Source organism: Emys orbicularis, chromosome 1 (genome assembly GCF_028017835.1).
Source record: "Emys orbicularis isolate rEmyOrb1 chromosome 1, rEmyOrb1.hap1, whole genome shotgun sequence".
Lineage (NCBI taxonomy): Eukaryota > Metazoa > Chordata > Testudines > Emydidae > Emys > Emys orbicularis.
Window position 1 is genome coordinate 324,448,888 of NC_088683.1, and position 144,179 is coordinate 324,593,066.

Sequence of the window (144,179 nt, forward strand, 5' to 3'; positions counted from 1 at the left end):
TGCATGCAGTACTCAAGATGTGGGCATACCATAGATTTATACAGAAGCAATATGATATTTTCTGTCTTATTATCTATTCCTTTTTAATGATTCCCAACATTCTGTTAGCTTTTTTGACTACCGCTGCACATTGAGTGGATGTATTCAGAGAACTATCCACAATGACTCCAAGATCGCTTTCTTGAGTGGTAACAGCTAATTTAGACCCCATCATTGTATATGTATAGTTGGGATTATGTTTTCCAATGTGCATTACTTTGCATTTATCAACATTGAATTTCATCTGCCATTTTGTAGCCCAGTCACCCAGTTTGTGAGATCCCTTTGTAGCGCTTCGCAGTCTGCTTTGGGCTTAACTATCTTGAGTAGTTTTGTATCATCTGCAAATTTTGCCACCTCACTGTTTACCCCTTTTTCCAGATCATTTATGAATATGTTGAATAGGACTGGTCCCAGAACAGACCCCCTGGGGGACACCACTATTTACCTCTCTCCATTCTGTAAACTGACCATTTATTCCTACGATAGGCGCCGACTCAGTGGGTGTTCCGGGGCTGGAGCACCCACGGGAAAAAATTAGTGGGTGCTCTGCACCCACCGGCAGCCAAGCTCCCCGCCCTGCCCCCCCGCCTTGCCTCCTCCCAGCTGCGTCTCTGCTCCTCCCTCCCTGTCCTTCCCAGTGCTTGCTGCCGCCAAACAGCTGTAGCAAGCGCTGGAAGGGAGCGGGGAGGAGCGGGAACATGGCATGTTCAGGGGAGGAGATGGGGCCGGGGCAGGGATTTGGGGAAGGAGTCCAATAGGGGCAGGGAGGGGGCGGAGTTGGGGCAGGGACTTTGGGGACAGGGTTGGAATGGGGGTGAGGGGGGTGGAGTTGGGGCAGGGCCAGGGGCAGAGGGGGGTTGAGCACCCACCAGTACCAGAAGAAGTTGGCGCCTATGATTCCTACCCTTTATTTCCAATCTTTTAACCAGTTACCAGTCCATGAGAGGATCTTCCCTCTTATCCTATGACAGCTTATTTTGCTTACTTTGCAATCACAGAATCAAGATTGCTTGGGGAGTAAGATAGATCCAAACGTCCAAGGGGACTCTTTGTGACTCCATGGTAAGATTGTTCTAGAGCTTTAGCAGTTCACACTTGTTACTGGTTTGGTAAAATCTAATTATAGGTCATACAACCAGTTGAGGGTTTCTCCCTTGCTTGTGGACAGTCTGCCCTGAGATTGGCACTCTTGTTTGTGAACCACTCAAAACAGTGTGACACCCACTTTCAGGCTTCTAGCTCCCTAGCAGTTTATTGGGTGGAGACCCATGTGTCTCTTCCTCCTGGCCAGGGTATCTCTAGGCTAAACAGTTCCCTGCCTTCACTGTGTTATTCCCAGCAAAAGACAAGCTACCTAGGCAAGCTTCTCTTGCCTTCTCTTCAGATACTAACAACAGAGTGATTGCCAACAGTTGTAAATTACCACACAGCACTTCCTATACAATCCTATTTTAGTCTGAAGGAAAAAGCACTACAGAGAAAACATTTAAAAAAACAAAAGAATCTACACACATGCTAATAAGCATACCAGAGATCACCCAGCCCTAACATGGGCTCTGGTAGGAGCAGTCCTTCATAACCCTACCCAGTAGGTCTGCTTGTGGTTTCAAGATCATTACAGCTTCATCTCAGAACAAGCACACACATGGCATGTTTAGTCCACCCTTTATGTAGTTCAGGGGCCTTTGAGCTGGAATTTCCAGGAGCAGGTAATTAGGAGACAATGGGTCTCTCCCCAGGGTATAACTTCAAAAGGCCTCCCAAGTACATCCTAGGTCAGGGGATCTCAGACTGGGGGTCAGGACCCCTCAGGGGGTCACGAAGTTATTACCTGGGGGGGGTCGGGAGCTGTCAGCATCCACCCCAAACTCCGCTTTGCCTCCAGCATTTATAATGGTGTTAAATATATAAAAAAGTGTTTTTAATTTATAAGGGGGGTCGCACTCAGAGGCTTGTTACATGAAAGGGGTCACCAGTACAAAAGTTTAAGAATCACTGTCCTAGGTGCTCTTGCTGAAGTTGAATGTCTTGCTCACCTTGCACCAGAGGTTAATCAGAATTTTGTTGTGTTCCTCTGGCCAGCTAGGCGCACACTTGATGCAGGACTTCTTCTTAGTGCTGGTCATATTAATACACATGAGGGTTAACTGTGATTCCAGTTGAGCAGTCTCCATGGTCATTAAGGGGTAAATGCTGAGCAGCTGCATTTGAACCAGGAAATTGCTTCAGGTTCCTGGGAAGTGAGTGGGAAGTTTTGGGATGGAAGGACTGGGAAACAAAGCCCCGGGAATTGTGAGATAATGTTGCTGGACTTGCCAGTCCTGAGTCTGGTGACCCAAACTTGAGATGCATCCATGTTGCAAAATGCCTGGGCTTTCACCTGCATCATATAAGAACATAAACATAAGAATGACTATACTGGGTCAGACCAATGGTCCATCTAGCCCAATATCCTGTCTTCTGACAGTGGCTAATGTCAGGTGCTTCAGAGGGAATGAACAGAACAGGCAGTCATTGAGTGATCCATCCCCTATTATCCACTCCCAGCTTCTTGGCAGTCAGAGGCTAGGGACACCCAGAGCATGGGTTGCATCCTTGACCATCTTGGCTAACAACCGTTTATGGACCTATCCTCCATGAATTTATTTAGATCTTTTTTGAACCCAGTTATACTTTTGGCCTTCACAACATCCCCTGGCAATGAGTTCCACAGATTGATTGTGCATTGTGTGAAAAAGTACTTCCTTTTGTTTGTTTTAAACCTGCTGCCTATTAATTTCATTGGGTAACCCCTGGTTCTTGTGTTATGTGAAGGGGTAAATAACACTCCCTTATTCACTTTCTCCACACCGTTCACGATTTTATATACCTCTATCATATCTCCTTTTAGTCGTCTCTTTTCCAAGCTGAAAAGTCCCAGTTTTTTTAAACTCTGCTCATATGGACACTGTTCTATACCCTTAATTATTTGTGTTGCCTTTCTCTGTACCTTTTCCAATTCTAATGTATCTTTTTTGAGATGGGATGACCTGAACTGTACACAGTATTCAAGATGTGGGTGTACCATGGATTTATATAGCGGCATTATGATATTTTCTGTTTTATCTATCCCTTTCCTAATAGTTCCTAACATTGTTAGTTTTTTTGACTGCCACTGCACATTGAGCAGATGTTTTCAGAGAACTACCCACATTATCTCTTTCTTGAGTGGTAACAGCTAATTAGCCCCCATTATTTTGTATGTATAGTTGGGATTATGTTTTCCAGTGTGCATTACTCTGCAGTCACAGCGGGATTCCAGCTCTGACCCACACCCCTACCAGGGTTTGCAGACCTGAGTCCTTAGGGATTCCTAATTCAAATCAAATTTACTTGTGTGTGGACAAATGGGAGGGCTTGGACTTAAACCTGAGTAAGAGCCTGGGCTTAATGTGCTATGCTGACATACCTTTATGCAGACATAGTCCAGAGTCCCACCTTCCAAAACGAAGGGTGACTTTTGGTCTCTGAAGCTATACTCAGTATTGACAACTTGAATTATTAAAAGATCATAAACCAGATTTCAAAATATCATAAGATTGGCTTTACAATACTTATATCTTAAAATACATTGAGTTCTTTTTATTTGTCTTCTAGTTTTTTGAAACCTTAGGGTGTGGTCAGACTACATTTTTAAGCTTTGGACTGCAACAATGTGATCTAGAAACTTATTTTAAAAAATGAATGAAAGATGAAATTCTCAAATAATAATCATTTGTATCTAGTAACTGGGGCCTTAAGTAAAACATCAGTTATCAGAAGACTTGCAATAAAACAGTGAGAATTGGCCGCACTCTGACATGCCATTTCTTTTCGCTACGACAATTGCTCTACACAAAGATGTAGGGTTGAGAGAGAGAGAGAAAGTAATAATGGTGGATTAAAAAGAATTAAAAGTGAAAATCAATAAAGGACAGTGATCTGTCCCTTGAGCCCTCTGTGCCTCAGTTTTTCTATCTGTGAAACGGGGACGATAATGCTCGCTTACCTCACTGGCAGTTGTAATTCATTAATTCTTCAGTGCTTACAAAGTGCTGTGAAATCCTTTAATGGAAGGCATTCTAATGTAAATGTTAATACTATGAAATTTCTGTCCCAAATCCCGAGGTCCTCACACCACATTCTCATTAACAGTATTGCTAATCCCAAGTCTTTAAAAATCAAGAGTCCGGTCACTAGAAACCATGAGACTGGCTTAAAAATCATGTTTGTTTGTTTGTTTTAAATAATGTGTGGGTTCTTTGTTTGTTTGTTTTGTTTTCTAGTGTCATTGCCTTCAGGGTTCACATTTTCAAGCTTTTCTCAGCAACCAGGAGGGCTAGAAGAATATTTGTGTTTTTTTTAAATTAAAGTGGAGATTCTCAAATAATTCTAAGAATTAAACTGGAGGCGTTAAGAAAAGCAACAAATATTGAGACTGGCAAGAAAATCGTGAGAGCTGGCATCATGACTTTGGTCTAAATAAGGACTCAATAAAACCTAAGCAAGAATTTCAAGATTTGCCCCTTCTCTCACACATGAGCCCTGGGTCTCAGCAACACTGTTCTCAGTGAATTCACTCCTTAGTGGTGAGTTCATAGTTATTATCAGACATGTATGTGGCTTTTTAAAAAAAACAAAATTATAAGTATAACCAGATGGGGCTATTAAACCAGCTGTCCATCTGCAAGTACAGCAGGGAAGCTACTAATTTTCCAGGGTAGAAATCTTCCAAGAGAGTGAATCAAAATGATTGTACTTTTTTGTTGACAACAAAGACAGCAGTGTTTAAGAACTGATTGCCACCCGCACATGAACAATAGCTTTACAATCAGCCAAAGAACAAAATATTGCTAACAGTGACATATGTTTCAATCACAGCAAAAATAATAAACATTAGCACCGTGTGAGACATATCAGAATCAATGGTAAGCATTCTTTAATTACATTACTTGCAAAGTTCTTTCCATTATTTTCTAGGCTCCCATTGATCAATTTACCAATATATAAATGCTTACTATTTTGCACGGCACTTTGCTAATTTCTATTCTGCTTCCTTTAGACCTAACTGTTGTAGGGAACTGGTTGCCCCAAGGGACTGGAATAGTGTAAAAAACATTTTACATGTAGGTTGCCAGTTCAAATGTAATGACTGGAAGTTATTACATGATAGGTGTTTGGTAGCCTATTTGAAATGAGTTGTTACTCTAGTTCTTACAGAGCAGAACCTACACCACAAAAACCATTACAATTGACACCTTTGTTTGCTGTTCTGGAAGGAAGCAAAAGGAACAAATAGTCCTGGGCTTCATCATCCCTTCCCCCCCACTCCTCCCCAGCAGCAGTTCTTCTAAATTCATTGGAAGGATTTGAGTGGAAAAGATGTTCCTGAAGTTCATTGGAAGGATTTGAGTGGAAAAGATGTCCTGTCACTGGCTTCTGCTATGCTTGTTCTGAGGATAAACAGAGGATGTTGGTCTCCAGAGCTGTTAAACTGACACCCTTAATAAAGACCAAATTCCCTTCTTAAAACACAAGAGGGTATTGTAACTGAAACTGGTGCTTTTAATACTTTAAGTAGACAACATTATTTACTATGTACCTAGGGTCCTCTTCTTCCAATGAGCTCTGCACAAGCCCCTGCACCTGTGCAGACCAGAACCCTGTTAAAGAAAACTGGGCTCCACAGGGAGGCAAGGTCCATTCATGCAGAGATCATTGCAAGATCAGGGCCTGGGTTTTTATATTGTTCTTATCACTGTAGTATATGAGCACCTCTTTTCATAATGATATCCATTCTTATGTGCATACACTGACTCCCTCAAGAAATATGATCTCCTTCGTAGCCAGCTCTCCATCTTCTTTTAGCTGTCTAAAGACAAAAAGCAGTAATGATTTAAAAATCTATTGTTCTGTTATTCTCAACTCCAAGTTCCTATTTTCATTTTTTATTGGACACATTTTCTCTTTAGCCTTTTGTCTACTGCTGATATATTTGGCAAAAAATTGTTAGCTGAAATACTCTTTGCAGTTCAATATTCAGTAACCTTTTTCTCTCGGGACCCATATGTAAATCCGCAGTAGAGATCATTCTCAAATCGAGGGATCGCCAATCAATCACATGAGGACAGAACAAAAGGGAAGTTCCTTATTAACTGTTTACCGTTTGAGAATTACCTTAAATAAATGCTTCAGGTAGTATAAGAGAGTCTGTAAAAATCCATTAACTGATATAATTTATTTCAATCATCAAATAACCTAACTATGTATACCCTGGTTCACAATGGGATAAGATAAAGTAGTGCAATTACAGGATTCAGAGAGGGTTATTGAAGATAGTGAGATGACATTTCTTAAATGCCAACTGAGAACTCTTAAACAAGAGAAGGAGTAACAAGTTTTTAACAATGGGACTCATAGATTCCATAGTATATGAAAGAAGAAAGGCTCTTATCCTCTAAACACAGAGACTACACTAAAAACATCTTTGCTAAAATCTCATCTAGTTTTTCTTTATTTGGCAAAGGATCTGGTTATTTCCCCCCGCTCCTATAACTACTGTAAATATTTATAAACTATTTTAATTTTCTTCTCCTTCAGGTGTTAAGATTATGAAGATAAAACTGACTTAGAATTGTACTTCAATGACTCCTGATGAATTACGACCTAGGTACAAAGTTGATGCCTTTAGACTAATCCCAATGTACTATATATAAAATGATAACACAAAAATACTGTGCTTGGTGTCAGTTAAAGTAGATTTACCAATAATATACTTAACACAGAACCTAAAAAGCAAAGAAATTAAAATTTAAGGAAACCCACAGTATATATACCTCTACCCCGATATAACACTGTCTTTGGGAGCCAAAAAAAATCTTACCGCGTTATATCGGGGTAGAGGTGTACCCTCTGTTCCTCCACCCAAGGACACACACCTGACCAATAGCGCAATGAGCATACAACACAAATGCACCCCCACCTGTGCCTATGTCTTCACTGCCAAAAGAGGTGTGTTTTTTACAGTGAGATAGCTAATGCATGTTAGTTATCTTGCTGTAAAATCCTAGTGGAGATAAGGCTCTATATATTTTACTGCAATGTGGGTAGACGAGGTCAACCACAGTTGGAAGGTATAGTGTTGACCTTGCCTAGCGGTCAAAACTTGTCTTCAGTGGGCAGGGCATGTTGTTAGAATGATGAAAGACAGACGAGCTAAGTGTCTTTTGGATAGACATCCTTATGATGCTTGACCTTGTGGTTGACCACGCAGAAGATGGAGGGATAATACTGAGCACAGCCGAAGAGGTCTTAATGTGAATTACTATCAGTGGGAAAAATATGCTCTTGACAGAAAGAGGTGGGGGCAAATTGTGAGAATAGGCAAGGATCTCTATGATCTATAGAGCCAGTGAAGAGTACATAAGAACAGCCATACTGGGTCAGACCAGAGGTCCATCTAACCCAGTATCCTGTCTTTCGACAGTGGTTAATGCCAGGTGCTTCAGAGGTAATGAACAGAACAGGTAATCATCAAATGATCCATCAAGTAGTTAATATTATGGAGTGCTCACAACTCCAAAATTAAGGTTGCAACAAATTGTGCTATTATAATGCTCATTTTGAACATACACCTCTGTCCCCCAATTTTTAGTTGAAAGAGCTATTGAGCTGCATTTTTCTGGGTCTAATGTTAGTGTTTAGTAGGATTTCTCTAATGACCTTCAGAAGTGAAGAATCACAATTGTTTATATAGTAAAGACTCAAAAATCTATGGTTTTCACAGTGGAAAAAAAAAACTCTTATGAGTTTTGGCCACCTGTTTCTAAACACTGTTTATTTATGTATTTATTATTATTTATTAAAATGTGCTCAGCACTTTCCATATGTATAGGAAGAGACAGTCACTGCCTCAAAGACATTGTAATCTAAACGGACAAAGGATGGAGGAAGGGGAGTCTCATATAAAGTGATTAAGATGAATGGACACAGGTCTTGTTAGTTCTAATTCTAGATTCATTGTTCGAAAAATACAGTAACTCCTCGCTTAATGTTGTAGTTATGTTCCTGAAAAATGTGACTTTAAGCGAAACGATGTTAAGCAAATCCAATTTCCCCATAAGAATTAATGTAAATAGGGGGGGTTAGGTTCCAGGGAAATTTTTTTCACCAGACAAAAAACTATATTTTATATATATATATACACACACAGTATAAGTTTTAAACAATGTAATACTGTACACAGCAATGATGATTGTGAAGCTTCGTTGAGGTGGTGAAGTTAGAGGGTGGAAGAGGATGGGATACTTCCCAGGGAATGCCTTACTGCTAAATGATGAACTAGCACTCGGCTGAGCCCTCAAGGGTCAACAGATTATTGTTAATGTAGCCTCACTCTACAAGGCAGCACGAATGGAGGGAGGGGAGACAGCATGGCAGACAGAGACACACACCCTGTGTGTGTGGGAGAGAGAGAGAGATGCGCATTGCCCCTTTAAGTATGCTGACACCACTCTAAGTACATTGCCTTTAAAAAGATCAGGAAGTTGAGATGGCAGCTGTGGCCAGCAAGCTCTCTCCATCCTGAGCCCTGTCCTGTCCCCACCCTGCTCTATATGGAGAAGGGGTAAGCGGGGGGGCAGGAGCAGGAGGGAGGGGGACACCCTTACATTATCCCTCCTCCCCTGCACAGCAAGCAGGAGGCTCCCAGGAGCAGCTCCAAGGCAGAGGGCAGGAGCCGCACATGGCAGTGGGGGGAGGGACAGCTGAACTGCCGGCAATTGATAGCCTGCTGGGCGGCTGCTGCACAGGGAACTTAGGGGAGCGGGGAGCTGATAAGGGAGCAGATGGGGGGCTGCCGGTCCACCCTGGTTCCAAGCCCCCACCAGCTAGCTGCAACGGGCTGCTCTTCCTGCAAGCAGTGGACAAAGCAGGAGGCTGCCAAACGACGTTATAAGGGAGCATTGGGCAACTTTAAACGAGCATATTCCCTAATTGATCAGCAACGTAACAACGAAACAACGTTAACCAGGACGACTTTAAGTGAGGAGTCTGCCTGCCCACTTAAAAAAATACAATAAAAACATCTCATTAAAAATCCCTTCTCCCCTTGTCTTTTCATCATCCCAACAATCAATCAATTTCCTCAGCATGAATGGCAAATTCAAAACTGATCAAAGGAAATACAATTAGCCTGTGGAACTCCTGTGTCCCAATAAATGACTCTTTTAATGCTGAAATCAGTGTCAGGATCGGGCCCTGAAGCTTGTTGCAGCATCATCTGCCTCAGGCTTTTTGCCCTGCAGAGATGCAGACTCCACCTCCAAGTAGGGATGCCAACCCTCCAGGATTGGCCTGGAGTCTCCAGGAATTAAAGATTATGTCATGTGATGAAATCTTCAGGAATACATCCAACCAAAATTGGCAACCCTACCTCCAGGAGAGGTGGTGGTGGTGGTTTGAAAATTCGTACAGATACATGTCTGTGAATGAACACAAGGGGGGCTGATCTACCCTGTGTTACTCCAGCGTAGTGGTTTTCAACCAGTGGTCCAGGGACCCCAGGGGGCCTGCAGACTATGTCTGAGATTTCCAAAAGGGTCTGCACCTCCATTTGAAATTTTTTAGGGGTCTGCAAATGAAAAAAGGTTGAAAACTAGTGCTATTGTAACGCTGACAGACCCCGGTCATCGGTGGGTGGGATGAAACCAGGGACCTCTGGAGCTTAGTGCATAAACCTCTACTGCAGGGGTGGCCAACCTGAGCCTGAGAAGGAGCCAGAATTTACCAATGTACATTGCCAAAGAGCCACAGTAATATGTCAGCAGCCCCCCCATTGTAGAATCATAGAATATCAGGGTTGGAAGAGACCTCAGGAGGTCATCTAGTTCAACCCCCCTACCCTAGTCCCACCCACCAGCAGCGCCACCGATCAGCGCCTCCCTGCACCTCCCAATCAGCTTTTTCATGGTGTGCAGGAAGCTCGGGGGGGGGGACGGGACAGGAGTGAGGGCACTTCAGGCTCAAGGGAGGGGGCAGGAAGGGGTGGACTGGGGGTAGGGCCTGTGGCAGAGCCAGGGGTTGAGCAGTGAGCACCCCCTGGCACATTAGAAAGTTGGTGCCTGTAGCTCCAGCCCTGGAGTCTGTGCTTATACAAGGAGCTCATATTAACTTCTGAAGAGCCATAGATTGGCCCCCCCTGCTCTACTGCATGAGCTAAAAACCAACTGGCTGTTAGCTAAGACTGTAGAGCAGACTCATTTAACTCTCTCTAAGTGGTCTCGGTGCCATTAGATGGGACAGAACACCACACCCAGGAGGTGTGCGGATTACATATTTCCCCTAGCTGAGGAAGTGTGTTCAGAGCTTCAGAGTCTTCCCAGTGGAAATCCCAGACAAGCCCCCACTTGTAACACCAACAGACCCCGGTCGTTGACGGGCAGGATCGAACCAGGGTCCTTTGGAGCTTAGTGGATGAGCCTCTACTCATGAGCTAAAAGCCAAGTGTCTGTTAGCTAAGGCTGTAGAGCAGACTCATTTTATCTCTCTCTCTCTAAGTGGTCTCAGGGTATGTCTATACTGCCCATCGGATCGGCGGGCAGCAATCAATTCACGGGGGTCTATTTATCACGTCTAGTCTAGATGGGATAAATTGACCCGACTGCTCTCCCGTCGACTCCTGTACTCCACCGGCACCAGAGGCGCAGGCGGAGTCGATGGGGGAGTGGCAGCCGTCGACTCACCGCAGTGAAGACTCTGTGGTGAGTAGATCTAAGTACATTGACTTCAACTACGTTATTCACGTAGCTGAAGTTGCGTAACTTAGATCGATTCCCCCCCCCAGTGTAGACTAAGCCTTAGTGCCACGAGATGGGACAGAACACTACACCCAGGAGGTGTGTGGATTACACTATGCAGGTGTAACCCCATCCAGGTCAATGGCGGGCATTACAGCTGTTTAAATCTGAAGTAACAGTGGCAAATCAGGCTCCTGTTTGTGAATGGTACCACAATGTCTTACCAGTTCTGGAGCTTTGCGACTGTTTAATAGTGGCAGGGCAGGGCCATGGCACTGACTTCCCAGCTCGCCTGACTGTATGCGCTTTGGGGTGTTGTTCTCAACAGTGGGGCTCCTGGGCTCCAGGGTTTGCCTATGACTCTCCCCTGTGAGGAGAATTAAGTTTCTGCCCCCCTCAAGCAACGAAGAGGCGGCAAACAGCAAGAGCCCGCCACTGGTCAGGCTCCACGGGCCCCTGCTTTGTAAGCCAGGCATATGGTGCCTGACTTCGGCCAGGTGCGGCAGGCCACTGCTGCCATATGCTGCGCTGCCACCCTGCGCGTGGGCCCGTCCCCTCCAGGCGCGGGTGGTGGAGGGCCCCACATGCCGGCAGTGCTCCGGGCGGCGGGGGTAGCCGGGCTGGTGGGGAGGGGGCTGGATAGCACACTGGAGCTAGGGCCCGGAGAGAGCCGACGTGGCGCCGCTACGGCCCGGGAGAGCCAATGTGGGGCGGTGCTACAGCCCGGTGCTGGGAGCCGCTTAGAGTGGGCGGCGCAAAGGCCCGAGAGGAAGCAGAGGGCAGGCATTGGGCGGCGCTAAGGCCGAGAGTGGCGCTAGGGCCCAGAGGGAGCCGGCGTAAGGCGGGTGTGGGCTCGCGATCTGTGCCCGCGCGCGCGGGGGGGTGAGGGTCTCGCGCTCTAGACTCTGCCTCTCTTAGAGCCGCGCGCCCGGCGGTTGGGGCGGCGGGTCTGGCGCGCGGGGTACGTGTCCCGCTGCAGCGGCTGGTGGGGGCGGCGGGGGCTGCCCCCTCCCCGGCTCGGCGCTGTGAGTGGGCGGAAGATGGCGCTGGGCGGATGGAAATCCTAATGACGGTCTCCAAAATCGCCTCTATCTGTACCATGGTGAGTGAGGGGGCCGGCCGGGCACCCGCGGGGCCTGTGGGGGAGGGAGGTGATATAAGGGGGCCGGGCGCCGGGTGTGAGGGGGAGCCTCCTGGCGAGGCGGGCTCGAGGGGGCGGGTTCTGGGGCGCCTGTGCATGCTTCGCGGAGGGGGGAGAGCCAGGCACTGAATCGGGGGGTGGGTTTGGAATTGGGACGGAGGTAGCGCGTGCGCTGCGGGGGCCCTGCAGCATCGCGCGTGGGTGGGTGTGTTGGGAAAGGGCGTGAGGGGGGCGCTTCCTTCCCTTGCAAACAGGTGACACGGGTTATGTTGGGTTCGAAAACCAAGCTCCTCGGAGCGGTGCTTCCTCTCTGCCTGGGTTTTGTGTGTTCATGTAGAAGAGTGTGCCACTCGCCGTGGGAGGGAGCGAGGGTGGGAATCAAAAACTGGGTGTAGTTAATCGGCTTTAGAGAATGCAGCATTGAGGCAAGCATTAATGGCAATGGGGGTGGGGAAGCGTAATATGGACATATGCTGAAACTTGATTTAAATAACCACACAGGAAACTAGGAATCATTAGTTAACCAGTAGAGAGAAGTCTTTTTCAAAATTGTACTGGAAATCTTGCAGATGCTTTAAAATATTTGCTCAAGCTGGTTTTTATTGAGTATAGGCTTTCTAGAGATCTTGATTTCCCCCCTCCCCCAACTCCGCATCATATTTTTTTGTCATCGGTAGTTAGTACATAATGCCTTACTAATGTTGTGTGGGCTTGGTTGTCATGTCACAGTGGCAGTCTGGTGCACCCTTGGGCTACATCTACACTATAGGGGGGGGTCGATTTAAGATACGCAAATTCAGCTACGCGAATAGCGTAGCTGAATTCGACGTATCGCAGCCGACTTACCCCGCTGTGAGGACGGCGGCAAAATCGACCTCCGCGGCTTCCCGTCGACGGCTCTTACTCCCACCTTCGCTGGTGGAGTAAGAGCGTCGATTCGGGGATCGATTGTCGCGTCCTGACGGGACGCGATAAATCGATCCCCGAGAGGTCGATTTCTACCCGCCGATTCAGGCGGGTAGTGTAGACCAGGCCTTGGTTACCCTTAAAAGCTGCATTAGCATCCAGTGTAGTTAGTCTTGTGCAATATGGCACACACTGGTATGTAGTCTGAACTGTTTGCATCGGTCCAAGTCCTGATGGGAACACATCTTTCAGTGTTTATTTTTAATTGGACTTCATCCTTAATTATTTGTGAAGAAAGAGTTATGAGCACACTAATTGGTGTAATAGAACTTTGCTATCTCTAACTAAAAAAAATTATGAATTTAGTGCTTTTTGAGAGTGCTGAACTTTGAGACCAAGCTATCCTCTAACCTGTAGAAATAATCTCTCCTCAGAAATGAGGCACGTTGGCAGACCATTGTAGGAAATCTTGCATTCCACTCTTCTGTAAAACTGTACTATGAATGAAGGAGCTATGTACACATCTCCTTTTGAGAGCACAAAAATGTGAATTTAGAAGTTAGAGACTGCAGAAGTCGGGAGAGACCTATTGGATCATTCCCTACAGTACTTTCTCTAGGCTTTTTTCTCTGTCTAGTTATAAACTTCTCAAGCAGTGGGGCTTCCTCCACTTCCCATGGGAGACTGTTCTGCAGTTTTTATGAATTTCTGTATTATTGTCTTAATATATCAAGCAAAAGTTTCAAAGGAGGCCCAAACTATTCTAAATGAATTACTTTCTATAGCTATGTCAGCTAAAATTGCCAGTAACGATTGCTAGTCTACTGTAGTGACAGATGTTTGTGGTATGAGAGAGCACACAAAGTACTTTCAGGTAAGCTACTGAACAGTCATCAGATATGGGTTGGATCTGAACAAGTGATGTAGGAGATGACTCTACATTCTGTGTTGTCACCTAAGCCATTTTGTTTCGGTTAAATCTCGCGATGAACTAAAATATATGTCTATACATAACTAAGACATTTTTACATCGGGTACATATGTTCAGTCGTATGGTTTATTAACTCATGATGTGCTTTGGGATAAAGCCGTTATAAAATTTAAAAGGAATTTCGAAATGTCTGTGCTTTATTAGGATCTTGGGATAGGACCGCTAGATGAAGATACCCGTTTTAAAGCTGCTGTGTTTAAATTTACTAGGTAATCTAGGATCTTATTTACAATCATAGTGTAAATTAATGCACACATTATGCTGAAGCTGGTCCCAACAGTATAGTTATAATGCTGAGATAAAAGTTTTTAGTTTAAGGGGTGTTTTAAATCTTTATTTTGTAAAAAAAAAAAAAAATTAAAAGTATTCAAAATTTACATTTACAATTTGACTCTTTCATGGTGGCTTGATGAAAATTGGGTTGATACAGAAAGAATAAGGGATAAAGGAGTTAAGGAGAGCTGGCTGTTTCTCAATGGGACAGTAGTGAAGGCATAATTGCAAACTCTTCTGATGCGGAGGTAAAATAGGAAGAATAGGAAAAACAACTAGGAGTCCTTGTGGCACCTTAGAGACTAACAAATTTATTTGGGCATAGGCTTTCGTGGGCTAAACCCCACTTCATCAGATACATGGAGTGGAACATACAGTAGGAAGGTGTAAATACGCAGCATATGAAAAGATGGGAGTTGCCTTACCAAGTGGGGGATCAGTGCTAACGAGCCAATTCAATTAAGTTGGAAGTGGGCTATTCTCAACAGTTGACAAGAAGGAATGGAAATCACTTTTTTAGTGCTAATGAGGCCAATGTAAACAAGATGGCCCGTTTCAAACAGTTGACAAGAAGGTGTGAGTATTTAGCAAGGGGAAATAAGTTTTTGTAAAAAAAATGAGGAGTACTTGTGGCACTTAGAGATTAACAAATTTATTTAGTTTTTTGTAGTGACCCATCCACTCCCAGTCTTTATTCAGGCCTAATTTGATGGTGTCCAGTTTGCAAATTAATTCCAGTTCTGCAGTTTCTTGTTGGAATCTGTTTTTGAAGTTTTTTTGTTGAAGAATTGCCACATGTAAGTCTGTTTATTGAGTGACCAGGGAGATTGAAGTGTTCTCCTACTGGTTTTTGAATGTTATAATTCCTGATGTCAGATTTGTGTCCATTTATTCTTTTGCGTAGAGACTGTTCGGTTTGGCCAATGTATGTGGCAGAGGTGCATTGCTGGCACATTATGGCATATATCACATTAGTAGATGTGCAGGTGAATGAGGCCCTGATGGTGTGGCTGATGTGGTTAGGTTCTATGATGGTGTCCCTTGAATAGATATACGGACAGAGTTGGCACTGGGGTTTGTTGCAGGGTTTGGTTCCTGGGTTAGTGTTTTTGTTGTGTGGTGTGTAGGTCCTGGTCTATATTTGCTTCAGGTTGGGGTACTGTCTGTAAGCGAGGACTGGCCTGTCTCCCAAGATCTGTGAGAGTGAGGGATCGTCCTTCAGGATAGGTTATAGATCCTTGACGATGCGCTGGAGAGGTTTTAGTTGGGGGCTGTAGGTGACGGCTAGTGGCATTCTGTTACTTTCTTTGTTGGGCCTGTCTTGTAGTAGGTGACTTCTGGGTACCCTTCTGGCTCTGTCAGTCTGATTCTTCACTTCACCAGGTGGGTATTGCAGTTTTAAGAACGATTGAGAGAGATCCTGTAGGTGTTTGTCTCTGTCTGAGGGATTGGAGCAAATGCGGTTGTATCTTAGAGCTTGGCTGTAGACAATGGATTGTGTGATGTAATCTGGATGAAAGCTGGAGGCATGTAGGTAAGTATAGCAGTCAGTAGGTTTTCGGTATAGGGTGGTGTTTATGTGACCATCACTTATTAGCACTGTAGTGTCTAGGAAGTGGATCTCTTGTGTGGACTGGTCCAGGTGAGGTTGATGGTGAGGTGGAAATTGTTGCAATCCTGGTGGAATTCAGGATTAAGGGCACAAAATGAATTACACCTAGCAAAGGACATAAAAAGCAATAAGAAGAGGTTCCTTAAATACATTAGGATTGAAAGAAAGACAAAGGAAAGTGTAGGTACTCTACTTTCTGGGGACGGCACGCTAATAACTATGACAGCAAGAAGGCTGAGGTGTTTACTGAGTTTAGCAAAATAAGCATTAATCTTCACTAGAAAATTAAGGGTGACTGGATACTTAGCACAATATTAACAAGGGGAAAGGAACACATTCCAAAATAGGGAAAAACTAGGTTAAAGAATGTTTAGATAAGTTAGGTATATTCAAGTCAGCAGGGCCTAATGAAATTCACTCTACAGCAGTGGTTCTCAATCTAGGGCCGCCGCTTGTTCAGGGAAAGCCCCTGGCGGGCCGGGCCGGTTTGTTTACCTTCCGCATCCGCAGGTTCGGCCCATCGTGGCTCTCACTGGCCGCAATTCGCTGTTCCAGGCCAATGGGGGCTGCAGGAAGGGCGGCTAGCAAGTCCCTCGGCCCACGCCGCTTCCCTGCTCTAGAGTACTTAAGGAGCTAGCCAAAGCAATCATGGAACTGTTAGTGATTATCTTTGAGAACTCAGAGGACAGGTGAGATCCCAGAGGACTGGAAAAGGGCAAACCTACTACCTATCTTTAAAAAGGGGGACAAAGAGGATCTGGGGAATCATAAATCAGTCAACTTAACTTCAGTACATGGAAAGATAGCGGAATAAATATTAATCAGTTTGTAAGCACCTAGAGGATAATAGGATTATAAGGAATAGTCAATATGGATTTGTCAAGAACAGAGTCACAAACCTAGTGGATAGGGGGAAAGCAATAGACATGATATATCTTGATTTTAATAAGGCTTTTGACACAGTTCCACATGTCATTCTCATAAGATGACTAGGGAAATCTGGTCTAGATAAAATTACTAGAAGGTGGGTGCACAACTGGTTGAAAAATTGTACTCAGAGTAGTTATCAATGGTTCGTTGTCTAATTGGGAGGGCTTATCTAATGGGGTCCAACAGGGGTCAGCCCTGAGTGTGGTACTGTGATGCTTCCCAAGAGCATCCAGAATTATGAGGCACCTTGCTTCCACCTGCCCTTAGCAAGAGGAAGTCTTGTCTGTGCCTGCTGTGGATCATCTCCCTGACTCCAACATCCTCTAGCAACATGAGCACTAACTTCCATGCCTCAGCAGGCCTGTCTCTCTGTCTGTGAAGGTTAACGATAGGCACACCAAGCATCCCTTTTGAGTACCCAGGCCCTGGTCCACTGAACGCTCTCAGAAGTCTCAGATTTGCTACTCTCAAAGGAATAGTAACACAAGTTTATTAGTTTTAATTCAGGATTGACACTTTTCTTAACAAACACTTAAACTTATTCTTGTTTTCACTATAAATATATCTATTACCAAAGAACAGAGATTTAGATGATAGAAAGTAAGAATATTGGAAACAAATGGTTACATATAAAACAAAATCATAACTCTCTTTCTAGAGTTGAAATTTAACTCACAAGACATTCCTGTCTCCAACAAGATAGCTTACCTTATGTCCTTTCCTCAGCATTTTCAACCAGGATGGCTGAGAACCCCCTTTGATAAGATCAAGCCTGCTGGCACTTGTCTTGGTAGATTGAAGGATGCCTGGGCATCTCTCTGCACCCCAGATAGACCAGACCAGATCTTTTATCTTCACATGAAAGCAGGGTCTTCTCTCCCCCCTAACCCTAAACCCCCCTCCCTCCCGCTGTTTACTTCTTCCTGTTAGTTTCCTTTTGAAGTCTCCCCAAGCTCTTCATTAGCATTTGACTCAGTATGCTAATAGATTTCTATAACAAGAAACACAATACACAATGGTCCACCAGGGAGATAAATGTCTTCCACCTCCTGTCTGGACAAGTTTGTCTCAAGTCACCCAAAAGTAGCATGCCCTGTCTTTACAAGGCCTACAGAATATAATTTTCAGCATATATACCTCTTGCACATTTTCCATATCTACATATCTTAAGAGACCTTACATGACCCCTTTTGGTGAATCCAAGGAATTCCAGTTCCCCTATGTATCTCTGTGCCCTCTGCCAGTTGGCAGCAAGAAGTTCATAGGTACTGTTCAGTAGTTTCATTAATTACTTGAATAATGGAGTGGAGAGTATGATTATAAAATTTGTGGATGATACCAAGCTGGGTGGGGTCGCATGGATTTTAGAAGAAAGGATTAGAATTCAGAATGACATTGGCGAATTGGTCTGAAATCAACAAGATGAAATTTAGTAAGGACAAGTACAGCACTTAGCTGTGCATTTGACTTTTCCTTCCTAACAAAATGGGGAAAGCTGGCTACGTGGTAGTACTGCTGAGAAGGATGTGGGAGTTATAGTGGAACACAAATTGATTGAGAGCCAACAGCATGATGCAGCTGTGAAAAAGGCTAATATTCTGGGGTGTATCTACATGAATGTTGTGTGTAAGACACGGGAGGTAATTGTCCTGCTCTGCTCGCCAATGGTGAGGCCTCAGCTGGAGTACTGTGTCCAGCTCTGGGCTCCATGCTTTAGGAAAGATGTGGATACATTTGAGAGAATTGAGAGGAAAGCAACAAAAATGATATTAGGTTTAGAAAACCTAATCTATGAGGAAAGGTTAAAAAAACCTAAACATGTTGATTCTTGAGAAAAGAAGACCGAGAGGGGGACCTGACATGTCTTCAAATATGTTAACAGCTGTTTGAAAGAGGACAGTGATTAGTTGTTCTCCATGTCCGTTAGATATTAGGAAAAACTTCGTAATTTTAAAGTTAGTTAACCACTGGTATAGGCTTCCAAGGGAGGTGTTGGAATCCCTATGACTGGAGGTTTTTAAGTACAGGTTAGATAAACACCAGTCATGGATAGTCTAGGTTTACGTGTCCTGCTTCAGTGCAAGGGACTGGATTTGATGACATATGAGAACATAAGAGCGGCCATACTGGGTCAGACAAAAGGTCCATCTAGCCCGGTATCCTGTCTTCCGACAGTGGCCAATGCCAGGTGTCCCAGAGGGAATGAACAGAACAGGTAATCATCAAGTGATCCATCCCCTGTCGCTCATTCCCAGCTTCTGGCAAACAGAGGATAGGGACACCATCCCTACCCATCCTGGCTAATAGCCATTGATGGACCTATCTTCCATTAATTTTTCTAGTTTTTTTTTTTTTTTTTTTTTGAACTCTGTTATAGCCTTGGCCTCTTGAGGTCCCTTCCAGCCATACTTTTTTTATGATTCTATAATAAGACTTCTAAAATCTCCTCTTTTTGAAACCCCCCCCCACCACAAGATTCTCCCCTTTTTTCAGACCCCTGTAGCGAGCATTCTGGATATGTGCTTTGCTTCTTGTGTGCTGATTACCACAAGCTTAGTTATTTATAACTGATCTTGTATTTATAGGTAGTGTTTGTCTGTGTCATGATTTGTGACTCTTTCCCCATAATGGAAAATAAATGTGCCAAGATGAACATGCTGTATTTAATAGTGATGATATAAGAGAGCTGTTTGGGGAAGGTGTGTGTGTGTCTCTCTCACTAACTCTTCACTCCCCCAAAAGATCCTGTAGCCTAGGTGGAAGTTGGGAAAGAGCTGGGGGAGAAGAGACCATACATTCAAATCTGACCTCTATTAACTGTCTTATATTTCCATGCACTTTGTTATCCTTCTTATTGACGAAGTCTATGAATCCTAGAAAGCAGTCATCCTGTGTGAACTGCCATCCCGTTTTACAGGTACATTAAAAGAGGTTTCATAAGGTCTCTACAAGCACTGTCAGATATAAAACCCAACCACACTGCCTTTCCAATTGAATGTGCTTTGGTCATCCTATGTCTAAGGGTATGTATTCACTTCAGAGTTACCCAGGTTATTGGCACCTATGTTAGCCTAGCCCAGGTGTCAGTGGCCACACTGTAAAGCTCTGCCCTAATTACTGTGTCCTCACTGGTGCTGCACTCTTCTGTGTGTGTTGTTTGGACTTCTGGGGGTCATATTCTGTGGTTCGTTTGTGTTGTAGAAAGCTGAGCTGCTCTGTGAGTCTTTCCCAGTGAATTGTGGGAGAACTTGTCAGTCCTTTTGGGTGTATGTGAGTAGTTGTGAGAAGGCATTTAAGGACTATATGCACTTAAGTGATTTAACTGGCATCCTCGCTGCCAAGTGGGCAGATTACTAGTCCAAGTGAATGCGTAACCAGGCCTGTAACCCACACCCCCAAGCAGTGCCAGCTAACTTGAACTGAATGCATTACTTAACTCATGTGAGAGGTTTGTGTGTGCATGGAAGGGGGCTTCAGGCAACACCTGAGTAAGAATAACATAGGCTAATTCTGCAATGAAGCTACATTATCAGAGCTAGTGATAGAATTGAGGAGTTCTGATCTCCAGCATATTTCTGCTCTTTAGCAAACAGTTTTGTAAGCAACTGGGAAACTGTGTGAAATTCTGTGTGTATTCTGGGATTATTTTCCTTGCTGCACATTGTGGGAAATCTACTGAAAGCATCTGGAATTATGGGTGAAATTAGTATATTCCCATGATTCCTCTTCTGGCATCCCATGATACATCTGTATTTTATGAGCCAGCACCATTTTCAAAATGCTGTTAGGCAGCATGCAGGGAATGCTGCTGAATGCCATGATCCTGACAGTCAGTAGTAGTTGTAGTAGTAGTAGTATAATCACAGTTCAGGGTAACGGTACCTGTATTCCCCTCTGCAGTCTAGCAAGGGCTCTGGTAGGTGATTAGTTTTTCAAACCCAAAACAGGGTTTTTGCCTGTGGTTACTAGTTCATCACAGCTTCAGCTCAGAACAAGCACATTCATGACTTTGAGAGTCATTCATTTATACAATTTGGGCCTTTGAAGAGATGGTGAATAGGTAATCAGCCAGACAATGATTTTTCTGCTCAAGGTGAAGCTTCAGAAGGGGGATGGGTCATTTTCATTCCCCTCACCCCAAGTATTTCCTAGGAAATCCATTTCATGTGTATTTTCCCAAAAAGTCCTTTCCTAATGCTGCCCAGAGATTGCATTAGTCACATCTCCTAGAGAAATTACATACAGTTCCACAATAGCACATAAACAATGGCATTTGTAATTCAATTGACTCCTGAAATCCTTAGTTCAATAAGGTTTAACTTAATTCCATAAGGTTTGTGTAGGATATTGCAGGATATTGTTATATCTGTTACAGTAATTAATGCTGTATTTGTAGTCATGCAGTCAGATGGCTTTGGGAGTCAGCTACTGCGCTGCAGAGCCAATTTGGGTAGAGGAGGATGAAACTGAGCAACTACCAGTGGATGAACTTTTCCTGGGGCAGCTTCACTTGGAGGAGCACCATGTCTGGGCTTGAGAAACGAATTGAGTGGTGTGAAAAAATAGTGCTGGAGACCTGGGATGACCAATAGTTGTGATAGAATTTCAGGATATAGGCCACTTTCCCAGAGATCTGTATGGAACTCACTCACCCCTGAGCTGCTGCAGTAGTGTATGAACATGAGAGTTCCTCTTACCATGGAGAAGTTTGTGACCATGGCCATCTGGAAGCTAACTATCCCCAGTTGGTCAGTAGCTAATCAGTTTGGTACTGTTGCGGCTGTTGTCATGGAGATGTGCAGTGCATTAAAGTGCTGATCCCTCAGGTGATAACACTTAGTAGTGCACAGGAGGTTATTGATGGGTTTGCATGGTTGGGGTTCCTGAATTATATTGGGGCCATTAATGAGACCCTTGTGCATATTCTTTTGCCTCCCACACCAGAGTTCATAAACAGAAATGGGTATATCTGAATGGTGCTTCAGATATGGTTGATCACCATGGAAGGTTTGCCAATATTGATGTAAGGTGGTCTGGAAAGATCCATGTTGCTAGGATCTTTAGAAACTCAGACCTGTTTTCTTTAATCAAAACATGTGTCCTCCCAGGACCACTCTGGATGTTAATGGTGGTATGATTCCCATGGTCCTTCTAGGAGACTTAGATTACCCTTGGCTTCCTTGGTGTATGAAGCCTTTAACTGGACATCTGGATAGAGAAAGGGGCTGTTCAGCTATACCCTGAGTTGCTGGAGAAGAACAGTGGAATGTGTATTCAGAATGCTGAAAGGGATATGCTGGTGTCTGATGACTAGGCTGGAGTCTGCTGAGCAGACTGCCTAATGGGATAACTGCTTCAATGGGAGTGAGCCTCACTGATGGGCAGAGGTGCAGAGACTTTCAGAACATTGTGAACAGCCAGAGAGGCTGCCTCTGAACACTACAGCAAATGGTTAAGGCCAGAGGTGAAAGTAAGCTGGTACGGGCTGGTAAGAAAAGGTGCAGCAGTGTACCAGCGAGAAAATAGAGCATTCTCTCCCTCTGACTCCTCCTCCTGGCTCCAGCAATATTGAGGGTCCGGGGGCCCGGCTCCACGAATGTTCGGGGCCGGGTCTCCCCCCTGGCCCCACCTGCTGCCCCCCCGCGCCTCCCCTGAGTGTGGGCTGGCCCCCCTTTGCTGCCCCCGTGCACCTCCCTGGGTCCCCTCCTGTGTCTCTCCCCTGAAGCTCCATGCTGCCTGCCTGCATTAACTGCCGCCGCAGGGTCCTAGTGCCCCCCCCCCTCAGGCTGCGCTTCCCCCTCAGACCCTTTCATTTTCTGGTGGGACCCTCCACCAGTACAGCCGCCCCCCCTGCCCGCAGTCACCGCTCTTGCCCCACGTTGGGCAAGGGGCAGCCCCATCCCCCACCCCCAGTGAGGCTACAGTGAGGGACAGCAGCAGGGGAGGAGGCGCCCATGTGATGGCAGCCCCCCCCGGCATGGCACCCACCACAGGGGAGGCGAGGGGGATTCCTGGACCTGAGAGGGGCCCTAGGAGCATGTGCAGTGACAGTGGGGGGGTGAGTGTGCTGCCGGGGGGGAGAAGGGGGTCCCTACCCCAGAGCTCGCTGCTGCCGGTAGGGAGAGGGCTGGGGGGAGTCCTCCTCTCTGGCTCCAGTCCCAGGGCAGCCTGCCTGCACCCCAAACTCATCCCCAGCCCTGCCCCACCCCAGAGCCCACATCCCCAGCCAGAGCCCTCGTCCCCATGCACCCTAACCCTCTGTCCTAGCCCTGAGTCCCCAGCCACACCCTAAATCCACCCCCAGCCTCACCCCACCCCTCCCTCCGCACCCTCTTATCCCTAAACTCCCTCCCAGAGCCTGCACCCTGCACCCCTCCTGCACCCCAGTCCCCTGCCCCAGCCCAGGGCCTGTACCCCAGACCTCCTCCCCCACCCAAACTCCCTTCCAGAGCCTTGGGCAGGTGGGGGGTGGAGTTTGGGGGGGGCAGAGTTTGGGCAGGGGCAGGTTCTGGGCCCACCACCAAAATTTCTACAAACCTGCCAGCAAGAGCTGGTGCACCATACCCGGTGGACCGGCTTCCTGAGGCAGCAATTTAAAGGGCTGGAGCCCAGGGCCCTTTAAATTGCTGCCAGAGCCCTGGGGTAGCGGCGGCAGGGCTCGGGTGGCGATTTAAAGGGCCCAGGGCTCCTGCCACCGCTGCCGCCCCGGGCCCTTTAAATCGCCGCTGGAGACCTGCCGCCGCTACCCCAGGGCTCCAGCAGCAGGGCTCCGGAGACGATTTAAAGGGCCCTGGAGGGTAGCGGCAGCCGGAGCCCCGGGCCCTGCTGCTGGAGCCCCGGGGCTCTGTCGGCAATTTAAAGGGCCCGGGGCTCCGCTGCGGTAGCAGCAGCTAGAGCCTCCGGGCCCTTTAAATCACCCCCGAACCCCAGGGCTGCCAGACACCTCTGCAGCTGGGAGCTCAGGGGGTGATTTAAAGGGCTTGGGGCTCCCAGCTGCTGCTACCACAGCCCTAGCCCCGGGCCCTTTAAATCCTGATTTAAAGGGCCTGGGGATTTAAAGGCCACGCCTCTTCCGGTGGAGGCCACGCCCCTCTTCAGGACTCCGGAGTACCGGCAAGTCCTTTAAGTTACTTTCACCCCTGGTTAAGGCTGGATGGTCAGGAATGCCTTGTGCTTTTACTTTGAGGCTAGGAGCTGAAGTTGTTAATGCTTTTTTTTGTTTTAACTAAAAAGGTTGTGTGTGACCAGATACTTAACACATATAATATTAGCAACAAGGGGGAAGGAATATAGGCTAGACTAGGGAAAGAACAGGTTAAAGAATAGTTTGCAGCGTAGACAGACCCTAACAGCTATGTAAGCCAAGGGTCTTTTGGATTTGAGTCCGGAGACTTGGTGTTTATAAGTCTGCACTTGAGTATCCACACTGATTTGTGACCCTGGGTTTACAATTTCTGGACCTGGGTCTCGGACCTGGGTCTCACACCTGCTCTCATGCATCCGCACTGCACTATGCAGACCTGAGTCAAACCAGCATGTCCCAGGCTTCCTAGCTCCCTCCTTAGCTGTAGCTGCTCTAGTCGTTGGTTCCTGGTGCATTGTGGGAAAACTTGACTATCCATCCTTCAGAACCATATTGGAAGTTGTTTCAGCCCACCAACACATCCAGCCAAGACATCTTTTGGGTCTGCACGCTCTCAGCAACTGGAGCCAACAACATGGATGAGGCACCATTTGAAGAACTTGTTCTGCTTGTTCTTTCACTCCCATTTCAGGAAACAGGCAGAGCATCCACCAGATGCTGGTGGACGTTTTGATGGCATTTTCTGACCTACTGAATGCACCTCTCAGCAGAGGAGGAGATGGCAGATGCCAGCTGGCTAATGCTGTTCACAACTCTCAATATAGCTGCTGATGTCCTTTATGTAGACCAATGATTCCTGAGCAGGATCACAGGCACAGACTGATGGGATCGTATTGTCAGGTGGACCTGGGATGATCAGCAGTGGCTCCAGAAGTTTTGCATGAAGAAAGTGACGTTTCTGGAGCTTTGTGAGCAGCTTCCCACGAACCTCCAATGTGAGAGAGGGTGGCCATGCTGGTCCAGAAACAGGTTGTATAACTATCGGGAAGCTGGCTACTTCTGACTTCTACAAGTCCATTGCTAATCAGTTCAGTGTTGGCAATTCGAGTGAAACCTCCACCACCACAGTCAGGCATGTGATTTGCTCAAACGTGGTGAACATAAAAAATGTCCTTGCCATAATTGCTGGGTTTGAGAGAATAGGGTTTCCCAACTGCACTGGGGCCATGATGGTACTCGTGCCCAAAGCTTGTCCTCCTTCAAGGAGCACAAGAGTACATAAACCACAAAGTCTACTACTCCGTCGTTGTCAACCACAGAGGCCGATTCATGGATGCCAACATGGACTACTAGAAAAGTGCATGATGACAGAGTTTTCCACTAATTGGGTGTTTTCCTTCGTGAACAGACTGGGACGCTATTCTCATCAAAGGACATTGTCATAAATGGAGTAACTGTCTCCACTTTTATTCTAAGAGACCCCACCCTTGTGTTATGAAATTGTACCCTGATTTCAGAGGCCCTGGCAAAGGAAGGTTTAATTACACTCTCAATAGGTACAGAATGGTGGCTGAATGTGCATTTGGCCAATTAAAATCTTGCTGGTGCTATTTACAGAACCATTTGGATTCAAGTGTTTATCAATGCTGTCTGCATTACTGTGGCTTGCTGTGCTCTTCACAATGTTTTACTGCATCATGACAGCGTGATTCCTCCCCGCCAGGCCCCTGCTTGATTGTGGTTGGACTGCAGAGGTAGAAGGGCCTGAAAATGGAAATGAAACAGTACACTGTCTCAGTATTTCAGAAAAGTTTTATTATATCATCAGCAGAAATTTCTTTAGAATCTCCAAAACATGATATTTTGAATAATTGTGCTTCAGTATATCTGAGACCAACAGTTTTTTAGTTCCCAAATGCTGCTTGGACACCACTTAGAGTTAAGTAGAGTGTAAAGTCTTGACACATAATGGTAAAGTGAAATTTACAAAATTTATTTAGTGATATATTGTTAAAAATTGCAGTCTGCTTTAGCTTTGGGGGGTGAGTGCCACTTTCCAAAGTTTACTACCAATGGTTTTATTATCCTTTTAGGCGTTTGGGAGGACATAACAATTCTGGAGATTCCCGAATGGCAAAGGGATATTCTGTTCCAAGCTACTGGCTGCAAGCTGTAGGAAAGGAAAAATTTGCAGCTATCCTCACCTGGGGAAATCAACAGGATGCAGCGCTAGCTTCGACAGGGATTATTGTCTCCCTCTAAGCTCCTGAAAGCTCTCTGCATTCATGTGTTACTTTTGTGCAGCTATGGTTTACAACATAAACTGCATGGACTACATCTGTTTATGGATGACGTGCAAATAGCCCCTGACAATATGGACTCCTAATCTAGCAATACATGGACTATATACGCAACACAGGGACTGCTAGGACTCATAATACGGCATGTATCACCTAAATCCCCCCCTTCCTCCCTGCCCCCTTCTAAGGCACATTTCTGTAACAAAGAACTGAAAAGCACTTCCTCATCCCCACCACATTTCTGGACTTCATACAACCCCCTGGTGTATTTGAACAGTTAGTTCATCACCCATGGATTATTCCCTCCTATCTTCTCTCCCCCCCCCCCCCCCCATCCATTCACTGGCAATTTGGTACCCTCTGGCGTTGCTGATTTTGTATAGTGCGGCGTGTTGTCAGGGAAGGCAATGTAAAGTCTTTCTTTTAGCACAACAACACATCTTTGTAACAGTGTGAGAGTTTGTTCATTTAACTGTTGTTAGCACTTCCCGGTATCCATTTTGAATTCCATGTGGTGGGGATGGGAGATGCTGAGGTGCTGGCATGCATTCTGCCATGAGTGGATAAACACTGCTGCCTATGGCTTGTAATAATAATTGCATTGGATCATCAGCTGGAAATCCCTCTTTTTCCTATATCAATAACAGACATGAAAGTGGAAACTTGTCAGGCTCCAGTGCTACTTCTCTCTTCTTAAAGACTAACAGATTTATTTAGGCATAAGCTTTATTTATTTGGGTCAAAGTCCTCTTAAAAGAGACAGGATGATGAGGAGTTCCCAGAGGTGTGGTTCTCATCTCTGGCTTTCTGATACTCCATCTTGAGCTACTTGATCCACTCTCTGCATTGGTCTGTAGTCTGTTGAATCCCCAACACTGACAGCTTCTCGGATTATTTCTTGGTGCACACTGTCATTTCTGGCACTCTTACTGAAGTCAAACATCTTGCTCATCTCTCACTAGAGATTTACCAGTATCTGACTGTCTTGTGACCAGGTAGCAGCGCTCTGCTGGTCACAGGGGGGGAGGGATAGCTCAGTGGTTTGAGCATTGGCCTGCTAAACCCAGGGTTGTGAGTTCAATCCTTGAGGGGGCCACTTGGGGATCTGGGGCAAAATCAGTACTTGGTCCTGCTAGTGAAGGCAGGGGGCTGGACTCGATGACCTTTCAAGGTCCCTTCCAGTTCTAGGAGATGGGATATCTCCATTAATTATTATTATTATTATTATCTTGGCAAAGGACGACTACTCACTGTCCATAACTAATGCAGGAGACGGTTCACTCTGTTTCCAGTTTTCCATTTTATTCTGACTGCTGAGGTTAAGTACTAAATAGCTGTACTTGAACCAGGGGGATTGCTTCCATTACCTGGGAGTTGATTGGCTACTCTTGGGATAGAAAGGCTGAGAAACACGGGCCCATAGCTGTTTTTCTCCGACAGTATGAAATGGTTGTTAAATTTACTGGGGGAGTACTCTGTCTGGGAAGTATGCTAAGTGTTTGAGTATAGGGCAGGTGTAGGTAGCATCTGTCCTTTACTTATCTCTGCATTAATAAAGTTTAATTTCCTATTTTTTTTAAACAGGAAGATAAATGTTGATAGGAGTTATTGGCCATTTAGGTAGTTGTAGTTCTCATCTAGATTTGTAGTTGATATGTTACTGTGGCTAGTTTTCAGAATGGAGAGAGGTAAATAGTGGTGTCCCCCAGGGGTCTGAATTCAACATATTCATAAATGATATGGAGAAAGGGATAAACAGTGAGGCGGCAAAATTTGCAGATGATACAAAACTACTCAAATAGTTAAGTCCCAGGCAGACTGTGAAGAGCTACAAAAGTATCTCTCAAAACTAGGTAATGGGGCAACAAAATGGTAGATGAAATTCAGTGTTGATAAATGCAAAGTAATGCACATTGGAAAACACAATTCCAACTATACATATAAAGTGATGGGGTCTAAATTAGCTGTTACCACACAAGAAAAAGATCTTGGAGTCATTGTGGATAGTTCCCTAAATAAAATCCACTCAATGTGCAGCAGCAGTCAAAAAAGCGAACCGAATGTTGGGCATCATTAAGAAAGGGATAGATAGTAAGACATAAAATATCATATTGCCTCTATATTAATCAATGGTACACCCACATCTTGAATACTGTGTGCGCCCCATCTCAAAAAAGATATATTGGAATTGGAAAAAGTTCAGAAAAAGGCAACAAAAATGATTAGGGGAATGGAAGGCCTTCCATTTGAGGAGAGAATAATAAGACTGGGACTTTTCAGCTTGGAAAAGAGATGACTAAGGGGGGATATGATAGAGGTCTATAAAATCATGACTGGTGTGGAGAAAGTAAATAAGGAAGTGTTATTTACTCCTTCTCATAATACAAGAACTAGGGGTCACCAAATGAAGTTAATAATCAGCAAGTTTAAAACAAATAAAAGGAAGTATTTCTTCACACAATGCACAGTCAGTCTGTGGAAGTCTTTGTCAGAGGATGTTGTGAAGGCCAAGACTATAACAGGGTTCAAAAAAGAACTAGATAAGTTCATGGAGTATGGGTCCATCAATGGCTATTAGCAATGATGGGCAGGGATGGTGTCCCTATCCTCTGTTTGCCAGAAGCTGGGAATGAGCGACAGGGAATGGATCACTTGATAATTCCCTGTTCTGTTCATTCCCTCTGGGGCACCTGGCATTGGCCATTGTCAGAAGACAGGATATTGGGCTAGATGGACTTTTGGTCTGACCCAGTATGGCTGTTCTTATGTTCTTATTATCTCCATTTTACACATGGGAAACTGAGGCACAGAGAAGTGATGTGGCTTGCCCAAGATCATCCAGGCCAGTCTAGTGGTATTTCCACTAAGCTACACAGTTACTATGTGATATCTAAGTGCTTCTCCTGTACATTTTGTTATAGTGGAGCGGTGATAATGGTCATACTTTGAAATGTTTGCAATGTGTAGTTCCTAACAAGGCTGGTGAGAGAGGCTCAGAGGGGTGAGAACATCTCAATATGATGAGTGTAATCTGTAATAATAGCTCTAAACATATGAACTACTTCAGTAATGATCTGAAGGATGGCGTGGACTGCACACTCAGCAAGTTTGCAGATGACACTAAACTGGGAGGAGTGGTAGATATGCTGGAGGGTAGGGATAGGATACAGAGGGACCTAGACAAATTAGAGGATTGGGCCAAAAGAAACCTGATGAGGTTCAACAAGGACAAGTGCAGAGTCCTGCACTTAGGACGGAAGAATCCCATGCACTGCTACAGACTAGGGACTGAATGGCTAGGCAGCAGTTCTGCAGAAAAGGACCTAAGGGTTACAGTTGGCGAGAAGCTGGCTATGAGTCGACAGTGTGCCCTTGTTGCCAAGAAGGCTAACGGCAGGGCCGGCTCTGACTTTTTTGTCGCCCCAAGCGCAAAAAACAAAACAAAAAAAAACCAGGGCGCAGGGTGGCCGGACCCAGAGGCAAAGGAAAAAAAAAAAAACCCCAAACCCCCTGGGCGCAGGGCAGCTGGACACGGAGGCAAAGCAAAAAAAACCCCCAAAACCCTGGGCGCAGGGCGGCCGGACCCGGAGGCAAAGCGCCAAAAAAAAATAGGGCAGCCATGCTGCCCTAAGATAGGATGGAATGCCGCCCCTTAGAATCTGCCATCCCAAGCACGAGCTTGCTTGGCTGGTGCCTGGAGCCGGCCCTGGCTAACGGCATTTTGGGCTGTATAAATAGGGGCTTTGCCAGCAGACCAAGGGATGCGATCATTCCCCTCTATTCGACGTTGATGAGGCCTCATCTGGAGTATTGTGTCCAGTTTTGGGCCCCACACTACAAGAAGGATGTGGAAAAAGTGGAAAGAATCCAGCGGAAGGCAACAAAAATGATTAGGGGTCTGGAGCACATGACTTATGAGGAGAGGCTGAGGGAACTAGGATTGTTTAGTCTGCAGAAGAGAAGAATGAGGGGGGATTTGATAGCTGCTTTCAACTACCTGAAAGGGAGTTCCAAAGAGGATGGATTTAGACTGTTCTCAGTGGTGGCAGATGACGGAACAAGGAGTAATGATCTCAAGTTGCAGTGCGGGAAGTCTAGGTTGGATATTAGGAAAAACTTTTTCACTAGGAGGGTGGTGAAGCACTGGAATGGGTTACCTAGGGAGGTGGTGGAATCTCCTTCCTTAGAGGTTTTTAAGGTCAGGCTTGACAAAGCCCTGGCTGGGATAATTTAGTTGGGTATTGGTCCTGCTTTGAGCAGGGGGTTGGACTAGATGACCTCCTGAGGTCCCTTCCAACCCTGATATTCTATAATTTACTCCATTTATATCCGTGAGTGTTTCCATCCGCTCTACGCAATGCTGGAGAGGCTGTGATATGCGTCAAGCATGTCTGTTCTCAGCCCCTCACCTCAGCATCAGCAATGTGTTCTTGGTGCATGCTCCAAGCATGCCTATTCGAAGCTCCCCACATAGAGGGGCAGGGCTTTCCCAGATCCTGACTTATATGTGAGGGGGTAGTGAGATGGGCCCTGAAGCCCTTAGAGGGACAAGACATCCCGTATTCCAGCTTACATGAATGGTGTCAGGAAGCAGGGGGGAGAGAATCAAACCCCTGAGTTTCTGGCCCTCACCCAGCAGGTCAGGGAGTGAGGCTCAGATACTTTTGGGGGGCAGGGACCCCCAAATCCCAGCTCACATGAAGGGGTGGGGAGAGGGGTCAGACCCTCCCCAGAAAGGCAAGCCTTTCCAGATCACTTGGGGAAGGGGGGGATTATATCCCTGTAGATGGGCTGGGGGCTTCCATATTGTAGCACACTCAGGAGGGGAATGTAGAGCTGACAGGCACTCCTATCCCTATTCTTCCCCAGTCCCCACGTCACTTGCCCCCCTCCTCCAGGTCCACTCCCCTTATTCCCACCTACTTTCACCCCAGTCATCCTGCCCTCCTAGCGAGCATTTGCTTGTGTAGTTTTTCTTTTCAAAAAGTAGTTTCAGTGCCTTCTGAAATTTTTGTTGTACTCTGATTACATTTCCCCAGAATGAAAAAAACCCTTTTACAGAGCCACATTACCCCTTCTTTCAATTTCAGATTTCTGCTCTACTTTGGATTCATACTCTCAGTGCCTGTGTTCAGATTTGATGACTGTAACACCATCAGAGCCACACAGGTTCTGTGATGTAGAGAGAGTTTTTCAGATTGTTAGCTGCTCTCTCTACCTGTGCACAGTGTAATCCTTTTGATGTGTGAGCACTAGAACTGCTTGGAGTGGGCCTATCTGGAGAAGCAAACTCTCTTTTAAATAACATTCCAATTTGATTTCCCCAGAAGGGCTGGGGGGTGCCGTGCACTCTGTTGGGGTAACCCTTGAGCTTCATAGATCCTGATGTGATGATCTGAGTACTGGTTTGATCTCTGTGTGCTAGAATAGGTCAACTTTAAGAAACAACTCTTCCAAAAAGAGAGTTTATCCAAATGGCCCCAAATTTGGATTACTGACCCTACACTGAACCCACATGAGGCGCACAGATTTCAAGGCAATCTGAGTAACCGTAAGGATTTTAGAGCACTTGGAACAGTCAAGCTTTAAACAGGAAGCTGGTCTTAACCTTAAGTATAGCAGAGCTCTACTATTATCTTTAAAGCAGGGAAAAAGGAAGACTCAGGCCATTAAAGCACAGTCTTCGTAACTTCATTACCCAGAAAGATACTGAAACAAATTATTAAATTGTAAGCACCTAAAGCAGAGGTTCTCAAACTGGCGGTCGGGACCTCTTGGGGGTCACGATCTGTCAGCCTCCACCCCAAACAGCGCTTTGCATCCAGCATTTATAATGTTAAATATATAAAAAAGTGTTTTTAATTTATAAGGGGGTCGCACTCAGAGGCTTGCTATGTGAAAGGGGTCACCAGTACAAAAGTTTGAGAACCACTGACCTAGAGGATAAGGCGATAAGTGATAGCCAAATCATGCTAAACCAACCTAACTTCCTTTGTTGACGGGAACTGGTGTATTGGAGGTGAGGGAAGCAGTAGCGTGACAGAGTCCAATAGAAAAGTGTGCCAGATAAAAACATCACCAAAACATCAAAATAAGCAACATCATTCTATTCTGTCCTTATTTTACAAAGTTTGCAGCAGTTCCAGCCTTTACTGCTTCATATTGTACCATAATGTCTCCCACATGTTGGTGCTGAGATGGCGATCATTAGGCCAAGATGATATAACTTTATAGAAAACCAATTTGAAGATTGCAGAATTCTAATGTTAATATTAATATTAATAAAACAAACAAGCCTCTTTGCGCCTTGTAGATGATCTCCATTCCCTAACTTCTGTAAAATGTAATCCTGGTATAATAGTACATTCCAGGCATTTCATTGTTTCTGAAATGGTTAAAAGTCATGTGGCCTGAGGTCCATTGCTTTGCAATGCTAGATGCGTGCAAATGCTGCTCAGAAAAGAACTAATGTCTTACTGTTTTGGTGTGCTTTATTTATAGTTATTCAAAAATACATGTGACTTTTGCAGGTCAGTAAATATCATACTAAAGGTGAAGTAACCAGAACATACACAGAAATAAATATCTTTTAAGGGATTGTAAAATGATATAACATAATCCTGTCTGTCTTGGTGCAAGAGAGGTTAGATGATGCTATATTTTGGGAGTTTTAAAAATATTAATGGGGTGTAGTCTGAGGAATACTTGCTAGATGTTCTGCCTCCTTTAAGAGCTGTATGGGGGGAGGGGGGGGAATGGCAATTCAATTCTTCTCCCTGACTAAGATCCATTCTGGAGGTGTCAGCCAGAAAAACACCAACAATTAAAATGGCTACTTTTTTCTGTATTGCTGGCTAATTAGGACTAGCTAAGCATACTCAGTTAGTTCTCTCTCTAATCATTGCCATATATAATGACTGGGCTGGGTCATAAAAACCACCCCCTGGGAAGGAGGCAGGACAGACACCTAATCCATTGTTTTTTGCATTTCTTTGCCTTTCTTAAACTGACTAAGGCGTAACTGTTGTTACAGAGTCTAGGAAATCCAGAGTATTTATGGCCTGAAAGCTGTGCATGCTTGTTTTGGCTGGATCAGCCCCAGGTTATGGAGTGCCTAGGAATAAGTATCAAATCCTGACCAAAACTTTTATTTATTTATTTATTTATTTTGATGGATCAGAAAGTTCAAACTCAGTCAGATATGCTTTTCCGGTATGTTCAATTTGTTTGGTTTAAAATTGCCTTAAACAATTACTTAATTTTGGTAGAATAAATGTGCACTGTGGAATATAGGCAGTTAATTCCAAGTATAGAGGCTGACAGTCCTCCACATTAATACATCCTACTTCAAAAGCAATTGAGCACCTGTTTTTGTTTTTAAACAAGTGACTGTTGTTCATATTAGACATTTGGGGCAGATTTTCAGAACCGTGGGTATGTATTTGCATGCCTCATTTGTGCATACGCTACCAGTTAGATGCGTAACTGGCCATTTGTGTGTGCAGTTATTCACATTGACCATTGCAGAGCTGGCCTTGTATCCTGGTAGAAACTGCCATTTAATTAATTTTTTCCTTCTTTAGTTACGCTACATGTCTACACTGTGGACGTAGCTAGAACTATAAATAGATAGGTAGAACCATAGAACCTGTGAATATTAAGATTGCATTGTTTTATTTTCCAGGGCGCCAATGCCTCAACTTTAGAGAAAGAGATTGGTCCGGAACAGTTTCCAGTCAATGAGCACTATTTTGGTTTAGTTAACGTAAGTTTCAATTGATAATTTGATTGCTTTGAAATACTAAGTGATAGAACTGAGGTGGAGCAAATTGTGTATGACACTAATATGATGTCAATGGAAAAAAATTATTGAAATCTGACTTGCTGTAAACTTAATGTTAAAAGTTAAGCATCTCATAAAGGTACAGTATGTATATATGTTAGAATAAATATAGAACTATTTCTCATGTTTCTTGTGTTTTACTCATCTTTAAACTTTTACTTTTTCACTTTAAAGCAGAAAAGTACATAGCATGCTATGGTTGTTATCACAGTCTATATAAATAATTACATACAAAAAATCTTACCGCTATGGTTGCTGTGTTAAAGCACTCAGAAGTGCGGAAATGCCTGAATAAAGGTTGCAGTTTTTGTTGAAACTTTCAAAATATATTCAGCCCGAAAAAGAGAGCAAGACTGGAAATTTTCAGCATATTCTATTCAGTAATAAAATTTAATTACATAACTGACAGTTGGCAAATTGTGAAAACTGCATCTCATTAGAAGACTTATGTAGCACTGCCTGAAGTGATGTAAGAGTTTTTAAATTTTGTTTCTTGGTGATGAGGGTATTGTAAAGACAAACAGTAATATAATATAGCACCTTCACCTTGGATGGACCAGAGCACCAAATGCTGCTTGTTTCTGCATGAGCTACAGGAGTCCACCACACAGCTGTTCTAAGATGGTGGCAGAATCTGATTGGAAAAGAAGCATATTTAAATGAAAGCACAATGGCTTATGTTTAAATATATGCACTCTAAAAAAGCAAATGGGAAAAATAATACAACTCTGCTGTCCTCGGGAGCCAAAAAATCTTACCGCGTTATAGGTGAAACCGCGTTATATCGAACTTGCTTTGATCTGCCGGAGTGCGCAGCCCCCCCCCCCCCCCCCCCCCCGGAGCACTGCTTTACTGCATTATATCCGAATTCATGTTATATCGGGTCGCGTTATATTGGGGTAGAGGTGTACATTGAAATGCTTCTGATCGTTCCAACTGGAATTGCTACCATCTTGGAAACATTCTGTGTGAAACTAAGTGTTGTTGCAGTTTTAAAACTTCCTTGTTGCTCTGAAAGCGGGGTGTGTGAGAGAGATTTGGGGGAGCATTTAAATCACACAGATCTAAAAACACAGTGGATATTTTTAGTTGTCTAGTTGCAGCTGAACAGATTTAAAGATATTTTAAAATGGTTGTGGGTTTCAGAATATACAGTAGTAAAAAAAGATGAATAAACATAGGCCACAATGCTTTGTTTCTTAAAGAAGTAAGTTTATTTTTAATTGCTGTTAACAGGAATTGCTACTGTAGTGTAATCTTCTGCTTCTTGCTAGGATATGTTCCACAGATCTGCTACACTTTAAGAAAGTGAGTCTGACAGTATAGCCCTACCAAATTCACGGTTCAATTTCACGGCCCCAGGGTTTTAAAATTGTTCAACTTCACATTTTCAGATGTTTATGTCTGAAATTTCACGGTGTTGTAATAGTAGGAGTCCTGACCCAAAAGAGGGTCATGGGGGTTGAAAAGCTGTTTTGGGGGGGATTGCCACCCTCACTTCTGTGCTGCCTTCAGAGCTGTGGAGCTTTCTGTAGCTGGGGAAGTTTCCTGGAGGTGGGTCTGATCTCCCCTGTGCCACTGGGCGTGCCCCAGCTGGGGGCTCCTAGCTGCTAGTTTGGGCCAGGCTGGGGAGGGGCAGAACTTCCTCTTCCCCTGCATGGCTGCTCTGGAGGGAGATCATACCCACCTCTGGGTATCTCCCCCGACTGCAGGAACTCCACAGCTGCGCTGCGGAGCTTCTTGCAGCCGGAGGAGGTACCTGGAGGTGGGTCTGATCTCTTCCCCCCCTCCCCCACCACCCAGAGTGGCTGTGCAGGGGAGAAGTCCTGTCCCTCCCCAGCCCGGCCTGGACTAATAGCTAGGAGCCTCCAGCTTGGGCGCTCCCAGCAGTATGGGGGATATCAGAACCACTTCCACTTCCAGGAACCTTCCCCAGCTCCAGGAAGCGCTGTAGCTGCTACCTTCAGAGCCCAACTCTGAGGGCAGCGCAGGCTTGGAGCTTTCTGCAGCCAGGAGCTTTTAAAAACCTTGTTTACTTTACATACAACAATAGTTTACTTATATAATATAGACTTATAGAGACAGACCTTCTAAAAACGTTAAAATGTATTACTGGCACGCGAAACCTTAAATTAGAGTGAATAAATGAAGACTTGGCACATCACTTCTGAAAGGTTGCCATCCCCAGGTCTAGATTATGTATCAAATGTTTTGACTATTGAAACCGGGACTCCAGCTGGTAGGAGCTGGCAGAACCCCAGACCAGCAGCGAATGAGCCGCTGCCAGTCTGGGGTTCTGGCCACTGGCCCCTTGCCAGCCGCGGTCCCGGCCTTCGGCCCTGCTCAGCCTGCTGGTGGCCTGGGATACCAGCCGCTGGCCCCACTCACCTCACTGCTGGTCTGGGGTTCCAGCTGCCCGGCCCCCCTGCCAGCCGGGGTCCGGGCCTCCGGCCCTGCTCAGCCCGCTGCTGGCCTGGGGTACCGGCAGCCAGCCCAGGGCTGTGCTCCTGGCCTGGGCCCAGTGCTCTGTAGCCACCCCCAGCTTCAATTAAATTAAAATGCAGATCTTATCAATTTAGTGCAGTGGTTCTTAACCTGGGGTGCACGCACCCCCTGGGGGTGCAAGATGCCCTACCTGGAGGTGGGTCTGATCTCCCCCCATGAGGGGCCGTGCAGGGGAAGAGGAAGTCTGGTCTTTCTCCAGCCTGGCGGACTAGAAGTTGGAGCCCAGTGAAAGGTAGGAGCCCCTGGTTGGGGTGCCTCTCCCCCTTCTCTTCATTAGCTACATTTCATGAAGGCCAACAAGAATGCCTGCTGATTAAATGCAAACTAGATGTGTTCAGACCATGCATGAGTTTAAATCACCATTTTTCCTATTTCATGTAGAAGGATGAAACCGTTTCCTTTCAGCTTGGTATTAATTTAGTGGGGAAATAATGAAACACAATAATAGTGAGGTATTGGTGCTTGTGTTGTCAGTTCTACAAGCTATCTTACACTTGTAAACTTCTTTCCTTCAAAGTTTTCAAAAATGTTCTCATCTTTTTCTCAGGGGTACCATTGCATTGACAAATATAACTGTTTCATAGTCTTTATTCTGCTTCTCTGCAGAGAGAGGGTTTGTTATGTCATTGCTTGTTTACCCATAGCTCAAAATTGATTGTGTTGTGATGACCCAGTTATTTTTCATACACGCAACACGCAATAACCTTAACTTGTGTCCAGAAGTTTTGGTTAATATGTCATGATTACAAGGCCAGCTGCATCTCTATCCCCTTTCTTGTCTCTCTGAATGCAGTCCCTCAAGTGGCTTTTGACTAATGGCTTTTCTACCTTTTACCTATTTTGGGGTGGAATTCTGCAGTTCTCCCACTCTTAGAGCAAGCCCTGGGCTATATAGTATAATGTCTAAGGATGGTCTAGTTATACTTGGTCCTGCTTTAACATGTGGGGGATGGACTAGATGACCTTTTGAGGTCCATTTCAGATGTACATTTTTTTGATTCTGTGTGTAATAACTGATCTTACCCAGCAGGTCTGACTGAATTTGGAAACCTGTGGTTCTTCATTTCAGGAGTCTGTGACCAGTGGTATCTGGTGATAAAACAGTCCTCTTAAAACAAAAATATTGTTTATTTTGCAATGGGAGTAAAGGACCTAGAGAAAAAAGATTTTAAAATGACTGTCTACATGCATCTAAAGGCATACTGCCTCTGATGGTAACCTACGCAGGCCTGACTTCAGTGGGTCCTGTCTCAATCAGGTTTTCCCAAATAACTTTCCTCTCTCTCTTGAGTGTTTCTTATTAAACCGGCCACAGTTCTTTTGCACTGTGGTGTACATGGGCCTTTTCCTCTCCTGACATTGTCTCATAACAACCCACGAGTGTTTGTGGCTCATTTAGGCCCCCATCAGACACAGAGGCTTTGGTCATCCTAGGACCTCACTCTCCATATAAATATCAAGAAGTCTGGGCCCATCCATTTGGCTTGCATGGCGTTCTTCTTTAAAGCAAAGACTTTCCAAGGAAGTTAGCCACTTAGCATCCATGCTGTCAGATGGAGGAGCAGCTGTTGACCCGGGAGACCACATCCGCATTTCTCAGAAGCATCATAGGGATTCTGACTGATAGGACTAGTAGAGACAAAAAACAATGTTGGTGAGGCTATGCTGGGGCTTTTAGTATGATGTGAGCACCATCTTGTTTGATCTTGGACAAGACCTTGGGCAGGAGCAGAACTGGAGGGAAGGCATACAGCAAATGTTTTGACCAGTTCAGGGGGAAAGTATCTCACAGCGACACCAGGCTGTGACCCACCACAGAACTAAAAAGCTGGCTCTATGCCAACAGGACAGCTCCTCCCGTGGCATAATAAAACCACCTCTGTGAACAGCAGAAGCTACGTCGGCGGGTTTCCCGCCGACATAGTCCTGTCCACACGGGCGCTTATGTCGGTGTAACTTATGTTGCTCAGGAGGGGGGTGGTTTATTCACACCACTGAGCAACATAAGTTATGCTGACATAAGCTGTAGTGTAGACATAGCCTTAGTGCCTCTGCTGCTACTCATAGGTTTGCCAAATACAAGCAAGTTGATACAAAGAGTATGACTACACTACAGTTGCTACAGTGACACAACTATGGCGCTGTAGCTGTACAGCTTTAGGGCTGTAGCATAGCTACTTCCTACCTCGACAGAAGGGATTTTTCCATCAATGTAGTTAATTCATGTCTCCGAGAGGCAGTAGCTAAGTCAATGGAAGAATTCTCCCATTGATCTGCACAGGGGGTTAGGTCGACCTAACTATGTTGCACAAGGCGTGAAACTTTTCACAGCCCTGAGCAATGTAGCTAGAACGATCAAATTTTTAAGCATTTACCTGGCCTAAGACTAGTTAGTTTCATTGCTGATATTCAGAACCCTGTGATGAACGATGAAACGGTAAATAATTTTCATGGTTCTGCCTGAGGAAATCTTGATCGTCTTTGTCCAGTAAAGTTTTTCATAATATCTAGACTAAACTTTTTCTTAGTTTCAGATTCCTGATATCATCTGAGGGCTTGTCTACATTTGGAACTCTACAGTGGCACAGCTGGCGAGTTGCACTGTTGTAGCACTTCAGTGTAGACGCTACCTATGCTGATAGGAGGGGTTCTCCCTTTGACATAAGTAATCCACCTCCCTGAAAGGCGATAGCTAGGGCAATGGAAGAATTATTGTATCGACCTAGCTCTGTCTACATGGGGACTTAAGTCATTTTAACTGTGTTGCTCAGGGGTGTGGATTTTTCACACCCCTGAGGGACGTAGCTAGATTGACGTAACTCTTTAGTGTATATCTGCCCTGAGATGAAACAGTTCCATACCTTCATTTAAATTGTGACTTTGAAGGTATTACTAGCATATGGTGATCTTTTTCAGACTAGATAAACTTAGTGTGCTCTGGCTCATTTCATTTGACTCATCCTCTAATCCATGTATCACTTTGTTATCCTGTTTATAGTTTCTTAGCATCTCCCGAAAATGGGAGCTCAAACTAATAGCCAGTAGCGTAGGTATGGTCGCATTGTATTTCTTCTCTACCTGTACATGTGGTGGTCTTTGTAAACAACACTGCTGCACAGTGGGGTCCTAGTCTATGACTGGCATTCCTAGGTGCTATGATAATACAAATAATAATAATATGAATAATTAACATTTAGCTTGCTATCTACAGTTGCCCCCTTGTCTCTCAAAATTGATCAGAGAGAGACTCTGAAAAGCTGAGAGTCAGTCTGCTTTTATTTCCTTCCATAGATGTATAATTTTACATTGATTTATATTGAATTTCATCTTTCAGTTTGGCCCATCGCTTTAATATCTCCTGCTCACTCTGCATTTTGGTTCTCTGTCCTTCTATGTGTTTTACTCTCCCAATTAATATGTCACCAGTCTGTATACTTTTCCAATCTGGAAATTGTGAAACCTTTTATCTACAACTTTGTTGCTCTGATTTCTGGAGGAAATTTTGAAAGGTATATTTGAAATTCACTGATTAAATATAAAATGAACATTTTTAATTAATCAAAAATTCAGTTGTTTTGGATATTCTTGATTTATAAAGTGATCAGTATCTTTCATGTAATATTAAAAACTTTGAGCTACTGCAAGCAGCCTTTCCTGGAGAATAAGCTTGGGGGTGGGGACGGGGTAGGGAATTGGGGTTGGTTTTATTTTTGTTTTGTTAAATGGGCTGTGTTCATCCTGATTACCTATATTCTAAATTGTAGGAGCCGTGACTCTTTAAAGCATTTAGCAATAGATATATATTCTATTAATAATTGTACTTGAAATCAACTGAAAATATGGAAACCAGATGTCTTTCTTTGGTCTCCAATTTTCTGACTGCATTGTATATGGTGGTTTTGTTGGTCATGCAGTCCCAAATGAGAGCTGCCAAAGGCAATCACTTTCCCCATACTCCCAAAGCAATGACTAAGGAACTTTTAGACCATTCTGGGTTGAGAACATGCTCTCAACTTGTCCCTAGATAACTGTATTAGTGGCTTTATCATAGTACATCCCTATAGTTTGAAACCAACTACCAACATGCACTAATACATAACATTTTCATTAATTACTTTGATAATGGAGTGGAGAATATGTTTATAAAATTTGTAGATGACATGAAGCTGAGAGGGATCACAAGCACTACAGAGGACAGGATTAGAATTCCAAAGAACCTTGATAATTTGGAGAATTTGTCTGAAATAAACAAGATGAAATTCAATAAAAACGTATTCAAATGCACAAATACAAAATGGGGAATAGCTGGCTAGGCAGTAGCGCTGCAGAAAAGGGTCTAGGGGTTATAGTGGATCACAAATAGAATATGAGTCATCAGTATGATGCCGTTGCAAAAAAAGGCTAATATTCTGTGATGTATTAGCGGGAGTATTGTATGTAAGACATGGGAGGTAATTGTTGTGCTGTACTTGGCACTGGTAAGACCTCAACTGGAATAGTGTATCCAGTTTTGGGTACCACACTTTAGGAAAGAGGTGAACTAACTGAAAAGAGTCCAGAGGAGAGCAACAAAAATGATAAAAGGTTTAGAAAGCATGACCTATGAGAAAAGATTTAAAAAATAGAGTATATTTAGTCTTTAGAAAAAGGAGGTAGGTGGGGGTTGCTGATAAGTATGGTAAGGGCTGCTATAATGATGATGATGATCAATTGTTCTCTATGTCCACAGAAGGTAAGACAAGAAGTATCTGGCTTAATGTGCAGCAAAGGAGGTTTAGGTTAGATATTAGAAAAGCCTTTCTAATGATAAGTTTCAGAGTAGCAGCCGTGTTAGTCTGTATCCGCAAAAATAACAGGAGTACTTGTGGCACCTTAGAGACTAACAAATTTATTAGAGCATAAGCTTTCGTGGGCTACAACCCACTTCTTCGGATGCATATAGAGTGAAACATATATTGAGGAGATATATATACACACACATACAGAGAGCATGAACAGGTGGGAGTTGTCTTACCAACTCTGAGAGGCCAATTAAGTGAGAGAAAAAAAACTTTTGAAGTGATAATCAAGATGGCTCAGTACAGACAGTTTGATAAGAAGCAAGTGTGAAAATACTTACAAGGGGAGATAGATTCAATGTTTGTAATGGCTCAGCCATTCCCAATCCCTATTTAGCCCTGAGTTGATTGTGTCTAGTTTGCATATCAATTCCAGCTCAGCAGTCTCTCCTTGGAGTCTGTTTTTGAAGTTTTTCTGTTTTTTTTCTCTCACTTAATTGGCCTCTCAGAGTTGGTAAGACAACTCCCACCTGTTCATGCTCTCTGTATGTGTGTGTATATATATCTCCTCAATATATGGTTCACTCTATATGCATCCGAAGAAGTGGGTTGTAGCCCACGAAAGCTTATGCTCTAATAAATTTGTTAGTCTCTAAGGTGCCACAAGTACTCCTGTTATTTTTGCGGATACAGACTAACACGGCTGCTACTCTGAAACCTGTCATTATGCAAGGCACTGCATTTAGCCGTATGGAGTGGAAATCCATCAACTTCATGAAAAAACTCGTACAGATACAGACAGACATCATCTTCCTTTCCAAATGCAAGCAGATGGACATCATACCAAAAGGACTAAAGGTAAAAAATCCATTACAATCTACATATCACACAGACTATGCTGAGAGACTGTGTCACACACTCTCAAAGAAACTGCGAAACCACCTGATCAGCATCCTATACAACAAACAGGGAAAGATTAAGAATGAGCTCTCAAAACTGGATACTCTCATAAGAAACCAACCTTCCACACAAACTTCCTCATGGATAGACTTTACAAAAACTAGACAAGCCATTTACAAGACAAACTTTGCCTCTCTACAAAGGAAAAAGGACACTAAACTATCTAAACTGCTACATGCCACAAGGAGCCACAACAGTAGTTCCCTTAACCCACCCAGCAATATTGTTAACCTTTCCAGCTATACTCTTAGCCCAGCAGAAGAGTCTGTCCTATCTCGGGGCCTCTCCTTTTGTCCCTCCAGACCCACGAACATGATACAGTTCTGCGGTGACCTAGAATCCTACTTTCGACGTCTCCGACTCAAAGAATATTTCCAACATACCTCTGAACAGCATACTAACCCACAGAATCCCCCCTACCAGCACTACAAACAAAAGGATTCTGCGTGGACTCCTCCGGACGGTCGAAACAACAGACTGGATTTCTACATAGATTGCTTCCGTCAACGTGCAAAGGCTGAAATTGTGGATAAGCAATATCACTTGCCCCATAACCTCAGCCATGCTGAACACAACGCCATCTACAGCCTCAGAAACAACCCTGACATCATTATCAAAAAGGCTGACAAAGGAGGTGCTGTCGTCATCATGAATAAATTGGAATATGACCAAGAGGCTGCTAGACAGCTCTCGAACACCACATTCTACAGGCCATTATCCTCTGATCCCACTGAGGATTACCTAAAGAAACTACACCATCTGCTAAAAAAACTCCCTGACAAAGCACAGGAACAAATCTGTACAGACACATGCCTAGAACCCCGACCAGGGACATTCTATTTGCTACCCAAGATCCATAAACCTGGAAATCCTGGACGCCCCATCATCTCAGGCATTGGCACCCTAACATCAGGCTTGTCTGGTTATGTGGACTCTCTCCTCAGACCCTACGCTACCAGCACTCCTAGCTATCTTCGAGATACTACTGACTTCCTGAGGAAACTAGAATCCATCGGTGATCTTCCAGAAATCACCATCCTGGCCACTATGGACGTAGAAGCCCTCTACACCAATATTCCACACACAGATGGACTACAAGCTATCAGGAACAGTATCCCCGATAATGTCACAGCTAACCTGGTGGCTGAACTCTGTGACTTTGTCCTCACCCACAACTATTTCACATTTGGGGACAATATATACCTTCAAGTCAGCGGCACTGCTATGGGTACCCGCATGGCCCCGCAGTATGCCAACATTTTTATGGCTGACTTAGAACAACGCTTCCTTAGCTCTCGTCCCCTAACGCCCCTACTCTACTTGCGCTACATTGATGACATCTTCATCATCTGGACCCATGGAAAAGAAGCCCTTGAGGAATTCCACCATGATTTCAATAATTTCCATCCCACCATCAACCTCAGCCTAGATCAATCCACACAAGCGGTCCATTTCCTGGACACTACTGTGCTAATAAGCGATGGTCACATAAATACCACCCTGTACCGGAAACCTACTGACCGCTACACTTACCTACATGCCTCCAGCTTCCATCCAGGACACACCACACGATCCATTGTCTACAGCCAAGCTCTAAGATATAACCGCATTTGCTCCAATCCCTCAGATAGAGACAAGCACCTACAAGATCTCTATCAAGCATTCTTAAAACTACAATACCCACCTGCTGAAGTGAAAAAACAGATTGACAGAGCCAGACGAGTACCCAGAAGTCACCTCCTACAAGACAGGGCCAACAAAGAAAATAACAGAACACCACTAGCTGTCACCTTCAGCCCCCAACTAAAACCTCTCCAGCGCATCATCAGAGATCTACAACCTATCCTGAAAGATGATCCTTTACTCTCACAGATCTTGGGAGACAGACCTGTCCTCGCTTACAGACAACCCCCCAACCTAAAGCAAATACTCACCAGCAACCACACATCACTGAACAAAAACACTGACCCAGGAACCTATCCTTGTAACAAAGCCCGATGCCAACTCTGTCCACATATCTATTCAAGTGACACCATCATAGGGCCTAATCACATCAGCCATACCATCGGTGGCTCGTTCACCTGCACATCTACCAATGTGATATATGCCATCATGTGCCAGCAATGCCCCTCTGCCATGTACATTGGCCAAACCGGACAGTCTCTACGCAAAAGAATTAATGGACACAAATCTGACATCAGGAATCATAATACTCAAAAACCAGTGGGAGAACACTTTAACCTGTCTGGCCATTCTTTGGCAGACCTGCGGGTGGCTATCTTAAAACAGAAAAACTTCAAAAACAGACTCCAACGAGAGACTGCTGAGCTGGAATTGATATGCAAACTAGACACAATCAACTCAGGGCTAAATAGGGATTGGGAATGGCTGAGCCATTACAAACATTGAATCTATCTCCCCTTGTAAGTATTTTCACACTTGCTTCTTATCAAACTGTCTGTACTGAGCCATCTTGATTATCACTTCAAAAGTTTTTTTTCTCTCACTTAATTGGCCTCTCAGAGTTGGTAAGACAACTCCCACCTGTTCATGCTCTCTGTATGTGTGTGTATATATATCTCCTCAATATATGGTTCACTCTATATGCATCCGAAGAAGTGGGTTGTAGCCCACGAAAGCTTATGCTCTAATAAATTTGTTAGTCTCTAAGGTGCCACAAGTACTCCTGTTATTTCTAATGATAAGGATAGTTAAGTACTGGAATAGGTTGCTGAGACAGCTTGTGGAATCCTTCTCACTGGAGGTTTTTAAGAGCATGTTAGACAACACCTATCAGGGGTACTCTTAGGTATTCATGGTCCTGCTTCAGCTCAGGAGGATGACCTCGATGGCCTCTTGAGGACCCTTCCAGCCTTACATTTCTATGATTCTACAATTTATATGATGAAAATAGTATGTTGCATTTTTAAAATGCTGTACAAATTGACTACATTTCACAGAATCCATGTGTGGCAGATATATGATGTTTCCATTTTACAGATGGGGAGACTTGCCCAGGACCATGCATTTTTCTTGAAGACCCACCTACCTGTACCATGAAGAATTTCAGCCATAAACACTACATTTTATACTGTTCGTTCTTTATTGTTCTGAGTGGTGTTTTGACTGATATATGTGGCAGAGATTCTCATTTTTTCAGTTTACTCTTTATACTGTGCTGTGTACATTTTTGGCACTAGGTAAATACTGAGCACTTATTGAATACTTTACAGTTCCACAGCACTGTAAAGCATTGATAACACATACATACCCCAATTATTACAAACAGGAAGACACAATCTAGTATCAGTTAAAATTATCTGGAGTGCTCCCCATTATTTATGTTGCTGCCTGAGATTTTTTACTATCTGAAAATCAACAAGAAATGCCTTCCAGAAAATGTGCCCTTGCTTGTATGTTTATATTTAGTTTTTTTAACCTTGCATCACTGTAGAAATACAATACAAGGTAATAATTTTTTTTTTCTTATTTTATAGTTTGGGAACACGTGCTACTGCAATTCAGTTCTTCAGGCACTTTATTTTTGTCGACCATTTCGAGAAAAAGTCCTAGCATACAAGAGTCAACCCAGAAAAAAAGAGAACCTCCTTACATGCTTAGCTGATCTCTTCCACAGCATAGCTACACAGAAGAAAAAAGTTGGAGTAATACCTCCAAAGAAGTTTATAACAAGATTACGAAAAGAAAATGGTACCTTCTTAATTTTTCTTTTATTCTGTGTATACTAATTACATCAATTGTGACTTAATACTGAAATTGAAAGGTTGAAATATTTTTTTTAATGTAAAATATATTTGCTAAGTACAAGCAGCATGCTCGGTGCTGTAAAAGACAGAAAAGACGACACATACTCTGGGGTTCTCACAACACTTTTTTGGTGGCCTCAGAGTGCAGTGGCAGCTATGACATTTTTTTCCTAAAATACTTAATTAACTTTAGGAAAAACAAATAAATATGCACATACAGTAACTCCTCACTTAACGTTGTAGTTATGTTCCTGAAAAATGCGACTTTACGCAAAACGATGTTAAGCAACTCCAATTTCCCCATAAGAATTAATGTAAATGAGGAGGTTAGGTTCCAGGGAAATTTTTTTCACCAGACAAGACAGTATTTTTTTTACACTTACACACACACACACACACACACACGAAGTTTTGAACAAACAATTTAATACTGGTACACAGTGATGATGATTGTGAAGCTTGGTTGAGGTGGAGGAGTCAGACGGTGGGATATTTCCCTTACTGCTAAATGATGAACTAGCAATTGGCTGAGCCCTCAAGGGTTAACTCTCACACTTTACAAGGCAGCAGGAATGGAGGGAGATATGCGCTTTCCCCTTTAAGTACACTGCCTTGTTAATTAGATCAGCTTGCTGAGACCACAGCTGCTACAAGCTCCCTCTATCCTGAGCCCTGGTGTGTCCCCCCTGCTCTATGGAAGATGGGGTAAGCGGGGTGCAGGGGGAGGGGAACACCCTGACATTAGCCCCCCTCTTCCTCCCTCCCCCGCACAGCAAGCAGGAGTCTCGGGGAGCAGCTCCAAGGCAGAGGGCAGGAGCAGCACATGGCAGTCGGGGGAGGTACACAGCTGAACTGCAAGCAGCTGCTGCACAGGGAACTTAGGGGAGCGGGGAGCTGATATGGGGGCTGCTGGTCCACCCTGGTTCCAAGCCCCCACCAGCTAGCTGCAATGGGCAGCTCTTCCTGCAAGCAGTAGACAAAGCAGGCGGCTGCCAAACGACGTTAGAAGGGAGCATTACACAACTTTAAACAAGCATGTTCCCTAATTGATCAGCAACGTAACAACGTTAACCGGGATGACTTTAAGTGAGGAGTTACTGTAAACATGACCAAATCATAGTAATTTATTTATGTAGGTTTTTTTTTTTTTTTGCAGACTCAATAATAAAAATAATGTACAGTTGTCTCTATTCTTTACTGGACCTAAACAGAATAGAAACACAAATAAGGAGTTTTTCATGTTCTTGTTTGTTGTTTCTTTTGCCTTTTTGGTTGTTTTTGGTTTTTAGATTTGCTAGCTAATAAATCTGCTTCTGTGAAAAGTGGTATTTGTATGCTTGTTAATATCACTTTTCACAGCAGCAGACTTGTTAGCTAGCTGGGAGGCAGTGAAAAGTGATATTAACAAACATACAAATACCACTTTTCACTAGGGTTACCATATTTCCACAAGCAAAAAAGAGGACACTGGGGGGGGGGAGGAGCCCTGCTCTAGCCCCGCCCCTGCCCTGCCCCGCCCCCATCCACTCCCCCCTACCCTCCTCCCCCCGACCAGGGCCGGCTTTAAAGAGCCCAGGAATTGGGCTGCGCTCCGGCCAGTGCTCTGGCCGGGGTCGCGGGGCTTGGGGCCGGGCCGGGCCGGAGGTGCTCGGCCGGGGTTGGGCCAGCGCGCTCGGCCGGAACCGGGGCCGCCGCCCTGGGGCCCAAGCCGGGCCGGGCCAGCGCCGCTCGGCCGGGCCAGAGCGGCTGGGGCCGGCGCCGGGCTGGGGCCGCTGTCCTGGGGCCTGAGCCGGGCCGGAGCCGCTGGGGCCGGGCTGGCGCGCTTGGCCAGAACTGGGGCCGGGGCCCGAGCCGCTGGGGCTGCCGGGCGCTGCTCAGCCCGGGCCGGAGGGAGCCGCTCGGCCAGGGCCACGCCTCCCCGGAGCTCTCCCCCCCACCCCAGCTTACCTGCTGCTGCCCCCCGCCTGCCCCTGCTTCTTTTCAGACTTCCCGCAAAGATCTGATTCGTGGGAAGCAGGGGAGGGGAAGGAGCAGGGGGGCGGAGCGTTCCGGGGAGGGGAGGAGGGGGAAGACAGCTGCGGGGCCGGACGGCGTGGTAAGGCTCCAGGGGATGGGGGGAGCAGGGAAGGGGCTTTGGCTGCCGAGTGGCGCTTGGCTGCCGCTTTTCTGTCTATAAATAGCCAACCGGGGGGAAATCCTGGACATTTTTAGATTTTTAGAAATCCCCCCCCGGACGGCTATTTATAGACCGAAAAGCCGGACATGTCTGGGGAAATCCGGACATATGGTAGCCCTACTTTTCACAGCAGATTTACTCAGCCCTGTCAAGCCAGAGGACAAATTAAATCTTGGATGGGGAGGTGGGAGGGAGGCAGTGGGCTGGGGCACTGGAACAATTTTTATAGTGGGGATGCTGGGAACCATTGAAATCCTGTATATAATGGAAATCACTTCAAGCCAGGGGGTGTGGTGGCAGGCGGGGGAGTGGTGAGCCCGAAGTCCTGTAATCAGGGGACAGAGCCTGCCCCCACAAACCTGGGGCTGAGGGTTCCAGCTTCAACCCTACCACCCCCAGGAAGGTGGAGAACTCACAACGGCTGTCTGCTTCTCCAGTGTTTGTGGATCCTGAGGGGGTCAGAGCCCAACCCCTCCTGGCAGCCCCAGGGGAGGGGCCGCTGCTTTGTCCCTCCCCCCATCGCTGCCCAGAAGCCTGTGGCCACAAGAAAAGCCCCTGGTGGCCGCATTTGAGAAATACTTTGGCCTTCCTGAGGCAAGGTCCATGTCTTTTTTTTTTTTTCTTCTCCCCCGTCTCATATAGAACTGAGCTCAGTCAGTGCATAGCAAATATTGGAGGCAATTTTGCCAGTGTGGAATTTGTAGATTTTTGTCAAAAATCACTGTTCTTAAAGCTTTTGTGCTATGTTATTTATCTCACATCTGTATTTATGTGTAGTGTAGTGGTTATCATGTTTGGCTAACACGCAAAAGGGCCCTGGTTTGAAACTGGGCAGAGGCAGTTTCTTTTGCCAGAAGCTGGGGATGGGTGACAGGATGGATCACTTGATTACCTGTTCTGTTCATTCCCTGTGAAGCACATGGCATTGGTCACTGTCGGAAGACAGGATACTGGGCTAGATGGACCTTTGGTCTGACCCAGAATGGCCGTTCTTATGTCTTCGTTCATATGTTAAAATCAAATAATTTGAAACCTTTAGTTGTTCCAGAATGTTAGCGCTTATTAGTAAGCATATAATAATTAAATGAAATAATTAGTGTGTGAAATGAGCCCCGAAGGTCTGTCTTTCCATGTTAAGGCTTTGACTGGAAGATTATAGCTTACATTGAGTTCAGTTCATGTTTATATAACACTTAGGACTTAACATTTCTATTTAGGATTAATATATTCTTCTTTAAAAATCAGTAACACTTTCAATAATTATCCTAGTGTTGTGGAAACGCGTAATTTCAGATATTTAACGCTTCCCATTTGGTATTTGTAATGCTTGTTGATTAGGATGGTTTATGAAATAATTCTATGTATTAAAATATAATTAAAGCCTTTAATAGATCTGCTACTTGATTTGGAAGAAATCTAAAATAATGCTTGTAAGTTGTACATTTTATTTAAATTAATTACAGATAATCTTTCAATAAAAACTTCCCTGCTTGGTTTATACAAGTTAAATTCGACAACACTTTCATATTGTAGAAATTTTCATACCTGTATAATCCATCCTGGGCCATATTTCCAAATGTTTTTCACATATTCAAATATTACGAAGACTGCATAATAAAGACAAACTACTCTAGGATAGCATAACAATTTATTTCTAGCCTTAAGTGAATTTACTGCTCATGAAAAATGCTAAGGTTTTTCAAACCTGGAAGATGATCTCTTTATCAATAGAGCAGTTATAGCATAGGTAGTAGTGTTGTGCAAGCTTTCTTACGCTACACACCAATGAATCTTAAATCTGATGAAGAGTGACTGTCGGTAGAGGTGAAAGAATAGTTCAATCTCCATGCCATTTAGCTCTTGGCACTTCTGCTGAGACTGCCAGCAAAGGTGATAACTATAGTGGTATTTTAAGTGTACATATCACACAACACCATCACCTCACTCATCAAACCATCAACTTCTAATCACTGCTGACTTTGGGATTTATTCAAATGGGGATTTAGAAGTAAAAAAGATTCTGTATTCCATGGGAGGTGCCTGTTGGGGCTTGGGGCTTCTGTCCAGCTCCCACTGAAGCCCTGAGCCCCGGCAGGTGTGCCCCAACTCTCAAACTTCTGAAGATTGTTGTATGCAGCTCTCAGAGGTTCAGTAAGTTTGGCCACCCCGTTATAGACTTACAGGAGACGATTGCTGAATTGCTAGGTGGCTGATTCTTGGTGGTGGTTATGTACACTGAAGTATTAACCACTCTGACGAATTAACTTTTTAAAAAAGTACGCCCATGAATAACTTTCTTAATAGCTACAGTGGAGAATTCTTTATAAAAATATGTCTCCTAGGAATAGTAGGTGTATGTTTGGATTGATATACAATACATGAAAGAGGATACACACAAAGGAAAACCCAGTCTAGATTCTACTCTCATCAAGTAAGACCAATCACTCATGAAGACTTTTATATCCTCACAGCTCTCATATCAAGACTCTTTCTGTGCTCAGAATCTCTTACCTCTATATCATTTCTAGACTCTATTCTTGCATTAAAATACGTACTAAACAGTATATGTAATGAGAAGAGTTTAAAACCTGACATGCTTCAAGTTTGCAGTTTCTCATTAACCAAGTGGAGGTGTTCTGTTTCCTTTTGTTCCAATCACTCCTAATCCTTGAATTAAATAATAGCAAGGACATCGGTGGGATTAGATCCACTGTGCTTAATATCAGACTGTTGATTGGACATGCACCACACTGGAATCTGGATGCAATACTGCTAAGAACCTCTGAGGCAAGCCTTTTACCTTCAGGAGACTTGCAGTATTTGTTATGCCACCTCAATTTAAATATTCAATTAAATAGAAACATTTTGGCAGGTTTGATCTGGGATCTAGTTTATTTTCAACTCTGTGTCTTGGCCTGGAAGCTGCTTCGTTTGTAGATGATCTGTGACAGTTTCCATGTAGCTTCAAATATACTCTCCTGAAATGTAGGTTTCTGTGAATATCCTTTTACTAGCACCATATTAAACTGATGACCTATTTTTGTTAGTCTTTCTATTTATGGTACCATTCCTTCACTTATGGGCTAACATTTGCTCTATAGTCTTGGACTAAGAACAAGTTGCAACTTGTAATTTGTTAGGTAGAAACACAATTTCTGCTATGTAGCCAATATATAGAGCCCCATTGGAGGAATTGCATGATTAGTTATGCAGGCATAGAAAATTTTTGAGTTGGTAATTAAGGAGAATGTGCAATTCCTTCGAGTCAACTACTGCTCAAAAAGAGAGAACAAGTTTGGTGATTGCCTGTCACTGCTCCTGTCCAGTTTGAGTCTTAGGCTAAGTCCTTTTAGCTATATATAGGCAAGGGACCTGCAGCTACCACCATTTTTAAAATGGCTTTCAACAGTTAGATGATACTCATTAAAAATACTGATATCTGTAGGGGCCTTGTTTATACTAGTGTTTTCATCATTGCTAGCACCTATGGAGCTGCACTTGTGATAGTGTAGTGATGGTAATTAAAAACAAAAACCTTGCACCTCTGTTGACTTGGCCTTTGAGGCCATAGTGGTCATATTCTTCCTTTGATGAAAGCAGAGTCAGGAAAGGTTTCTCTGTTCAAAGCTATGTGTCTACTTTGACTGAACCATCCTATGCATAAACCTGTTCTTTAAGGCTTTCTTTTGAGCCTGTTGACTCTAGGTAGTTTCTAAGCACATGGGATAAAAAGACTGTTCTTCTATACCACTGCACTTTCTCATCCCCAGACTTCACGTTTGTGGAATATAGGTTTTATGGGTAATGTTATAGAAGTACTTAGTCATGCATGATTCTTGACATAGACCAATGTCGACTTTTGCCTAACATCTTAGGACTTCTTTGAATGTAAATGGTGGCATTGAACTATATTATATGGTGTCCTCTTCTTTAGATTTTAATAGATTGTGCTCTGCAATCATTTTAATGTAATTTTACCTTATTTGTGTTTGTAACAAGTACATATGGGGGGGCACGAGATTTTGAGAAAGCATCCTAATCAATATTTACCTGTATTTCAAGGCATTGCATTGGACTTAATGCCTTTTCCAGAAGTACACTTTTCTCTTTCCCATATGTGTTTACATCATAAACTTCTGCTTAGAATCCCTTCTTATGTGTATTATTTATCCAAATATCTATACAGTACCTTGTTCTGCCAAAGTTTTTTAATTTTATTGCTTTCACTGGTTTTTTAAGGTTAACATTGATTGCATATGTCTATGAAATAAGTTCTGCTAATGTCATATTTTGACTTATATTTTGAAAGTTTTATATTTATTGGACTTTTTATTCAAAATTTTAATTAGTTGGTTATTTTATTTTATCTTCATGTTTTAGAGCTCTTTGACAACTACATGCAGCAGGATGCGCATGAGTTCTTAAACTATCTTTTAAACACAATTGCTGATATTTTACAAGAAGAGAGAAAACAGGACAAACAAAATGGCCGTCTACCTAATGGCAGTATCGACAATGAAAACAATAACAGCACACCAGACCCAACCTGGGTTCATGAGATCTTTCAGGGAACATTAACTAATGAAACCAGATGTCTTACTTGTGAAACTGTAAGTCTGTATCTGTTTTATAGAAGAAATTCTTATTTCATACTTTCAGGAATCCATTTTTCTTTAAAATAATTTGAACTGCATATTTAAATTACAATATTTTTTACTCCTTTAGTTTCAAGATTCATGCAGATGGTAAGTGTACTAAACTAATTGGTTTATTTTTGTAAGCTTTAAATGTAACTATCTGTATGATCCACTAAATATTAGTGAGTGATTAAAATTTTTTTTTAAATGAGTGATCACTGAATGAGTTATGGGAAGGAACCCTTATTGGTCAGTGAAAGAGTACTGAGCAAACTGTTGCATGAAAAATCTGCATTTGGATTTTTGAACTGTGCCTTCATAATCAGCTTCAGTATTTAGATAATGTTTTAAAAGTAAGGATTAAAAGTTTGGAAGGGCCTGAATATAGTTATATGTAAATCCACCTTTTTTTGTTTTCATAGTTTACTATTAGAAGAAAAAGGATTAACAATTAAATCTAACCTATTTCAGATTTAGATTTAAAACATTGCTATCATTCAACATACACATTTATATTCTATAATTAAATACATCTTCCCAGGTGAGCTTGATCAGTTTTTAATTTGCCAAATTTGCTTAACAGTGCTAAAATCAATATGACCGAATTCCATTGTGCCTCTAGTTGTCAAAATTGGCCTGTTTTTTCTCATTTATTTAGATAGACAAGTCTTGAATATAGAGAGATGTTTCTCCCCAGGATACTATCAAGTGCTTGCTATTCCAGCTCTGGTCTAGAGGATCAGCTCAAGTCTAAAATAGGTTCCCTACTTAAAATAAGATATTAGAATGATGAGTGTAAAATATATAACTTAAACATTGCATCTGCATAGATCAGGGGTCCCCAACGCGGTGCCCGCGGGCGCCATGGCGCCTGCCGGGGCATCTATGTGCACCTGCCTACTGGCCGCCGGACAAGCAGCCGCCAAAATGCCTCTGAGAAGCGGCAACGTCAAGAAGCGTTGCCGCCGAAATGCCGCTGCTTTTCAGCGGCGACGCCTCTTGGTGACACTACTTCTGGCGGCTGCTTGTCCGGCGGCCATGCTCCTCGGCGGCTAGTCGTCCGGTGCCCGCCACACAGAAAGGTTGGGGACCACTGGCATAGATGATCAAGTCAGGTGTGTTAGTTTAAATGTCTTAACCATTCAGTAGCTGATGGGAGGGCATTATGCCAGTCCATGAGGGAACCAGCAGCACTTGCTGATGCATGTGGCGTACATCTTCTAACTGGCCACAGCGACAAAGTGGGGGAGTTACAAAGGCCCCATTTTGACACTTTTTTTAGGGCAACCAGAACTGTAAGTCACTGTCACCCTTCTGCTTTAGCAAAAGAAATATTTTTGGTACTACACTCTGTGTACACATTTTTGGTGCTCTCTGCCGCCCCAGTCTGTTAGCCAGCCAAACAAACTCCTTCTCACTCTGCCAGTCCTAACTTTGCTCTGCAGGTTAACCCTTGATGTACTTTAGTTCCCTAACTGTCCAGAAGCGTGTCTGTGCAGCATCCAGCCACTGGATACCCGTGTCTCCAAAGAGACAGAATACACACCAGCCTGTTGGCTTAGCTGTGGATCCACACCTCCCTTAACAGCACTGAGATGAATTTATAATAAAACAAGAATAAGTTTTATTAATTGGATTCTAAGCAGCGATAACAGAAACAGAAAATTGTTACAAACAAAACAAAAATATAATCACGCTTTCTAGTGACTAAAACTTAAAAGATTACAATCCTTGTCCAAGGCAGTTTTCTCACCTACAGCTACTTTTTAATATCACCAGCCCTAAGTAGTTGGGGATCCACCGTTCATAGAATGTAAAGAACGCTGACCTCTTTCCTCCCTCCCTCCTCCAGTGATGAATAACAAAATGCTCTTTTGCTTCTCCTTATATTCCCTAAAGTTCATTGTCTTTGGTCTCAAGAGTCAGGATAACTTCTCCTCCTGATAACGGATGTTAACCTCCGATGTAAAGGAACTGTCCAATGTCTCTGGCATCACCATGCTCAATTTACATTAGAGACACGTGTAAACAGGCAAATCAACATTCCTTTGTCTAGGACAAATTTGTTTATCAACTCTGCCCCCAAAACACATTTTAGGAACATATTTCCAGCATACACACAACTCTTTACACACCATCTGTACATATATCATGTAATGATATTAATGACTGATGTGTCACCAGCTTTCATTTGATACTTCGCATGGTACTCTTTACAGATAAATGAGAGCAATGTGATAGGTGGAGTGAGTGTGTCAGGTCTGATAGGAATTACAAAATAATGGGTCTCTGCCAGTTGGCATGGAGGGGCTCTTAAGGTCAGACCATAGTAATGGTCAGTGCATCTGATCATTCTACAAGTGATTGAGCTTTACCCAAAAATGGCAAATGAAATGTCAAAACTAGGGGCTGGACTGTTGGATCTGTCATGAGATAGGCACTGTCAATGTTTGAAGCTTGCTCTTGCCAGCTACAGTGCCACCTGGAGGTGATATCAAGGGTTCTTAGGGGAATTGAGCTGAGATGATGGCTCAATGGATTAAACTAATCTGTAAGCAGGGGTAGATGTGGCTTCTTTTGCTCCTTAAGGAGCAGATTCTGCAAGGTGACTATTTTGGACAGGACCAGCAGCCAGGCCAGGTTGATCATTCTCTTGGTACTGGGGCTGTCAAGTGATTAAAAAAAGTAATTGCACGATTAAGCAATAATAGAATACCATTTATTTAAATATTTTTGGATGCTTTCTACATTTTCAAATATATTGATTTCAGTTACAACACAGAACACAAAGTGTACAGTGCTCACTTTATATTTTTTTATTACAAGTATTTGCCCTGTAAAAAAACAAAAGAAATAGTATTTTTCAATTCACCTAATACAAGTACTGTAGAGTAATCTCTTTATCATGAAAGTTGAATTTACAAATGTAGAATTATGTACAAAATAATGTATTCAAAAATAAAACAATGTAAAATTTTAGAGCCTGCAAGTCCACTCAGTCCTCCTTCTTGTTCAGCCAATTGCTCAAACAAATTTGTTTACATTTGCAGGAGATAATGCTGCCCACTTTTTGTTTACAATGTCACCTGAAAGTGAGAACAGGCATTCTCATGGCACTGTTGTAGCCAGCATCACAAGGTATTTACGTGCCAGATATACTAAAGATTCATATGTCCCTTCATGCTTCAACCACCTTTCCAGGGGACATGCATCCATGCTGATGACGGGTTCTGCTCTATAACAATCCAAGGCAGTGTGGACCAGTGCATGTTCATTTTCATTATCCGAGTCAGATGCCACCAGCAAACGGTTGATTTTCTTTTTTGGTGGTTCAGGTTCTGTAGTTTCCGCATCAGAGTGGTGTTCTTTTAAGACTTCTGAAAGCATGCTCCACACCTCATCCCTCTCAGATTTTGGAAGGCACTTCAGATTCTTAAACCTTGGGTCGAGTGCTGTAGCTATCTGTAGAAATCTCACATTGGTATCTTCTTTGCGTTTTGTCAAATCTGCAGTGAAACTATTCTTAAAATGAATAGCATGTGCTGGGTCATCATCCGAGACTGCTATAACATGAAATATATGGTAAAACAGAGCAAGGGTCATACAATTCTCCCCTGAGGAGTTCAGTCACAAATTTAATTAATGCATTATTTTTTTTAACGAGCGTCATCAGCATGGAACCATGTCCTCTGGAATGGCATATCTGGCACATAAAGACCTTGCAATGCCAGCAACAAAAGTGCCGTGCAAATTGCCTGTTCTCACTTTCTGGTGACATTGTAAATAAAAAGAGGACAGCATTATCTCCTGTAAATGTAAACAAACTCGTTTCTCTTAGCACTTGTAGGCTCTGAAGTTTTACATTGTTCTGTTTGAGTGCAGTTATGTAACAAAAAAAAATCTACATTTGTAAGTTGCTCTTTCACGACAAAGAGATTGCACCACAGTACTTGTATGAGATTTATTTTTTACAGTGCAAATATTTATAATAAAAATATACACTTTGATTTCAATTACAACACAGAATACAATGTATATGAAAATGTAGAAAAATATCCAAGATATTTAATAAATTTCAATTGGTATTCTATTTAACAGTGCAATTAAAACTGCGATTAATCATGATTAATTTTTGAGTTTAATTGCGTGAGTTAACTGCGATTAATCGACAGCCCTACTTGGTACCTGTTGTTATGTGCATGGCTTCATTTAGCTGAGTATCTACTAGTTCTGACCCACAGTTTGAAAACTGCTGTCCTAGACACATACGCTTTGGTCATGGGCCAGAGTGTGTCCATTCAGGAAGATGTTGAGTTGTTTATTGGCTTTTGTGTGGTACAAATGGAAGGTGATTGTGAGGAAGTGGAATTGCTGCTCTTAAGCAAAGATTCCTTTTCTGAGACTAGCTACGCTGTAACAGAACCGTTATCTGTATATTTCCTTCAATAGAGATTTTATCAGGATTTTGGCTCAGAAGGTGGGGATGTTGGTAGTATGTGCTCATGTTATGAATTTGCTGCTATTGGAAAATAAAAGTAATATTAATTGACTCTTGGATCATACAGCATTTCCCTCAAGATATAAAGGAAGGGTGATGGCAAACCAGCAAATTGTCTCAATTCAGTTAATATGGTTGAGTGACAATAGTTTAAAGTTTTCTGATTAATACTTGAAATAGTTAAAAGATATGGGAAAAATTTCAGGAAAAGGAAGAAGAATGATCTTGTGATTAAGACATTAGGCTAATGTTCCAGAGTTTAGGTTTCAATTGCTGGACCTTCCACAAATTCCCTGTGAGACCTTTGGCAAGTCCTTTATCTATTCTGTGCCTTGGTTCCACTTCTGTAAAATGGGGATAATACGTCCCTTCCTCAGAAGGAGTACTATAAGGATAAATTCATTAATGTTTTTAAAGTACTTGGATACTATGGTGATGAGGGCAGAATGAGAAGAAGTATGGTCCAGTTATTAGTATGCTAGGCTTGGATTGGGGAGAATGAAATTCAATTCCCTGCTGCATCACAGACTTTCTGCATGACATTGGGCAAGTCACTTAGTGTTTCCATTCCTCAATTTCCCATCTCTGGAATAGGGATAAAAGTATTTTCCTATGTCACGAGGGTTTTGTGAGGATAAAAATATTCTTCTTTGAGTAGTGTCCCTATGGGTGCTCCATTGTAAGTATCGTGCGTCCCTGCTGGAGAACTTTGGTAGCAGTGTCCATTAGGCCCACACATGTGCTGTCTGTCCTCTTGCCCCGCCAAGAGGCTAGCCAGCACACAGGCTAACTGCCTTCAGTTCCTTCTCAGGTGCCCCTGGCTGGAGACTGAGCTATTCACAGTGCATTATGACCATGCTTTTGTTTTGCATTTCTGTAGTTAGTCTCCTAGTACTTAGTTGTAGTTTTAGTTCTTTCCTTTTTATCTTATCTTTTCTCCCTGGAAAAAAAAAATTCCCACCTTTTTTCTTTGGGGGACCCTTCCCCCAACAGGGTATGCCCAGTTCACTGGACTTCAAGAAGTGATTTTCTTGTATGCAACAGGGATAGCCTCTTTCTAAGCACTCTCAGAGCATACGCTGCCTTGGGGAAGGCCACATTCAACAAAAGTGTGGTCTCTACCAGCAACTCAGGCCCAGGTCTCGCAAGGATAGGGAGCTGAGACAGAAGATCATCTTAATGGAGGCGGCCCTCCAACCCTCTCTGGACTAGTGCCATGAGTTACCTGGCAGACATGAGTCTTCCCCACAATCTTAAACATCTAAAAACGTTGGATCCAAGAAACCAGGCGCTGACCCCTCTCATAAATCATCGAAAAAGAGAGCAAGAAGTCCCCACAGTGAGCCCTGAGATAGCTGCAAACAATCTCTGGCATGCTCATTATCTTCAGTACCGTCAGCACCAAGACAATCCCAGCCCAGTACCCCTGCTCACAGATATCTACATTGGTAGGTACTGTTGACAAGTACCTATGGATGCAATGGGCTCAGGCACCAAGTCAACAGCACTGAGGGACAAGGAGAGGAGTAAGCACTCCACTAAGAAGGCACTGCTGGTATGCTATTCTCCATCGGTACCATCATCGACGTCCCATCCCCACACCAGAACGATCGGTGCAGGCAAGATCTCCTTCCTCCCTGGTACTGACAGTGGCATTGAGTTGGTCAGTACTGCCAGCATTCCGGCACTCAAGGGACCTCCGTGTATCTGATGTTCCAGAGTCTCCTCTTCTCGGTACCGGGATTTCCATACCGAGTCTTCATTTGGCATGGGCGTTTTCCCCGCTGCCCTGTCACGCTCCCCTGCTCTCTAGTGCGGGCTTGGATAGTGAACCAGGGGAGGCGGTATATCAATACTCCTCCCAAGCTCCCTATGGTGCCCAATATCTACAGGGCCACCGAGCATACCCTCAGATGGCCCTACCACTGCCATCGTGGCATGGCCAACCATGGGCACCACCACAACCACTGCGGCCATACTGGGATCCTTGGACTGCATATCGCCGCCATGCCTCTCAGGCTTTTAGCCCCACCCAAGAACCCTCGAGATGCACCCCTTCCGCTGCGGCATCCAGAGCTTCGTAACCTCCAGAAGAAATTAGGAAAGAACCATAGGGCGGTTTTGTTGAGGAAGAGGTGACCTTGAGGACCATATCCTTCTCCTTCCCTGATGAGGCTGTCATGCCTCCCCCACCATCTCTGGCTGGTGATTGTCACCTCTTCCAGGACCTAGCAAAGAGAGTGACAGATACACTCCAAATACCACTAGAAGAAGTCAAGGACATCCATCATCGATTCTGATCTACTCCATTCATCCTCAAAAATTAATTAGTGAGACTATTCTGGACCCCACAAAAACCATTTGGCAGACCCCAGCATTGGTGGCACCTACCTGCAAGTGGGCGGACAAAAAATATTATGTCCTAGCGAGAGAGACTGAATTCCTCTTCTCCCACCCTCCACCCATCTCCATCATGCTGGATGCATTTAATTCCCATGGCCACCAACACCAGATGAAGTCTATTCCTTATGATAGGTCCAAACGCTTCCAGTCCCTTTTTGGGAGGAAAACCTACTCCTCGGCCACGCTTCAGTTTCAAATCGCCAGTTACCAAGCCCTGATGGCAAAATACGACTATGTAAACTATTCAAAACAACAATTTTATTTAACAGTTACCTGAGTCTCACTGCGACCAATTTAAAGCCATTATCCAAGAGAGACAGTTAGTTGCCAAGACAAGACTACAATCTGCCCTCAACACAGCAGCAAGGTCTGCCTCCACGGTGGAGGTTATGCGATGTGCATCATGGCTACATCTGTCGGTCTTCCCAAAGGAGGTACAGTCGACCGTTGAAGATCTTCCCTTTGGATGGATGCCTCTCTTCACACCCTGAAGGATTCTAGGGCCACTCTCTGTTCATTGGGCATCTACACGCCAGGACAAAAGGGGAAATTTAGTCCACTGCCCCAATTCAAACCACACTCCTCCCAACACCCAGCTCAGTGCTACTACGAGCCACACAGAGAAAAATAAGTTCAAGGTGTAAACCATCTGGCCTACAGTCGTCCTCATTCCAGCTGTCAATTTCAAGCACCAATTTTGATGTGTTGGTTGAGGCGTCGAAAGACCACTTCTCCCCCCCCCCCCCCCCCAACTGCTACAAATGACCACTGCTATCCACACATTTGGCCACCGTCTAGCAATGTTCTGCAGCACCTAGGAATGCATAACATTTGAATCAATGGGTCTTAGAGATCATTTGCAATGGGTACTCTATCCATTTTACCTCCCTGACCCCTCCACAACAGCCTTCCCCATCCCTCTTTAGGGATCCTTCTCACAAGAGTTTACTACGACAAGAGGTCGATCATCTCCTCCAGTTAGGAGCCATAGAACCAGTACTTCACCATCTACGAGGCAAAGGGTTCTACTCTCACTATTTCCTAATACCCATCAGGACCTCAGAGCTCTCAACAAGTTTGTCAAAGCTCAAATTCAAGATGATCACTCTCTAGCAATGATCGTTCCAGCGTTGAAACAGGGAGACTTGTTTTCAACTCTTGACCTTCAGGATTCCTACTTTCATATCTTAATCCTACCATCTCATAGATGATTTATCAGATTCATCCTAAAACAAGACACAGGCGCCGACGTTCCAATGTGCTGGGGGGTGCTCGATTCCTGGCTCTGCTCCAGACCCTGCCCCCATTCCACCCCTTCTCCCAACCCCCCACCCCCACCCACCTCTTCCTGATCGCAGTGGATGGGAGGCACTGGGGGGGAAGAGGGGAGCTGATAGGGGGTTGCCGGTGGGTGTTCAGAACCCACCACTTTTTCCCCGTGGGTACTCCAGCCCCAGAGCACCCATGGAGTTGGCACCTATGAGACAAGACCACTTGTACAGTACAGGTTACTCCCCTTCAGGCTATCATCCGTCCTGAGAGTATTCTCCAAGGTTCTCTCAGTAGTGGCTGTGCATGTAACTCTCCCAAGGATCATGATTTACCCCTATCTGGATGATTGCCTCCTCAGAACCCTGACTCCCTATCCCATCATGGGACCTAAACCTGGTACTGAAAGGGCTGACCAGGTCTCCCTTCAAACCCTGGCCACCTGTTCACTTATATGCCTGTCAGTGAAAACAGCCTTCCTGATAGGGAAAGGAGAATAGGAGAAATAATGGCCCTAATGACACATCCTCCCTACACGGTATTCTTTCGGGACAAGGTTACACTCAGACTACATCAAAAATTAATTCCTAAAGTAATCTCCCTGTTTCACATGAACTAATTGATTCACCTTCCAATCTTCTACCCCAAGCCTCACCAAGACAACAGGGAGGGTATATTACACACTCTAGATGTCATGAGAGCCTAGCCTTCTACCTTATAGTTTTAAAGAAGTCCCTATGTTTTTCCTCCCCATTGTGGAAAGTTCCAAGGGCTCAGCAATATCAGCCCAGAGACTCTCCAAGTGGGTCTCAAACTGCATTAAACAATGTTACCAAGTACACAATATGACACCTCCAAATATTATTGGTACACGCTCCACAAGATCGAACTCCTCATCCGTTGCCTTCTTCAAAAATCTCCATATCTCAGTGATCTGTAGACCGGTGACATGGGTGTCAGTCCATGCCTTCGCAGAACATTTTACGATCACTGGAGACTCCTCATCCAATGCCATTTTTAGCTCCACAGTAGTGTGATCTGTAACTGACCCAACCCCGAAGCCCCAGCCCTCCTGCAGGGATACTGCTCAGGAGTCACCTACAGTGGAGCACCCATAGGGACATTACTTGAAGAAGAAGTTACTCACCTTGTGCAGTAACGATAGTTCTTTGAGATGTGTGTTCTTTTAGGTGCTCCACAACTTACCCTCCTCCCCTCTACTTCAGAGTTCTTGTCACTGACTTTGGTAGAGAAGGAACTGAGGGGGGTTAGTAGCTAGCCTACAGTAGCTAGCCTTGTGGAGGGGCACAAGGACAGACAGTACATGTGCAGGCTTAATGGACACTACTGTCGAAGTTCTATGATCAGCAGCGCAGGGATGCAAGCACACCTACAGTGGAGCACCCATGGGGATACACATCTCAAAGAACCATCATTACTTGCACAAGGTAAGTGATTTCTTCTTAGATTGTTAGGCACTCAAATAAGTACCATGCATAGATATATAGGGGACCATGCAAGTAGAAAGGAATGCGTAGAGGTAGAAAATGTGTGGTGGGAGACTGTCACCTTTTTAGGGCTCTGGATAAAACTTCATTATAGCTGTAGAGTAATGTTAACATACAGTGCCTTTTTGGGCAGCAGAGGGGGATTCCTGGGTTGTAGAAGTAATCCTAGTCATATCCCTGACTTTAGGGTGTTTTGCCTTATTTCTTTTAAAGGAAGTTATTGATCCACAAAAACAACAAGAAGTCCTTGTGGCACCTTAGAGACTAACAAATTTATTTGGGTATAAGCTTTTATGGGCTAGAACCCACTTCATCAGATGCATGAAGTGAAAAATACAGGAGCAGTTATAAATACATGAAAGGATGGGGGTTGCTTTACCACGTGTGAGGTCAGTCTAACGAGATAAATCAATTAACAGCAGGATACCAAGGGAGGAAAAATAACTTTTGAAGTGGTAAGAGAGTGGCCCATTACAGACAGTTGACAAGAAGGTGTGAGTAACAGTAGGGAGAAATTAGTATTGGGGAAATTAAGTTTAGGTTTTGTAATGACCCAACCACTCCCAGTCTTTATTCAGGCCTAATCTGATCAGGCCTAATCCAGTTTGCAAATTAATTCCAGTTCTTCAGCTTCATGTTGGAGTCTGTTTTTGAAGTTTTTTTGTTGAAGAATTGCTACTTTGAGGTCTGTTATTGAGTGACCAGAGAGAGTGAAGTGTTCTCCTACTCGGTTTTTGAATGGTATGAGTCCTGATGGCAGATTTGTGTCCACTTATTCTTTTGCGTAGAGACTGTCTGGTTTGGCCAATGTACATGGCAGAGAGACATTGCTGGCACATGATGGCATATATCACATTGGTAGATGTGCAGGTGAACGAGCCCCAGATGGTGTGGCTAATGTGGTTAGGTCCTATGATGGTGTCCCTTGAATAGATGTGTGGACAGAGTTGGCACTGGGGTTTGTAGCAGGGTTTGGTTCCTGGGTTAGTGTTTTTGTTGTGTGGTGTGTAGTTGCTGGTGAGTATTTGCTTTAGGTTGGGGGGCTGTCTGTAGGCGAGGACTGGCCTGTCTCCCAAGGTCTGTGAAAGTGAAGATCATCCTCCAGGATAGGTTGTAGATCCTTGACAATGCGCTGGAGAGGTTTTAGTTGGGGGCTATAGGTGACGGCTAGTGGCGTTCTGTTACTTTCTTTGTTGGGCCTGTCTTGTAGTAGGTGACTTCTGGGTACCCTTCTGGCTCTGTCAATCTGATTCTTCACTTCACCACGTGGGTATTGCAGTTTTAAGAACGATTGAGAGAGATCCTGTAGGTGTTTTGCTCCAATCCCTCAGACAGAGACAATGTGGTTGTATCTTAGAGCTTGGCTGTAGACAATGGATTGTGTGATGTGATCTGGATGAAAGCTGAAGGCATGTAGGTAAGTATAGCAGTCAGTAGGTTTCCGGTATAGGATGGTGTTTATGTGACCATCACTTATTAGCACTGTAGTGTCTAGGAAGTGGATCTTTTGTGTGGACTGGTCCAGGGTGAGGTGGATGGTGGGGTGGAAATCGTTGAAATCGTGGTGGAATTCCTCAAGGGCCTCCTTCCCAGGGGTCCAGATGATGATGTCATCAATGTAGTGCAAGTAGAGTAGGGGTGTAAGGAGGTGAGAGCTGAGGAAGCATTGTTCTAAGTCAGCCATAAAAATGTTGGCATACTGAGGGGCCATGCGGGTACCCATAGTAGTCCCGCTGACTTGAAGGTATAAATTGTCCCCAAATCTGAAATAGTTGTGGGTGAGGACAAAGTTCAGCCACCAGGTTTGCCGTGATGGTATCGGGGATGCTATTCCTGATGGCTTGTAGTCCATCTTTGTGTGGAATGTTGGTGTAGAGGGCTTCTGCATCCATAGTGGCTAGGATGGTGTTTTCTGAAAGATCACCAAAGGATTGTAGTTTCCTCAGGAAGTCGGTGGTGTCTCGAAGATAGCTGGGAGTGCTGGTAGCATAGGGCCTGAGGAGAGAGTCTACATAGCCTGATAATCCTGCTGTCAGGGTGCCAATGCCTGAGATGATGGGGTGTCCAGGATTCCCAGGTTTATGGATTTTGGGTAGCAGGTAGAATACCCCTGGTCAGGGCTCTAGGGGTGTGTCAGTGTAGATTTATTCCTGTGCTTCTTTAGGGAGTTTCTTGAGCAGATGGTGTAGTTTCTTTTGGTAATCCTCAGTGGGGTCAGAGGGTAATGGCCTGTAGAATGTGGTGTCATGGGCCACACTTACCACTTCAAAAGTTATTTTTCCTCCCTTGGTATCCTGCTGTTAATTGATTTATCTCGTTAGACTGACCTCATACGTGGTAAAGCAACCCCCATCCTTTCATGTATTTATACCTGCTCCTGTATTTTTCACTTCATGCATCTGATGAAGTGGGTTCTAGTCCACGAAAGCTTATGCCCAAATAAATTTGTTAGTCTCTAAGGTGCCACAAGGACTCCTCGTTGTTTTTGCTCATAGACTCATAGACTTTAAGGTCAGAAGGGACCATTATGATCATCTAGTCTGACCTCCCGCATGATGCAGGCCACAAAAGCTGACCCACCCACTCCTGGAATAATTCTCTCCCTTGACTCAGCTGTTGAAGTCCCCAAATCATGATTTAAAGACTTCAAGTCACAGAGAATCCTCCAGCAAGCGACCCCTGCCCCATGCTGCAGAGGAAGGCGAAAAACCTCCAGGGCCTCTGCCAATCTACCCTGGAGGAAAATTCCTTCCCGACCCCAAATATGGCGATCAGCTGAACCCCGAGCATGCGAGCAAGATTCTCCAGCCAGACCCTCCGGAAAAAAGTTCTCTGTAGTAACTTTTAATATCCCATCATTGACCATTGTTACTAATTACCAGCGATGGCAGGTTAATGACCTATTGACTAAAATCACGTTATCCCATCAAACCATCCCCTCCATAAACTTATCAAGCTTAATCTTAAAGCCAGAGAGGTCTTTCGCCCCCACTGTTTCCCTTGGAAGGCTGTTCCAGAACTTCACCCCTCTGATGGTTAGAAACCTTCGTCTAATTTCAAGGCTAAACATCCTGACGGCCAGTTTATATCCATTTGTTCTCGTGTCCACATTAGTACTGAGCTGAAATAATTCCTCTCCCTCCCTGGTATTTATCCCTCTGATATATTTAAAGAGAGCAATCATATCCCCCCCTCAGCCTTCTTTTGGTTAAGGTAAACAAACCGAGCTCCTTGAGTTTCCTTTCATACGACAGGTTTTCCATTCCTCGGATCATCCTAGTGGCCCTTCTCTGTACCCGTTCCAGTTTGTATTCATCCTTTTTAAACATGGGAGACCAGAACTGCACACAGTACTCCAAATGAGGTCTCACCAGTGCCTTGTATAACGGAACCGGCACCTCCTTATCCCTACTAGAAATACCTCGCCTAATGCATCCCAGGACCGCATTAGCTTTTTTCACAGCCATGTCACATTGCCGACTCATAGTCATCCTGCGATCAACCAGGACTCCGAGGTCCTTCTCCTCTTCCGTTACTTCCAACCGATGCGTCCCCAGCTTATAACTAAAATTCTTGTTAGTCATCCCTAAATGCATAACCTTACACTTCTCACTATTAAATTTCATCCTATTACTATTATTCCAGTTTACAAGGTCATCCAAATCTCCCTGCAGGATATCCCGATCCTTCTCCGAATTGGCAGTACCTCCCAACTTTGTATCATCCGCAAACTTTATCAGCCCACTCCTACATTCGGTTCCGAGGTCAGTAATAAATAGATTAAATAAAATCGGACCCAAAACCGAACCTTGAGGAACTCCACTGGTAACCTCCCTCCAACCTGACAGTTCACCTTTCAGTACGACCCGCTGCAGTCTCCCCTTTAACCAGTTCTTTATCCACCTTTGGATTTTCATATCGATCCCCATCTTTTCCAATTTAACCAATAATTCCTCATGCGGTACCGTATCAAACTCTTTACTGAAATCGAGGTATATTAGATCCACCGCATTTCCTTTATCTAAAAAATCTGTTACTTTCTCAAAGAAGGAGATCAGGTTGGTTTGGCACGATCTACCTTTCGTAAAAACGTGTTGTAATTTGTCCCAATTGCCATTGACCTCAAGGTCCTTAACTACTTTCTCCTTCAAAATTTTTTCCAAGACCTTGCATATTACAGATGTTAAACTAACAGGCCTGTAGTTACCCGGGTCCCTTTTTTTCCCCTTCATGAAAATAGGAACCACATTAGCTATTCTCCAGTCCAACGGTACCACCCCCGAGTTTACAGATTCATTAAAAATAATTGCTAACGGGCTTGCAATTTCTCGCGCCAGTTCCTTTAATATTCTTGGATGAAGATCATGCGGTCCGCCCGATTTAGTCCCGTTAAGCTGTTCGAGTTTGGCTTCTACCTCGGATACGGTAATGTCAACCCCCCCCTCCTTTATTCCCATCCGTCACGCTGCCACTATTCCTGAGTCCTTCATTAGCCTCATTAAAGACCGATTCAAAATATTCGTTTAGATATTGTGCCATGCCTAGATTATCCTTAATCTCCACTCCATCTACAGTCTTAAGCGGTCCCACTTCTTCTTTCTTTGTTTTCTTCCTATTTATATGGCTATAAAACCTCTTACTATTGGTTTTAATTCCCCTCGCAAGGTCCAACTCTACACGGCTTTTGGCCTTTCTCACTCCATCTCTACATGCTCTGACCTCAATAAGGCAGGTTTCTTTGCTGATCCCTCCCATCTTCCACTCCTTGTACGCTTTCTGTTTTTTCTTCATCACCCATCTGAGACGCTCGCTCATTCAGCTCGGTCTAAATCTCCTGTCCACGAACAGACTAACTTGTTAGCTGATACAGACTAACAAGGCTACCACTCTGAAAATTGATCCACAAGTATATCTTCCAGCTCAATTAACTTGGATGTACCACATGATTTTCAGCAGTTATATATTATATACGGTGGGTAATAAGAGATGTTGAATTCGCTTCTGGGTATTGGAACTAATTTTTTCCCCCATGACTTCTTTCTGGTAAAAAGGTAGCTTTGCCAAAAGCAAAATTTGTTGATTTTAATGTAGTATTCAAGAGTTTGTCTTTTGCTTATTGGGATGGGCAGATTTGTTTTAAATTTGTCTAATTTGGGCAGCATTTTGGTAACAAAACTGAAAACAATATTTTTAGACTTGCTGAGCTATTAATTTCTCATTGGCATGACAGAACTTTGAGAGAGACAAGAGAGGTGAGGTAATATCTTTTATTGGACCAATTTCTGTTGGTGGAAGGTACAAGCTTTTGCGCTACACAGAGCATTTGGTAATTTTTTTTTTAAGATAAAGAAGGAAGACAAAAGCTTTGATAGATTTTACATTTTTGCTAGTTTTTTCTTGTCTGAGTTCAAGACTGCTATAAATAACCACCTGTTTCTAAAAGCAGATTTTTTCAGTCAAACAATAAAAGGTTGTTTTGAGAGAAAGGATGGTCTTGTGGTTAAGGTAGTGGACCGAGTCTTTTGATACTTGGCTTCAGTTCTTGGCTCTGCCACTGAATTGCTGTGTGACTGGGCAAGTCACTTGGTTTCTCTGTGCCTCACTTCCCCATCTGCAAAATACTTCTGTTCTCCAGCACTGTGGTGTTTATTTGAATTGTTAGTTCTTTAGGGAGGGGCAGTCTCTTAATTGTTGCATCTAGTTTGATCTACTATTTAGTCAAAACAGTGGTTGATCCTGTTCTGGACAGTTTATTTTGGCACATAAGATCAGAAAGCATGGGGGCTTTTTTCTCTTGTGACACCAGAGAAACAGCCAATTTACCCTGCCTGATGGGAAACATGTTTTCAACTTGGCTGATGATTTGCCAAGTTTTATCTGAAATATCTGAAATAACAGAAATGCTAAATCTCCCTAGTCTGTGTCTCAATTTGTGATGCTACACACACTGGGTTCCTCCTTCTCACTTGCTCTGACAGGTAGGATGAAAAACAGTCACATCCAGGATATTCCTACACTCTATGGTTTCCCCCCTCTGCCTCTCTAGAATTCCTGCTTTAAAAGCAACATATAGAAAGTGAGCTTTATGGTCATGTCTGTTTGCTATTTGTCTTTGAGAGAAGGCTTTGAAAAGAAAAATTTCAACTGCCTCTTACAGGGGTACTTTCCTGCAGGACCTTTAAGGGTTTTTTTTCTACTTCCACTGAGGAAAAACCTTGCCTACCTCAGTGGAGCAAGGCACTGACTGAAGCAATTTCTGCAGTTGTAACAGACAAAACCAGTCAATCAGCTTCCTTAAAAGGTGGGGGAAACTCACCTACAGGGACCAAAGCTTCTGTAGGGATGCTTCAAGGAGATCATTAGCTAAGGTAGTCTCTGGGACTGTGAAGTTAGTAATTTGCTGGCTGATGACATTATAACAATGTGGCATTTCCTGTTCCTCTCTTCCCAGAAAGGTTTTTTAAAAAATTTTTTATCCAGAATCCTTTGGAGGCCAACAATAGATTGCAGGTATATTCAGTGATACACATGAATCATCAGATACATTTCCAATCTGGAGTAAGAGAAGACTTCTAATAATAATAATAATACACCAAGATCTGGTCTTTGTACAGCACTAAACATTTTTACTAAACTGAAAATATAACTGCTTTTCTCAGACACCCAAGCATGCCTGTACCTAACATGCTACTCACAAAGTGTGTCTTAGATTCTCAAGGTGTGCATTCTGTTCCTAGATCCTTGGGCTTCATCTAAACAAAAGTCCATTTTCGTGCCAGTACAAGTGCCAGGTGATTTGGGTGATGTTTTTCTCATGTAATGGTCAGGAAACACTCGTTCCCTCCAAATTACCTTATTACTTTAGGTGTTGAAGAAAATCAGAATGTACAAGGTGCAAGTCACCCTCATAGCATCAGGTTGGGACCATCATTTCTGGTACCCTATTCTTTTGCAACTGTCCTGACCTCCTCACTGCCTTCCCCTAGATATTAACCTAGGGCAAAGGACGGACTTGCCAACCCAAATCAGCTATGCTTCATCTGAGGGGATGGTATTTGGTTGGATGTCAGTGTTAGGCCTGGTCCACACTAACCCCCCACTTCGAACTAAGGTACGCAAATTCAGCTACGTTATTAACGTAGCTGAATTCGAAGTACCTTAGTTCGAACTTACTGCGGGTCCAGACGCGGCAGGCAGGCTCCCCCGTTGATGCTGCGTACTCCTCTCGCCGAGCTGGAGTACCGGCGTTGACGGCGAGCACTTCCGGGATCGATTTTCTAGACAAGACGCGATAAATCGATCCCAGAAGATCGATTGCTTACGGCCGGACCAGGAAGTAAGTGTAGACCTGCCCTTAGAAAAGGCCTGTTTAGCAGATGTACAGGCTATTTTGAGCAGCAATAGAAAGGGACTCTACTGGGAAATTTTACAAATTAAAATGGAGAAGATTTGCGTTTTGTTGTTTTAATAGACAAGGAATTTCCTCCTTTTGAGCAAAGAATCCATGTGTAGTGAACTACCTCTTCTACTTAAAATCTTCAGGGCTATTGTTTGGGTCTCTCAGGGTACACCTGGTGGCCATCTGTGCTTGTCATCTGCTTAGACTATGTCTACACTGCACACCACTGGTGACAGCATGCTGTATATATGTAGCTATATGCCCAAGTAGAAAGCAGGCTGCATCCACGCTGTATTGTATAGCTACTTGCGTCAGTGAAAGACTCTGGCAAGGGAGAGGTGGCAGGGAAAGGCTCCACCAGTGAGGAGCTGCCGGAGCCTTTCCCCAATGCCTCCTTGCTTCCCGAGTGTTTCCCTGCCATGGGGACGAGCTTTGGCAACTCTCTGTGATGGGGAAAAGCTCTATCAATGAGGAGGCAGCAAGAAACTATACTGCTAAAAATAGCAGTGTAGACATGGGAGCCACTGCTTCAGTGTGTAGAAAGCTGTATAGGGTGCATACCTTCAGGGTTCAGGGCTGTCTTTTTACATTCCAAAGCAGTGCAGTACCATCTACATTGCTATTTATATCCATGCTAGGGAGGCATAGTGGATGTATTCTACATGCCACTGTGAAGAGTGTGCAGCATAGATGTACCCTTACTCTGTATTTTCTCACCTAGTCACTGCCCACTTCCTGAAAGATGTAATTCTAGACTTCCCTCCAGTGGCAAAACATGTACTAGCCTGGGACTTGAACCTTGTTTTATCAACCCTTACTAAGTCACTGTTCAAGTCCCTGGCATCCTGCTCTCTACTACATATCTCCATGAAGATAGCATTTTTGGTCACTATCATCTCAGTCAGAGTCTAAGACGGGTCAGCAACCTTTCAGAAAACACCATCCTGGCCACTATGGACGTAGAAGCCCTCTACACCAATATTCCACACACAGATGGACTACAAGCTATCAGGAACAGTATCCCCGATAATGTTACAGCTAACCTAGTGGCTGAACTCTGTGACTTTGTCCTCACCCACAACTATTTCACATTTGGGGACAATATATACCTTCAAGTCAGCGGCACTGCTATGGGTACCCGCATGGCCCCGCAGTATGCCAACATTTTTATGGCTGACTTAGAACAACGCTTCCTTAGCTCTCGTCCCCTAACGCCCCTACTCTACTTGCGCTACATTGATGACATCTTCATCATCTGGACCCATGGAAAAGAAGCCCTTGAGGAATTCCACCATGATTTCAATAATTTCCATCCCACCATCAACCTCAGCCTAGATCAATCCACACAAGCGGTCCATTTCCTGGACACTACTGTGCTAATAAGCGATGGTCACATAAATACCACCCTGTACCGGAAACCTACTGACCGCTACACTTACCTACATGCCTCCAGCTTCCATCCAGGACACACCACACGATCCATTGTCTACAGCCAAGCTCTAAGATATAACCGCATTTGCTCCAATCCCTCAGATAGAGACAAGCACCTACAAGATCTCTATCAAGCATTCTTAAAACTACAATACCCACCTGCTGAAGTGAAAAAACAGATTGACAGAGCCAGACGAGTACCCAGAAGTCACCTCCTACAAGACAGGGCCAACAAAGAAAATAACAGAACACCACTAGCTGTCACCTTCAGCCCCCAACTAAAACCTCTCCAGCGCATCATCAGAGATCTACAACCTATCCTGAAAGATGATCCTTTACTCTCACAGATCTTGGGAGACAGACCTGTCCTCGCTTACAGACAACCCCCCAACCTAAAGCAAATACTCACCAGCAACCACACATCACTGAACAAAAACACTGACCCAGGAACCTATCCTTGTAACAAAGCCCGATGCCAACTCTGTCCACATATCTATTCAAGTGACACCATCATAGGGCCTAATCACATCAGCTATACCATCAGTGGCTCGTTCACCTGCACATCTACCAATGTGATATATGCCATCATGTGCCAGCAATGCCCCTCTGCCATGTACATTGGCCAAACCGGACAGTCTCTACGCAAAAGAATTAATGGACACAAATCTGACATCAGGAATCATAATACTCAAAAACCAGTGGGAGAACACTTTAACCTGTCTGGCCATTCTTTGACAGACCTGCGGGTGGCTATCTTAAAACAGAAAAACTTCAAAAACAGACTCCAACGAGAGACTGCTGAGCTGGAATTGATATGCAAACTAGACACAATCAACTCAGGGCTAAATAGGGATTGGGAATGGCTGAGCCATTACAAACATTGAATCTATCTCCCCTTGTAAGTATTTTCACACTTGCTTCTTATCAAACTGTCTGTACTGAACCATCTTGATTATCACTTCAAAAGTTTTTTTTCTCTTACTTAATTGGCCTCTCAGAGTTGGTAAGACAACTCCCACCTGTTCATGCTCTCTGTATGTGTGTGTATATATATCTCCTCAATATATGGTTCACTCTTTATGCATCCGAAGAAGTGGGTTGTAGCCCACGAAAGCTTATGCTCTAATAAATTTGTTAGTCTCTAAGGTGCCACAAGTACTCCTGTTATTTTTGCGGATACAGACTAACACGGCTGCTACTCTGAAACCTGTCATTATGCAAGGCACTGCATTTAGCCGTATGGAGTGGAAATCCATCAACTTCATGAAAAAACTCGTACAGATACAGACAGACATCATCTTCCTTTCCAAATGCAAGCAGATGGACATCATACCAAAAGGACTAAAGGTAAAAAATCCATTACAATCTACATATCACACAGACTATGCTGAGAGACTGTGTCACACACTCTCAAAGAAACTGCGAAACCACCTGATCAGCATCCTATACAACAAACAGGGAAAGATTAAGAATGAGCTCTCAAAACTGGATACTCTCATAAGAAACCAACCTTCCACACAAACTTCCTCATGGATAGACTTTACAAAAACTAGACAAGCCATTTACAAGACAAACTTTGCCTCTCTACAAAGGAAAAAGGACACTAAACTATCTAAACTGCTACATGCCACAAGGAGCCACAACAGTAGTTCCCTTAACCCACCCAGCAATATTGTTAACCTTTCCAGCTATACTCTTAGCCCAGCAGAAGAGTCTGTCCTATCTCGGGGCCTCTCCTTTTGTCCCTCCAGACCCACGAACATGATACAGTTCTGCGGTGACCTAGAATCCTACTTTCGACGTCTCCGACTCAAAGAATATTTCCAACATACCTCTGAACAGCATACTAACCCACAGAATCCCCCCTACCAGCACTACAAACAAAAGGATTCTGCGTGGACTCCTCCGGACGGTCGAAACAACAGACTGGATTTCTACATAGATTGCTTCCGTCAACGTGCAAAGGCTGAAATTGTGGATAAGCAACATCACTTGCCCCATAACCTCAGCCATGCTGAACACAACGCCATCTACAGCCTCAGAAACAACCCTGACATCATTATCAAAAAGGCTGACAAAGGAGGTGCTGTCGTCATCATGAATAAATTGGAATATGACCAAGAGGCTGCTAGACAGCTCTCGAACACCACATTCTACAGGCCATTATCCTCTGATCCCACTGAGGATTACCTAAAGAAACTACACCATCTGCTAAAAAAACTCCCTGACAAAGCACAGGAACAAATCTGTACAGACACATGCCTAGAACCCCGACCAGGGACATTCTATTTGCTACCCAAGATCCATAAACCTGGAAATCCTGGACGCCCCATCATCTCAGGCATTGGCACCCTAACATCAGGCTTGTCTGGTTATGTGGACTCTCTCCTCAGACCCTACACTACCAGCACTCCTAGCTATCTTCGAGATACTACTGACTTCCTGAGGAAACTAGAATCCATCGGTGATCTTCCAGAAAACACCATCCTGGCCACTATGGACGTAGAAGCCCTCTACACCAATATTCCACACACAGATGGACTACAAGCTATCAGGAACAGTATCCCCGATAATGTTACAGCTAACCTAGTGGCTGAACTCTGTGACTTTGTCCTCACCCACAACTATTTCACATTTGGGGACAATATATACCTTCAAGTCAGCGGCACTGCTATGGGTACCCGCATGGCCCCGCAGTATGCCAACATTTTTATGGCTGACTTAGAACAACGCTTCCTTAGCTCTCGTCCCCTAACGCCCCTACTCTACTTGCGCTACATTGATGACATCTTCATCATCTGGACCCATGGAAAAGAAGCCCTTGAGGAATTCCACCATGATTTCAATAATTTCCATCCCACCATCAACCTCAGCCTAGATCAATCCACACAAGCGGTCCATTTCCTGGACACTACTGTGCTAATAAGCGATGGTCACATAAATACCACCCTGTACCGGAAACCTACTGACCGCTACACTTACCTACATGCCTCCAGCTTCCATCCAGGACACACCACACGATCCATTGTCTACAGCCAAGCTCTAAGATATAACCGCATTTGCTCCAATCCCTCAGATAGAGACAAGCACCTACAAGATCTCTATCAAGCATTCTTAAAACTACAATACCCACCTGCTGAAGTGAAAAAACAGATTGACAGAGCCAGACGAGTACCCAGAAGTCACCTCCTACAAGACAGGGCCAACAAAGAAAATAACAGAACACCACTAGCTGTCACCTTCAGCCCCCAACTAAAACCTCTCCAGCGCATCATCAGAGATCTACAACCTATCCTGAAAGATGATCCTTTACTCTCACAGATCTTGGGAGACAGACCTGTCCTCGCTTACAGACAACCCCCCAACCTAAAGCAAATACTCACCAGCAACCACACATCACTGAACAAAAACACTGACCCAGGAACCTATCCTTGTAACAAAGCCCGATGCCAACTCTGTCCACATATCTATTCAAGTGACACCATCATAGGGCCTAATCACATCAGCTATACCATCAGTGGCTCGTTCACCTGCACATCTACCAATGTGATATATGCCATCATGTGCCAGCAATGCCCCTCTGCCATGTACATTGGCCAAACCGGACAGTCTCTACGCAAAAGAATTAATGGACACAAATCTGACATCAGGAATCATAATACTCAAAAACCAGTGGGAGAACACTTTAACCTGTCTGGCCATTCTTTGACAGACCTGCGGGTGGCTATCTTAAAACAGAAAAACTTCAAAAACAGACTCCAACGAGAGACTGCTGAGCTGGAATTGATATGCAAACTAGACACAATCAACTCAGGGCTAAATAGGGATTGGGAATGGCTGAGCCATTACAAACATTGAATCTATCTCCCCTTGTAAGTATTTTCACACTTGCTTCTTATCAAACTGTCTGTACTGAACCATCTTGATTATCACTTCAAAAGTTTTTTTTCTCTTACTTAATTGGCCTCTCAGAGTTGGTAAGACAACTCCCACCTGTTCATGCTCTCTGTATGTGTGTGTATATATATCTCCTCAATATATGGTTCACTCTTTATGCATCCGAAGAAGTGGGTTGTAGCCCACGAAAGCTTATGCTCTAATAAATTTGTTAGTCTCTAAGGTGCCACAAGTACTCCTGTTATTCTTTCAGAAGTGGTGTGCTGAGTCTTCATGTATTCACTCTAATTTAAGGTTTTGCGTGCCAGTAATACATTTTAATGTTTTTAGAAGGTTTTTCTCTATGTCTATAATAAATAACTAAACTATTGTTGTATGTAAAGTAAATAAGGTTTTTAAAATGTTTAAGAAGCTTCACTTAAAATTAAATTAAAATGCAGAGCCCCCCCGGACCGGTGGCCAGGACCCAGGCAGTGTGAGTGCCACTGAAAATCCGCTCGCGTGCCGCCTTTGGCACGCGTGCTATAGGTTGCCTACTCCTGGTCTAAGAGCTAGGCAGTGCTCATGGCTTATTCCCCCTTCCTTCTCCTCCCCCCTGCCCCAATACAGTTCTCCACTAGGCCAAGGTATCCATGAGACTACGTCTGAAATTCATTCCTAAGGTGGTGTCAGATTTTCACATGAACTAAAGTATCCAGCTACTGTTTTTAACAGTAAACCTCTTTCTAGCAGGGAAGAGGTCGCATGGCACTTACTGGATGTGTGTAGGGCTCTTACCTTTTACCTGCAAAGGATGAAATTACTTCAAATGTCATAGACTTTGTCATTTGTGGAACAAATGAAAGGAGAAGCCATTTCGTACCAGAAACAGTTGAAATAGATCTCTGTGTGCATCCTACTCTGCTACAAGATTAACATCTCCCTTGAGGGCATTGTGAGAGCACACTTGACTAGAGCTCAGGCAGCATCTGAAGTGTCCCTTAGGCCTTGGCTACACTTGCAGATGTACAGCGCTGTGAGTTAAACCTGACTTCGTGCAGCTGAGTAGGGAAAGCGCTGCACTCTGTCCACACTGACAGCTGCCCAGCGCACTGTCGTGGCCACATTTGCAGCAATTGCAGCGCTGTTGGGAGCGGTGCATTATGGGCAGCTATCCCACAGAGCACCTTTTCCCATTCTGGCGCCGTGGGTTGTGGGAAGGGGGCGTGGGTGCGGGGGATTCTGGGTCCTGTCCCAATGCCCCGTGATGCATCGCTTCGCATCCCAGAAATCCCTTTGTTTCCGTCCACCTTTGGCGCCATCTTTCAACGGTTTCAGAGTGCAGCGCGATCTGTCTGCGGGAAATGGAGTCCGAACTGCTGAGGCGTATGCTGACGAGTCTCGCCAGCACGTCACGTTTGGCTGTCAAACTATTCCTTAAGATCCAAAGTGACAGTGAGAGTGAGGGTGAGGAGTCCGACGATGCTATCGAGCCGCGTAACGCGTACGATACGAAATTGCTTGTGGCATTCACGGACATGCTCAGCACCGTGGAACGCCGCTTTTGGGCTCGGGAAACAAGCACTGAGTGGTGGGATCACATCGTCATGGAAGTCTGGGATGACGAGCAGTGGCTGCAGAACTTTCGGATGAGAAAAGCCACTTTCATGGGACTGTGTGAGGAGCTCGCCCCCACCCTGCGGCGCAAGGACACGAGATTGAGAGCTGCCCTGCCAGTGGAGAAGCGGGTGGCTATTGCAATCTGGAAGCTGGCAACTCCAGACAGCTACCGGTCGGTCGCAAACCAGTTTGGAGTGGGAAAGTCGACCGTTGGAATCGTGTTGATGCAAGTTTGCAAGGCCATTAATCGCATCCTACTCAGAAGAACCGTGACTCTGGGTAACGTGCAGGAAATAGTGGATGGCTTTGCACAAATGGGGTTCCCTAACTGTGGAGGGGCGATAGATGGGACGCACATTCCTATTCTGGCACCACCCCACCTAGGATCCGAGTACGTTAATCGGAAGGGGTATTTCTCTATGGTTCTCCAGGCGCTTGTGGATCACCGTGGGCATTTCATTGACATTAACACAGGCTGGCCCGGAAAGGTGCATGACGCTCGCATCTTTCGGAACACTTGGCTGTTCAGGAAGATGCAGGCCGGGACTTTTTTCCCAGAGCAGAAGATCATGGTAGGGGAAGTTGAAATGCCCATTGTGATCCTTGGAGATCCCGCTTACCCGTTAATGCCGTGGCTCATGAAACCCTACACAGGGAGACTTGACAGCAGCAAGGAACGGTTCAACTACAGGCTGAGCCGGTGCCGAATGACTGTGGAGTGTGCCTTTGGCCGTTTTTAAAGGGCCGCTGGCGATCTCTGTATGGGAAGCTGGACTTGGCTGAAAACAGCATTCCCGCGGTTATATCTGCGTGCTGTGCCCTCCATAATATTTGTGAAGGGAAGGGTGAAAGCTTCACTCAGGCATGGACCTCCGAGGTTCAACACCTGGAGGCTGAATTTGCACAGCCAGAGAGCAGGGCTATTACAGGGGGCCAGCGCGGGGCTGCAAGGATTAGGGATGCCTTGAGGGAGCAATTTGAGGCTGAAAACCAGCAGTGATATCTGGTGCCCTGCACAGGAGTGAAGTGCAGTAGTTCCAATCTTTAGGAATCAGTGTCTGCTTAGCAGACAAGCAGACTTGCAGTGCCTGTTTATTTCCTGGGCTAAGGAGTCTTTTACTTTATGCAATAATAAAGAATGTTTTCAAAGCCAAAGAATCCATTTATTGAAAAGAAAAAAAAATATTTATTGAAAAGAAACAAGGGGGTGGAGTGGGGAACAGTACAATCACAGATTTGCATATGTCCTGTCTGGTGTGCTGTGCAGTGAGTGCTGCACTTCAGGATAGCTATACTGCATGGTGATGGGGGTTGAGTGCAGAGGGTAAGGGTCGTGGTTTTCAGGGCTGGCTGGTGAAGATACTGGTGTTGGAGGCAGCGGGTGGCGTGAAGAACACGGAAGTTGGGGAAAGTGGGTTGGAGGTGACAGTGGGGCACAACGGAAAGAGTTTTGGGACAAGGGCTGTAGGGGGGGGGGGTGGCGTTTGCGGTACTGCTCCTCTTTCTGCATGGCTACCAGCTCCTGGATAGCATCTGCTTGGCGCTCCAGGATGCTTATGAGCCTATCAGTGCTTTGCTGCCGGTGCGCGGTGCTTTGCCGCCGGTGCGTTGCGTTTTCCTGGCGGATCCTGCTTTCTCTCTCCCTCCAGTCCTGTGCTTTCTCATTCTCTTTAATAGATTGCCGCATCACTTCTTGCAGCATGTCTTCTTTGCTTTTTCGCGGTCTCTTCCTGAGTCTTTGCAGTCTCTGAGCAGGCGATAAGAGGGACGGCTGAGGTCTCAAGGTTGATGCAGCTGTATAGGCAAAATGCAACATTTAACAGAGGCAGCATTGTTCATACCAGACAGAGTAATGATCCCCCCCACACTTAAGGAGTATAAAACACACAGGGTCTACACAATAGCATAATTTTCCCGTCCGAAACAGAGCGCACACATCCCACGGGAGCCTCACAATGGTGAGTAAGGGGGACTGATTGTTTCAGGGCTGCACTGTCCTCTGGGTTTCTGTGCCTTGGGGAGAGCCAACAGCTTCAGGGGGCACCTACACTGAACACTGTCCCAACATTTTCCACAGGAGTTCGTCCTGGATGATATCTCGCTGCTGAGGGTGACCTGGGAAGCAAGGGAGGGTATTCTACTGCAATGCGGCTTCCGCCCTGGCCCATATGCAGCTTGCCTGTGTGCAGCAATGGTCCCCCCTCCCCTCGCGGCACAGTGGCGCGGACGTGTTAGCCTGGCTGGGACAAGGACCACGGCGGCTCTCCCGATAAACCTGCGCAAACGCATTGCACACGTTCTGGATGAGACATTCGAGGAGATGACCGAGGCCGATTACCGCGATATGATAAACCACATCAATGCACTATTCCGCATCTAGGCATGCATGCTTAACCCTCCTCTCCCAAAGAGCCCGCACCGAAAAAATCCCTTCCCGAAAAAAAAAACCTGCTTACCGGGATCCTGCTCTTCTGTTTGTCCTCCACCAAGTACCGGCCGCTGCGACTGGCTACCTTCCTCCTGGCTCGAGAAGAGCTCCTGGCTGCATGGCTGCAGGGATTCCGGGGTGTCTCCATCAGGCCCACCACCATCACTCCCGTTTTCCTCCTCCTCCTCCCCCCCCCCCCCCCGGCTCTGAAGTGTCCATGGTGGTGCTTGGAATGGAGGTGGGGTTAACCCCAAGTATCGCATCCAGCTCTTTGTAGAATCGGCAGGTCGCGGGGGGAGCACCCGAGCGGCCGTTTGCATCGCGGGCTTTGCGGTAGGCACTCCGCAGCTCCTTCACTTTAATCCTGCACTGCAGGGGGTCCCGGTCATGGCCCCTTTCCATCATGTCCTTTGATACCTTCCCGAAGGTATCGTAATTCCTACGGCTGGAGCGCAGCTGGGACTGTACAGCTTCCTCCCCCCAAACACTGATGAGGTCCAGCAACTCGCCATTGCTCCATGCTGGGGCTCGCTTGGCGCGTGGAGGCATTTTTACCTGGAAAGATTCGCTGATAGCACTCCACGCCACGCCGGGATGAGCAAACAGGAAGGGGATTTTTAAAATTCCCGGGGAATGTAAAGGGTCGGTCACATGGTTGGTTACCTGAGGCCAGGGCAGTAGAGTTTGAACTGATGACCAGAGTGGCTAGAACAGGCATTGTGGGATACTGCCGAATAATTCTGGAGGCCATTCACAGCACATTGGGCGGCCACACTGGCGCCGCAGCGCTGCAGCGGCAGCGCTGCACTCGCTATTCCTCTCGGAGAGGTGGAGTACATGCAGCGCTGCAACCACGGAGATACAGCGCTGCAACTGCCTTGCCAGTGTGGACGGGGAGTGAGTTACAGCGCTGGGGGCGGCTTTACAGCGCTGCAACTCGCAAGTGTAGCCAAGGCCTTAGAGTTGTCCCCCTTACTGACATCTGCACAGCAACAAATTGGAGTTTTGTACACATCTTTGCGAGACACTATCCCTTGGTGCAAGCAGCTGCTTCTGATGGTGCTTTAGGCAGAGCAGTTCTGCAATCCATTGTCATAGGACACCAGGCACCCACCTCCTTTAAAGGGACACTGCTTGTGAATGAACTGAAGTGCACTACACATAAGACAAATTAATTGGAGAAGGAGGGGTTACCTACTTTGTAATAACTTCAGTTCTTTAAGATGTTGTCCCTATGTCTAGTGCAGTGGTCTCCAAACTTTTTTGATCGCGCACCCCATCAGTAAAAAAATTTTGAGCATGCACCCCCTGCTCCCGGCCGAACTGTGGAAGCAAAAATAAATAAATAAATAAAAGCCACTCCAGCGGTGCTCCTCCTGCCGCACCTCCCCTCCCCCCGAAGTATACTCTTGCGCGCACCCCACTTTGGAGACCACTGGTCTAGTGCACTGCCTGCCCTCATTCCCCATTGCCTGGTTTCCCCCTACTGGGGACTGATGGTAGTGAAGGAACTAAGTTGCTGGTGGTTTGGCAGCCTCCTTTATTCCCTAAATGCAGAGTGCAAGGAGAGTGGTGGCACATGCATATGGATCAGGCAGACAGTGCTAAGGGAAAATCTCCAGTCCTGGGTGTATGGAGCACCTGTGCAACCCAAAAGTGCACTACACAAAGGGACAGCACATCTTGAACTGAAGTTACTACTTGGGGAGTAACCTATCCTTATGGAAGGTGTACCACCTCAGAGTCATGGACATCTGGGCCAGTATGCCTTGGCCGATCCTATGGATTTGAAGGAGGAATATATCTGTTAGACAATTTCCTTCACACTCCTTTGTCGCTTCACTATTATTCACATATGCTTCAGTGTGGGTTAGGGTTCTCATCTACATCTCCACATACTTCAAAGTTTCTTGATTCTGCAGGAGGTGAGGCAGCCTGATACTATCCCTCCTTTCCTCCTCTTGTCCCAGCCAGAATACACATAGCATTGGACATGAGCGTCTTGGGATAGGGAGCACACAAGGATGCCTTCTCAGCACAGTACAGAAACACCCAATGCAATTGGGTTAGCATTTCTTGGTGTTCAGAAGGTTAATTCAAGGAAAATACAACCTCATAAAGTGAGGCACATCAATAGTTGCGTACTTGAATCGGCAGTATGACATGAAAAAACCCACTCTGCTTAGGGAGTCTGCCTCTTTTGCAGTTCTGCTTTCAGTAGGGCCTTATTTAATCTGGGCCACCTTAAATGCACAGTGAATTTGCTAAACTGATACAAGTTTCTTCCAGGGGAGTGGTCATTAAAGGCAGAGATATTACACCATTTCTTAAGGATCTGTTGTATCTCCATTGTTGACCTGTTGGCAATATATTTCCATGACAAACTCTCTCCTTTTTTAAAATGTATCTGGACATAGAAACACCAGCTAAAGGCATGCTTTACTGTTCCAAGGAATTTTCCTTGGCTTATACATTTCCTCCCTTCCAGGTCATATTAAATAATAATAATATTTTGTATTACTGTAGCACTTAAGAGCCCTAGTCATGGAGCAGCACCACATTGTGCTAGGTGTTGTACAAACACAGAACAAAAAATACTGTCTCTGCCCCAAAGAGCTTACAATCTAAGTATAAGACAAGAGACAACAGATGAATACAGACAGATAGATCTGGGAGTACAAGAAAACAGCAAAACAGTATTGGTCAGCATGATAGGCAGTTAAATGTCTTAAACAGCACTAGTCATCCTGTGACTCCTTTAATCCTAATTTCCCCAGACTGGCCAAGGGAAGGTGTTGCCTAGACCTGCTGTTGCTTTCCCAAGGGGTATATATCCCTCTGCTCTCATGCTGACACCATCTTGGGCCCAGTAATGCCTAGAACCCAAGTGTTTTAAATCTTTTTGAATTGGTCCACAACAGGGCACTCCTGAAGTGATAAAGCATCTCCGGATGCCCTGACCATAAGAACGGCCATACTGGGTCAGACAAAAGGTCCATCTAGCCCAGTATCCTGTCTTACGACAGTGGCCAATGCCAGGTGCACCAGAGGGAATGAACAGAACAGGTAATCATCAAGTGACCCATTCCCCATCGCTCATTCCCAGCTTCTGGCAAACAGAGGCTAAAGACACCATCCCTGCCCATTCTGGCTAATAGTCATTGATGAACCTATCCTCCATGAATTTATCTAGTTCTTTTTTGAACGCTGTTAGTCTTGGCCTTCACAATATCCTCTGGCAAAGAGTTACACAGATTGACTGTGCGTTGTGTGAAGAAATACTTCCTTTTGTTTGTTTTAAACCTGCTGCCAATTAATTTCCCATAGTTCCTGTGTTATGAGAGAGAGTAAATAACACTTCCTTATTTACCATGATGCACCCACAAAAAAGAGAAAACGAAAGAGGTACAATGAGGTGAAGGTGGCACTTTCCACATGATACAGGATAAGCCTTTTTTAAGAAAAAGAATCAGAATCCCCCCCATATTAGATTTTCTACAGAAGATTTTCCATTGAAGACCCTTTTACATTAAAGGCTCTGCACTTCAGAATCTTCAGCAGTCCTGCAGAGGTGGTGTACAGTGGAATCTTTCCTCTGCCTTTCAGATAGCCCCTCATTGGTTCTAGGGCAACTGTACTTAATCCCCTTAGGGTTGTGCAAACCGCCCTTCAAGATTTTCCATTTGGTAGATTTGTGCTTCTGCCTTCTGACATTAGTTCTGGATAGCAATCAGGTTGGCCAAGAAAATTAGAATTCTTGTACTTCACCTTAGTCCTCCATATTTGCTATTCCCTAGTGACAAGATGATCTTCAACACTTATCTTAGTTTTTGCCAAAATCCCTGTCTTCCTTTCCCCTAACCAGGGTACCACTTTCCAAGCTTCTGTCCTGATCCTAAATCAGAAAGGGAAAAGTCTACCACACCTTAGATTTCAAAAGGACTTAAGTATGTACACCTTTACCCTGATATAACACAGATTCGGATATAATGCGGTAAAGCAGCGCTCCGGTGGGGCGGGGCTGTGCATTCCGGCGGATCAAAGCAAGTCTGATATAACGCGGTTTCACCTATAACACAGTAAGATTTTTTGGCTCCTGAGGACAGCGTTATATCGGGGTAGAGGTGTACTTAAATCAGAAAGATTGAGGTGAATGCATCCTCTTTTCTTCTCGTTCAAGGATAAGATCTAGTATCTAGCAGTGGAAATTGTCAGTAATGGTGAGGTTAATCACTACAATCAATTTTGGTTATAGTTTATTGCAGATTTATTTTAATAATCTGTCTTTTTTCCCCCCTGCAGATAAGCAGCAAAGATGAAGATTTTTTAGACCTTTCTGTTGATGTAGAGCAAAATACATCAATTACTCACTGCTTAAGGTACATGCACAAACAAATGCTTATATATTTATTTGAGTCTTTAATCTGTCACCATGTTAACTAATAATAAATTGATGAAGATGAAAATGGAAGAAGTAAAGCAAAATAGCTCAGGTTAATTTGATAGTCCAAATGTTTATTTTACATGCTTATTGTCCCTGTTTATTTAAAATGACCATGTAAACTCATGATGTAAAACAGTGTGATTTTTATTTTGTTTAAAAATCAGTATATATTTCAAAATCAAGGAGTAGTTTCTACATCTTGCATTTTCCTTTCTGTTACATTCAGGGGTTTCAGCAATACAGAAACTCTGTGCAGTGAATACAAATATTACTGTGAAGAATGTCGCAGTAAACAGGAAGCACATAAAAGGTATAGTGTACTTAGAAAATATGTATTTCCATTTTTGGAACTTGTTAATGATTTTTTCAAAAAAAAAAAAAAAAAATTCCCTCTCTGATTCTGTGGATGCTTATCATGAATAACTTACTGAGTTGTACTCCACTTACTTTGAGTTCAATGGAAATATTCAGATGAGTAATGTTACTTATATGCATAAGTGTTTGGTTTGGGCTCTTGATCATCTTGATTTATTTCAAGGAAAGAATACAGCTTGTCTTTTAGGAACAAAACAAACTAGAAACGATGGGTGAAAATCAAGCTGTAAAACAGTGACAATCATACATTTTGCATGACCTTTTAAACTTGAATGTATTTTTGTTAGCTATAATATTAAGTTGAGAAAAGATGGTAAGATTAAAAACATTAATGGCATTACTTAGTAGAGGTAGGCATACATAGAATAATTCAGATTAACCGTATAGCTCTTAACATCTGTCATAAGAGAGATTCATAGCAATAGTTGACAAACCTGTATTTTTCTTTGATTCAATCAGAATTAATCTTGTAATAATATCACCATTTTTACTTTTTTCTCTTTTCTTATAAATTTAAGTTATTATATTAAACTACTACCTGACATAGTCCTTCCAAAAAGCAGCACAAAGTTTCTTGGAAGACTGAAATATTTTCTGTTTAGAAAAAATTCTTGCCCTTTGCCTAACATTGTAATATTTTTCTTTCACCTTTTAAGAACATTTTTACTGAAAATGATTTGTTTTTTATTAGGGAGACAACCAGCCCCCTGCAGGTGAGGTAATGTGTATTGGACCAACTTATGTTGGTGAAAGAGACAAGCTTTTGAGCAACACAGAGCTCTTCATCAGGTCTGGGAAAGATGTTCAGAATGCTTTTTATTAGTTTCTCTTGCACAGGTTTTATTTTATTTTATTTATTTATTTATGCACTGAATTTTTTTTTTTTTCAAAATAAAATTCCATTATGTGAAACATAACTCATCTGTATTAGTTCACATATGCTGGCGAGGGCTTATTAGTTGTGAAAGCAACCAATTACGTGTTACTGCACAGTGTGACACAACTCACAGGATCACTCTCAAACAAAATTAATAGATGCATTGACAGTGTTATATTCATACATGTACGTCAAGCACCATATAATTCCTAATAGGCCACAAAACAGCAGGTCCACGTAGAGCACAGAACAACAAAATGCATTACTGTGGCTCACTATTACAGTGATTTTTTCAAAGCTTCCCTAAGCTATATAGTGCAATGAACAGGGCATGGACAGTCAGGCCTAGTGGTCAGACCCAGACTCAGACCCATTGGCTGAAGCAAAGGGTCAAAACCAAAGATAATGTCAGGTACCAAACCAAAGTTCAGAGTCAGAGATGGTGTCAGGTGGCAAGCCAGAGGTCAGAGCTGGAGAGAGAGTCAGAGGTAAGGTGGAGGAGCAGGGACCTGGCGTGTAGGGCAGGACAGCAGGAACTGGAAGTAGACAGGAGTCTGGGATAGGAGGACAGAAACCAGGAGCAAGCAGGAATGCAGGACTCAGGAGTCAGGTAGGGAAGAGGGGTCAGTAGTAGTAGCCAGTCAGCTAGTTGCTCAGACAACTTCCTGTTGTTACTTCCTGGTTTATATAGAACCCTTCAACCAGACAGGGGGCTGGATGTTTCCCCAATTGGGAGCTTTGGGGGCAGAGCCCTCTGCAAGCTAACCCTTTGCTGGACCCTCTCATGATTAACCAGGTGAGCTTCTGGATGTTGGTCGTCACCTTGGCATTGCCTAGGGACATGTTGGCCTGGGTTTGAAGCCCATGATCCCTCACATCTAGCTCCACGTTCAGTTGTTTTAATAGCCCTTCTGTCTGGCTGTTCAAACTCAGGAGACCAGCTGCCCACCTCTTCCCTCCACCCCAGTGGAAACTTTTCTCCCTTTGCTTCACAGATATTATGCAGGATACAGCAGGAAACTATAACCATTGAGATATTTTTCTCACTGAGGTCTAATTTTGTGAGTAAACAATGGCAACGTCCCTTCTGTCACATTCAACTGTCATTCTGCACCTGCTGAACCGGTAGTTGAATCTCTCTTTGGTGCTGTCGATGTGGCCAGTGTACAGCTTCATGAGCCAGGAGAGCAACAGGTATGCTGGGTTGCCCAGGATCACTATCGAAAGCTTGTCTCTCTCTCACCAATAGAAGTTGGCCCAATAAAGATATTACCTCACTCACCTTATCTCTCTAATATCCTGGGACTGTCACGGCTACAACTAGGCTGCATGTGGGATCGCTATTGACATTTTAAGATTCTCAATTATAATCTTCCTGTCAGGAAAGAAGTTCCTACATGAAGACGCGGGTGTCATGCACCACAACACTGATGTCAGTGAAGTGTCCCTGGTGATTCACCAGTGCTTGCATAACCACAGAAAAGTAGCCCTTTCTGTTGATGTACTCTGTAGCAAGGTGGTCTGGTGCCAAAATAGGGATATATGTGCTGTCTATCACTCTAGTTTGGTTCCCTATTGGGGAACCCCATTGCTGCAAATCCATCCACTATGTCCTGCACATTGCCAAGAGTAACAGTCCTGCGTAGCAGGAGACCATTAATGGCCCTGTACACTTGCATGACGACAGCATCCGCAGTGGATTTTTCCAACGCCACTTTGATTTCCAACTGACTGGTAGCAATTTGGCATCACAAGTTTCCACAATGCAATCAACACGTGCTTTGCCACTGTCAGTGCAGCTCTCATTTTGGTGTCTGTGTGCTGGAGGGCTGGGGTGAGCTTAACACACAGATCCAGGAATGTGGCTTTGTGCATCTGAAAGTTCTGCAGCCACTGCTCATCATCCAAGCCTGCATTATGATGCGATTCCTCCAGTCAGTGCCCATTTCTCAGGCACAGGAACCGGTGTTCCCCCACCAGCAGCTGCTCTGTGAATGCCACCAACAACCTTGAATTGGTTCTCGTTTTGTCCCAAAGCAGTCTGTCCTCCAAGAAATCCTGTTCCCAACTGTTTTGGTTCTTGCAGCTCTGCAATTACTGCAGGATTCTGTGCCCCGTGCTTGCAATGCTTATGAAAATAGTGCAGAACTGTGCAAACGCCATACTTCTGTCAGAGATGGTGGACAGCGAGGAAGGCCACATATGTTTGTGGGATTTTGAAAAAAAAGGTGCGAAAATGATGGCAGACTGATGACATTATGGGATAGAGAGAGTTGTACTGGGACTGTTGACCTCTTGCTGCCAGTCAGCCCTGCACAACTTGTTTCTGCCCCACCATGCATTGGCAAAATTTCCAAAAGGCAGTGTGCCTGATGGTGATGGGTTGTACACTGGGGTATCTGCCCATGGTGCACTGCACTGTGCATTGATACAAGTGTTCCTGATGAGTATGCGCACTGCCCACACAAGAGGAAAAGTATGAGTGCGCACAAGCAATATGCTAACTACAGTAGCTTTATGCCAACATAACTTAAATCGACAAAAGTTTGTAGTGTAGACATGGCCTAAGGTGCTGTTTCTGATTATACCATAGCTCTAACATGTCATTTTGGGCAAGTCTCTTAAACTCATTCCTGAAGTTCACTAATACTTACTGATGTTTATTTAGCAGGCGCTGAGATTCTCGGATGAAAGGTTTTCAGAAAGATATCTTCTTTGTGATATTAAAATTATCACAGAAACCGATTAATTTCACAGTGACTTCAAATGAAGAATAAGTAGAACGAGAATAATGCACAGACAAAGACACTCAATATTCTTTCTAGTAGTAGTGGGGGTTAGAAAAAGTGGAGAGATGCAGAAGTGGATACAGTATAAACAAAATTATGATAAAATTGTTTATTTTTCAAAACTCCATAAGTTTAGTCATCCAAAAAATAAAACTCATGAAAAAGGGTTTAACCATAATGTTCACAATAGGTATGCTAAATAAAAGAGCACTGATTCCAAGCTCTGAGTACCTTTTACAGTTTATTATAAATTTTAAAATGGACTCCAGCAATCACACCATCATCAAGCAATAATGTAAATATAACAAAAATCTAGTAAGTCCCACCCAAAAAATCATCACCAGAGTCCTCTCTCTTTTCCCAACTTTGCCCATTTCCTATCTCCTTACAGGTCAAGGTGAAAATGTCAGCCTTGCACAATGCCTGAAAGGTTAATAAGCTCAAACTGTCATGGACCAAAGGTGGAGACAAGTTTCAAAGACCTGTGATGCTAATGGCAGCCCCCCGCCACCCATCTCTTATGACAAACAGGCTGTAGCTGGCACCTTCCCTGTCACGTATACAGAGGTGGTCTCTTAGATAGGTAAGCACCCAGGTCACTTAGGGCTTTATAGGTCAAAGCCAACACCTTAAAATCAACATGAAAACTAATGGCCAGTGCAGATAATCAAGTACTGGTTTAATGCACTTCCTAAAAGAAATACTGCTTAATAAAAAGACCACCAAATTCCACACCTGCTGCAATTTTAAGAGGTAGCGCCATAATCTAATCTCAAAGTGACAGTCCACTGCAAGGCCCACATCTGAAAGTAACTGTTGCAACCTCCTGGCTGTTTAGATGAATAAAAGAGTTGACCTAGGTATAACTGCTATCTGTTTCTCTACTAGTAGCTGGGAGTCCTAATGAGATTCCCACATTAATGAACCCAGTCAACAAATGCAGATACATACCTCAGTTATGGGGACTGGTGATATTCTTGCCATATCTTCCATATCTCCCACCCCCAACCAACCAGTGTCACTTCCCTTTTATCTGGGATGAGTTTCAACATCAAGCATAACTACTGATAAAGGTGAGATAGAGTGCTAGAGAGACTGCTGTCAAGATTGGTGAGGGGTTTCTGAAAAGTGGGCACATCAGTTTATCACAAATTAAGTTTTGATTGCTTTAAAGTGTGGCTTATTGGGTTAGCCCTGTATACAACTTGAAGAGATGGACACAGTAAAAAATGAAAGCTAAAATTGAGCTTTCATAGTATTTATTTTCTCAAAGAAGCTTGATTTGGGTGAACTGATATTTTTCCTTGCAAAGAAAGTTTGTGGATACCTTATCTATCTGGTTTTGTGTGTCCTGTATATATTTTGGTTGTCAGAAGATTGCTTTTAAGGATAATTTCTGTGGATGCAGTCTCAAGAACTACCCTAATTACTTGTGCATGTTTCGGTAAGGAATAGAATACTTAAGACAGCAAGATCTTTGGAGAAGTTTGTGTTCAAGATACTATGTGTGGTGATCTGTCTTAACTGTATCTGAACAAGATTAAGATAAGAAAAGAGCACTTGTTTAAGTTAAGACAACTGAGAGTTTGGATATTCCTGAAGTGGTCCAATATCTGGCCAAGTTAAGAGGAGATTATGGAGGTCAAGTAACTATTTGGTTTCTTGTCTTTCCATATAGGACACTTGTAATTTTATGGAGATTAGGAAAGCAGAAGTATGAGAGGATGCTGAATGGTTCTAAATTTGAAGAAGACAGAGCTAACAAAGTTAAGACTGAATTTTTAATTTTATTTCCTGAATTTGATATGGACTTGGTAAAAGTGCTAAACATCCACCCTGATCTGTACTTCTACAAACTCTGAGCCTTAACAATTATAAGATTATTTCTTGGGGTGCAACATGCATTTGTCACAGATTCTTTTTCAGGCAGCTACTAAAAAGCAACTTTAGCTGTAGTTAATACAGACAGCTATAATTGAAATAATAGAAAAATCATTATACATAAGTATAAGGCCAATACAATGTGCATTGTGCGTACTTACAACTTTATAGAGACCATTGGAAACAAAGAAAGAAGGAATAGTAAGTGGAGCCCATCAGAAGGGATTCTGATTTAGGCATCTTGAGGACCCAGTGAAACCAAAAATAGGGAACCAGAGCAATGTTCCCTCTAATTTTTTCCATCTATGTGCAGAATGAATTTTGTTACGTGGACCAATATCAAGGTAATGTGCAGATGTGCGCCATCAGTGGAAACAAAAAATCTAGATATATATTTTTTAAAAGTTACCATAGGGATAATTACACCAGCCAGGACAGGTTAGGCATTTTAGAACTCACTACTCAGAGTTAAATTTAAGCATAAGAGAGAAATAAAATTATGAAATGCATAGACCAGTCAAGCAACTTTGAAAAAATAAAACTAAAGAGAACATATGTGCATTGCAGTACCAAGAAGTAACAACACGAGTATGTGTTGGGAGGTGAGTGTGAAAGAGACTCTGTGTGTGTGTGTGTGTGTGTGTGTATGAGAGAGACACAGACAGTGTGTGTGTATGTATGTATGTATGAGAGAGAGAGAGACACAGAGAGAGAGAGAGAGTGTGTGTGTGTGTGTGCGTGCGCTGGCTGCTGGGGCAGTCTGAGAGACCATGTGCTGTCTCTTTAAGGCATTCACACCAGAAGGCTCAGACTGCAGCAGCTGAGCTCTCCTGCTCCTGAGCCCTGTCCCCTCTCCTCCGCTCTGCAGAGATGGGGTACATGGCAGAGGGGAAGCAGGGATAGGGGGACACCCTGACATCAGCGCTCCCCTCCCCCGCCGCTCTGCACAGGAAGATCCCAGGAGCAGGAAGATCCCTGGAGCAGCTGGCCAGAGGCTCCAAGGCAGAGGGCAGGTGCAACATGGCTGCAGAGCAGCAGAGGGAGGGGCACCTGAACACATGCCGCCGTGTGCAGCTCTGCTAATCACGTGCACGGCACTTGAGTCGCTCTGTAGGAGCAGAATTTTATAATTGTACTATAAAAATTAATGTATAATTTGATTTCATCCTGCCAGCCACCCTTTTTAAATAGCAAAAAGAAATAACCCTCTGGGACTATGGGATTCTGTTTCCCATATGCATTACAAATTGGGCCCTTTTAGTTCTTTGTTTTGAGGTTTAGTTAGTAAAAGACAGAATCCTGTATTGTGTCTATGTTAAGTAAATTAAAAAAATGTTAAAGGCCTGGGCCTCAAAGTAAATTGTTTTGGTTATAAAACTTTGCAAGGTTTAATTTACGATGTCTTTTTGCTCAATATAAAATACTGCTGTTTGTATTCTCAAAGGCCTCTATAAAAAACTGTTTGTATAAATAAAAAATGCATGGATCAAAAAAATAAAATGTAGAGGCCGTTAGTAACCAAATGGTCAATAAAATAAGATAAAATAAAACGCTTATCAAAACTTATTAATGCCAAAAAACCATTAACACGCATCCATAATTCAAAAAGGGCAAATTAACAACCTTAAGGCAAAGGCTAGCACCCCTAAAAACAATTAATTAAATCAAATCCAAAACAAAATAACCCTCTCAAAGGTGTTTTAAAATGTTTATATAAAAAAATGACACCAATTAAAAAGTAACTGGGCATAAACTAACACAGCAAAATCCATAAATGTCGTCAACAAAAAAACCCTATAAAAACAAAGTGCTTTGTCAGGGAACTTTGGGTTCATCTTGCCACTATTCCAAAAGCATCAAATCGCAACCAACAAAGCCCAGTTCCCTCTGTGGCCAATCTGGCTGGCCACTAGATTGATCCAAACTCTAAATTAGTAACTACACCTCTACCCCAATATAACGCTGTCCTCAGGAGCCAAAAAATCTTACCGCGTTATAGGTGAAACCGCGTTATATCGAACTTGCTTTGATCCGCCGGAGTGCGCAGCCCTGCCCCCCCGGAGCGCTGCTTTACTGCGTTATATCCGAATTCATGTTATATCAGGCCGCGTTATATCGGGGTAGAGGTGTATAAACATCAACTGACAAAACTGTGCATGGTGTGTGTGTAACTAAAAAGCATATGCTAACTGCTGTATTCTCAATAAATGCGGCATGTTGCCTTCTCCCCTATAAAAAAAAATCTCATGTGCTTTGTTTAAGCATAACAGCTCCTGGGCGGCCATGCAAGCGCGCAGCTTAGAGGGAACACAGAACCAGAGCCTTTTATACCCCACTTTTTGTAACCTGTTGGATATCTAACCACATTGGCCACCTTCTGTGACCATAACAAGATTGATACCAGTCTATTATCCATATGTGGCCTTTTGGGTGTCCCTAGCCAAGCCCCTAATTATTACTACTACTACTAAACTGCATCACACAGTTCTTAATCATTCCTATACATAAACACATTTTAACCACCTATGCTTATTGCATAGCAGCTAGATCACTAAAGCCTCCCCACAAACTCCATTCTTACACAACTGCTGTGTGCTGTCCACTTGTGGATATTTGTGTCTTTTTTCAGAATGAGTGTGCAGAATTTAATACCTGGGATTATTTCTTGGGCCTACTAGATTTCAGCTTAATAACCCAATTATGTGTTCTCTCCTATTTGCTGTTACAGCTTTCATAATTTCCATTAAACATGCTTACCAAAGGAATCAAAGCCCAAAGACTATGAACCCTCCAAGATCAAGTCAGCGTCAACAGTCACCACTCTCCATATCTTTGCCCTAGATTAACTTTTGAGGTTGTTTGAAATTACACAATTCATTTTTGATCCATGTGCTGCTTTTGAATTTTGTGATCGGCTGAATTTTAGGGAAAGCTGAGACCCTTCATGTCTTTTCACAAGAGGAGGAGGCAGGATATTTTTTGTTGTACTGAGCTTGTGTTGTACTTCTTTGTAGTGTTGTATTAATTGAACTTTTACATAGTGGTATGTTAGTTGCTGTGGTGCTGCTGTAGAATGTTCCACTTGGGGGAGGATACCATTGATGATGGAAGTTTGGAGACACTACTTACTCTGATTTACATCTTTTGGAGTGTTTTCCTAAACTATTCATGCATTTTTTTTTTAGCTTTGTTCTGTTAATGTTCTGATTTACCATCAGAGACTTAGAGGTGATTCAGACCTTTTTCCTTTTATTTTTTTGCCAAATTCAAAATGTTCACTGAGTAGGGTTGCAGAAAGCATTACGTGTTTCTCCAGTACTTTAAAAAAAAATTTAAGTGCTAGCACAACAGGAATTTAGTATTGTGGTGCAGTGGTTCTCAACCAGGGGTACATATATGCCTAGTTTTACAACAGGCTACATAAAAAGCACTAGCAAAGTCAGTACAAACTAAAAGTTCATACAGGCAATGAATGACTTTTTTTGTAGTCCTGGGTAGCTTTTGTTTTTTATTTCTATTCACAGCATTGATTTATCTGTATTGCAGTAATGTCAAGAGGCACCAATTGAGGGTCGCAACTCATTGTGCTGGTGCTGTACTAATAAGTAAGGCTATGATTTAGTCATAGGTATTTTTAGTAAAAGTCGTGGACAGGTCACTGGCAATAAACAAAAATGAATGGCCCGTGACCTGTCCATGACTTGTACTGTAAATACCCCAGACTAAATCTTAGCTGGGGGGCCATGGGGCAGGGAGCCACTGCTTGGGGGTGGGGTGGGGTGCTGAAGGGCAGGGAGCCACTGCTCGGGGGCCGCCGATCAGTGGCTGCTCCGGCCACCCCCAGGGCTGCCCACCCGCCGCTGTTCAGGCGGTCCCCGGGGCCAGCAGCCTGGGACTGCCTGAGCAGCGGCCAATGCGGCTGGCCCTGGGGCCACTCCAGTAGCAGCCGGTGCAGCTGGCTGCGGAGCTGCTCCAACAGTGGCCGGTCTGGCTGTCCCTGGGGTCTCCTGAGCAGCTGGCCCTGGGGCAAGCTGCTTGGGGGGCCCCCGGGGTCAGCCACACTGGCCGCTGCAGAAGTCACAGAGGTCGTGGAAAGTTACGGAATCCGTCACTTCTGCGACCTCCATGACAGACACGGAGCCCTACTAATAAGCAATAAAAAGACAATTCCTACCTTAACGAGTTTATAGCATAGGTTATGACAAGATGCAGTTGATGGATGAGATAGACAAGTGGATGTTTGTGGGGAGGGAGACGATGAGGCAAGTTAAGTGAGTACATTTACTGTACATTAAGCAGAAGTATTAGCTCACCACCACGCTTTCTGTGGTCAGCTGATAAAGATTTGTAGTCACTGCAGATTATTTGTGAGATTCTGGCCTGAATGGCTCAAACAGGGTAATGGGGTATTAAACACGTTGGTGAATCTAGGATTGTATTTTTCATCTACTGCTTCCTTGTTTTTTGTCCTCCAAAGTAACGGCCAGATCATGCTATCATGGCACTCTCTGGAGTACAGTGTTGGCTTATTTGGGTGGGGTTACATCAGTTAAATAGTGGTATATTGACATTTGTGTCCCTTGCAGATATAAAGATATAAAACTAAGTTTTACATAATATATTTTAAATAAGCCACATTTTAAAATGAAAACATTTGACTTGACTCCTTCTACCTTAAGGATAACTATGTGTTCCAGTTGGATTCCACAGTAGTTCTAAAACAAATTGGTCTGTGTGTAGAAGTATCACAAAAAAGTGAGAGTTGGGTTTTGCTGTTAGGGACCTAAACAGGAAGGATATGGGGAAGTGTATTTAGATTCACTTCTGTGCTGCATGTCCCCTTTACTTACGTTATTTGGGGCATAGGGCACATAACCTTTTATTTAACTTGTTTTTCACACACATTTGCAGTTCTCTTTTAGGGTTAATATCCATGTTTAACTTACTGCAGTTGTCCATAACTTGTTTTATTGTTTACGTATTGCAGCATTAAGACATGCTGAAGAAAAGACCACTGATCATGTGGTTTTAATAGAGAAAATTCAGGAAACTGACAAGCTGAGCATCTTTAATACTTGAGTGTATTTTAATAGTATTCAAAAGACTGGTTTTTTTTTTTTTTTTTTCATTTCTGACAATTTTGAAATCTTGGAATCCGAGATATGATATATTTCATTTTGTTGTTTCAGGATGAAAGTAAAAAAACTGCCTATGATTCTAGCTCTCCATCTGAAGAGATTTAAATACATGGATCAGCTACATCGATATACAAAACTCTCTTATAGAGTAGTGTTTCCTTTAGAGCTTAGACTTTTTAACACTTCGGGAGATGCCACCAATCCTGACCGAATGTACGACCTTGTTGCTGTAGTAGTTCATTGTGGGAGGTAATAAAAAGTTTGTCACATTGGGGTTCTTGTATGAAATTATTAACATTGTGACAGAAATCCAATATCACTTAAGTAATCTCTAAAATGTTTTAAGAAATTATGTAGCACAGAAGAAAACATTGCAGAATGTATTTGCCTTTAAGTAAGTTCTTCAACAAAAGATACGTTCAGATTTTAACAAAATTTTTCCTGGAACAGTTTTGTATGTTTTTTTAAATAGGCTGATTTTGTCTCTTCTCCCTGCTTCTAAAGCTTTCAAGATCATAGTATTATGCGAGTTGATGGACGTTTAAGAAGTATATTCTATTCTTAAAGTTTGTGCACTTGTGTTCTAATTTTACTTTTCAAGCATAGAAGCCCCAAATGGAACACTGATCACACATCTACCATAAGATTGCCTCCTGTGGTTGGACGTTGGGGTGCCATTATTCAGTCAAAGCAGTGCTGCACCTGCTTTATTAATCTGCTTAAGTGGTTAATGGGACCTGCCAGTTTCCAGCTGGCTCTGAGGGAGTGTGCTGTTTTGCTATAGAATAATGTAACAAAATCCTGGGTGGACCTTTTTGTCTACAAACATCAACTCAGTGACCTCTAGATGTCCCCTTCCCCAGAGCTTTCATCTCATGAGTCAGTGTGATTTACAGATGATTTGCAATAGACAAATGAGAAAGGAAATTGTTAGAGTATTCATAGTTCAAATTCAGTTCCAAGCCTAACCGATTGAGATGCAAGACATTTTTTAATGTCTTCTGCTGTGTCTGTTCAGGAGGTAAAGAATTATTTTGTCTCTGCCTTAATCTACAAAGTATTGCACAGTGGAACTGTTGTAGGTGGCCTGCATTTTATTGTGTAGTCAAGTTGTTGCTATGAGGAGTTTTCATATTGCTTTGTGGATAAAATTACTCCTCTTAAGAAATTGCTTTGAAAGCAGATAGAGTTGGTTATGAGAACAGGCACACACAATCATCTCTGCTTGAGTTTCGATGTGCCTCATTGAGTCCTGGCTGTGCTGGGGTGCTTCAGGTTAAAAATTTTGAGTTGAACCTCTGTCCATCCTGGCTGGTCAAGTCCATGACCTTCTGTTGCCTCACATAAAATTTGGGACAGCATTATACATAAGAGACAGATCAATAATACTGATGGAACAACTCTTCCAAGTCCCCCTATTGTCATGGGTTTAGAATATTCTTCAAAGTTACATTTTTGGCATGAAATTTCTTGGTATTGGTCTCACCCAGAATCCAATTTGGTGTGGAAAGTTTGATTTTTTTTTTTCCTATTCAAACCCCCCCCACCTTTTTTTTTTAATAAAAAATGTTCTATTTTTTTTTTGTCCCTAGTTCCGTCAATAAAGCCTTCGCATGAAACAGCCTCTCATTTATGTTGTGTCTGCTTGTCCTACTTATTCCTCATTTAATCCTCTGTTTAGTATAATATTTGGCATCATGATGACTAATGCCTTGTTTTCATGTAAATGTCCTTGGTAACATAAAGGGGAATGAATATACAAATAGAAATACAAATAATCAGCTTAATTTTTACTAAATGTTTTTTTTTGGGGGGGGGGGGAGCAGCTCTAATAAAATAGACATGCATAATGTAAATTTTTTTTTTAATACAGTGGCCCTAATCGAGGACATTATATTGCAATAGTGAAGAGTCATGATTTTTGGTTGCTCTTTGATGATGATATTGTAGAGGTAAGTGTTGCTATAACTCTGGTGTTTTTACTTCTTCTAAACAAAAGTCTCCCCCCATCCCAACACCCCATTTATGATCACTTAAAGATTAAAAGGAATGGTGTGCTGATACTTTGAAGATAAGAAATATCTTCAGCTACATTTCCTTTCTCTCCTAAACTAGAGAGATTCAGTCCTTGTTCTTTGAGTACAGTCATGTTTAACTATTTATTGGAGGAGGAGAAAGTAGAGCTGTTTGTTCAAAATGTATATTTTTGGATCAATTTCCAGAGGAATTGCTTTTTACCAAAAGAAGAAAAATCTGTGCTAGGAAGAGAGCTAATAGTCATAGCTTAGATAGAGGTAACTCTGCCCGAAAAATTTGCTAAGTTTTCGTGCCTATCCTCCATGACAGTCTTCTCTGTAATATCTCTCAACCTCACGGGTAGATTAGAGTCTTTCAGAGAAGTACCTGAGACTCTGCAACTCTGAATCAAGCATGATGATTAATGGCAGATCTCTTTTTCTGCTTTTGCCACCTATGACCTTCACCTTTTCCTGGCAGGGAGGGAAAACTCTCTCAAACAAAACCACTCTTCCCATATGAGAGATGCCAGGGCCAAAGTGGAGGTCACATAACATTGGAAAGTATGGTCATATATCCCTCTGTAGTGAGTCTGCTGAACTAAACCTTTGATGAGGCCAGGTGGGACAGCCAATCCTTCAATTATTTGTTTTTCTTCTCTCCCAACACCCCTTGATCTAAACTCCATTACTCTGGTTGTTATGCCTGGTAGTAGTAGGGCCTGCTTGTCCAAGTTTTCTTTAAGGAGACTAAGATTCCCCACTGTCTTCTCTAATCCCTACCTTGACTTAGGATAGAGATCATACAGCTTTCTTCATTGGAGGCTTTTGGAAGAGGGTTCTTTGAAGGATGCTGCTCTCCCCTTTCCCAAGCCCTGTGTGAAAACAACTTGTGAAGCTTTTGGGACCATTTCTCTCTCTACTGTTATGTCACCAAAGGGCTCTCTCTAGTTCATATAAAGAAAGAGACACTCCTAACCCTAACCCTGTACCAGAGCATAATTTTTTTGCCACAAGAATTTAATACACTGGTGTAAGTGGAGTCTTCAGTCTTGGATTTACTGTGGAGTGATTCTTAGAATCAAAAGGCTCATAGGAAGAGATGTTAAGTCGTAAGTGAATCCTTCTGTTGCCTTTTCCATAAGGAAAGCAAAGGAAATTGAATCATGGAAGAAGTCAGATTCTGACACTGCACTCTCAAAAGAAATACAATTTCCAGTGCAATGCACTGATTCTGCTAGGAAGCATATTGACAGCATTCTTCTTGTCAGTGAAGAAGTAAGCCCTTCCAATGGCTAGCATAATGTCCCAGAAATAGTAGTGTGACAGGAAACTGGAGTCCAACTTGAGATGCAACGAGGACTTGAAAACCATGTGCATGTCATCAGCTGACTCTGCCATAGCATTGTACTCTAAGTTCCTGGGCATTTGTTTTCAAATCCTCAGCTGCTGAAATATCCGTGTGTTCCAGGAAGATAACGGCCTGCATGAATCTTTGCTTGTTTTCCTACTTCTTTTACAATTCCTTTTTGGATAAGGTCATCCTGCTCCTCTCTTCTGGTCATTAATGTCACTGGATAATCCTGTGGCAAAAGACATGGCAGGTAGAGCGGTAGATAAAATGGACGCTTACTACTACTCTCTTTAAGGGCAAGAGACTTTTTGGACAAGCATTACTCCAAGCCCTTTAGGGATACAGGAATTGACATACTGGATCAGAGCCATAGTCCAACTAGTCCAGTACCCTGTCCTTGACTGTGGCCATCACCAGATGCTTCAGAGAAAGATGCAAGAAATCCCATAGTAAGCAGATATAGAGTCACTTGTCCCTCAGGAAGGTTTAATTCTAATCCCTAATAGTTGGAGATTGGTTTAACTGTTGAAGTATGAGGTTTTATGTCCTTTCCAATAATTTTTATTAGTTGTAACTGTAGTAATTTTGGATATTCTTGTTATCCATATAAACTCTTTAAATCCTGCTAAATCCTTGGCCTCAATAACATCCTGTGTAAATGAGTTCCACACTCTAATGAAATGGGTGGAAAAAGTATTTTCTTTCATCAGTTTTGACTTTGCCACCTTTTAGTTTCATTGGATAGTCCCTTATTCTTGCGTTGTGAGGCAGAGACAACAGAAGCTCCTAATGTCCATTCTCTATTCTATTCACACAACAAAAATTAAGGATAGAAATCAGCTTCTGTGGAGGAGCGATTAAAAAGACTGTGACATTTCAGCTTGGAAAAGAGACTACTAAAAGGGGAATGTGATAAAGGTCTATAAAATTGTGAATGGTGTGGAGAAAGTGAATAAGGAAGTGTTTACTCCTTCACATAACACAAGAACCAGGAGTCGTCCAGTGAAATTATTAGACAGCAGGTTTAAATAGACACAAGGAAGTACTTTTTCACACAACCTGTGGAACTTGTTCCCAGGGGATGTTGTGAAGGCCAAAACTATAATGGGGTTCAAAAAAGAATTAGATGTGTTCATGGAGATAGGGCCATCAGTGGCTATTAGCCAGGATGGGCAGGGATGGTGTCCCTAGCCTCTGATTGCCAGAAGCTGGGAGTGGATGACAGGATATGAATCACTTCATGATTGCCTGTTCTGTTCATTCCCTCCAGAGCACCTGGTATTGGCCACTGTCGGAAGACAGGATATTGTGCTAGATGGACCATTGGTCTGACCCAATATGGCCATTCTTATGTTGTTTATGCTTCTATCATGTCTCCTCTTATTTTGTCTCCTGTCTTTTCTAAGTTAAACTGTCCCAGTCTTTTCTCTCTTATAGGAGTTTTCTTGTGCACCTAAATAATTCTTGTCAGCCTTCTGAACTTCCTCTAATTTTGCAATATCCTTTTTTTGAGATGGTATAACTAGTATTGCATATAGTATTTCAGATGAGGCCATTGTGTTGATTTATGACTTCATTTTTCTCCTTATGCACCCTATCATCTTGATTGTTTTTTCTTTAACCATAGCTAAACTCAATAGAGGTCTTAATTGAACTGCCCACAGTGATGCCCAAGTCTCTTCCTTGAGTTCATAGAGTTCATTTAGAACCTATAAGGTGTATTAGTAGTACATATTTTTCTCTACAATATGCAAGAACTGCTTAATGAAAAAGAACACTTTGCTTGAGATACCAAGAGGTCAGTCTTCCCTTTCAGTTGCCGGAACCAATCAGGCTACTGAAGACGTCTTCCTTGGGGGGAGGGGGGGGTTTCAAAGATGATTGATGGGTGGTCTCAGTTGTTCTGACAGGATACTCAGTGGATTTTAAGATACTGCCACAGAGTTAAAGATTCACTCGCCCTCTAGTAAAATGGATGGTGCTAGGACAGGCCTTGCAACTGCTCAAACATCAAGGTATCTATCTCACTAGAACCTGAGCGAGAATGTTTTTGAGGAATTTACTGGAGCTTGCATTCCCAAAGAAGTCTGGCTGGTACTTGATCTTAAGTAGCTCTATTTGGTGCTTCAAGATGGAAATGATCCAATTAGTCATCACAGCAGTGGAGGCAAAAGATTAGATTATATCTAATTGATCTGAGGAAAAGAATGCTTATTTCCACATTCCTGATGTATGAAATATATCTGGCTTTTTCTGAATCAAGAGTTCTTTTTGCCATATTGCCTTTAATTTGGCTTCAGTTTCTGTTTTCCCAAAAATCATCATGATGGTGGTAGTATCTGGCAGCTCTTTGCATCCTGCTCTGTATCACAGACTAGAGGCTCTTCATCCAATTTAAGTGTCTATGGTCCTGGTAGCTCATAATTTTTTAAAGAGCCAGTTGACCTTTTCTCCTCTTAATGCTCATCCCCCATCACTGTCTAAGTTGGTCTACTTTATTACATTCTGATTAGTCCTACTTATAAGTTCAGTGCTGATTCTAAGTTCTTATATGTGCATATCCCATGCTGAGTTTTGGCCCCTCATCAGAAAAAAAATCTTGGTATTATCATTATAAATCACCTTTCTGTGTGGGGAACCTATCAGATGTTTGTATTCATGGTTAGTCCATTTATTAGTATTGGATGTTCAAGTTACTTAAATTAGACACAAGATGGGCTGCTATGGAGGAAAGAAGATTTGGAATTTAAAAACAAAACAAAACCTTAAAAGCCTTAACCCTTCTATAACCTAGGTTATCTGGAGAAAGGTAATTAACAGATGAGACCAAAATATTTTGTCACTGTTTCACAAAGTGTAATTTAATAGAATATACATTTATCATAGTATATTTTTTTCCTTTAAAATTTAGTGTTTGTATTTTGTTTTCTGTAGAAAATAGATGCACAAGCTATTGAAGAATTCTATGGGTTGACATCAGACATTTCAAAGAACTCTGAGTCTGGTTACATTCTCTTCTATCAGTCTCGGGATTGAATGGGAACTGTGGTGAAGAGAGATTTTATGCCTCGTTTCTTCTCTGGCTATGTTGGAATGGAGCAAGCACTGATTTAAAAAAAAGGAATGCAGGGAGCTCCAGGGACAGTAGCGCAGTTTGCACACAACAAAGCAAAGTTTGGATTTTTTTTTTTTTTTAAACCCTTCATATCAAGTTCATTTTATTTGCTCAGGTATCATGCTGACTACACAATTCTACTACAACTGCTAGGAGAAAAGAGAGATACCAGCCACTCTTGCAGGAGCAACCTTCCAACAGTTGACACATTTTCTCTTTTTAAAGTCCTGAGTCAGAGCCCCTTAAAATCAATGGAAAGACTCCCATTGATTTCATTGGGGTTTGGTTCAGGGCTAATTGCAACAATCTGGCAGTGCAATAGAAGCAATATAAATCTGGTATTTTATACTGATTTCTTATTTGAAAAGACAGAGAATTCTTTGTGCAGTAATTTGTCTGTATTCAATTCTGAAAGAATATGGTGGGCAGGGGTTTTTTTTGTTTGTTTGTTTGTTTTCCTGGGTTCTTTCATATATAAACAAGAAATATACTTGGGACAACACAGTTGCCTTCTTGACCGTAACAGATTAACTGAAAAGATAAACTAGTGTCAGGGAGGCCAAGTATGTTTTGCTTCTCTGAAGAAGCTTACATTATAGTAATATATACCTATACTGTCGGGAACAATCAGTAAAAATTATGGCTTTTAATCTCCCTATGGAGAAAGATGGGGTTATTAATAATAGTTTATTTTTATTTATGAATTACTATAACTACTAGGGTCCTATGTATTGTCTTTGAGTATAACCAATCTTGAACATAATTTTATATATTAATTTGAATTAGATTTACTTATTCCATTTAAGTGGGTTTTTTTAGGAAAGACAAATTCTAAATAAAATGCATAAAATATCTTTTAAAAAATTGGTAATACAGAAGGGGTATTTTCTCATTCAGGAGGAACTGGTATCTGGCTTAATGTTTTACATTGTTTAATTATTAAATTAAAATTTGAATCTGTTTTTACTCTGATGAAAAAGCCAAGCTGTAAAATGTTTCCTGTAGCTGTCTCAATGATGATTGTAAGAATGCTTATCGTAATGAAATGGTGGTGGTGTACCCCAATTCTTACTGTTCTTTATTCATTAAGGGTCCATACTCTAAATAATTTGTTAGAAAAACCTGGATCAAAATAAACAGTTTTCAAAATATCATTTCCTCCTCAGAAAATTGATCCATTCAGACTCCCAACAGCCTGGGTGACTTTCAAAAAACTCTCCAAATATGAAATGAAGTTGATGATAAATGAAATAATCTAGGAATGTAAAGGGAAATCAGTGTTTTGAGATTTTTTTCAAGTCCTATGAGGTGAAATTTTCTGAAATTAAAGTTTTACCTTGCTTTGGGTTTATGAAACAGCATTAAGATTTAAATAATAGCACCACCAAGTAATAGATGTAATAAGAAATATGTGAAATGTTGTGATTTGATATTTTTCCATGCATCAGTTTGTTGTCTGACAGTGGCTGAATGTAGTTTCTGGAAAATGATGGTATACATATTTCAGATTATGGCTATCAGGTCTTGGATGTCCTTGTCATCCCATTTCAGATGGTGATTTTTACTTTATTGTAATTTTCTAAGGTTATTTTATTGATATTGTTGAAACCTTTAAAAAGAATGTCTGCTGCTATAACTAATATATTTACTTACCTGTATTTTTAACTCAGGAAAAGACTTCACCTATTCATTCAGTTGAACAAATTTTGAACAGGGTCACTAAGTAAATTGGGCTATTTAATAAATATGAAAGAAAATTCTTGTCATATTATAACAGATTGCTTTTATAAATGCAAAGTTTCTGAAGCCTTGGCTTGGCTGAAATTCTTTTCTATAAATTATGTAGCTTGGCTAAACAACCAGCATGCAAAGAAAAGCATAACAAATATTTTGGGAGAGGCATAAAAATATAACGGATTGGTTATTTTTAAGGGCTTATACCAAATTATTTTAGAACCTAAATCTGTTTTTCTAGATTTCAGTGGGAAAAGAGTGAGGGGTGAATCAGTTGGACCATAGTACATGTCAGAAAGATGAAGTCCCTTGCATTAAATGTACAGCTTTGTAAAACCATTGTCACATTAGTTTTTGTTAACTGATAAATGTTTGCTCAGTCATTTTACAGTTTTAAAAAATGTATGTAGTTAAAAGCCAAGCTTAGTTGCTAAACACATTGTAATACGGTAACAAAATTTAAAGCATTTTTGTTTTACTGGTAGCCACAGGATATTTTGCTTTACTCCTGCGACATATTTTTATAAAATGGTGATTTATTTTGGATAGGGTTTTTTGAGATTGTGGTTCCAAATGATGGATTTAATTTCACTTCTAGTGCAGCTGAAAAATGTAAGTAAATTCTTGATAAAATCAATACCAGAAACTACAGGCAGAGGAAATACAAAATGTAACTGAACAATATAAAAAGCATTATAGGATTACCTCTTGATTGTAATTGCAATGGGGAGTGTGAGAAGAATCTTCACTTGTAAATGGTGGAAATGATTTCTGTGTAACTATGTAAATGTTAATTGGGATGACAGGTCCCCTATTTTGTATATTGGAGCAAAAACTTCTATTAAATAATAAAATATGTTCTCTGAACGTAAGTACTGTATTCTTTGTATAGCCCTACTGTTGAGTCACATGGTCTCTGGTGCTTTTGTAATGTTCTTGGAACTTGTAAAAATGTCTAGAATTTCCTGCTTTAAGGAAGCAGCCATGAGCCATAGAGGAGAGAGTAAGGTATTTACACTGTAGTGGTCTTAGCAATGAGGTCCTATACTTAGCTTAAAGGATAAAGCCTGACTTCTGAGGCCTTCGGCTTCCTCCTTGGTGCCCGACCCCAAAACCTGCCTCCCTTTCAGTCAGATTCCCCTTCCCTTGGGATCCGCCAATGATTGCTCCAGGAGCAGAAAATAAATAAATAAAAACCAAAACTGTTCTTATGATCACCGTCGCCTTCTGTAGCTGTGATCACTGAACACTCTCCCTTTACCTTTATCATTGCAGAATTATTTACTGTATTATACTGACCCTTCAACCAGCCCTTAAATGTTTTGTCCAGGCTTCCTAATTCTTTTAGGATCAAGACTCAGGCTATCAGTTTAAGCAGTAATTCCTTTAACAAGGTACGTTTTAAAATCATCTTTGATGTTACTTACCTTTAGAGCTCTTTATTTAAACGAAACCGGTTTCTAGATGTGTGTACATTTGGTGTGTGTATGTGTACAAACATTGAATCCAGCCAGGCCTAAAGGCTGCCAGATGTGCATGTGTGCATGTCAAATCCGGCAAGGTAATGAAAATATTCCGGGTAGAATTACAACACTGGTCACACCTGAGTGACAGGTCCTGCTTGCCTTTTGGACCTGCACACGGCTGCCAGATATGCGAGTGGGTATGAGTGTTTAATGAAGTTTGTGTATTGAGAGTGTATGTGTGTATTTGTCAGAAAAGAGAAAAAGGGGGGGAAAGAAGAGAGAAAAAAATATTGCTTGGTGTCAGTCATCCTCTTCTCCCATAAGGGGTGCTATTCCCTCCTGGACCTTGAAATAAAGCTTTCAAGCTTCAGGGTTTAAAATAGCACCTCAAGCCCACTAATACAGGGACGCCAAATATGTTACCCTAACATTTAGATGCCAATTATGTTACTTACAAATTTGTCTAATTTAACCAAAGGGTAACAAGGTTGTGGCCCGCCCTAAAGGAATTGCCAGGGGTTACCAGGGAACTTGTCTGTGACCCACTGAGGGCATCCCAGAGCACGTTAGTCTTGCTAACCCCTGAAAGGACACGGCTACAGCCTTCGGCTCAAGGATAGACGCACAAGCAGTAATTCTTTGAAAACAAAAGAATTTTTTATTAAAAAAAAAAAGTGGTTACATTGTATTTAATAAAACAAGAAAGAATATATAGAACATAGTAAAATGCAATAGAATTACATTTAAAGGATTATATAGTTAAAGTGGCACAACAAAATAAAAGACACAGACTGCATAAGATATCTAATACATACAAAAAATGCAGTAGTTTCAATGTAACTTGCATATAAAGAGCCCGTATACACAAAGGCTTTTAGTCTGTTACAATCTAACCCCGTACTTAATACCTTGTGGCATACGTAGTCTCTATATACACATATGAGAAACCATCATCATTTTCACAGACTAAAATAAAACATTTACTTTAACACGAACATTAACACTTAAAACTAAACATTTAACATCCTGTAAGTGCTGGCCAAGCAGTTGCAAAACAGGTAGGGGAGATCTTACTCAAGATGCAGGCATCCAGCTTTATTTACAGACAGACCCATACACTCTTAATAGGTAGAAAAGATCAGACTTACACTTCTGTTCAAATTCCCTCTGTACCATCTAATTTGGTCCTTCTGATCTGTCTCATCTCTGGAGTGTTGCTTCCACAGCTGCAGTCTCTTCGAGCTGCGATGTAGTGGCCATTGCTGCTGGCAAGGTAGCTGAGGTGTCTCGCTACTCCTGCTCTTCTAGAAACCCCCAAAACCCACTACAGTCTCAGCCTGCCAGCTGTCAGCCTTATATACTGGTTGCTTTTTCAAGATCAGCTCCTCTCAGCCAATCAGCTTCTAGCTTTCTAGCTCCTCCCCGGATGTCATACTTATTTTAGACATAGAGCTCCTCCCCCTGATGCCATCTTGGGTAAAAGCTTCTCCCTGTAACCTGAGCCCCTTCCAACACCCAAACCCCCTCCCAGAGCTTGCACCCTGCACCCCAACCCTCTGCCCCAGGCTCAGCCCAGAGCCCCCTCCCACACCGAACCCCTTGGCCCCAGCCCAGAGCCCGCACCCCCTCCCATATTCCAACCCCCTGCCTAGTGAAAGTGAGTGAGGGTGGGGGAGAGTGAGCGACGGAGAGATAGAGTGAGTAGGGCGGGGCCTCTGAGAATGGGCAGGGAAGGGGGCGGGGTAAGGGTGTTTGGGTTTGTGTGATTAGACAGTTGGCAACCCTAGTACAGACCCATGGGGGACACCACTACCGCTCTCCATTCTGAAAACTGACCATTTATTCCTACCCTTTGTTTCTGATCTTTTACCAATCCATGAGAGGACCTTCCCTCTTATCCCATGACAGTTAGGGGGCTTGTTCCTTCATCCTCTCACTTCCCTGGTCCTTCTCGCATGAACAGAGAGCAACAATACCCGAAGTCCGAAGGTGCAAACAATTCGATGTTTATTGGGGTGAACTTCCAGCAAGCATGATTCCAGTTTCCTTGCTCAGTGTCCCCCTTCCCAGCTCTGACACCACAAAGCCTTGCCTGTGTCCCTGTTCCTATTTCCCCCACCTTAGCGAAACCTGATTCCAATTCCCCCCCTTACTTCCTGATTGACTGCAGACTATATAATAAAACTTGAGTTCTGCTTAGCTATACATTAACCAATCATTTTATGAAATTTAACTAACCAATCCTAACATATTGTAACGATTATTTAACCAATTATATCCCACCACCTTAATTGGTTTACACCCAACAAACTTAATTATACAGCAGACAGAAACAATCACAGAACCAGACAGAGATTATACAGACAAACAATAGGGAAGTGGGGACTATAGTGATAGAACAATACAGAAATGAGGATTTCACATCCCAGCTATTGATAAGTGAGTTCTTGCCTGACAGGATGCTATCAAACTAAGTTTCCTTTTACATCTTCTAGGCCAGGGGTAGATAACCTATGGCACACGTGCCAAAGGCGGCACGCAAGCTGATTTTCAGTGGCACTCACACTGCCTGGGCCCTGACCACTGGTCCGGGGGGCTCTGCATTTTAATTTAATTTTAAATGAAGCTTCTTAAACATTTTAAAAACCCTATTTACTTTACATACAACAATAGTTTAGTTATATATTTTAGACTTATAGAAAGAGACCTTCTAAAAACGTTAAAATGTATGACTGGCACGCAAAACCTTAAATTAGAGTGAATAAATAAAGACTCGGCACACCACTTGAAAGGTTGCCGACCCCTGTTCTAGGCTCTTCCCTTTCTCTGGAGGTGATAGGAATACAATCCTGTCCTGATATTCCTAACAGCTCAATAGCACCTTATTTCAATGTGACTAGTTTGGAATGTAAGGATGTGACCATTCACTTCCCCGCTTATGGCTGCCTCTGCTGCTTAGCCAAAGGCTTAGCCTAAGAACAAGGCCTCAGCCTGTCACAGTAAGAGAAGGCCTTACACAGACAGACAGGGCCGGATTAACCTTTTGTGGATCTGGCACCAAACATATTTGTGGGCCCCCATCAGGGCCGCCCAGAGGGGGGGGCAAGTGGGGCAATTTGCCCCGGGCCCTGCAGGGGCCCCCACGAGAGTTTTTCAGGGCTCCTGGAGCGGGGTCCTTCACTCGCTCCGGGGGGCCCAGAAAACTCTCGCGGGGCCCGGGCCCCCGGAGCTTCTTCCGCTCCGGGTCGTCGTCGGCAGTTCGGCGGCGGGGGGTTCTTCCACCCCGGGACCCGCCGTTGAAGTGCCGGGTCTTCGGCAGCAATTTGGCGGTGGGGGCCCCCTGCCGCCAAAGACCCCAGGCCCCCTGAATCCTCTGGGCGGCCCTGGCCCCCATGGAGGCAATGGAGCATGGCGCAGGGAGGTCAGTCCCCGGAGCGAGGGGCCAGCCAGAGGCAATAGGGCATGGTATGGCAGGGGAAGCCCCGCTCCGCCCAATGCGAGGGTACTATTTACAAACTGGCAGTTGCCAGACGCATAGTGGCCCGCCTGGCTCTGTGCTGCCAGCATGCCCCTTCCCCTTGGAGGCAGGCCCATGCCACACCACAAAGACTCCTCCCTCCCAATATCCACTATGCCCAGCGCCCCCCCATACTCCCCACAGACCCACTCCTCCAAGCCCTTCCTCCCGGCTGCACTCACTGGCCCTGCTGGGAGGCGACTGTATCTGCCAGGCTAAGCCAGCAGTGCAGCCAGGGCTGGTCCCAGGGCCGGGAATCACTCCGGCCCCTCGGGAATGGCACAATCAGCCAGGCCAGGCCTGCCCCTACCGGGCTCCCTCAAGATGCACTTGCCTGGAGGGGTCCAGCCAAGCCCTTCACCCTGTCTCCGCCCCCAGCTGAGACTGGCCAGGCTTCTGCACCAGTCCCAAGTGGCTCAGCTTCGTGGAGACAGGTGGGGCCCTGCCGGTGGTGGGAAGCAGAGACTGGCCAGAGCTGGAGGTGCACTGGGGTCCGGCCAGGGGGCTGAGAGGCAGGACTGGTGCTACCATTTAAGCAAACTAGGCGGTTGCCTAGGGCGCCAAGATTTGGGGGCGCCAAAAAGCGGTGCCCCCAATTTTTTTTACATGGTTCCTGTGCCCCCTTCCCAAGCGCGCGGTCGCTGCTCCACTTCTCCCGCCTCACAGGCTTGCAGCGCCAATCAGCTGTTTGGCGCCTCAAGCCTGGGAGGGGAGGAGAATTAGAGCGGGGGCGGCGTGCTCGGGGAGGAGGCGGACCAGAGGTGAGCTGGGGTGGGGAGCTGCCGCGGGGGGGCACCTCAGGGCGGGGGGGGGGAAGCTGCCGCGGGGGGGTGCCACAGGGCTGGGGGGGGGGTGCAAAGTGGAAGTTTTGCCTAGGGCGCGAAACTTCCTTGCACCGGCCCTGCTGAGAGGAGCAGGGGGTGGGGCCATGGAGCGGAGTGGAGCCCTTGGCCAGCCAGCAGGCAGGCTGAGTGGAGCAACTGGTGGGTGGGGGGAGCCAGCGGGATCTGCTCCTTGTGTAGTATAGTGCCCTGCACCTTCTCTCGTACAGGCATACCACACCTATTCCAATTAGTGTTCCAGACTTCCCATTATAGTGGGCCCGAGAAGGTTGGGTCCGGGTTGTCTAGTACACTGCGGCAGGGGGAGGGCTTACTACATTACTATAATTAGTGGCTGTTTTCTAGGGGGTTGTGCCCCCCTTGATCGTTTCCATATGCAGCGTAACATAAATTCAGTTAATAATAACCAGCTGCTATGATAATCCACAGCAACACGGAGTCCTGACCACTGGAGTATGGTCCAACATCCAAGCCACCACCAAAACACTGCCTCTCCTCCTTCGACAGGGTCAAGATTTTGATGTGTCCAGTTGCTGGCAGTTGCAACAAGCTGCCCCTGCAGGTTTTGCATGCTTTTGTCCATATTATAAGTCCATTGAATGTCCACAGAGAAATGGGTTATTGTCCAAACCAACGTAACCACTTGGTATGGAATCAGGCAGTATGCCACGGTTTGATTATTCACAGCAATAAGATTTACAGATCCGTTTGTGCACCAAAGTCCAGATAGCAGCGTGTAGATGTGTGTAGTTTGGTTAGGGCTGGTGTAATTGTGCCCCCTAGTAATATGTACATTTCCAGCAAAACACCTCATACACAGTACACCCAATTGTCCACCCCTTGCCATAGGCCATTGATCCTGCTCCTCCATAGTCGTAGGAGAGGGGCACATCCAACTATCTTCTCTGGATATACACCATTTCACACACCCCTCCATTGATTCCCAGTGAGCTCCTCCCCTTCTCATTATTTCCATAGGGCTTGTGGGGCCCACCTTAGTTGCCGTTCTATTTCCAGGCACCATGGTAGCTATTACACAGGTGCTGGCCTCCTAGTTGAGGATTTTGCATTCCCATACACCTCTCCCCCCCAGGTCAGCCTTTTGAAGCCATCCCCACCCACGTCGTTTTCTGTTCATTGAAACACAATGATGCTATCAACAAGACAAACACTACAGACAAACAACACAAAACATAGATCCATGATATTCTGAGTTATTCTTCCGCTGGCGCCAGCATGCTTGTAGAGTGTCAGAAAAACAAAAAAGAAATAATTTCCACCCGCTGGTAGGGACAGATTATTGCTTAATAATAATACCAATTCCTTTTACAAATTTCCTTGCTAATTGCAGGAAAAAACAGAAGAATTACCTCCAGGCTGTCTTTATTTTGTTCTATAGTCAGGCTAGTGATACCCCACTCACCGGTCATTTATGAAATTCATGAGGTGGTGTGCCTCAGTTTCCCCTCTTGTACGTACACATACCTCTCTTAGGGTTAACCTGTCCCCCTTATTTTTAGGCTTGACTTGTTTTTTCACCTCCCTTTCCTGGAGGGCCATAATCTGAGTCTTCTAGTAGCTTGTTTGCTGACCAGATGTATTTGTAGGTTCTTTGTGCTGCTACTTATGAGTAGTTTCCTCCTTCCCCTATCAGCTAGGTAATTTGCATCCACACAGAGGCTTTCTTGGCTTGCTTTTGGATCCAAAGCTATCAGCAGCTCAGAGACTGTCTTAAAAAGGACACATTCCACTTCCTCCAGAGTTCTGATTACTTTTCACTTTCATTTCCTGCTCCAAAAGACACACAGATCTGAAAAGAGCACAACCGATTGTGGCTCCTTTTGGAGCCCTAATAGGATTTTAATTAAGTACCATGTTTTGTTTGCATTTCTTTTACCCCTTTTCCAATATACACTGCACACATCCTGGGAAATAGTTTAACCTCCATAACATTATATTAGCCATATTAATTCTACACAAGGTGTAACTGCCTCCCCCATGCCCACAGAGTTTTCATGCACCCCCACCAAAGCGACAGTCCAATCCCCCAGAGCCACCTCAAGGCTCAGTGTTCCCATCATTGCTCCCCTTTTCCTTTTCTTTTTCCTGTGCACACACACAAAATTATCTTTTGCCTAACATCCCTTGCACTGTGATTACTCTTTTTTACACAACTGTACCCCGATTACACTCCCATCTTGTACAACCAGCGACAGCCAGGGGCAGTCAAGTTAAGTTCCAATAGAAACCCCTGATATTCCTTTAGTGATTTTGATTACATTACCCAATAGTCAAATTATTTATCAGATTATTTCTCTGCCTGCTGCCTGCAGCAGTCCCTTATAGACCATTTCTGCGGGAAAAGGGCCCATTTCCCCTCAGAATAGCTGTAAAGGCTTCTGGGGACAGAAGCATAATGGTGGTAGTAGCCACTCTACCTGACCCTCTTGTATAATTTAATTACCAAGCTTCCATCCAATGTGACTGCATAGAGTTGCACATACAGTTACATTTATATAACTGGGTTTTATTATCAAACCAAAAACTTGTTTCTTGTAACACCACAACTGTTACCTTTAACATTTTCACAACTGTTACCTTTTACCATTTCCACAACTCCCAAATGTTTACTTTCCTCCAAACCCTGTATTATCAATTTTTGCAAAAGGTATTTGTAACTTTTCACTTACTTCTTTAAATCACTTACTCCTACATTAGTTCTTTAAGGTAGTGCAATTTGTCTGTAACAACTCAGCCACCAAGTACAATTATTGCCACACAGCTGCCTTAACCTGTGCTGTCTTTACCTTGAGACTGTTCAAAAGGCAGTAAAACATTTGTCTCCATGGTTGCCCTATATCCTAACAGCTTACTTTGCTTAAGAGCCTTTGGTGAGGGACGTTGTCAAAGGCTTTCTGAAAATCTAAGTACACTATATCCACTGGATCCCCCTTGTCCATGTGCGTGTTGACCCCCTCAAAGAATTCTAGTAGATTGGTGAGGCATGATTTCCCTTTACAAAAACCATGTTGACTCTTCCCCAACAAATTATGTTCAGCTATGTGACAAGGTGACAATTCCCACCAATTTCACGGCTTCCCTTGCAGGGGAGACAAACCTGGAACAGGTGTGTGATGGAATCCCTTTCATTTCACTGACACCTGATGCAACCGTAATCCCAGACTCATTTCTCTTAGACTGGGGAGCCTACTGGGCAGTCATATGGCACAAAGCACATGATCTCTTTGGGAGGCCAGGGTGCACATTAATCTCAAAATTATGGGCAGTCCAACTGGCTTGCAATGCATTCCTCCCACATTAATACAGTCCCAACATGTCCATGTAATGTCGGACAACATGATGACTATCTTCTGTATGGAACTGGTGTATATGGAACAACACTCTTGGCAACTTACATTTCAGGTGCACAAAACACACTGGTGGACAGTCTCAGCAGATTATGTGTGGGAGATGCACAATTCAATCCCTAACAAAATCTTCACTCAGTATTCTTGAGACCTGTTAAGGGCTTGCTTGAAATAGCCCTTGATTGACTCTTGGGTGGCCGCGCAGCTTAGAGGAAACACAGCTGGTAAGTGAATACATTGATTTTTGTGAAACTCAGAAATTACCTCAGGAATGAATTTTGAACTGAGATGAAGGAAAAACTTCTCTTTGTGAAATGTGGTGTGTGGTGGGTTGGCCATGAGTGCTCCAAATTCTGGTTTCTGGCTGATGTGATGGCAATCAGGAAGGCGACCTTCATAGTCAGGTGGGACATTGAGCATGTGGCCAGAAGCTCAAAGGAAGGTCTGGTAAGTATTGAAAGTACGAGATTGAGATCCCATTGTGGTGTTGTCTTCATTACTGGTGCGAACATCCTCATCACACCCTTTAAGAATATGGTAGTTCTTAGATGAGTAAAAACAGAAGAGTCTTCTGTTGGAGGGTGGAATGAACGGATAGCTGCTAAGTGGACTCATGACGAGCTAACAGAAGGGTCTGACATCTTGAGGGTGAGGAGGTAGTCTACAAAGGCAGGAATACCTGCTCTTTTTGGGAATACAACTGTTTTCTGTTGTGCCCTGTAGAGAAATGTCTCCATTTAGCTAGATAGCATAGTCTGATGGAGTCTGATGGAGTGTGAACAGAAGAACCCTGTACTGAATGTAATGATCTGCCGTGAATCTCAGGAAATGTCTGTTGTCAGGATGGATGTCCACATGAAAGTAAGTATCCTGCATACTGAGAGCCATAAACTACGTGCCTCTTTCTAGGGAAGGAATGATGACTGCCAGAGTGACCATGCAGAAGAAATGGTCGAGATGACAGAGGTCTAGGATCAGTTGCCACCCGTGTTTCTTTGGGGACTAGGAAATAAGTGGAATAGAACCCTGCTCCCTGGGAACAGGTTCTATCTCTCCCCTCAGCAGTAGGGAGTCCACTTCTAGGATGAGGATACTGTTGTGAGAGTGATCCCTGAAGGGGGGTCAGAGCAGGGGATGTGGACCAGGTAGCATTTTGAACTCAATCATATAGCTATGTCCAATGACACCAAGGACCCAACTTGTACATTGTTATCGCACTCCAAGCTGGCAAGAAGAGTGCTAAGTACCCGCTGAAGGGGGTGGGCCAGGAGCACAGCATGAGTAATGGTGGTTGGCAGCTCTGAGTGTATTCAGAAATAGCACTTCTGAGATAATTGAGTGTGAGATGCAGAAGATTGTGATGACAATGAACTGGAGGGACAGGGTCACTGGGTCCTCTGCTGTTTGCGAGGGGGCTCATAGGACCGTGGTTGGAATAATTGGGGAGTTTTGAACCACTGGGTCGAAGGTGGACAGTAGAGTTTGTGCTTGGGCGCCAGTTTGTAGGTGCCCAGCGACCAGAGGGTGGCTCTAGAGTACTTGAGGGAGTGAAGGGAGTCATCAGTCTTCTGATTGTACTCGTCGAAGGGAAGATCTTCTATGGTGGTCTGGACTTCCTTCAGAAAGCCAGAGGAATGTAAACAGGATTCTCTGCACTTGATGACCCCGTAGCCATTGTATGCAAAGAGGTGTCCACTGTGTCAACCACGGCCTGAAGCTTTGTCCTTGCCACCAGTTTCCTTTTCTCTAGGATAGCCTAGAATTGGGCCTGATCCTGCTGGGGGAGCATGTTAGTGAAATCCATGAGTTTACTGTAGGTAAGGAAATTATATTTCGTGAACAGAGCCACGTAGTTCGAAATACGAAATTGCAGGCTGGCAGAAGAAAAGACCTTGCAGTCCAAAAAGTCCAGGTGCTTTGCCCTCCTTATCTGCCAGGGTGGGGCGTGGGTGCTGTTGGTTGGGCCTGTTCAGTTGCTGCTTGAATAACAAGAGAGTTGGGTGGAGGGTTGGAGAAAAGAAACTCAGATCCCTTCAAAAAGCAACAAAGAGTCCTGTGGCACCTTATAGACTAACAGACGTATTGGAGCATAAGCTTTCGTGGGTGAATACCCACTTTGTCAGACGCACGGCTACCCCTCTGATACTCAGATCCCTTCAGAGGCACATAGTACCGCTTTCCCACCATTTTGGGGGTAGGTTTGCAGGTGGCCAGAGTGTGCCGAACAGTCCCAGCTGGTTGAATGATGACCTCATCAATTGGTAAGGCCACCCTGGCTGGTACCAAAATGTGTAAGATGTCGAGCAGTTGCTGCTGTTTATCTTGCACTTCCTCCAGTGGGATGTTGAGGGCCCTGGCCACCCTACGAAGCAGTTCCTGAAATTGTCAGAAGTCATCTGGGGGTGAGGGTGGAGTTGAAGACACTGGGGCATGCAGGGAAGAAGAGGAGAATCGCTCCAGATCCAGTGATACCATTGGAGTCGGGTTCAGTGGTGTGTCATCTAATGGCATATCCGAACGCCTGCTGGATGACAGTTGGAGAAGGAGAGAAAAGAGATCCCTCACGGGCAGAATGTGAAGGTTCTGATGGTGGGTACTGCAGCCATGAACCCCAGTACAGCTATCCTAGTGGTCCCATCGGATGTTTAGGAGGGCCCCACGGAGCCGGGTACCAAGGGTCCTGATGCTGGGTAAATGGCAGACACTGCCATGGAGCCAATGGGGATTTGGGGTACTCACACTGGAGGTATGGGAGGGATGGGCCTTGATCCCTGTCCAAATCTTTGAATCCGAGAAATCAGAAGCTGGTTCAAATGGCAGTAACATAAGAACATAAGAAAGGCCGTACTGGGTCAGACCAAAGGTCCATCTAGCCCAGTATCTGTCTACCGACAGTGGCCAATGCCAGGTGCCCCAGAGGGAGTGAACCTAACAGGCAATGATCAAGTGATCTCTCTCCTGCCATCCATCTCCATCCTCTGACGAACAGAGGCTAGGGACACCATTCTTACCCATCCTGGCTAATAGCCATTTATGGACTTAGCCACCATGAATTTATCCAGTCCCCTTTTAAACATTGTTATAGTCCTAGCCTTCACAACCTCCTCAGGTAAGGAGTTCCACAAGTTGACTGTGCGCTGCGTGAAGAAGAACTTCCTTTTATTTGTTTTAAACCTGCTGCCTATTAATTTCTTTTGGTGACCCCTAGTTCTTGTATTATGGGAATAAGTAAATAACTTTTCCTTATCCACTTTCTCAACATCACTCATGATTTTATATACCTCTATCATGTCCCCCCTTAGTCTTCTCTTTTCCAAACTGAAGAGTCCTAGCCTCTTTAATCTTTCCTCATATGGGACCCTCTCTAAACCCTTAATCATTTTAGTTGCTCTTTTCTGAACCTTTTCTAGTGCTAGAATATCTTTTTTGAGGTGAGGAGACCACATCTGTACACAGTATTCAAGATGTGGGCGAACCATGGATTTATATAAGGGCAATAATATATTCTCAGTCTTATTCTCTATCCCCTTTTTAATGATTCCTAACATCCTGTTTGCTTTTTTGACCGCCTCTGCACACTGCGTGGACATCTTTAGTGCTGTTGGAACTGACGGACCTGTAGAAGGCTCCCAGGAGCAGGCAGAACCATGGCCCAAAGGAGGCAAGTCCATCATGTGGGCATGCACACACTGAGGAGGCGATGGCACCGGAGGGCAAGAAGACCTCTCTTCAGCTAAAGCAAACAGTTCATGCCATTCAGGGGCTGATCCAAGTCTCCCCAGCATCAGCGGCACACACTTTTCATCTGGAACCAGAGTCAGAGTGGGGGACTGCCATGGAACCGAAGGTTCCCTGGACCTCAGTGGTGCCAATCTGGAAGAAGTACGAGGTTTGGTGGATGGGACCAACAGTCTGTGTAGTTTCTTGTCATGCTTGTGAGCCTTGGAACTCACCGCCTCTCCATGGCTGGAACTTGTGGATAGTGCAGTGTCCTTCTTGGAGGAAGACTTACTGCCATGCTTATGCGTATGCTTCCTTGCCTCAGAGCTAGGCCTCAACACGTGGTCCATAGCACTGGTACTAGCAGAACTAGACTGGAGCTCTGTGGTAGGACACATGTTCGTAGATTGCTCAGGCCAATATATGGGGGTGGGAGGCTGGTTCCCCAGTCTGGATCTGACTGTAGCCTCATGGCAACCTCCATGATGTGCTTCCTGAGGCAAAGAGCCCAGCTTTCCCTTGTACAGGCAGCAAAGGAGAGACAGGTACTGCACCTAGATGTGACGTGTGTGTCCCCCAAGCAGTAAAGGCAGTGCTAGTGCTCGTCACTGACCAAGAACTTGTGAGGGCAGGAAACAAAGATCTTGAACCCTGGCATCTTCGGCATAATCCAATATCTAGGCCTGGGTAGTGGGAGGGTGGTTGACTGGTGAAAACAACACCCCAAAGTCCTCAAAATCCAAAAAACACTACTTACACTAAAATGACTACAAAAACATTAACTATGTACAGGAATAAAAGTCTTTTTTTTCTCAGTCTGTAGATATGCATCACAAGAGACGAGAGAAATGAAGAGGCTCCGACTCAGACCATGAGGTGGTGAGAAGGAACTGAGGACACAGTTGGTCCGACCCACCCTTTATCACCTTGGACAAAACCATGCACGGACCAACGGACGCTACTACCTTCAATAGCTCTGGCTCTGGACACATGGCACATGCATATAACTCTTAGTGGAATACAATAGGGACCATCTAGAAGAATCCAAATATAAATACAGTGACTTGATAATTTTATGCTTTAATGAATAATGTGCTGTCTCCCATAGGGGCTGAATTTCCAAAACTGAGAATGTGAGCTACCAAAACACTGGTTTTAGCCAAATGTGGTAAATGTTTATAGCCCTCATTTCTAAGCTTTCAATGTCCCAACTAGTTTTATTTTTAGAGAGAGAAGACTGCTCAAATCTTCCAGAAATAATGGGAAGCCTATCAAATCGAGGAGCCTTTTGTAGTCTCTGGTGTGGGCAATCTGTACCATTAACTTGTGTTCATGTGCCAAGATGCCCCAGCAATGGACTATCCTAATATTAATGCCACTTTTTAAAAAAAAATCACATCAAAATGCATCAAAAGAAATGGAATGTTTTTTTCTTACTGAAGACTTTGGGAGAAAACATGTTCTTGATAACTATCATTTATAGGATATAGATATTAAGTCACTCTCACTGCACAATCCAATCTCAATTTTGGAAATTCTTTCCAGCAAAGGGAAAGTCTCTGAGAAAACAATTGGCTTACAAAGACCCCCCTGAAGGATGACAAATTTGGGCTTTACTACAGCGAGGTGGGGAATGATTTCCAGAACAGAGTTCTGAATAACCCAATCCCATGGCACTACGATTATTATAAATCTCAGATGGTAAATCAGTTCAGAAGAAAAGCTGCCATGAATTTAGACAGTTGTCTGTCATCCCTGAATGACGCATGCATGCCAGTAGCTCCACTGAAGTCAGATGAGTTGCACTCCTGTTTGAATTTGGCCTAAATATATACGAATGCATATAAAAAGTTGTTGCATTTCTGTCTAGTTGTTTTGATTCCATTATTCATGCTGTAAATTGTTTTTGAACCATCTAAAGTAGAAATGGGATAAAAGCTTACGCCTGTTTTTCTTCTATTCCATTAGTGTGCAGCAGGTGCCACTGATACCACCATTTAATGCATATTCTCCATCAGTGAATATGCCATTCTTTATATTGCACCCATTCATTGCTCTGCTTTGATCCTTAAGGTTTCTTGTTGTGGCATGGTATTTGTGCATTTAGCAATTTTGCATGGGGGAAGGTTGGTTAATGTTATGAACAGCTCATCCAACAACTCTCTGACTTTCTGGGGTTTTCGAGAGACAAGATAGGTGAGGTAATATCTTTTATTGGTGAAAGAGACAAGCTTTTGAGCTACACAGACCTCTTCCTCAGGTCTTCTGGGGCTGTCATAGTTGCTAATTATACTTACTATAATTAAGAAACTATATTTGTGCAGTATACTTTGCTAATAGAAGTTGAAATTTCCCTTGCATTGCAACATTTTAATACATTACTGCTGTTCCTCTTAAGAGCCAAACACTTCTATGCAAAAATCCAAGACCCATTTCTCCTTTTCAGCTGGACCATCACCCCCTGACCCCAGAAATGTTTAGCTGACAGTATTTGTGCATTAACTGGGACCCCTTTGTTATAACGTTCTCGTATGCATTGATCAACAGGATAACAAATGGAGAGGAACATTGGTTAAAGGCCTCTTTGAAATCTAAGTGATGGGCTTTAGCTGTCATTACTTAGGCTAGGTCCACACTACCCGCCTGATTCGGCGGGTAGAGATTGATCTTCTGGGATCGATTTATTGCGTCTCATCTGGACGCGATAAATCGATCCCAGAAGCGCTCCCCCGTCGACTGCAGAACTCCTGCTCGCCGAGAGGAGGAAGCGCTGTCGACGGAGGAGCTTGCCTGCGCCGCGTGGACCCGCAGTAAGTAAACTTAGTTCAATCTAGGAAACGTCGACTTAAGCTATGCTATTCTCGTAGCTGAAGTTGCGTTTCCTAGATCGATCCCCCGCCCCAGTGTGGACCAAGCCTTAGAGTTTGCTGGGGCCATGCAATAGTCAAGACTTGTTACCTCAGATCCCTCCTCTTCTGGAATACATTGTATCAGTGCACTGGGGTCCTAGTACTCTGATGGGGGAAGCACAGTGAAAGATTGATGACATTAAGCAATAATTTATGGGTACAAAGACCAATCATCAACTGAAATAGACCCAGTTAGAGTTTAGTGCCTGTACCATAGAATCATAGAACTGGAAGGGACCTCGAGAGGTCATCTAGTCCAGTCCCCTGCATTCATGGCATGACTAAGTATTATCTGCCAGGACCCAATAAACTTTGTTAACACCAGCTTCAATTTTTTTTAGATGTAGCTTGCTGCTGGTGCTGTCTATGGCTTAAAGAATGCATTAAGCATATCCCTAATGTTACTAGCAAGGGCAAGCCCCCCCCCCCCCCCCCGACTTGTCATATCTAATAGATACATGGCAATTCAAAATATCAGTAGGAATAATTTCTTTAAGGAGAAGAGTGGCATCAACATCAGACCTACATTCCACCTCATGGACAGGATGCACAGAGGTTGAGCTAATATCATGCCAAGGTACAGGTGGTGAGCACCTTCTGGTATGCAGTCAGTATTTATATAAATATTAATACTGACAACACCTCTGCTTTGCCCAGTGAGTTCTCTCAGGGTTTGGGCAGGGCTCCCAGGATCAATATTAGATCCCTAATGTAATGTCCTGTCCCTCTAAGTGGTTGGGCACTCTGTGCTCAGTGCACAGCCTCACTTCTGTTTGTTATTCTGGCAACAAACAGGAACAAGGCACCACAGATGATAGGGGGGCTGATTTAAACATAGCTGTGTCTATCTCCACTGCTGGATCCAGATATACTGCCTCAAAATGAGGACAGTGCAAAAGTATAGTCATTCTTGTATAGCACTTCTACACTACCCTGCTACAGCAACAACACTGTAATGGAAATTGAAGGGATTTCTGCTCACAGGCTGTTAAAGTCAATGGCTGCACTATGCTGTGGAAACAGTAGGGTGGGTAGAGATGTCTCTTGGGGTTCTCATCACAGTACCAAGTCCAGATACATAACAGAGAGACAGCCTTAGTTCCACAGCTTGGTCAATACATAATTAGCAATAAAAACAATATTTAACTAATTAAAAAAAACCCAAACACTCACCCAAACTGGTCACTTGGAAGTCTAAGAAATTCCCTCCCTACATGATGATATCATGGATCATCTATTGCTGCATTGTTTGTTTCACAGATAGAAAAACTTTTGGTTTTAAACACAAAGCTATGGAAAACTCTCTAGTCTCAGTGCAGACTAATGTAGCTTTGGTATGCGCCACTTTACAAAGTTCCTTTGGCAGCCTGGATGTAGGAAAAAATGGGTAAATATGGCTTTGCCCTGCACAATGTGTTGCTTTTAGTAAACCAATGGCGTTCCAGCTGACCTGCATAGGACAGATGATAATTTTCAGGGGCTGACTGGAGCTAACACTTAGAGCAGAGGTGCGCAAACTACGGCCTGCGGGCCACATCCGGCCCATGGGACCCGGCTCCCAGCCGGGGAGGCTAGCCCACGGCCCCTTCCCCACTGTCCCCCATCCCCCGCAGTGTCCATACTACTATTTTTATTTTAAGCAAGCTAGCTTGAGCCCTGCTCTTGCATCTCGCTCTCTGGGATGGAAGGCTCACTCCCAGCTGCAGTATAGACATAACTTGACTGAAATGGTGGATGGAAGGATTTAGTTCCATGTGATACTCCTGAGTTCCAGTCCAGTACCCTATATGTGGATCTTTAAGCAGAGTAAATTATTTCTATATTATTGTGAATAGCTGCTTTGGAGAATTAATTTCTGAGTTCTTCTAACTTTTTATGGTCTCACCTAACCACCCAGGTCATTTGCAGTCTAAGCCCAGTAATGTCCATAATTCAGAAAAGTTCAAAAGCTGACAGAACAGGATAACATCTATTCAAACACAAACCTGTGTTAGTGTGGCACTAAAAATGATTAATTCCATTAATCCAAAACCCTAACATGAAGATCAAGAGCAACACCATACAAAGGTGGGAGAGAAATTCAATGTCTCTCTTAGTGAGTTGTTTAAAATGCTGATAACTTTTAACATTCAATGGAATCACATAAAACTTCCATGAAAACTCACATTGGACTGGGAGTTCTGGAGGCTTGAGGAAAGTTAATTTTCCTTATAAATTCAAGGGAACAAGTTTCAACTTTGGTTGCTTTTGTCAAATCAATCTTAACTCTGGAGTAGTGACCAGTGCATCCATTAGCTGAGTTGTTACAGAGAATTCTTTCCTGGGTGTCTGGCTGGTGAGTCTTGTCCACATGCTCAGGGTTTAGCTGATCGCCATATTTGGGGTCAGGAAGGAATTTTCCTCCAGGGCAGATTGGCAGAGGCCCTGGGGGGTTTTCGCCTTCCTCTGCAGTGTGGGGCACGGGTCACTTGCTGGAGGATTCTCTGCACCTTGAAGTCTTTAAACCACGATTTGAGGACTTCAATAGCTCAGACATAGGTTAGGGGTTTGGTACAGGAGTACAGGTGAGTGAGATTCTGTGGCCTGCGTTGTGCAGGAGGTCAGACTAGACGATCATAATGGTCCGTTCTGACCTTAAAGTCTATGATTCTATGATTATAAACACACTCATACTATACAAGAAAGTGTGTGTGTGTGTGTGTATATATATATATATATATGTATATATATATATATATATAAAATTCCTGGGAATATATTTTTAGGAGTGAATTAAGAATGTTAGGAGAAATGTGCCTGTTTTGATATTATTTATTTATTCTATTTATTGTTGTTGTTATTATTATGTTTCCTTGGTAAATATATGGTACCTGAGATACAAAGGTCCCACTTTCCATTATATGTAAATGACAACACTTTGCCTAAATAAAAAAAAAATCTTTTCAGAAACTGTGTGTGAGAGAGAGAAAATCAAACATATTAATCATTTACTGTGATGACTGGTAAAGTATAGTTTTGAACCTTAAAATGGTTAAGTAACTTCTACAGTAAAACACACTTTGGGTATACTATGTAAATATTTTCCTTTTCCAATCTGTAGATCCTCTGCTCATTTGCAGAGACAGCTGCAAAAATAAAAACGAGTCCTAGTGATTTGTTACAGGATTAGAACTGGTAATTGAAGACGAACGCTTGCCACTGGCCGCAGTGTATGTACTCACTGTTATATAAACTGTGAAACAATGCTGAATGTTGTCATTCCATATTACACAACAGTGAGGCAAATCAAGACCTTATGAGACAAAACAGATGAATCCAAAATGATGATTACATGAAAAGGCACTGCACAATTTACCGTAGGAGGTGAACTGTGAGCAAATGATAAAACTTTCAAGTAATGAAAACTAAAACAATCTAAACTGCAGTTTTAGGATGTCTCTGTGACTATTGCATAAGTATATATGGCTGGATATGTTACATTACACAATATTCAAATAGGATTTAAACCAGTCCTCTGAAGATCGAGATGTGAAAGATGAGGTGATTTAGAGTTGCATATAATCTCTTACTAGATATTTGATCAGTAGCCAAAATCTCACTAATGGCTATTTCAACTTCAGGGACGTGTTGTTTTTGTTTGAGGAAGCAAGTGCAATAAAGAGAAAAAGTAATTAAGTTCATGCAAGAGATCTAAGCTTTGAAAATAGGATGATACAAGCAGCTGTGGGGGAGGAGGAAATCTAATTCTGCTTGAAACATTGTCTTTCTGTGTCAAAAATTAAATCCTTCAATTTGCATGGGCAAACATTAACATTGCAAGAAGCAGCTTTGAAGAAGTTCCAGCTGGCTTAGTAGGTGGCCTGCCGCATGCTGAACAACACTGGTCAATGCAAACATTTTACCCCACTGCTCTCTACACTGGCTTCCTGTAGAATACTGGAATGAGTCCAAGGTACTGATCTTGAACTTCAAAGCCCATAACAGAATGCACTCAAGGTGTGTCCCTTTGTGCCTGGAACAGGGGACACTGTTTTGCTAAGAGAGCCCACACCTCTTATTTGTATGACACGAGTACCTGTAGCCCCCAGCTGAGATCAGGGCCCCATTGTGTGAGACAGGCCCTGAACTGAAGAGCTTCCACTCTAAACAGCTACAAGGATGGAAAACAGGAAAAGAGAAATGAAAGGACTTGCCCAAGGTCAAACAGCAGGGCAGTGATATTGCTAGGAATAGAAGCAAGATCTCCTGACTCTCATGCTAGGTCCCTATTTGCTAGATAAGGGTTTCTCAGTCCATAGGTTGGGACCCAAATTTGGGGTGCCAGAATGTTTCAAAGAGTCGCATGGCAGATCCTGGGGCTCTTGTCCCACTGGGCAGGTTGGGCTTGCTTGCCTGGTCAAGGCACTGCAACCTCTAGGGTCCCAGTGCCGCTCAGATTTGGCCCTGCTGTCATGATGACGGGAGCCCGGGTAGGCCAAATTTTAGTGAGTGGCACTGCAACCTCATGAGCCAGGTCACAACTCCACTTATACAAACTTGGTCCAGTCAGGGAGGCAGGGTGAACCTGAATGGCACTGCAACCCTGGAGGTTGCAATGCCTGGAGCAGAGAGACAAGCCCGGACAGCTGCAGGAGCTGCAGGAGCTGCCACTGTGGGGTGAGTGCCAGGCAGGATCCAAACCCCCGAGGGGCAGGATCCGACCGAAACCACCTCAGGGCAGGGCTGTAACCAGGGCAGGGCAAGCGGGGCAGCTGCTCAGGGCACAAAGCCGCAGGGGCAGCTCAGGCTGGCAACACCAGACAGCTCGGGCCAGCCCCATGTGGCAGGGCTCAGTCAGGTCAGCCCCACGTGGCGGGGTGGCAGGGCGGCGAGGCTCAGGGAGGGAGCACCACCTTCACCCCTTGACTCATCTGAGTGGGACATCCAGCCAAAAAATCAGGGGGCCACTTGATTATGCATGTCCACACCCCTCCCCCCCAAACACATTGCTTCTGGTAAAGGGCACAAATATAGTCAACCGGACCAGATGGTATTCACCCAAGAGTTCTGAAGGAACTCAAATGTGAAATTGCAAGACTACTAAGTATAGTCTGTAACCTATCATTTAAATCAGCTTCTGTACCAAATGACTGGAGGATAGCTAATGTGATGCCAATTTTTAAAAAGGGCTCCAGAGGTGATCCCAGTAATTACAGGCTGGTAAGCCTGACTGCGGTACCAGGCAAACTGGTTGAAACTATAGTAAAGAACAAAATTGTCAGACACATAGATGAACATAATTTGTTGGTGAAGAGTCAACATGGTTTTTGTAAAGGAAAATCATGCCTCACCAATCTACTAGAATTCTTTGAGAGGGTCAACAAGCATGTGGACAAGGGAGATGCAGTGGATATAGTGTATTTAGATTTTCAGAAAGCCTTTGACAAGGTCCCTCACCAAAGGCTCTTAAGCAAAGTAAGCAGTCATGGGATAAGAGGAAAGGTTCTCTCATGGATTGGTATCTGGTTAAAAGATAGGAAACAGGGTAGGAATAAATGGTCAGTTTTCAGAATGGAGAGAGGTAAATAGTGGTTTCCCCCAGAGGACTGTATTGGGACCATTCCTATTTAATATATTCATAAATGATCTGGAAAAAGGGGTAAACAGTGAGGTGGCAAAATTTGCAGATGATACAAAACTACTCAAGATAGTTAAGTCCCAGGCACACTGTGAAGAGCTACAAAAGGATCTCACAAAACTGGGTGACTGGGCAACAAAATGAAAACAGATGAAATTCAGTGTTGATAAATGCAAAGTAATGCATATTGGAAAGCATAATCCCAACTATACATATAAAATGATGGGGTCTAAATTAGCTGTTACCACTCAAGAAAGAGATCTTGAGGTCATTGTGGATAGTTTTCTGAAAACATCCACTCGATGTGCAACGGCAGTCAAAAAAGCGAACAGAATGTTGGGAATCATTAAGAAAGGGATAGCTAATAAGACAGAAAATATCATATTGCCTCTATATAATTCCATGGTGCACCCACATCTTGAATACTGCATGCAGATGTGGTTGCCCCATCACAAAAAAGATATATTGGACTTGGAAAAGGTTCAGAAAAGGGCAACAAAAATGATTAGGGGTATGGAACGGCTGCTGTATGAAGAGAGATTAATAAGACTGGGACTTTTCAGCTTGGAAAAGAGACGACTAAGGGGGGATATGATAGAAGTCTATAAAATCATGACTGGTGTGGAGAAAGTAAATAAGGAAGTGTTATTTACTTCTGCTCATAACACAAGAACTAGGGTCACCAAATGAAATTAATAGGCAGCAGGTTTAAAACAAACAAAAGGAAGTATTTTTTCACACAATGCACAATCAACCTGTGGAACTCCTTGCCAGAAGACGTTGTGAAGGCCAAGACTATAACAGGGTTCAAAAAAGAATTAGATAAGTTCATGGAAGATAGGTCCAATAATGGCTATTAGTCAGGATGAGCAGGGATGGTGTCCCTATCCTCTGTTTGCCAGAAGCTGGGAATGAGCGACAGGGAATGGATCACTTGATGATTCCCTGTTCTGTTCATTCCCTCTGGGGCACCTGGCATTGGCCACTGTCGGAAGACAGGATACCGGGCTAGATGGACCTTTGGATGGACCAGTATGGCCGTTCTTATGTTTTTAATATGCTTGCTTGCCCAAGGCGCTAAAATGCCTAGTTACGGCTCTCCTGAGAACCCCCACCCCTCCAGACTATTTACTGGGTCGCGATAGGCCATAAACATTTGCAAAGGAGTCCTGAGCCCAAAAAAGGTTGAGAACCACTCTGCTAAATAATGCTGCCTCCCCTGAAACACTGTCCCATAAGCACTAAGTACAAATGCAACTGTCTTCAAGTTGCAAAGTAAAACCCCCATCTCTTTGTTGTCCTTTCCATGATAAATAATCCTACTGTTTTATATATCCCACTAATTCCATGTCCCTGATAAGGAGGAGAGGCACAAAAGGAAGAAATCTTTACATGGGTAGTGTTAGTTTTGGTGGGGTGTTTGATGATGACTGCAGTATACATATCTATATTACACAAACAGGTATGTTAAAAGAACATTATTAGGGTTGCAAAGTCGAGCAGTCAGAAGTTAGGAAATGCCAGAATTAAGGTTGCTTGTTCATGTCATCAGACCCTGTAGCTCTCCTGTAGACACCCTATTACCCTGAGTGACAGGGGCTTGTGCTGATGGTGAAGGGCCCAGATTCAATCCTCACTGATGCCTAGCATGGCTATAGTTGGCCATGAAGTTTACTTACCCATCAGCGTAGGTTGTTTAGCCCATTACTGGTTATGTGTGGTTCTGCTGCTGCTGGCCCTCTCTGTGATGTAATGCCATCACCTCACCTGAGGACACAGCACATCAAGGGCAATCTATAAGCTTCCATTAGGTGTTCATTTCCATAATGGATGATGAGCCATAGTCACATCATAGAAAGAAAGGGTGGAGTTCTCCAGGGGAAACTGCTGGAGCTTCAGTCTCTGCCCCCACCCCAGGCCCCCTCCCTCCAAGGGGCTTTCAAAAGTTAATCCCACTCCAAGGTAAACAAAGCAGCTCGGAAATCTGGCAAGAGAAGGTTGGGTTTCAGAGTCTGAGCTCCAGCCCAAGTGAGAAAGGCCACACTGCTAATTTTAGCACTGTAGTGTGAGCTTTGTGAGCCCGGGATCTGTAGCCCTGGGCTCTGAGATTTGCTGCCATGGGAGGCCTGACTTTCAGACTAACCAGCTCAGCTTGCGTTTCATACAGTAAATAAAATGCCCTCAAATGAGCTACAGGTCAAGAATTGTTCATGGCAATTGTTCAGCAGGTAGTTTGGAAGACCCAGTACATTAAAGAGACTCATAAATTGCTTGCAGACAGTGGTGACAAGGCGAGTCGCATCATAGGCGCATTTAACTTGCACGATTTTAACTATACACGCTCGGCAAAACAAAACAAAACAAAAGAGAAAAATAACAATTTAAATACTGTACCTGTAGTGTGGGCGATTCCGCCTGCCAATCCACTCAATGAGCATTTGACTCTACGCAATTTTCGCCTTACGCGCTGACTTCAGAACCTAACCCCCGCGTAAGATGCGACTCCCCTATAAATGCTTTGTTATGAATTATTTACTTGGTCTTAAAAGAGGTCCTGACTCTCCTCCCTGTTAATTCATTAATAGCTCCATGCTCTGCGAAGCAGCATGGAGACGCTCGGGGACAGGCAGCTGAGCATTCTCACCAGATGGCTGAAAGAAGTGGGCCCCTTACTGGAGGGACTCAGTGTCAGAGCACTACTCCAGCCCCACCTCAGTGTGAGGGCCTTCACCAGGAGGTCTGAAGAGCAGCTTCTTCCTCCTCATTGGTGGCGAGAAGGAGAAGGGACAAAAGAGAGAAAAGCGCAAGGGAGGAAAAGGGAAGCGCACCAGGACAAACCTCAAACAGCCCCACTGAGTCTAAGGGACAGGGTCCCAGCTGGGAAATATTTCTGACATTTTAACCTCGTGTTTTCTGTGCCTAGCATACAGCCAGTGACAGATGGCTCAGACTGAACAGGTTCCAAACCTCAGTGATGCTCTTACCCTGTAAGCAGGGAAGGTCTGTTTTCTACTAAAATCAATAGCAGGAAAAGAGAAAAACTCCAACGAGGCTCCGCCCTAGCGCTCAGGTGAGTGAACTACATCCTGTCTTAAGTCCTCCTAAGAGATACCTTGAGATAAAGACTTGCTGCAACCAGGCCACAGGGATCCCCTGCCCTGCATGGCTGATGTCCCGTTTGCTGTAGATACAGCCTGCATGCCTTGTTCCTAAATGCATAATTTTGCGTTTAACTGTAGCAAAACCCATTTTGTTAGCATGGGCCCAGCTTACCAAGTGCTCTAGCTCACTCTGTATGACTGCCCTGTCCTCACTATGATTTACCACTCCACTCATTCTAGTGTCAGGTGCAAATTTTATCAGCTTTTATATTGACTTCCAAATCACTGGTGAAAATGTTGAACAAGCTTGTTCAACCCCACAGGCACCACAAACATGTGGGGCACTGCAGACCAGGAACAGGTATGTCAGCCCTGCTTTCACATGGAGTCAGAACACACAACACACATGGAGACTGTCATAACTATAAAGGGAAGGGTAACAGCCCTCCTGTGTACAATACTATAAAATCCCTCCTGGCCAGATACTCCAAAATCCTTTTACCTGTAAAGGGTTAAGAAGCTCAGGTAACCTGGCTGACACCTGACCCAAAGGACCAATAAGGGGACAAGATACTTTCAAATCTTGGTGGGGGGGAAAGCTTTTGTTTGTGCTTTTTGTTTTGGGGGAGTTCACTCTTGGGACTGAGAGGGACCAGACATCAATCCATGCTCTCCAAATCTTTCTGAACAAGTCTCTCATATTTCAAACCTGTAAGTAAACAGCCAGGCAAGGCGTGTTAGTTTTATCTTTGTTTTCTCAACTTGTAAATGTACCTTTTACTAGGGTGTTTACCTCTGTTTGCTGTAACTTTGAACCTAAGGCTAGAGGGGGGTCCTCTGGGCTCTTTAAGTTTGATTACCCTGTAAAGTTATTTTCCATCCTGATTTTACAGAGATGATGTTGACCTTTTTCTTTAATTAAAAGCCTTCTTTTTAAGAACCTGATTGATTTTTCCTTGTTTTTAGATCCAAGGGGGTTGGATCTTGATCCACCAGGAGTTGGTGGGAGAAAGGAGGGGGGATGGTTAATTTCTCCTTGTTTTAAGATCCAAGGGGTTTAGATCTGTATTCACCAGGGAATATGTGAAGAGTCTCTCAAGGCTACCCAGGGAAGGGAATTAGCACATTGGGAGTGGTGGCCGCGGACCAGATCTAAGCTGGTAGTTAAGCTTAGAAGTTTTCATGCAGGACCCCACATCTGTACCCTAAAGTTCAGAGTGGGGAAGGAGCCTTGACAGAGATGTTAGAAAAAAACAACAGCTTCTGTCTGGAAGGTTGACGTGTAGCATTACTTTATGGAGTCGTGAGTCTGTATCATAATGGACATGGACAATGGGAGATGGGGAGGAGCTGATCAGCGGGGCTGCTGGTGGGTGTTGAGCACCGACCATTTTTTTCCCTGTGGTCTAGCCCCGGACCACCCACAGAACCAGTGCCTATGCCTACATGGGCCATCAGCAGAGTTGGAACTTTTGGATTCACCACACAACCCTCTCCCACTGGACCTATTGGAGTAACTGATAGCAGTAGTAGGTTGTCATTCTCTTTATGGACCAGCATTAGAGGAGGATGAGACACACTTTGACAGTGGGTTTCATAGCCATTTGCTTACAGCAGAGGAATAGTGAGACTCAGGAATCTTAGATTCCCTTCCCAGTGCTGGAGGGGAGTGTGCTCTTCTGCCTTGTCCCCATTCCACTCCTGTCTCTTCATCCCAGCCCTAGTCTCCTTGACCAGCTAGTCCTAAGCTTCCCCTCCAAACTCACTGTCTGAGTCCCAATCTCCCTCCCCTTCCCAGTCTCCCCTCATTCCCACATCCAGTCCCAGACTCCTTGTCAGGCTAGTGCCCACCATCCAGCTCCTCATGCAATCTGTCTCTCCCCGCCCATCCACTACCCACCGGCTCCCAGTCTCCTTCATCAGGTTCCCCATCCAATCTCAGTCTGTCCCCATCCCCAACTCTTTGCTCCAGTCTCTCCCCTCCCCACGCCCCGTTTCTGCACGTCTCACAATCCCAACCTCCTTGCCCACCGCGTACTGGTCTGACCTTTCTGAACTACTAGTTCTATTTTATCCCCCACTCCCAGCCAGTCACAGTCTTCACTCCCATCTCCCCATCCAACTTGTCTCTCTCCCCCACCCTGGCCTTCAGACCCAATCTCCCTCCCCAGGCTCCTCCTCCATTTTGAGTGTCTCCCACCCACCTAGGCCTCTTTGCCCAGCCAGTCCCATTTCTCCCGTGGAGTCTTGTCAGATCTCTCCCCCATGTCTTCTTTCCTTTCCCCCCACCCCATCCACTCAATTGGTTCTCAGTCCCAGTCACCCACCCCCAACTCCCAGTCTCTATCCCCACTGCAACGCCTAGTCCCAATTTCTCTTCCACCCCCAGTCTCTAGTCCCAGTTTCTGCCTTCTCCATCATAGGCGCCGAGTGGGAGTGGGGGCGGAGCCTGGGGCGGTGGGGGGGTCAAGCACCCACATGAGAGAGGGGAAGTCAGCACCTATGCTCGCCATCTCTCCCTGACCCAAGCCCTTGTCCCAACCTACACTCCCTGACATACACTTGTCCAGCTCTTGTCCTCTCTGCTTTCATGTAAGGCATCTTTCTACTCCATATTGCCTGGACCCAGCAGGGGGGTCATTGAGGAAAGACAGTCTCCCAGCTCTCAAGTCAGTGCCTGAGCTGGTGTGGCGGTGGTCCACTGAAACCCGGAGCTGCAGTTGCTGGGAAAGTCTCCCCACTCTGGGCAGGCGCACACCCAGTCAGGACAGAATCTTTGGGAAATTTAACTGCTAAAAATCTGCATCTCTACTGAGCATGTGCAAACTGAGATTTTTTTCAAAGGCTCATAATTTGGGCAGATTTTTACAGGGATGGCAAAAGGTACATGCCTAACACAGCAGCCACACCCCTCCCTAAAGTTTGAAAAAGCTATAAGCAACTGACAACAGGGTCTTATAATGGGAAGCATCAGCCAATAATAATAGGCAGTGCTGCCAACCCCACCTGTAACAGAATCTACAGTTTTGCTGTGGGAGGATTGCAATGGGGTGTTAGGATTTACCGAGAGATCTTTTGGAAGAGTAAAACTACGGTGCCTAATCCGGTGTTAAATTGTCCAGTACCCAAATCCTTAGCATCCATTGCTATGGTGTGGTAGTTTCACAGGCTTCATTCTCTATTTTTTTCTCTTACTTGCGCAATGTAGCGTAGCCCTTGCTGGGGAGTTGTCCTGAATCAAAGGCCTAATTTAAAGTCCAATGAAATCACAGGAGACTTTCCATCAGGCCTTGGCTCTTGCCCTAATTTCTTATTTTAAAGTTTGGTCTCTATTTTCATCCCTGGAAACCTCTGTCTCCTATACAATAGCACCATCGCATCAAATGCAGACTGCTTCTCTTCATTTTTAAGATGCGTCCTGGCCTTGCTGCACTCTGCCTTTAATCTCTTATGGGCAGTCCCACCTTCAGCCCCTGCTCCTGCTCTGACAACAATGCCAGCTTCATTATTTTTTCCCAACCAGAAAGCTATTGGTCTTTCTTCCATTATGTATGGAAGGAGCTCCCTGTTTCAAATGAATGAATAAATAGTCTGAAAAACCATCTCATTGTCCTTTTTCAAATCCCCCCTTAAAACTCACCTCTGCTGTGATGCCCACAAGACATTTGACTGTGTCTAGGAAGCAGGTGTGCTGTGACTGCTGCTCATTACACTGATTTTTGCTCTCTTGTATACTCCCATCTGGTCACTGTCTCCCCCATTGGTAATTATCCTTATCCCATAGACAGTTTGCTTGGCTCTGCCCCACCCAGGGGCTGTGGACCAACTGTTTGCTCTGCCCTGTCCTGTCCAGAGAGTTGGAGCCCCCTGTGACACCCTAGCACCCCAGTATTCACCACTGTCATGTAATTAGGGTATGTTTTGTACAAAGTCTGCCTTGTGAGGTATCATTCTAAAAGTCTTGATCTGCTAGACACTAATATCTCATTGGGTTGTATGTGTTATTGTATATGAAGTTTGGCTACGTATGTTTTTACTGAAACATGTTGTGAGGTTGAAAACACCCACAAGCAGCCTTTCAGGTACAACAGGAAAAAGGCCAAACAATGTTAATGGCTTATTGAGGAAATGCACACAAGCACAAGGATTACCCCGGAAACTATGTACAATAAAAACCTCTCAGAGATAGCTCTACACAATGGGGACTGTTTGACCCAGGCCACAGCAAAAGGTTTCCAGCGAGTAGGAAAATGCTATAAAAGGGAGAAAATGACATCATAGGGGGAATCTCACTCACCCTACAATAGCACACCTGGAAACATCTGAGGAATAAAGACTGAACAGAGGGGAAACTGAATGGCCGAGGCTAAAGGGATTGCTAGCCTGTGTATGAAAACCTGGGAAACCCAAGCTGCAAACCAAGGCAGATTGTGCCTTAAGAATCTGCCAGGCTGTTTATCACTCAGGGTGAGAATTTGCTAATTCATATCCTAGCTATGTAGTATGTTAAGATCACTTTGTGGTTTTGTTTATTTACTAGATAATCTGCTTTGATCACTATCACTCATAATTACTTAAAATCTATCCTTTTGTAGTTAATAAACTCATTTTGTGTTTCAATCCAAACCAGTGTGCTTTGCCCTGCCCCACCCCGCCCGTGTGCTGCGGCCTGTGTGTTTGCTGTACCCCACCCAGAGGTCAGAGCCCCCCATTAATATTGCCTGCCCCAGCCAGGAGGCTCAAGGACCATCGACTGTTTGCTTCGCCCGGCCCCACGCAGGGTCTACGGACTGAGAGCCCTCGTTACTGCAATTGCCTGAGCCCACAGGGCGTCCTGGCGGTAGTGTGACGGGTTGTCTCAAGCTCACGCTGGGCCAACAAGGGTGGCCCCACTCAACACACAGGGGCCACCGTGACAGGGTCTCATAATTGTTGCCAGATTCCAAGGTGCATCCTTTTGAGAGTGACGGGAACAGTAATTTTTCCTTTTTTTAATTCTAGTTAGTTTTATATTCTCTTATTCCTCTCCTCCTTCTGCTGTCGGGTTTTCTTATCTAATCTCTGGAGTTCCCATTGCCTGACTTTATGTAAGCAGTTGCCATTTTATTTTTTGTCTTTGTTACCTGAAAGCTGGTTTTCCTGGCTTGCGTAATTACGCAATGCTGGTAGAAGCCTTGGGACTCCCAAAGCGTTCATAAACAAACCCCTCCACGCTCACTGAACCAGTCCCTCTGGTTACCTTTCCAGGCTTTAAAAAACTGACAAGTTCCAGGTGTTCCACATAGCAGGAGCCTGTTACTTTATTCAGGAGGGTTTGTGCGAGCAGCTTGCAGAGACATTCACATCTGCTATTTCATAGTGTCACTGGTAAAATATGCCAGATGCAAGGCAAGTCAACATGAAAAAGGAGAGAGAACACAAATGTTGTTAGTTACACTATCCTTGACATTTATCAATGTCGTATTGTTCCTGGGTTTAATAGCGAACTAGCCTGTCTGTTCTTTTCGCCCCTTTCCCAACGATACAGAGTGCTTATTAATGTGCCGCCTCTTGCGTAATAAAAAGGATATGACAAACCCAAGGAATTTCTATTTGTCTGATTGCAAATAATGAAACTGCGCAAGGCTGGATCCCTGAAAGCCAACACTTTTGTGTTACTGTGGATAGTGAATTGTTAAGATCCAAACAATAACCCAGTTTTACATGTTGGTTTTGCTAATGAAGAGCGATGGAATTCTTCCTAATCACTGCCTGAGAGGAGATTGTTTGCACGATGGAAAGGCCTAGCTGAGCCTTAAGTAGGGGACGTATAGTTGCCAACTAACAAACCAGATGCCTCTCTCGCCCACTGCTACTAATGCACCTTAGAGAACACTAACTGTGGAGGCAGCTGCAGAGGTCTCTTGGCCTCCACCCCTTCTCCTTGAGGGAACAAAATGTCAGCTCTCAGCCCGCAGCCGGGAAGGTGAATGGTGGGTGATGAAGAGAAGGAAACCAACACAAAACCCTTGATATCAAACTCTCGAGAAAGTCCAGAAGGGTTTTTATAAACATGGTTTTAATTTTCTACAAAATGAGATGAGTTAGTAATAACATGTAATGAGAAGAGAAGCAATTACAGCACACTGCTAATTAAGCACTAAAAAATCTTAGTGCATTTGCCGGCACCTTCCAATTAAGGAATCATTCAAAATGTGATACGCTTCCCCTGATAAATAAATAAAATGACAGTTGTTTGTAATTTAAAATTACAGCAAAATCCATTTGTTTTAACCTGTTGTAAAGCTAAGCACAGTCTCTGGTGAAATCAGGACAGACTGCTTCCACTCCGATTTCAAATTTTTGTTGTTGGCTTTTTTGTGGTTTGTTTTGTTTTTTGCAAACAGTTACTGAAAAATGACACTCATTATTTCCCCACAGTAGATGACACGAGCATCGTTTTCTTGTTGGATGTAGTCCAGTTCTACCCTGCACTGTCTGCACGCGGCTGGGTTGTTTGGGAAATCAACTCATGAGCTGTAATTTATCACTCCAGCTGGTGCCTGTACAGCACTACTGAAGGGATGTGCTAATTACCTGGTACTAATTCAAGCAGAGACCAGCACAGCACGCTTTCTGACTTGTAGGTAGTATGAGGATGTTTTTGAGTCTAGAAAGAAAAAAGCTTCTTTGCATTTCCATGTGTGTAATGCTTCATGTCCTGGTTATATGACTCTTAATTGAAGTCAGATGAGGCATCGCCACACATTGAGCAGATTTACAGTAAGAAAACATTTAAAGAAATAAGGCAATATAAGCTCCATTTATATATTGCCTTCCATGCCTCCTAATATTCTTTGCAATCCATTAATTAAAGAAAACAAAACCAAAACCAAAACAGACGACTGAGTTGAACAGACCAAAGAGATTTTGGATCAGCTCCTGAGCTGTGATAAAGTGCCATAACTCCACTGAAATAACTGAATGAAGCTATGCTGGGGATTACACACCAGCTGAGGATTTGGCCTCTGGGTCCTAAAAAGTCTTCTCTCTAACCGGGACCACAGAAGGAGGGCTCCCATAAATGATGGACACACTGATGATTGGCATAAATGTTCTTGGAAAAGGCCTACAGAGTCATCTAGTCCACAGTGTCTGAACCTTTCAGGTTGGGACCCGTTATTTGAAGGCAAACACTTTCACAACCCCCTTTGTTTATTCTTACTTACTTAAACCTGAGAGGGTGACAGAGAACACATCACCTCAAGGGATAAGTGTGTGCAAGTAACATTTCCTTTGCTTTAGATCAGGGGCGGGCAAACTTTTGGCCTGAGGGCCGTATCGGGTTTCGTAAATTGTATGGAGGGCAGGTTAGGGGAGGGGGTCGTGGCCCGGCCCCCACCTCCTATCTGCCCCCCCAGGACTCCTGCCCCATCCAACGCCCTCCCCCCCGTTCCCTGATGGCCCCTCTGGGACCCCTGCCCCATCCACACCCCCCCGCTCCCTGTCCCCTGACCACTCCTGGACCCCCGCCGCTCCATCCAACCCCTCCTCTCATTCCTGACGGCCCCCCTGGGACCCCTGTCCCATCCAACCCCCCCTTCTCCCTGTCCCCTGACTGCCGCCGGATCCCCTTCCCCTGACTGCCCCCTGCCGCCCCATCCAACCCCCCCTCCTTCCTGACTACCCCCCCCGGGACCCCTGCCCTCATTCAACCCCCCTGTTTCCCCCCCGACCACCACCCTGCCCTCTATCCACACCCCCGCCCCCAACCACCACCCCGAACTCCCCTGCCCTCTATCCAACCCCCCCCCCCACTCCCTGCCCCCTTACCGCGCTGCCTGGAGCACTGGTGGCTGGCGGTGCTACAGCTGCGCCGCTCGGAGCGGGGCCACACTGCTTCTGCCGCCACCATGCAGCACAGAGACCGGGTCAGGCCGGGCTCTGCAGCTGCGCTGCCCCAGGAGCTCACAGCCCCACCGCCCAGAGCATTGCGCCGGCGGCGGAGTGAGCGAGCTGAGGCTGCGGGGGAGAAGGAACAGCTGGGGAGGGGCCGGGGGCTAGTCTCCCGGGCCAGGACCTCAGAGGTCGGGCAGGACGGGCCCACGGGCTGGATGTGGCCCACGGGCCGTAGTTTGCCCACCCCTGCTTTAGATTGTAATATATTTTTCAATGCCTTGCAACTCCCCAGTTGTCTTTCGTGACCCCCTTAGGGGTTGTGACCCACAGATTGATAAATACGGCTTGCCCTGGTTCCAGCAATAACATATTGTTCCCTGTAATGTATTTTGTAGTGCTCTGGCCAGGGTGATATTAAAAGGTTCAAATGACGTATCCTCTCTGCAAAAATAATCGCATGATCTATTAGATCTTGCTTTGAAAAAGCTTTGAAAACACTCCTTTTTCTTAGTCGTATTCTGTTTCTCCTAGTTTTCTGCTTCTAAATTTCCTCCAGGGTGTTTACACCTCACATAGCCTTGTGGACAATTATGGTGGCTCTTTTGTTAATCATTAACCAAGATACAGTTGGTCTTTCCACCCTCTTGAGGGTTTTTATTGCTCTTCTCAAGTTTTGCTAATTAGTTTACATCTTTCTGGTATATGAACACAAGTGAAAACAATAATCTTAGCTTAATCTCACCAGGGTCATATAGATGAGTTACTATCTCCCTGCCCAGCTACAATGATGCCTGCTGTACACTGCCCCAAATTACATTAACTGTTTTTTGGCTTCATATCACAAAACATTTCCAAATTTGCCATTCACACTCTTAACATTACTGCTCATGAGGGCTGTCCCTGCTATTAAATATCTATTTCCCCTGTACACAAGAGCTTATTTTGTCAGTGCTGAATCTTCTTTTATTCCCTGCCCAAATTTAAACTCCCTTGTACTATTTTCTTGTCTCCAGTGGTGTGCCCAGTGCTTCCCGAATAGATTTTATCAGTGGGTGGCATTAGCATGCATTTACCCCCATCTTCCAGATCATTTTATGATGCTATTAAATAGGACCAGACCCACTGGTAACAGCAGTAATTGCAGCCTCCGACTGAATTCATTGGACCAACTTCATACATGGCCATTTATCTTTACCCTTTATTTATAGTCCTTCCTTCAGCCAGCTTTTGAGGCCTTAAGACTATTTTTAAAAGGCACCAAAAGTTTTATGCCAGTGGTCCTCATTGCTCAGACCCGTACAAATGGTTATAAAACAGAGGTCCTCAATTTGTGGGGTGCAGAGTGTGACAGATTTTTATTACTAATTTGCTTGAGGCGTTAGGTGATTAGGCTGAGACCGCAGGATTTTTAGGGGAGGAGATGACGGCGCACACCAAGTGTTTAAAGCTTTATTAATAAAATAACAGCGGTGAGTCTTGGGACTGCTCCCACGTTACTTAAAGGAAGCAAGACAGCGTTAGTACCCCAGCCCTAACTCCCTTTTATACTTACATATGGACGACCCAAGGCTGCCCAAGCCTGGGTGTAACATAAGAAGAAGAGGGGGAGGGGTGGACGGGAGTTCTTGTCCCGTGCACGGGTTGTCCAGGATCCGCTGTGATCTCTGGCTTGCTTAGCTTTTGGGAGGGAGCCATTGCTCACCTGCTCCCTTGAACGTCTTCATGTAGACTTCTTATGTGGATTGAGCCTCCCAAGATCCATTGTCCCTTAAGTGCTTCTTGATTGGGCACGTAATTTGCACATTCCTTTCTCAAGAAGCTGACCAAATGCTTTACAAAGGCTACTTAAAAATTAAGCCAGTGCCCAGTCAATATTCATAACTTCGAATACAAAAATGATACATGCATACAAATAGGATTAATGGATTCAGTAGATCATAACCTTTACAGAGATATGTTACATGGCATATGTATCATAAAACATATTCCAGTTATATCATATATACATTCATAAGCATATTCCCATGAAGCCTTATGGGGTGCAATGTCACACCCTTGGCACAGCAAAATCCTCGGGTAATTTAAAGCTGCTGTAGGGGGCTCTATGCCAACCGCTCTTGTCCATCTGGTGCAGAAGGCATGGCTGGAGCACATGCCAGGCTGGTTATCCCCACCTGCTGCATCAGCTCTGTAGGGGCTGTTGTAGGCTGCCTTAAATTATTATTTGGGGGCTGAACCAACCTCTCACAGCCCTAGGAAGCAAAGGAGTGCAGGTGGCTTAAAGCCAGACTTCAGTTGTGCTGAGCAGAGCTCTGCTGCAGTTGAGGATCTTTCTATATTTTTAGATGGGGGTTTGTTAGACAGTCATCTAGCCTATAAGGTCACATTTCCTGTTTTGAAGATAAATGTATATATACACAATGCCCACAAAATATTACAGCTACAGTCCAGCATAAAAGTTCAGTATGCTCTCACTTAATTTTAAGAGCTGATGATGAAGAAATGGAAAGGACACTGTGACTGACTCCATGACTGCCTTCCCATTTGGTGTTGTGTATTTATTACCCACAGTTTCACAAACTGCCTGCCTCACTGAGGTAGGCAGTTGCTGGATTTCCCATTGTAAATTCCTTCTTGTCATGTTTTGAGGATGCCTCTTGAGATGATCTACAGCAGCAGGTTTGGTAACCCTGTGTTTACGTCAGCCTTCACGTGAACGTCTGACTAATACAAACGGCAAACAAGTCATAGGCTTTTTGCCATTGGCTGAGGGGAGGAGGGAAGAGGCTAATAGTTAAATCTAAACTGTAAACATTAGAAGCAATTAGTGATCCTTCATTATCATCAATGTGTCTGATGATTGTGTGTCAGTGAAGTTATATTTTCTCTCTTCTTTGAATATAACATATAATATAGAATGCAGGAAGCCTGGAAAACAAGCAGGAAGAATTGGAAGTCCTGGCACAGTCAAGGAACTATGATGTGATTGGAATAACAGAGACTTGGTGGGGTAACTCACATGACTGGAGCACTGTCATGGATGGGTATAAACTGTTCGGGAAGTACAGGCAGGGGAGAAAAGGTGGCGGAGTTGCACTGTATGTAAGGGAGCAGTATGATTGCTCAGAGCTCCAGTATGAAACTGGAGAAAAACCTGTTGAGAGTCTTTGGGTTAAGTTTAGAGGTGAGAGCAACAAGGGTGATGTCGTGGTGGGCGTCTGCTACAGACCACCAGACTAGGAGGATGAGGTAGACGAGGCTTTCTTCAGACAACTAACAGAAGATTCCAGATCACAGGCCCTGGTTCTCATGGGGGACTTCAATCACCCTGACATCTGCTGGGAGAGCAATACAGCAGTGCACAGACAATCCAGGAAGTTTTTGGAGAGTGTTGGGGACAACTTCCTGGTGCAAGTGCTGGACGAACCAACCAGGGGCCATGCTCCTCTTGACCTGCTGCTAACAAACAGGGAAAAATTGGTAGGGGAAGTAGAAGTGGGTAATAACCTGGGCATCAGTGACCATGAGATGGTCGAGTTCAGGATCCTGACAAAAAGAAGAAAGGAGAGCAGCAGAATACGGACCCTGGACTTCAGAAAAGCAGACTTTGACTCCCTCAGAGAACTGATGGACAGGATCCCCTGGGAGGCTAATATGAGGGGGAAAGGAGTCCAGGAAAGCTGGCTTTATTTTAAAGATGCCTTATTGAGGCAGGGCCGGCTCTAACTTTTTTGCTGCCCCAAGCAGCAAAAAAAAGCGCCGCCCCCTGAGCGCTGCGCAGCGCCACCCCCCCCGAGCACCGCGCCCCGCGCTGCCCCCCCGCCGAGCGCCGCGCCGCCGGAGCCGAGTGCCGCCGGAACCTCCCCCCGAGCGCATAGCGCCGCGCCGCCGGAGCCCGCCCCCGCCCCCCGCCGAGCGCCGCCGGAACCCTCCCCCCGAGCGCATAGCGCCGCGCCGCCGGAGCCCGCCCCCGCCCCCCGGCGACCGCCGCCGGAACCCTCCCTCCCAGCGCCGCGCCGCCCCGCCGCCGAGCGCCGCGCCGCCGGAGCGCCCCCCCCCCCCGCGGAATGCCGCGCCGCGCTCCCCCCGCCGCCCCTTACCAGGTGCCGCCCCAAGCATGTGCTTGGGTGCCTGGTGCCTGGAGCCGGCCCTGTATTGAGGGCACAGGAACAAACCATCCTGATGTGCAGAAAGAATAGCAAATATGGCAGGTGACCCACCTGGCTTAACAGAGAAATCTTTGGTGAGCTTAAACACAAAAAGGAAGCTTACAAGAAGTGGAAACGTGGACAGATGACTAGGGAGGAGTATAAAGATATTGCTTGAGCATGCAGGGGTGTAATCAGGAAGGCCAAAGCACAATTGGAGGTGTAGCTATTGAGGGATATGAAGGGTAACAAGAAGGGTTTCTACAGGTATGTTAGCAACAAGAAGGTCAGGGAAAGAGTGAGACCCTTACTGAATGGGGGAGGCAACCTAGTGACAGATGATGTGGAAAACGCTGAAGTACTCAATGCTTTTTTTGCCTCAGTCTTCACAGACTAGGTCAGCTCCCAGTCTGATGCACTGTACATCACAGCATGGGGAAGAGGTGAGCAGCACTCAGTGGTGAAAGAACAAGTTAAGGACTATTTAGAAAAGCTGGGCGTGCACAAGTCGATGGGGCTGGATGCAATGCATCTGAAGGTGCTGAAGGAGTTGGCTGATGTGATTGCAGAGCCATTGGCCATTATCTTTGAAAACTCATGGTGATCGGGGGAGGTCCCAGACAATTGGAAAAAGGCAAATATAGTGCCCATCTTTAAAAAAGGGAAGAAGGAAAATCTGGGGAACTGCAGACCAGTCAGCCTCACCTCAGTCCCTTGAAAAAGCATGGAGCAGGTCCTCAAGGAATCCATTTTGAAGCACTTGGAGGAGAGGAAGGTGATCAGGAACAGTCAACATGGATTCACCAAGGGCAAGCCATGCAAGACCAACCTAATTGCCTTCTATGATGAGATAACTGGCTCTGTAGATATGGGGAAAGGGGTGGACATGATATACCTTTACTTTAGCAAAGCTTTTGATACAGTCTCTCACAGTATTCTTGCCAGCAAGTTAAAGAAGTATGGATTGTATGAATGGACTATCAGGTGGATAGAAAGCTGGCTAGATTGTCAGGCTCAACAGGTAGTGATCAACGGCTCGATGTCTAGTTGGCAGCCAGTATCAAGTGGAGTGCCCCAGGGGTCAGTCCTAGGGTCGGTTTTGTTCAACATCTTCATTAACAATCTGGATGATGGGATGGATTGTACCCTCAGCAAGTTCGCGGATGGCACTAAGCTGAGGGGAGAGGTAGATATGCTGGAGGGTAGGGATAGGGTCCACAGTGACTTAGACAAATTGGAAGATTGGGCCAAAAGAAATCTGATGAGGTTCAACAAGGACAAGTGCAGAGTCCTGCACTTAGGACGGAAGAATCCCATACACTGCTACAGGCTGGGGACCGACTGACTAAGCGGAAGTTCTGCAGAAAAGGACCTGGGGATTACCGTGAATGAGAAGCTGGATATGAGTCAACAGTGTGCTCTTGTTGCCCAGAACGCCAACGGCATATTGGGCTGTATTAGTAGGAGCATTGCCAGCAGATCGAGGGAAGTGATTATTCCCTTCTATTCGACACTGGTGAGGCCATATCTGGTGTGTTGCATCCAGTTTTGGGCCCCCCACTATGGAAAGGATGTGGACAAATTGGAGAGAGTCCAGCGGAGGGCAACAACAATTATTATGGGGCTGGGGCACATGACTTATGAGGAGAGGCTGAGGGAACTCGGCTTATTTAGTCTGCAAAAGAGAAGAGTGGGGGGTGATTTGATAGCAGCCTTCAATTACCTGAAGGAGGGGTTCCAAAGAGGATGGAGCTCGGCTGTTCTCAGTGGTGGCAGATGACAGAACAAGGAGCAATGGTCTCAAGTTGCAGTGGGGGAGGTTTAGGTTGGATATTAGGAACACTATTTCACTAGGAGGGTGGTGAAGCACTGGAATAGGTTACCTAGGGAGGTGTTGGAATCTCCATCCTTAGAGGTTTTTAAGTCCCGGCTTGACAAAGCCTTGGCTGGGATGATTTAGTCGGGTTGGTCCTGCTTTGAGCAGGGGATTGGACTAGACAACTTCCTGAGGTCTCTTCCAACCCTAATCTTCTATGATTCTATGATCATATTTGAAGACTAGTATCAGGTTCCCCCCTCAGTCTTCTTTTATCAAGACTAAACATACAAAGTTTTTGTTAACCTTTCCTCATAGATCAGGTTTTCTAAACCTTTTATCATTTTTGTTGCTCTCCTCTGGACTCTACAATTTGTCCACCTGACCACCTCTTTCCTAAAGTGTGGTGTTCAGAATTGGACATAGTACTCCAGCTGGGGACTCACAAGTGCCAAGTAGAGCAGGGTAATTACCTCCCTTGTCTTATATATGACTAGGGCCCTACCAAATTGACGGACCGTGAAATCTGGTCTTTTGTGTACTTTTATCCTATACAGATTTCACTGGGGAGACCAGCATTTCTCAAACTGGGGTCCCAAAAGAGTTGCAGGAGGGTTGCAAGGTTATTGTAGGGTGGTTGTGGTATTGCCACTCTTACTTCTGCACTGCCTTCAGATTTGGGTGGCTAGAGAATGGTGGCTGGTGGCCGGACATCCAGCTCTGAAGGCAGAGCCCCAGCAGCAGCGCAGAAGTAAGGTTGGCAATATCATAGAATGCCACCCTTCTGCGTTGCTGCTTTCAGAGCTGGGTGGCTAGAGAGTGGCAGCTGCTGGCCAAGGGCCCAGCTTGGAAGGCAGCAGCTCAGAAGTAAGGGGTGGCAATACCTTACTTCTGTGCTGCTGCCAGCGGTGGCACTGCTGCCGATGGTGGCACCGCTGCTCGTGGTGGCGCTGCCTTCAGAGCTGGGCTCCTGGCCAGCAGCTGTTGCTTTCCAGCTGCCCAACTCTGAAGGCAGCGCCACCGCCAGCAGCAGCGCAGATGTAAGAGTGGCAATATCGCAACCGCCCTACAATAACCTTTTGACCCCCTCCCCAAAACCTCCTTTTGGGTCGGGACCCCCACAGTTACAACACTTTACATCTGAAATTCACATATCTGAAATCATTAAAATTTATTATTTTTAAAATTCCATGACCGTGAAATTGACCAAAATAGACCGTGAATTTGGTAGTGCCCTACATATAACACACCTGTTAATACATCCCAGAATGATATTAGCCTTTTTTGCAATCATCACATTGCTGACTCATATTCAATTATACTATAACCCCCCGATCTTTTTCAGCACCACTACTACCTAACTAGTTATTCCCCATTTTGTATTAGTACATTTGATCATTTCTTCCTAGGTGCAGTACTTTGCACTGATCTTTATTGAATTTCATCTTGTTGAATTCAGACCAATTCTCCAATTTGTCAAGGTTGTTTTGAATTCTAATTGTGGCCTCCAAAGTGCTTGCCCTCCCCCCCCTCCAGCTTGGTTTCATTGCAACTTTTGTAAAAAGCATCAGAGAGTCCTGTGGCACCTTTAAGACTAACAGATGTATTGGAGCATAAGCTTTCATGGGTGAATGCCCACTTCGTCCATTACATGCATCCGACGAAGTGGGCATTCACCCATGAAAGCTTATGCTCCAATACATCTGTTAGTCTTAAAGATGCCACAGGACTCTCTGTTGCTTTTTACAGATCCAGACTAACACGGCTACCCCTCTGATACATTGCAAATTTTGTAAACATACTTTGTAAACACTACATTATCCAAGTCATTAATGAAATTATTCAATAGTACAGACCCTGAGGAACCCCACTAGATACATCCTCCCAGTTTAACAGCAAACCAGATAACTACTCTTTGAGTACAGTCTTTCAACCAGTTGTGCATCCACCTTGTAGTAATTTCATCTAGACCACATTTCCCTAGTTTGCTTATGAGAATGTGGGACTGTGTCAAAAGTCTTTCCAAAATCAAGATATCTCATGTGTATTGCTTCTCCTCCTACCCACTAGGGTAGTAAAACCTGTCAAAGAAGGAAATTAGGTTGGTTTGGCATGATTTCTTCTTGACATATCAGTGCTGGCTATTTCTTATTACCTCCCCATCTATCTTCCAGATGCTTACAAACTGATCGTTTAATAATGTGTTGCAGTATTTATCTAGGTATCAAAGTCAGTCTGACAGGGCTATAATTCTTCAGGTCCTCTTTGTTCCCCCTTTTAAAGATACGTACTATGTTTTCACTTCTCCGGTCCTCTAGGACCTCACCCGTCCTCTCTGAGTTCTTGAAAATAATTGCTGATGGTTCTGAGATTGCTTCAGTTACCGCCTCAAGTACCGTAGGTTGAATTTCACCTGACACTGCCAACTTGAATACATCTAATCTAAATATTCTTCAACCTATAACCTAGGCTTATAGTCCTTCCCCCTTATTGTTAATGTTAATTGTGTTATGTATCTGGTCACAATTAACTTTTTTAGAGATGACTGTAGCAAAGTATGTATTAAACACCTCAGTCTTTTTACTGTCATCTGTTATTAGCTTTTCTTCCTTGCTAAGTAGGGGACTTGCATTTTCCTTCAGCTTTCTCTTGCTCCTAACGTATTTAAAGAATCTCTTCTTATTGTTGTGTCCCTAGCCTTTATAATTTTGTCCCTACATGTTTGTGCTATTCTTTTGTATGCCTCCTTAGCAATTTCTCCATGTTTCCACCTTTTGTAGGTTCCTTTTTGATCTTCAGGTCATTAAAGAGCATCTGATTGAGCCATATTGGCCTCTTACTATTCTTCCTGTCTTTCCTTCACATTGGGATAGTTTGCTGTTGT

General features: G+C 44.2%; 1 protein-coding gene across 1 annotated transcript; it reads left to right on the top strand.

Moving 5' to 3' along the window:
* The first annotated feature begins 11,844 nt into the window (after positions 1-11,844).
* Positions 11,845-101,100, top strand: USP12 (ubiquitin specific peptidase 12). The gene is made up of 9 exons (XM_065416306.1): positions 11,845-11,958; positions 33,778-33,858; positions 45,677-45,890; positions 52,503-52,732; positions 83,494-83,570; positions 83,862-83,945; positions 94,747-94,944; positions 96,569-96,647; positions 100,999-101,100. Exons 1-9 carry the CDS (start codon positions 11,911-11,913, stop codon positions 101,098-101,100), a joined length of 1,113 nt encoding a protein of 370 aa, XP_065272378.1. The 5' UTR covers positions 11,845-11,910.
* Positions 101,101-144,179: the final 43,079 nt, after the last annotated feature.

What these genes read in the sequence shown, in the direction of transcription:
- USP12 (XM_065416306.1), top strand. Translation starts at nt 11,911, where the DNA reads ATGGAAATCCTAATGACGGTCTCCAAAATCGCCTCTATCTGTACCATG. An exon ending in ACTATTTTGGTTTAGTTAAC is followed by an intron (nt 33,859 to 45,676) that starts GTAAGTTTCAAT and finishes CTTATTTTATAG; the next exon opens with TTTGGGAACACGTGCTACTG. An exon ending in GATGTCTTACTTGTGAAACT is followed by an intron (nt 52,733 to 83,493) that starts GTAAGTCTGTAT and finishes TCCCCCCTGCAG; the next exon opens with ATAAGCAGCAAAGATGAAGA.